At 32.9% G+C, this 132,681-nt stretch overlaps 12 protein-coding genes and 1 non-coding gene across 37 annotated transcripts; 3 read left to right on the top strand and 10 right to left on the bottom strand.

Annotated features, from left to right (window-relative positions):
• Positions 1–1,313: 1,313 nt before the first annotated feature.
• On the bottom strand, positions 1,314–4,419 carry LOC109811547 (protein NUCLEAR FUSION DEFECTIVE 6, mitochondrial). 6 transcript variants are annotated; one of them, XR_002240853.3, is made up of 5 exons: positions 4,198–4,419; positions 4,004–4,125; positions 2,544–2,614; positions 1,827–1,872; positions 1,314–1,625 (listed from the first exon to the last, which is right to left on the bottom strand). XR_002240853.3 is itself a non-coding variant. In XM_020375320.3 (4 exons), the coding sequence occupies exons 1-3, from the start codon at positions 4,338–4,340 to the stop codon at positions 1,865–1,867; spliced, it is 273 nt and encodes a 90-aa protein (XP_020230909.1). In that variant the 5' UTR covers positions 4,341–4,418; the 3' UTR covers positions 1,314–1,625; positions 1,827–1,864. The 6 variants fall into 6 exon arrangements, 4 of the variants coding, with proteins under 4 accessions (XP_020230909.1, XP_020230910.1, XP_020230908.1 ...); XR_014430577.1 differs by lacking the exon at positions 1,827–1,872; XM_020375320.3 differs by lacking the exon at positions 2,544–2,614 and having other exon boundaries at positions 4,198–4,418.
• A 2,949-nt stretch (positions 4,420–7,368) lies between these two features.
• LOC109811555 (uncharacterized) lies at positions 7,369–11,479 on the bottom strand. Its single transcript, XM_020375331.3, has 4 exons — positions 11,322–11,479; positions 10,793–10,968; positions 8,314–8,472; positions 7,369–7,813 (listed from the first exon to the last, which is right to left on the bottom strand). The coding sequence occupies exons 2-4, from the start codon at positions 10,802–10,804 to the stop codon at positions 7,562–7,564; spliced, it is 423 nt and encodes a 140-aa protein (XP_020230920.1). The 5' UTR covers positions 10,805–10,968; positions 11,322–11,479; the 3' UTR covers positions 7,369–7,561.
• A 13,474-nt stretch (positions 11,480–24,953) lies between these two features.
• Positions 24,954–26,062, bottom strand: LOC109811556 (protein E6). Its single transcript, XM_020375333.3, has one exon. The coding sequence runs from the start codon at positions 26,019–26,021 to the stop codon at positions 25,263–25,265; it is 759 nt and encodes a 252-aa protein (XP_020230922.1). The 5' UTR covers positions 26,022–26,062; the 3' UTR covers positions 24,954–25,262.
• Positions 26,063–30,711: 4,649 nt separating this feature from the next.
• On the bottom strand, positions 30,712–31,386 carry LOC109811578 (uncharacterized). Its single transcript, XM_020375360.3, has one exon. The coding sequence runs from the start codon at positions 31,260–31,262 to the stop codon at positions 30,816–30,818; it is 447 nt and encodes a 148-aa protein (XP_020230949.1). The 5' UTR covers positions 31,263–31,386; the 3' UTR covers positions 30,712–30,815.
• Positions 31,387–32,659: 1,273 nt separating this feature from the next.
• Positions 32,660–36,152, bottom strand: LOC109811545 (myosin heavy chain-like protein). Of its 4 annotated transcripts, none has more exons than XM_083066468.1 (9): positions 35,921–36,146; positions 35,710–35,837; positions 35,445–35,516; positions 35,190–35,303; positions 34,109–34,177; positions 33,917–33,973; positions 33,544–33,684; positions 33,150–33,230; positions 32,660–33,032 (listed from the first exon to the last, which is right to left on the bottom strand). In XM_083066468.1, exons 1-9 carry the CDS (start codon positions 36,063–36,065, stop codon positions 32,976–32,978), a joined length of 864 nt encoding a protein of 287 aa, XP_082922594.1. In that variant the 5' UTR covers positions 36,066–36,146; the 3' UTR covers positions 32,660–32,975. The 4 variants fall into 4 exon arrangements, with proteins under 4 accessions (XP_082922594.1, XP_020230905.1, XP_082922604.1 ...); XM_020375316.3 differs by having other exon boundaries at positions 35,445–35,492; positions 35,921–36,141; XM_083066478.1 differs by lacking the exon at positions 33,544–33,684 and having other exon boundaries at positions 35,921–36,152.
• Positions 36,153–36,918: 766 nt separating this feature from the next.
• Positions 36,919–52,514, bottom strand: LOC109811532 (uncharacterized). Of its 10 annotated transcripts, XM_020375293.3 has the most exons (22): positions 51,766–52,508; positions 49,886–50,000; positions 48,003–48,103; positions 47,781–47,872; positions 47,103–47,238; positions 46,904–46,972; positions 46,641–46,742; positions 46,234–46,332; positions 44,923–45,033; positions 44,002–44,208; positions 43,557–43,664; positions 40,957–41,052; positions 40,802–40,858; positions 40,228–40,374; positions 40,065–40,124; positions 39,871–39,975; positions 39,477–39,638; positions 39,265–39,338; positions 38,149–38,272; positions 37,675–37,766; positions 37,367–37,487; positions 36,919–37,279 (listed from the first exon to the last, which is right to left on the bottom strand). In XM_020375293.3, the coding sequence occupies exons 1-22, from the start codon at positions 52,342–52,344 to the stop codon at positions 37,127–37,129; spliced, it is 2,910 nt and encodes a 969-aa protein (XP_020230882.1). In that variant the 5' UTR covers positions 52,345–52,508; the 3' UTR covers positions 36,919–37,126. The 10 variants fall into 10 exon arrangements, 9 of the variants coding, with proteins under 9 accessions (XP_020230882.1, XP_082922571.1, XP_082922578.1 ...); XM_083066445.1 differs by lacking the exon at positions 47,781–47,872 and having other exon boundaries at positions 47,103–47,201; XM_083066452.1 differs by lacking the exon at positions 49,886–50,000 and having other exon boundaries at positions 47,731–47,872; positions 51,766–51,906.
• Positions 52,515–58,265: 5,751 nt separating this feature from the next.
• On the top strand, positions 58,266–60,998 carry LOC109811533 (uncharacterized). The gene is made up of 3 exons (XM_020375295.2): positions 58,266–58,583; positions 59,137–59,573; positions 60,317–60,998. Exons 1-3 carry the CDS (start codon positions 58,419–58,421, stop codon positions 60,741–60,743), a joined length of 1,029 nt encoding a protein of 342 aa, XP_020230884.1. The 5' UTR covers positions 58,266–58,418; the 3' UTR covers positions 60,744–60,998.
• Positions 60,999–61,297: 299 nt separating this feature from the next.
• Positions 61,298–72,226, bottom strand: LOC109811517 (homeobox-DDT domain protein RLT1). 2 transcript variants are annotated; one of them, XR_014430562.1, is made up of 19 exons: positions 71,228–72,226; positions 70,717–71,136; positions 69,985–70,064; positions 67,990–68,400; positions 67,785–67,874; positions 67,510–67,674; positions 67,177–67,399; positions 67,000–67,100; positions 66,686–66,772; positions 66,427–66,579; positions 66,169–66,324; positions 65,698–65,907; positions 64,937–65,611; positions 64,308–64,859; positions 63,215–63,838; positions 62,997–63,101; positions 62,814–62,898; positions 62,635–62,719; positions 62,154–62,363 (listed from the first exon to the last, which is right to left on the bottom strand). XR_014430562.1 is itself a non-coding variant. In XM_083066404.1 (18 exons), exons 1-18 carry the CDS (start codon positions 71,397–71,399, stop codon positions 61,590–61,592), a joined length of 5,262 nt encoding a protein of 1,753 aa, XP_082922530.1. In that variant the 5' UTR covers positions 71,400–72,109; the 3' UTR covers positions 61,298–61,589. The 2 variants fall into 2 exon arrangements, 1 of the variants encoding a protein (XP_082922530.1); XM_083066404.1 differs by having other exon boundaries at positions 61,298–62,363; positions 62,635–62,898; positions 71,228–72,109.
• A 7,113-nt stretch (positions 72,227–79,339) lies between these two features.
• On the top strand, positions 79,340–82,767 carry LOC109811538 (pentatricopeptide repeat-containing protein At5g46100). Of its 5 annotated transcripts, none has more exons than XM_020375305.3 (5): positions 79,340–79,598; positions 79,714–79,776; positions 79,917–80,007; positions 80,168–81,826; positions 82,365–82,767. In XM_020375305.3, the coding sequence occupies exon 4, from the start codon at positions 80,304–80,306 to the stop codon at positions 81,741–81,743; it is 1,440 nt and encodes a 479-aa protein (XP_020230894.1). In that variant the 5' UTR covers positions 79,340–79,598; positions 79,714–79,776; positions 79,917–80,007; positions 80,168–80,303; the 3' UTR covers positions 81,744–81,826; positions 82,365–82,767. The 5 variants fall into 5 exon arrangements, with proteins under 5 accessions (XP_020230894.1, XP_020230895.1, XP_082922555.1 ...); XM_020375306.3 differs by having other exon boundaries at positions 80,117–81,826; XM_083066429.1 differs by having other exon boundaries at positions 79,340–79,582; positions 79,917–81,826.
• Positions 82,768–82,935: 168 nt separating this feature from the next.
• LOC109811540 (protein DMP4) lies at positions 82,936–89,028 on the bottom strand. The gene is made up of 2 exons (XR_014432714.1): positions 88,717–89,028; positions 82,936–83,597 (listed from the first exon to the last, which is right to left on the bottom strand). It is a non-coding gene; the product is annotated as a protein DMP4 (transcript).
• LOC109811536 (homeobox-DDT domain protein RLT1) lies at positions 88,606–103,998 on the bottom strand. 3 transcript variants are annotated; one of them, XM_083066397.1, is made up of 20 exons: positions 103,123–103,998; positions 102,612–103,031; positions 101,880–101,959; positions 99,887–100,297; positions 99,683–99,772; positions 99,408–99,572; positions 99,075–99,297; positions 98,898–98,998; positions 98,584–98,670; positions 97,084–97,239; positions 93,968–94,120; positions 93,710–93,865; positions 93,240–93,449; positions 92,479–93,153; positions 91,850–92,401; positions 90,762–91,385; positions 90,544–90,648; positions 90,360–90,444; positions 90,181–90,265; positions 89,775–89,916 (listed from the first exon to the last, which is right to left on the bottom strand). In XM_083066397.1, coding segments are annotated over exons 1-20 (4,551 nt in total). In that variant the 5' UTR covers positions 103,295–103,998; the 3' UTR covers positions 89,775–89,915. The 3 variants fall into 3 exon arrangements, with proteins under 3 accessions (XP_082922514.1, XP_082922516.1, XP_082922523.1); XM_083066388.1 differs by having other exon boundaries at positions 88,606–89,916; positions 90,181–90,444; positions 103,123–103,992; XM_083066390.1 differs by lacking the exon at positions 97,084–97,239 and having other exon boundaries at positions 88,606–89,916; positions 90,181–90,444; positions 103,123–103,990.
• A 10,284-nt stretch (positions 103,999–114,282) lies between these two features.
• Positions 114,283–117,357, top strand: LOC109811537 (pentatricopeptide repeat-containing protein At5g46100). Its single transcript, XM_020375301.3, is given in 4 exon segments — positions 114,283–114,506; positions 114,616–115,163; positions 115,166–116,324; positions 116,860–117,357. Coding segments are annotated over 2 exon segments (1,437 nt in total). The 5' UTR covers positions 114,283–114,506; positions 114,616–114,802; the 3' UTR covers positions 116,242–116,324; positions 116,860–117,357.
• Positions 117,358–117,806: 449 nt separating this feature from the next.
• LOC109811539 (protein DMP4) lies at positions 117,807–118,982 on the bottom strand. Its single transcript, XM_020375310.3, has one exon. It carries the CDS (start codon positions 118,571–118,573, stop codon positions 117,941–117,943), a length of 633 nt encoding a protein of 210 aa, XP_020230899.1. The 5' UTR covers positions 118,574–118,982; the 3' UTR covers positions 117,807–117,940.
• Between the last annotated feature and the right edge of the window lie 13,699 nt (positions 118,983–132,681).

Below are 132,681 nucleotides of genomic sequence, written 5' to 3'. Positions count from 1 at the left end.
CAATTGTCAAAGCTATATTCTTCATTGCCTATTAAAATACATAAATCTTGATACTTTCTAATAAGCACTAAACATAAAAATGATACATCAATTTGCCCTCTATTTTTTAATTATTAAATTAATGAAAATCCATATTTAGTCTTAACATATCGTAACTAACAAATGCCGTTGTCCCTTCCACCCAAATGTTATACCAAAACTTATTTCCTTCATCTCCCCTTACTAGACCAACCTCTTTGCTCCACTCTCCACTGCCTAATGGAAAACTAATATAAATTTATATGAATCATTTCCTGGTGCAAATTTGTATGGCATGGAAGCATTGTAGATGGTCGTGTGAGATGCCTAGATGGGTTGAAAGGTCAAAGCAGCATTGCAAATAAAATGGACGCAACCTATTCGAATTCCCAAAATTCAGGGTTGCTTCTCCGACCATCTTCCACATGCCGCCAGAGGCTTATACGAGTAAAATTCGTGGAGGGTGGAATGGGATATATATGGTGGTAATAGACGGAGGATGAAATCATCATTTCATCTTTTTTATTTATTTATATATATATATATATATATATATATATATATATATATATATATATTTTAATTCAAACACTAATTTTTTTTTATTAAATCTTAAATTAGTGATTCAGATTAGTAGGTATATTTTGCGTTTAGTATGTAGTAAAATGATTTCATAATCCTTATTTTAAGATACATTAGAATTTCTTTTAAATTGAATACAATGTAAAGCTGCCACTTTTCATAAGTCTGAACTCTGAAGTATAGGTAATTTGCTAAAAAAAAATACATAGATTATATCATAGATTATGGTTTCTTTCCTCGCGAAATTGCGATTATTTGGTGAAAATAATTGGATGCATGACATGTGATTTTGCCTTGAAACATTTTTTTTTTTTTGCATTTTTTTCAACTTCATGTGCGTTAAAATATGAAAAGTGTAAACGTTTGATTTAAAAGTGAAAATAATTCGCTTGATTATTGGGAAAATCTAAATTCGATAAAGCGTTCAAGTTAACAACTGTTAATCACCTTTATGCAGCTAGACAAGCCTAAAATGTGGATCGCATTTTCAATCAGTAGTCATGTTGACGTGAAATGAAACTTGAAAATTTTAAAAAGTAGGTAGAGCAAGACATTTTTACGGTCTCTAATATCATTGCACAATCTGATGTGTTGCATTTCTACTCCGTCAAGATAAAAATCCACTTTCTGACACAAGTTACCGAAAGCCATTGCAAAATAGGGTCCCAATTTGACGTCTTAATTGATTGTGCTAGCTGGAGTAATTACCAACATTGTTCCAAAACTTGCTCGTTTAACATTGAAAATCAGGGTAACGTTTGCTAACACTTGAAGTAAAACCATTTTCAACAAGAGGGTGATACAAATCATTGTTAATCGAGTTAAAAAAAAATGTTGCAATTATGTTTCAAATAAAATAGTCATACCTAAGCATGGTACCAGCTCTGGATGCTTGCACAATTTAAGTCTCGGGAGTTTTCATAATGAACCATGGAGAAAAATCTCTAAGCAGAACTAACAAAGTAAACGGAAATCCATGGAAAGTATGCGCAGATGCACCGCACCCACAAACAGCAATCATCCATCTAGAATTCAAACAGACAATAACTTAAAAAGAAAATTCAAATCTATACACTACCACATAAAAATCAAAACCAAAATGTCAAGATAATTCTTAGACATGCTAATGTGCAATAGTGAATTTTAAAATGCAAATCATTTAGATACAAAACATAAATCCACGAGGTAAAGGAAAGCAAAGCAAAATGGAAATGACGAAACATTACATGGCTAGTCCTCAAGCCTAAAGCCAAAGAGCAAATGATCACGACCCTAAACAAGAAAACAGCCAGGTCAAAATAAAGAGTTACAAAGAAAGTCTAAATGTATAAAACAAAACTTTGGAGCGACAGTAGAGTAAAAAGAAGCATGTGATTTTAACACATTGCCCATTTTACACAGATGTGTTTAATCTTAAAAATACCAAATCAGGTGCTTACAGACCAGAAATTATGGCATCAAGCATCGTTCCCGAGATTATTAACAGTATCCATATCAACAAGAACTACAATTCTGAAGAGACATTTAGCTAACAATTTGAATCTTAAGTTCACATAGCGACACTGCAACATCACAATAATGGTTTTTTACTGCAGCAAACTAGATAAGAAATAACTGACGTCTGCATTGAGGTTAAATTCTATGCATTATTAATGAGCGTGATAGTTTGCATAAGTGTGTCTAAAGGATGGTATTAAATTTCATGCATGAACATTCCCATTCCCATGCATAAATTCAGCTTGCTTGGGTTAGAAACCAAAATGAATACAGTATACATACAAATAGAATCTAGAAATCAATATCAAAATGGAATTAAAAAGTGGAAACTAATTGTTACCAATTAAGGGTCATTTATTTACTTTCACTCTTTCTGGAATGCTTGTTTGACATTACGGTGTACATTAACAATTCAAAATCCCAAAATAAAAAATTTACTTGACCACCTTTGTTCAAGCGCATCTACATAAAACCTTGCTCGAACCCTCTGTCATTCATCATACATCATCATTGCAATCTGAGTGAATACAATAAATCAGTATGATCTTCATGTGATTATCTCTAAGTGAATGTTAATTAATATAAAGGTCAAGGCATTTTAAAAAATGGGATGCACTAAATAAGATAATCCATAATACTTCTTTTAAGAGAACGAGAGAGGAGAATTGCTCAATAAAAAGTGAAAGTTCTTTGTTATGGGAAGTTGTTGCAGATAAGCTAACATAATTGGGGAACTATTAAGAAATACCATTGAATTGCACCATAGCCCCACATTAGTTTTCAAGAGATATGGTGTTCAGCATCTCATTTTACATTCAATTTAGAAATTTCATGCTCTCCCTAATCTACAGAAGATAAGTTCTCAATGCTTCAAAACTCAAAATTTGAAACAAATCCATGTGACACCATCTTTGATTCTTGATCTTCATCTAGTCTTCTCTTGCCCTACAAAAAGGAAAAAATATACATCCTTTCATTGTGAGAGCAAGAGAGAGAACCTAACCCAAAAAAACCTGAAATGTTTGAACAGCAAAAATAGTTGCCCATATGCACCTAAACACTTTCATTTAAAACACTTTGTTTATGGAAGCCTTCCCTACCCATCCAGAAAGGGTAAAAAGAAAAAGGGTAAACGACAATAAAACATTTTTTACCCAGTAAAAAACAAGTTTACATTCCATATCTTTGCAACACAAGAGAAAAAGAGAGAGAAAGAAATGAAGCCAGTATTGCATTATCGCATTGCATAGTAATGAAAGTACTACGCCGGGCTTTCAACTATGTTTGGATTACCATTGCACCCTTTCCATAAGTACATTTAAAATAAAAGAAAGAGTATCATTCTTCACAAATACATTCAGAAACAGTTATCCAAACATGTAAAGGGTATCAAAAATTCAATTTTCTGGGAAGCCTAGAAATATAGATGAATCACGTAGAGTATGTTTGGAACTAAGTCACGTCAACTTGGAATCATATTTGAGAGAAGCAAATATTTGTAGCTTCTGCATCTATTGTCAATTTTAACGTGATTTTTGAGTCTAAAGTAAGTAAATAACACATTCGGATAGGTCCATTGCATTCGGGTAACAAATCTGATCTATTGTTACGGAAGTAAAGATGACACAGAAAAAAGCTTTCACCCTATAGATTCTAGACAAAAAACCACCCATGAAATAAAGGGAAAAAAAATGACAATAAGAATTTAGACGTCAGTGACAGTGACCCAGTAAAATGTTTAGCATGTTTCATTTCAGACAATCAAGTAGGTCCAATTAGTTAGAATAGCATTTCATTTCAGAAACCAATGTTGCCATTTCATAAACTCAACTTTCACATGTCCCACATACACATCGAATTAATTACACTTAACATAAAGGAAGAAAAGAGAAAAGGGAGGGAATACCTTCAGGAGTCCAACCGTAGGAGTGGCGAGACACAGAGAGCATCGAATTCAGCAATGCGGAAGCAGTAGCACTGTGATAAGGAAGCAAAGATTCCACGCAGCAACTCGCTTCTACCGGTAGCCTATCCAAAACAAAATTGCTATAATCAAATCGAAAATAATTGGGAAAATGCGATGGAGAGCAACGCTGTTACCTGAAAACGCGATTGGAGATTGAGGTTTGCTTTGGGAGGCGAAACGGAGATCGCGCCGGTCTCGGCCTAGCTCCGGCTGCCAGATTCGCCGCCCCGGCGGCTCGGGATGCGGCGGAGCGCAACAAACACCTGGCGGCGGACATCGTGGCGATACGAAGGGTTTTGCCTTTCTGGGGTTTTGCTATTTCTTTTTTACAACTTTTTTTTTGTTTTGTTTTTTCCTACTTTTGCTCAGAGGTTATGGGCTCAGATTATCCTCTTAGGTTCTATTGGACTTCCTTGGGCCTAATCCATCACTTTCGCCGCTTAATAATCAATAAATTAAATGAATGAATATAAATACTACCCTTTTGACTCAATTATTTTCTTTGTTATTGCAAATGAATTTAGAGTTTAATGAATATGTTTTCTCGGTATAAACTTTTTTATACTATCAACTAATTAAAAATCATGTTTAATATGACTTGTAAGATAGTTAATATCAAAATCAATACTAATAATCACATGATAGTATTAAAATACTTTACAAATTTTCAGTACATATCCAATTTTCTCATGAATTAATTGTTACTTAAAATAAATTATATATATATATATATATATTTTGTCTTAAATATACATTACTTTTAATTTAATATAATTCAAATTGAATAAGACGAGGGACAGCAAAGTTTTTCATATTTGAATTTTCGAGATTTTCCTATTTATTAAGTTAGAATAATTATATCTAATATTTTCCTCTTAAATTTAAGTTACTTATTTTTAAATTATGTGAACTACTTCTTATATTTATTTAAATTGGAAAAGTATAAACTATTCAAAATCTAATCTTATCCTATTCTTTTAATGTACCAACAAAAATATTTAACTCCTATAACATGAGTAAATGTATAAAGTGAAAAAAAAAGAGTCTATTATTACTTCAAAATTAGATGAAATTATGAAATATTTCTTTAATTTAAATTGTCTAGTACCACTTCACCTATTTAGGGGCTTGAGAAGAAAATAAAAGGAAAAAATGAAATTTTTTTCTACAAGTTAAAATTAATTTCTCTTTTAATTAAAATTACCATTTAGATAAATTAATATAAGAAAACTTGCGCATAAATTTTTTTTTTTCTGGCTAAGTGTTTGTAGAAAACTTTATTTATAAAAGTTACATCCAAGCAGAAAGATCCAATCATATTCTAATAGACAAGGCGAATTGTGACTTGTGCGTTCAAATTGTAGTGAATATATCTACACCTATGTGGGTCATGTCATGCACGTACTTTCTCTTTCTCATATGGGTTCCAGTGCTGATATCATTAACGTAGTGCTTGTTTAGGGTGATTTACTGTTTATGAGTAACGAAAGGCGAGAAAAGTTGGCGTTTATTTCCACCGATTTGCGACGATGGAAAGGCGAAGAAAAGCAAGGAGAAGCACTGTTGCTCTCCTCGCACGAGAAGGAAGAAAAGAGGTGAAAGACACGTAGGATTTGTGAAAATCCGAAAATACCCCTCCCATGCATGTGCCATGCAGCAGAGGATTCACGTTCAACGAAGGAGCATAATCGATTGGCCACATAATCGATTATGACCTTGCATAATCGATTATGGGTGAGGCATAATCGATTATGCAAGGCCATAATCGATTATGGTTGGCCACATAATCGATTATGGTTGGCCACATAATCGATTATGGCCTTGCATAATCGCATAATCGATTATGGGTGAGGCATAATCGATTATGCAAGGCCATAATCGATTATGTGGCAATCATAATCGATTATGCAGGGTATTTTCGCTGCCAGTGGAAATCGGAACGGCCCCGGAACGGCCCGTTCCAAAAATGCATGTTATGAGAAAAATAAGAAAGCAGAACGGGTCGTTCCAATTTTGGAACGCGCCGTTCCACTTTTGGAACGGGCCGTTCCACTTTTGGCCTTTGCGTAGTACTTTATAACCCCAGAACGGTCATTCCACTTTCGGAACGGGCCGTTCTGGACACATTAATTTGTTTTTAATACGTGTATATATATATATATATATATATATAATATTAATATTTAATTTATAATACCTTAAATTAAATATAATTATTTAATATTAATATTTAATTTATATATATATATATATTAAATATTAATATTAAATAATTATATTTAATTTAAGGTATTATATATTAAATATTAACATCAAAAAGTGGAAATATAAAAAAAATAAAGTAAAACATGTTTATAAAATTATAATAATAACACTTTCATAAACATTAATAAAATAATGTTACAAAATATAATTATCATAATATATTTTGTTATTATTATTTATTATTATAAATATTATTGTTTTTATTTTTATTAATATTAATATTATTATTTATTATAATTAGTATCATTATTATTTATTATGATTCTTATTATTTTTCTAATATTTATTATTATTCTTATCATTATTTATTATTTTTTTAGTAAATAAACCCTATTAATATAATTTTATTGTAATTATTATTAATTACAATAAATAATATTATACTCATTTTTAATCCAAGGGTAAAAGTGTAAATTATATATTCATCTCTTAAATTTTTATTTTTTATCTATCATTAAATTTAAAGCAAATATTTAAATTAATTTATTTTTAAATTAATTTTTTATAATTTTTTTAGTTAAAATTTATATATTTATCTTTTAATTATAATAATTATAATAAAAAAATGAACCTAAGGGCAAAATAGTAATCTTTCACAACTATTAATTAAAAAATCTATTTTTATCTATCATATCAATCAATTCATTCACAAACTTTCACAAACTTTCTCTACATTTTTCACTCACTTTCCTTTAATCCAATCAACCTCACTTTCCACTCACTTTCTCTTCAAATCTCTCCTTTTCCACTCTCCCTTTTCCATCCTCAAATCCAATCAAAGCCTAACATTCATGCTCTTTATGTACTCCTATCTCAGATTCCTCACCCTTTTACCAATACTCCTAATTGACTTCAACCACACTTTATCGTGTCTTGAACAATTTTACATAACTCAGTGTCATGATTTTTAAGGCAGTAGAATTAATAAGTACAATTGGCTTGGGTTTCTACCATTTTCCAACAAACCCCTAATTAAAATGGTGGCAGCACAAATAGCACGCACAAGTGAATCAGAAAATGCAATTAAACATGGACTCTAGTAAGAAAATACAAGTAACCTTCTTTTATTATATTCCCGTAGAATGAAATAAAACAAAAGCACAACAAACTTGGGAAAGTTAAAACGGTTCGTGTAAGAAAAACTGGCTGAAATAACTCGAAATCATTAATGAATTTTGACACGGAGCAACAACAGAAATATGAATTCGCATATTCAAATGGTTCAATCATGTTCTAGTTCCTTGAACTCTTCTTACTCTTTCTAATCTTTAGCAGGGTATGACGTAGCATGGGTATGCAAATGACTCGAGACACATCCATTCCTTGTACTTTAGAGCCACCAGAACCTGAACACTTAGCCAATTTCTTCTTCCTTTCTTCAAACCTCAATGAGTTTGGAAAGTACAAGCGTCCTCTATCACCTGATCTAATTCCAATTAGCTGCGCAAGGGACACACTGTTGTCTTGGAAGAACGATGCCGTGGACTGTTTGTTGCAACACAAGAAAAAAGCAGTTGCATAAACTGTAAGCAGAACACAAGTTTACAAGCTTCTAATTTTTCTTGGTCCATAAAAGGTGTAAACATTTTACATGGTCTGTGATGATCTATGAGATACATTTTGAAGTCTACATCAACTTCATGCTAAATGGTTTAAGCCATTATTATAACCATAGGAAGTAATGATCAGTGATATTGATGGCAAGAGCTTAGTCTAATCTTTGGGAAAATGGGGAATAAATGTTAGCTACATGTGGGTTTCATAGGATTCCCTTCCACCAATAACGGGGATGCTAGTCCTAGAAATTAAGTTGTTAATAGTTTCACACTTGCCTTGGACAGTTGGACATGAAATAAAACACAGAACAGAACCTATGATATTATCGAATAGTAACATTATTTATGTTCCAAAGTAATATTCATTCAATGACAATGAGTAAAAGCATTATATGAAACCAAAGGTGAGAAAGGATAAGAATAGAACACCTCTGTATCAAGATTAGAGGATGAAAATGAAGAGAAACTGGTGGATGGCACGTGCAATTGGTATGGTGCCACTGAAGCTGCTGGGAGGGATTCCCCAACTCTAAGTCTCATATTCAAGAAGCCAAGTCCAAGAGGCCATCCAATAGGCATGTCATCGTTCTTAGAAGAGATAACAGTAGAAATTAGCAAAACACTATATACTTTCATCGTATTTAAATGAAGTGCAAATGAAAGCAAACATGTGTGCATATCCAATAAAACATCAGTGCCTTAGTTACAAGTATATTCAAAAGAACAAGGTGAAAATTTAAAGTTATGACGAATAAAATGATATGTCCTCTCTTCTCTTGGAAAATTTAAAATCATACAACGGATATTATCCCTACATAACACCTATTATGTTATACACTTTATTTCATCATGATGAATGATTTCAATTCCAGAACATGGATCAAGCTGATCTAAGTAAAGGTAATGGTTATCACATTATCTTCTTAAATGAAAGAATAGCAAAACTGATAGTGAATGTAGACCCAAAAACAAGCAAAATGTCAAGCAGAGCCTATTTATAAAATATGATTTGGATGGTGTAGGTTTCTCCTAATTATGAAAAAAAAAATGACAATTGATCTAAGAAAAGATAAGGGAGGAAAGGTACCATTGCTGCCACTGTTCAGCAAGGGTAAAGGGTCAAGAGATACTGTCTCACATTCTTACATCGTTAGAGTTCTATTACTATCCTCCTTGTGGTAGAAGTATCTTCTTTGCAATATAAATCTAGTTAATATGACAAAGCAACTCTTTTCTAGCAGGTCTTATTGTCTTAAAAAACATTCTTCTAAAGCCGATAAGCTTTTGCAATAATGAAGCATATCCATCAAAAGAATCACAAATAGGGGTCAAGTCTGCAAAGATATTTGTCTATATAGATTTCAAGGTTCAAAATACTTTTTCTGATCAACTGGATGGGCAGTTTCCATCTCAATAAATTACATTGCATACTAATAATCCTTGTTCCTATACTTATTTTAAGAATCCTCACAACTAAAGCTAAGTGTTTTTTACAACTATACATAGATAATTATTGGTACAACAAATTTTATTGTTGTTTCTTATACTTACACTAGTTTTTCTATCAGTATAACGCCTAATTGAGTCTAATTTTCCACTCTAAAATAGTAAAAATATCCTGGAACTAATGAGAGATATAAGGTTGGGGAAAAGTGATAGAAATTGAACTGTCGGCGTAATTAGCAAATGATTGGTGTTCAGGTTTAAAAATGCAATATTACGATTCCATGGTCTGGATAGGCTTATTTCTCCAGATATTTTCACATATATTTCTCACTCATGTTGTACATTTAAAACTGTTTCTTATTTTGTTCCTTCCTGCTTTTAGATTTGGCCCACTTCATGTGCAACTCACTCAGACACATTACTTAACAATATAAAATATAAGAACTAGTAATTCAAAATAAGATGGATGGTTACTTGTACAGGTAATTTTTCCAGTGAGACACAAACGTCGGTGAAACTGTGCTCGTACACCATCTAATTATGACATGTTATGCTCAAAATGAACAATTTGATCTGCCTCTCTCCTGGCTATAACTCTTTAGCTACTAAAATTATCAAATGTAATTATTAACATATTGGTAGGGGACCGTATTTTTTATCGATTTTCTTCGCTACACTAGAAAAAGGGGACATGATGATTAAATTACGAGTTAGGACTGATGTATCAGTTCAAGTTACATTCCTACAACTAAGTTCGGACAACAAACTTTGATGGTTTTAATGAAACGTTAATTCATGTGACTACCGATTCAACAACTACTAACATTATGGTGCTAACCAAAGACACTGATGGGGTCATTTCTTATGTCAGTCCATAAGGAAAATTCAAATATTATGCACATTGGTAGAGACGGTTATCTTTTCTTCATATCAATCCATTCAGAAAATACAAAATTTGCATACTTAAATGACATGCATTATTTTCATAAAACTATTCGCAAAGCATGTCAAATCCTAGAACGAACAACAAACTCACATAATAGTAGGAGTTCAATTCACATTTCATAAAATCTGACATTCAAGAATACTAATAATCTAACAAGATAGAACAAAATAAAATCTGTGCCTTAAGAACCGAATATTATCAACTGCAGCAAACAGACCAAGTATTCGCATAGAGCAAAACCAGAGGCACAAAAAAGGGTCAGTTTCATTTCAGTTTAAACACTTAACAGTCCAAACATATTGACATTTAAGGATCAATTGCATCAAACAGACCCCCAAAAAAGTCTTGATCTTTCACTGACAAAACAGTGAAACAACTGATAAACCAGCTGAAAAGGTAGTAGATGGGGACAAAAGATGCTGAATGCCAGAAGAAAATGGAGAAAGAAGGCACGAAGTGATGAAATATTTGTTCTTATTTGAGCAAGAAAATACAAGGAAAGCACAGAATTATTACCTCTCCAAGCATGGTGTCTCTGCCCTCCCCTGAGAAGTTTATGGGGAAATGACGATCACAGAGAAACTCAAAGAAAAGTAAAAAAATGTTTTGAGGAAATCAATAGTGAATTTACGTGTCTCCTAACTAGTATTCTTCCCAAACATCAGACATTTAAGAATCTGGTCCCACTGAACCTGCACAGCATTACTTGAGCTAAGCCTTTTGTTTTGAGAAACTGTGTGTATATAACTTGTTATATAACTTGTTTGTACAATAAAATATGAACCAAAGAGAAAACAATACCATGAGAGGATCTATCTTAATAGAAAGAGATGGATGAAAAAAAATACTATAAAAAGGTATTAAAAGAATAATGTAACCCTTTTATTTTTATCATAGGAATTAAAATTTTGATAAGTAGAATCAAAGCAAAGAATTAACAAAATAAATAATAAGAAAGATAACAATAACAAATTGAGCAACATATAATTGGAATAAAACTTTAGTTGAGCATCATATTTAAATTTTTTTAGGATTAACACTTAACTGGTTTCAGTGAAGAGAGAAGAAAAAGAAAAGGAGCTAATGTAGTAATTGACAAGTGATAGAACATGGATGAGAGTGGTGTTATTCCTTTATGGGGCATTTAGCTTTTGAGTTTGGTGGAGAAGTAGACATCAAAACGGTTGGGAAGATATATCTGATCTATTGTTGGGCTTAATTAGTAAAAGTGATGGATTTTTTTAACAATTTCTGTCGCCATTGATTGGTGAAAAAACGCTTAAGTAGGAGGTCAACAACGATGAACAAGTTACTTCGCTGTTATAATCATCAGTGGTTGCTTATTGCTACACGCAAGTGAAATTTATGTTCAATATTACACGAAACCGAATTTTGTTTACGCTTAAATACTGTTCGGTACCGTACAAGAACGATACAATAATGTTTATATTGTTGGTAATTTACATTTTAAATTTCTAATTTTTTTTTAAAAAATATGTTTGATATTTTTTTAGTTTTTATTTTAAAAATCATATATTTTTAACTCTTATATGAAAAACATTTAAGATTTAATTTTAGTCATTTGTCAAAATTATAATTTTTACGGATATATTTTAAGTTGGAACTAGCCTAATCTTATTAAAATACCCCTTTTTTTTTCCTTATTAATCTATCATATTTGTACTTAATGGATAAGTAGACCACTTGAAACTACCCTAAAAATATATCAACTTATGAAAATCAATCAACTTATGATTTTTACGTCATGACTAATCTAATTTCGTCATGTTTTATGTAAGAAATATTTTAACAAAGTCTAACATGATCTAATTAATTCATCCTATTTAATATCATTTACTAGTCTTTATAAAAGTGGTATTTATTTATGTATTGTCATATTTATTATTTCTTTACAGTTAGTGTGCCAAAACATTGTTAGTATATTTGTAACTGATCATTATTATTTATCTTTTTTGATAAGATACATTTTTTTATAGAAATTTTAACGTTCAAACAATAATTATAATAATACTAAATTTGATCTTTATATTTGATATTATTTATTTTTTAGTCTCTCCATTAAAATAATTTATAGTCTTTACATAATTTTTTGTTGTTGATATTTTAGTACTTATTTTAAAAAGAAAACAAAAAATGAGATGTAGAGACATCACAATAGAAAAAAAAAACATTGTAAGTATGTTGGTATCTCATCCTCTTTTCAATCATTTGCAACACTTGAATCATTATACTTATTTTAATGATTGAGAATTGAGATAGATTTATGATGATTTAAGTTCAATCGTTTGTTGATATTTGTACCATCTCGGTATAATTTTGATACGGTTCCGGGGAGTAATTCCTTAAAGCCCTTTCGCCTATAAGGTTCAGGTCGGAATCTGACCTGATCCCCTCCTACGAGGGTGATCTTGGGAGAGTTCGGTCGGAATCCGATCTGGACTTGATCTCAGGGACAATTAAGTCCTTGCGCCTTATAAGTTTAGGGCTGGAAGGCAAGTGTACCGTCCCAGTCGGATCCCGATCTGATACCCTTTACAGGTTTTGATCCAATGAATCTTGAATATGGGTCTTCTCGGTCGGCAGGCGATCTAACCTCTCATATGGGTAAGATCAGTCGGACCGCGATCTCACCCACCCCCTGGACGAGCTCGGCCTGGGTATGGTCGGCCATGGTGAGATCGGTCGGGCTGTGCTCGGCCATGGTGAGATCGATCAGGCTGTGCTCGGCCATGATGAGCTCGGCCAGGGTATGGTCGGCCAAAGTCCGAGTGAGTCTTACCCTTTGGACTGGTCCGAGAATCAAGGATGAAAAGCCTATCTTTGATAATCAAATATTCCCAAGGAAAACCGTTATGGAAATCTTCGCGCTCACAAGGCCCAGGTGGCCTATGAACAGAAAAGTATAAAACATAAAACCCTAAAGTTAAGACGGCAGATTACACTCTTAAATGCTCTAGCTTTGGAGGCTTGACCTAGGAGAAGAACCCTAGACGCTCCCTTGACCGGAACAATATTATAATCTTTTTTATTAATAAAAAGTATTTGAAGCACAATAAAATTTATTAAAAAAAGTTATAAAAAAAAATGGGAGACGTAAATCAAAATCCATGCAAACCGAATATGAATAATTTAAATGTATAATTAAGAGACTCCAACCTATTTATGTCTTAACGAATGAATCTAGATGGTAAATTCCAACAGTAAAACAAAAGAACACAACCTAAAGGATGACAAATTGTCCATATAAATTTTGCCTTCCTTAAATATATTAGAAATTATAAATTGCATATTTCATGCAAAATATAATAATAATTTCGTCCTCAATATCTGAACAAGTCTATTACAAATATTTCTTAATCTAATTATTAAAGCAGAAACTATTTTCACTCATAATAATGTTACTATTATTAGTCTAAATAATTTTTATATATGATAAAAATTGAATACAATTTTTTCAAAAATCAATTATCCTACAAGTTATGATTACAAACTACCTAATCATTAGGTGAATCCAATATATTATAAAGAACTACATGAATAAAGCAACATAGAATTCTTTGTATAGGGAGTAAGAGTTTATAATGTAAGAGGCTAAACAACCTATAATAGCAGCCTTGTTCCTAAAAATGCCGCTACCGCTTAAAATGCACTTACACTTAGATAAGTTTTTTTCTCTTATATATAACAATATTCTAATAACATCACGACTCTAATAACTTGTAAAGACGAATTTATAAATAGGTTTTTATATGAAATTAAACTTTAAAATTTTCATGTATAAATTAAAAAAAATTAATATAAGAAATTAACCAAAATTTAAAACAGGCAAGCAGTCTACTGAAACTATTATTCTTCTTTTGGCGAATTGAAACTATTCATATTTCGGCTACTCTTTGCTAATAATAACATCGTGCGTATGTTTTTTCGTCTCCATTATATTTATTTTGTTACGCCCTAGGAAAAATAAACCCAAACTTGAAGTTTTATCTAAAAACATTTTTTACTAAAAAAAATCTAACAACGTTTTTAATAATATGAAGACATCAAATAAAATAAAAAGTAATATAATAGAACTGATGCAGTGAATAGTTTGTAATTGAGAGAGAGTAATTTAAGGGTGATTATCAATATAAAAATGTGTATGCCAAAAGAAAGAGTGTCATGTTTATATATAATTATAAATAAAAAGTAAAATAATTGAAGTTATAAATTAATTTTTTTAATCAAGAAATAATTTTCGTCAAATAATTTTCGGAGTTTGACAGACATATCTTCTTCTACTTTTAGTTTTTTTATATTTATAAAAATTAGAATTTGAACCTTCATCACTTTTCGTTGATATAAAGTGAGTAGTTTATAACTGAGTGGGTGATTTAAAGGTGATTATGGAAGTCAAAAATCTTTAAAAAAAATGTAGACAATAATAATAATAATAATAATAATAATAATTTATTCTAAATTGAAATTGGAATTTAGCGTGTTAGCGTCGAAAATTCACTTGTCACGACTCTAATTAATTCCTCTATTGAGAATAGGAAAGATTATTAGTCCTTTTAATTATAGATATTTTAGATTAGCTGCGTCTTGTTCTTCTCTTTCCGAAATCATGGACAATATTAGTTTTTTAATTTATAAGGCATGAACAAGTTAATAAAAACCTTGCCATTTTAACCGAAAAGGTGGATGCCATATTCGTTTTCTGGTGAGTGGTGACCAAATTATGGACATGGACATGTCTGCAATACTAAATAATTATGAGTTAGGTAAATGAACATATAAATGCCCAAGAGCAAAGAGTTTTAGGCTCTAATGAAGTAAAAAGTTTTTATATTGTAAATTTGTTAAATTAAATAATCATTACATTTAAAATTATAATTAAATATCCTTCAGACTTGTGCTAGAATAAGGTAGAGTCCGCAATTACATTATATATATACTTTGTCTTTAATCTAAATTATTTGAATAAAAAAATATAATACTTAATATAATTCTCATTAATTAACAATGTAAAATCTTTTTCACATGAAAATTAAACCTATTACTTAATATCGTCGAGGACAACACTAAAATTATTGTATTAATCAGTTTATTTTGTATACAAATAGAAAATTATGGTATGCATACACATATTTCCCCCTTTTTTTGGGTACATATTATATATTTACTAGTACTAAATTAAGTTACATTAATATTATTTGAACTAATAATATTAAATTGAATATAAATAAAATTAAAACTAATAAATAATAATAATATATACTAATAAAATTACTATTAATATTAATAAATATAAAGTAATAATATATACTATGGAACAAAATTATCCATCATATATTTACTACTAGTTAATAAATAATATAATATTATAAAATAATTAAACAATAAATTATTATTTTTAATACTATGTATCTTAATTATAATTTAATCACTCTACTTTTAATAATTTTTCTTAAAAAAAAAAGTTTCTTTTTCCTTTTTATTTTTCTTTGTATATTTTAGAGTTAGAAATAAGATATTTAATTTGTAAAATCCTCTTACATTAGTTTCACCAAAACAATTTTTTTAGCCTACGTATATAAGTTAGTTTTAGTTTACAATAAATTTATTTTATTTAAATTATTTTACTTTTTTTTTCTCTCATGAGTACTTTGTGAAAATTTTTCAAACAAGTCTAATACAATTTAGTTTATATACTTAATAAAGTTATTAGCTTAGTGGTTTTAGTTTTGTTGGTGATCAACTCAAGGGCGCAGGACTCTCGTTTAAAACAATTACTCAAGTTTAATATATAATGATTATTTTATAATAATGATTTTTAAAAACTCACTAAGTATTTTTGGATATTCAATATCATTTTAAAAAATGGCATATAACACATGTTAACAAAACTTTTAAGCAAGAATTAAAATATAAAATATTTAATAAACTAATTATTTATCAAAATTTATCAATAAATTGAAATTTTATTTCTCCTAAATTATATATACAAAATTTTATATATATTTAAAAATATACTAAAATGAATAATTTGAATGTTTTATTATTGTTGTTTAATTATGTTGAGATTTCCGTCGAAATTACTTTTGTTATTATTGTAAATCATTTTAATTATATCAACGGACTCAAACACGTCAAGTATACTAGCCGTTAAAGTAGTAAAATTATCGTATCCACAAGGATTAGTAGGTAAAATAAGCATTTATTGACTATTCGTGACTAAAGAATAATTTCAATTTTGTAGTTTGTCATGTAAATGTGAATCGAAGAGTATGACTACTGGAATGTTAAACTATAAAAATATTTGGTTGTGTGTGGAAAAGGGTAGAAATGGTATTATGATTTTTGTAAGATTATGGGGTCAGATATCACCGAACGTCACACTAATGAACCTTTAATCTCTTATTACATCAATTGCTTAGTCAACTCATAAACTTACTCAAACCTAATCCCTTAGAGCAAGAGCCTAGGTGCGGATAATGAATATCAATTCCTTGAGTATCCAATACCTACACCCGCATTACGGGTTAGGGTTTAAGACTACTAATGGGTCAAGCTCCATTCTTAGATACATTTCTCACTAGGCATTTGTTTCAGAGCTAGTTTCAAAGGTTATTTTCCAATACCCAATGGAACCTATATCATGCAAAGGAGGATCAATCTAAGGCAAGCATTAAGAATAGAAACATACACAACAATGAGTGAAACAACATGTATATATATCATTAAAACATAAGGATTACAATAGAATTCGTTGGTTACATCTAACCTCACAAAATGATGGGCAGAACCACTCAAAACAATGAGGGTAAAGCAAAAATAGAGATGGAAGAGAGAATGAAGAACCGAAGGAAAGACCCACACACGAACGGTCCAAAGCTCTGGGAATCCCTTCCTCAACTCCTAAAACGCGTCCAATGTGCAAATGAGGAGAAAATCCTCAAAGATTTCTTCAAATATGAGCTTGGGGAGTCAGATTAGGGTTACATGCCCGACGCATTAGTCTTTGCGCCCGGCGCAGGGCCTTCCAGGAAGGTCAAGTACTCACTGCCTCAAGACACGCCCGACGCAATTCCTTTTACGCCCGGCGTAATGCCTTCCAGAGAGTTTGAGTTACTCTCTGTCTCGATCATGCTCGGCGAGGGTAGTCTCGCGCCCGGTGCAACTATGACTTGCAGAGGTGAGACACTCTGTTTTGCTCAAGCTCGGTGCCGGTAATCTTGCGCCCGGCGCAGTTACTCTTTTCTGCTCCCTAGCTCCTTAGATTTCCAATCCTATAGATTTTCTATCATCAATTCTCTAGCTCAATACCTGCACAAAAATGAGGTGTATTAGGGTATTGTTAGCTAAATTCTGGGTTAGCTATATCTGCACAAAAAATGAATCAAAAAGAGAACAATTATCTTGCAATGGTGCAAAGGATGAGTGGAATTGTTCAATAAGTCTTGTTCAAAAAAAGAAGTATAATTGAGACTTAGCAAATTATAACAAAATTTAATATATATATATATATATATATATATATATATATTTAAAGTAATATAAAGTTATAATTCAAGAGTTAGACTTTTTTATTATTATTGTTTTCCTAAATTGTACTTTTAGACCTTTTATTTTTATCAATATATAATTTAATTTGATCTCTTTATTTTAAAATAAAGATATTTAATGCTTATAATTTTAAAAATACATAATTTTAGTCATTCCGTTAAATTGACATCTACTAATTGTTAAGTTTTAATATTTATTTATATTTAAGTGATATGACATTTAGTAACATGATATATAAAAATAAAAAACCAACAAAAAAATATAAATAAGTTTTTTATTAATAAAATAAATATCAATCATTCATAAAAATAGATATGAAGATTTTTTGTTTGTCATTTTTTTAATTTTATCTTTATATTTTATGTCACTAAATATCATATCATTTAAATGGTGATAGATTTCTATAGAACATCAAAATAAACATGTTCCTACCGTAAGTCTGCTGTCATCGTTAGGATGACCGCATCCGAGGTATTGTCCGCTTTGGCGCTCATTGGGCCGTCACGGTTTTGTCTTTTAAAAGGCATATCGGTGGGTTAAAGAGGAAGAGTGTTTATAAACTAAACTTAGCCTCGACTCCTAAGCGATGTGGGACTTTTTTAGGCATACCGGAATAAGTCTCCCAGTCGATGCTAAGGGGCAAGAGTGGCCTAAGCCCTCCTTCTAACGCCAAATGTTCCTACCATAAGTTCGCTGTCATCGTTAGGGTCACCACATCCGAGGTATTGTTCGCTTTGGCACTCATTGGGCTGTCACGATTTTATCCTTTAAAAGGCGTCTTGGTAGGTTAAGGAGGAATGGTGTTTATAAACTACCCTTAACCTCGACTTCTAAGCGATGTAGAACTTTTTTAGGCATACCGGAACAAAACGAAATTCAAATTGACAATAAGATCAAATTTTTATATTTTTTTTAAAATAAGAGACTAAATATCTTTATTTTAAAATCGAAAAATCAAAATTATTGATTTACAAAAAATAGAGAAATCAATAATACAATTTAATCTTTTTATTTGTTTATTAAGGTTTGAGAATTTTTTAAATCAATCCAATTCAATAACAATAAAATATAAAAAAAAATACTTGATGCTTAATTATTCTTATTTATTTTATTTCATTTTATTTATTTTTTAAATTTGACTTTAAAAATATATTTATCTTTTTTTTTATTTATAACTTTTAATTTTTTTATTATTATTTTTTATGTATTTTTAAAAAATATTAAAGTTGACTTATCAGATTTGTTAGGGGCTTACGTTGATGTGGTTTGCCTAGAGGGTAGAGGTGTTAGGACTAAAGTTGAGAACCTACCTCACTTAACCCCTTAATTAACCCATTAATTTTTTAGCCTCCACCTATGAGTTATTTACAGCTCTAACCTACTCATTTCATTTTTATTTAAAGGGTTGAGACTAGGCCAACAATTTCTATTAAAATATGTCTTTTTTTCTTTATGTATATTAATTGATTCAATTTTTTTAGGCCTTACCGTTTCAATAAATAATGTCTGCGGTACAACGCGACTTAAATATTTTTATGCGGTTCACTTACCGTTTGGATAAATAATGTCTACAGTATAACACATATTTCTTTTTAATAATGATTGAGGATGATTTTTAAAACTATTTACTAAAGTTGAATTGTTTTGAAATAAATTATTATTTAATGGTGGTCAACAGGGTGTTACTAATCAATTTAGTAACATCTCTGTCACATGTTAATCTTTTTTTTTTTAATCAAAAATTTGGTTGTAACGTGTCATACAGATGTAGAAGTCACTCTAGCATGTATATAAATAATGTATATAATATAACTTTGTAATATATTGAATTAGTTAATACACATAATTTTTAAGTAATGATTTCTTATCTTCAAAATCAATTACTTAAGCACTCATTTCTCTGTATAAGAAGTGCTAGTAACGTGTTTTTTTAATGCATTCTTTTTAACTTTATGTTATTAGTATTAATTTATTAAAAACTATAAAATTATAGGTGAAACTTATTAAATAAGAAGAGAAATTCATAAATTTAATATTTTTTAATAAATTTCAATCTCAAAAATAATAAAGAAAAACATGTTCAAAAAAATATTATTAACGTTTCTCATTACCCCGATAATATTCTCATGCTGCTTAACTTAAAAAATCCACGAAACAACTCCAGGTTGCTCTTATTCGTGCTGCTTTTAATTTGTGTGTATATATATTATCTACATTAAAATGAAAATAAACGTAAGAACTAGTATATATGTGAATTCACAAAGAAAAAAAGAAAAGAAAAAGTATGTATGTGAGAATTTTAAAATAATTAGTTGCATTAGTGGTGAAACAAATATTTGTTTAAAAGAGTGATATATGGATCATGTTGGTGTGAAACTGTGAAGGTTGATGATATATACACCTCCTTTTTTCTATAAGTACACCTCCTTTTTTAAAAAATAATTACAATTTTAAAATATTTTTTATTTTTTTATTTTGTATTTTGTATTTTTGTATTTTTAATTTTTTAATTTTACATCCATAACATTTAATTCAATATTTTTTTTACACATCTTCTCTTTTTTTTTTAAAAAATTTTTTACATGCACCTCCTTATCTTTCTTTTACCCCACCTATTTTAGTAGCATATGAAAATTAAAAGAAAAAAAAAGTATGTGAAAAAAAAGAAGAAAGTAACAAATTGAAAGTTAAAGGTGCAAAATTAAAAAATTAAAAAAAATTATAATATTTTATAATTTAAAAAAAATAACAAAAAGAGGTGTATATATCATGAGCCAACTGTGAATTGTGAAGCTCGTCGTCTCTATTGGGCTTCATCATTGCACAACAGAAAGAAGGGTCTATACCTCAAGCCTTTTTAAGAAGGATTTGTCAAAGTCATGCTCTTTAAATAATAAAAAAAAAAACAATTGTTACAAAAATGTGGCAGCTGTGGCCCATAACTTTTGCACCTCGCTTTTTTCCCTTTCCACTCTCCAGTTACTCTTTTTTTTCTTCCGCTCATTCTCCTTCTCCCTTTTAATTTTGTTTTTAAACAACACAATTTATATTTAATTGATTTTTTATTTATAATTATAGTATTAATACAAACTATCTATTGGTTCAGCGGTAGGGGTTAATCTACGTTTAAACAAAGTTGGGACCAGCTATCCCACCTTTTGAGGTGTCTCCAACATAGCGAGGAGATTAGTCACTGTTATCGAACCAATCTTGACAAGTTTTTTGGCGGTCGTCTTATTTATTATTTATTTTTTTAATTTTTTTTTATTGTTTCTTGTTTTCCTGTAACGAGAGGTTAATGAATTGATATGGATTTGAAGGATTATAAATTTGCTTATGCGAGGGAGAAGAAGTAAAGTTGGTGGGAGTGACAATTCTTCTCTAATCTCAAAGGCCTTGTTTAGTAAAGAATAAATAGAAAAGAAGAAGAAAGAGAAGGTAAGTATAAAGTTAAATTGGTAGGAGAATTGTGATAAAAATAGAGTTAGATCTGTGTAAAAAACTTCCCCTCTCTCATTCGAGAGGAAGGGCCGAGAAAAGTTAAGGGAAAGCAGGCATGATGTACACATGACATATGGGTCATTTTTGGTAGTTTTTTTTGTAACATTATTATTATTATTATTATTATTATTAAATTTCCACTCTATTTCTTATTTTTTTTATTAAATAACTTTAATTTTTTTACATTTTTTTTTCACTTCTTTTCTCTTTATCAAGCACAGATGACGAAATTCCATATTATTCTTTCGAAATCATGGAATTTTATGAAATGGGTCTCCATACTCATAAATTTATCCGTCTGTAATTGTTAGGTGTTTTAGGTTAGCATTCAATTCATCTTTCAATTTCAACACCCCACTCTTCTTTTTCATCTCATTTGTAATCTTCTAAATTGAACGGATTATTTTGCTTTTGGATTAAATTCGCTGCCACTAACGTCTTCTATTCTGCTTAATTAACTACAAGCTGACTACATCAACACTTTGGATTCCATCAAATGTACTTTTCCGCCGTATCAGGACACATTTTCATTTTCTTTTTTAAATTAGGGATGTATTGTATTAAGAATATATTTTAAAATATTTTTTATTGTAAAAAAGTCAAGTGATATTGGATCAATTTTTTTAATATAAAAATTTAGCTGATGTTCAATTAAAGCAATAAAGATTTTTTTAAGAATTTTTTAAAAATTTAGTGATATTCAATAAAAGATAATTTGAATTTTTTAAAAGAGTTTGTGAAAATTTGAAGATATTTAATTAAGATATTTTTCATTTAAAAAAGTCTGTTTGTATTGAAAAATATAAAGATTTTGATGAATTGTTTTAAATATTTGATTTTGTGAATTTTTTACTATAATTTATATATAATTCATTCCATAAACAATCTCATCAAATTTTTTTAGATTTTGCATGACTTTTTTTTTTCTTTTGTCTTTATTGTTTCTCTCTTATATTTTTCTCTTTCCTCATTTTTGTTTTTCTATATTCTTTTTTTCTTTATTTCATTTTCTTTTTATTTATCTTTGTTATTTATCTTTCCTTTTTCTTTGTCTTCTTTTTCTCGTATTTTTTTCTTCTTTTTTCTTTATCCAAATTAATGAATAAATCTTCATCTTTAATGCTATAAGTTAATAAAGACCATATTTTTAAACATATTATCAAACTCAAGTGCATGAGAGAAAATACGAGGGTTAGTATGACTTTAGATATATGAAAAAATATATTAGTAAGGAAGACATTAAAGTCAATTATTTATCAAAAAATAAAGATAATTATTTATCAAAAGATATAAAAATTGTATTGGTTTTACTTTTCTTTATTATTTATGTTATATTTTTCTTATTAAATCTTGTAGTGTTACAAATTTTGGATATAGTGTTTTTCTATGAAATCTACAAAATATTTTAAAATTTTATAATATAAATCCATTAAAAATTGAATTACAAAGTCTTGATTAAAATTCTAGTTTTAAAATTTTTTTAAAAAAATTTCTAAAAGTCATAATAACATTTTGACAAAATCTTTTAAAATCCATTAAAACCCACAATATTTTTTTGTGTTAAAATTATTTTCTAAAACCTCAATCCAATACATCCCTAAATCATTTTAGTTTACGTTTTTGTTTTCATTTTAATTATTATTTTTGGCTAATTTAAGTTTTCATTTTGGGTTAAATGCATGTTTGTCCCCTCAAATATAACACTCATGTGATTTTAATCTCTTAAATTTTAATCCTTAAATATCACAGTTATATAATTTTAATCCTTCGATTTTTAATTGATCAATTTTAGTTCATCATGAACTATAATTGTGTGATTTTAATTTATCAAGCATCATAATTATAATTTACTTATTTAAGTTATATATATAAGTAATTTTAGTAATAATAAATATATATTATTTAATACATGAATGAAAATTATAATATATTTAATTTAAATAGGTAAAAAATCTATAATTTCGATATCTAAGGAACTAAAATTTCTTAGTTAAAAATTTAGGGACTAAAGTCATATAACCACAATACTTGAAAAATTAAAATTATTCAATTAGAATCTTAATAACCAAACACAATTATAATATTAGAGAAATAAAAAATACAATTAAATCTTTTATTTTTATTTTTAATCTACGACACCTTGTTATATGATAATATTAACCAAAGATTAAAAAAATTGAAGTTATATAATGATAAAATTGTGAGAAATAATATTTGTGATAAATAATATTTTAGAAACACTTCTAAAAAATAAGAAAAAATAAATAAATTTTTTTCTTCTAAATATTAAAATTAATTTATGTATATATTTAAAGGATTTATTTTTACCAAAAATATTTAACATTTAATATAATCTAATTAAAAAATCTTAAAATATATGTTTAAGTCAATTTAATTTTACAAAACTAATTTATAGGATGAGAACTTCTCATTTATATTTGATTATATCTCTAGACCATCTGAAACTTCAGCAAAAAGAAAAATATTTATTTAATATTATGGTTAAGTTTATATGACGTGTACAAAACGAAAAATGTGACTTAGGTGAAAAAGTCAATATTTGGCCACTTCTAAATGCAAAATAATGGTGAAGACTTGAAGTACAGATATGACTTGTTGGAGTAAACAAAGAGTTATTTTTTCCACAGAAAGAAAATAAACAAAAGAAGTGTTTTTGGCACCGTAACTCGCGGGAACCGATTGGCCATTTAATTTGTTTTGTGCTTTAAGGTATCCTTCCTTCCTTATTGTCTGCAACTGTAATGAAGGTTTCGTTTCAAAATTATATTTTCAAATGGTTCCACATGTTATGTTATGACTATGAGGCAGCAGATAAAGACAGATACCAAGCAATACAGCCCCAATGAATAATAATTAATCTGCTAGGTAGAGTCCACACACAACTTTTCACATTTCTTTGTTGCCACTTGCCACAGTAATTAACCATTCATCAATGAATACTATACTTACACAAATTATCCTCCTACAGGTAATCTGCATCACTCCCCTACATGTAAGCCACAACATTATCTCAATTTAGTGGAAGATATTATATACATTCTATGAAGAAGCTCAAATTTTGTTCTGCATAATTTGCATATAACATTCAACTAGATAGTAAAACGAACACTAAATTAGAGTGTTAAGTGACCGAAGATTTTTAACAAAAAAAGTCATCTGCTGCTAAAACTAAATTGGCCTATTCAGAAAATTTAAGAAGTCATGATATGTGGACACACTCTACCAATATCTATTATTTTTCTTCATTTTTCTCTTCCCATCACTCGTTATACCCACACTACTCTTTCCTTTCCTGTATTTTAATTACTAATTAGAGATTGATATCTACCAATTTTTTTTCTAATGAATGTTCCAAGTTGAACAGTTGGTCTCAGAAAGGACATTACCACTCTACTTCAAATTAAAAATGCTATCTCTCTTATTTTCTGGGTAGGTAGTGTAGGTCAGGAAATATGGGAATTTTGAAATCATTTTGAAATTGCAATCTGCATGCCATTTTTCTAGTCTCCCCTCGTATTGGACCATTTTGAAAGAGAAAAACAAACGAAGAAATATTGTACTATAACTTAAAAAGGGAACACAAAAGTAAAAGAAAAATCGAGCAAGGTAACATACATGCTTATACTTCACATTATACAACTTATTAATAGGTTGTAAGCAGAGTTACTCATTCTCTCGTACTTCATGCGGAATTTCCAGATCAAGACACAGAGAATGCAATTCCGGAGACAAGACTTAATAGAAGTACTACTAAGTATAAAAATATGAAAATAAAAGCCCGCCATAATTAACATATCATCCTTTAACTTTGTGTTTTCTTGAAATAAAAACATGGAACAGCCACAGCGGATACTCAAAAGTATAGTGAATTCTTCACTTTGCCAATGATCCAAGCTCATGGCTCGAAGTTCTCTTGTTCATCTTCAAACTCCTCCTGGTTCTGGTATCCATTGTAGTTACCTCTGTTGTTGTGCCAGTTTTCAGTGTTCACTCCTCTGGATGACTCACCATAGTATGTTGGATTGTACGTCTCTTTCTCCGCGTTAAGGTCATAAAAATACTTTCCACCCTCCAAAAACCTGGTGTCACTCATCCCTTGCTTCTCACCATTATACCTGTTATCAGCAACATTGTTGTTGTGAAAATACCTGTTGTTGTTGTAGTAGTATTTATCATTGGCAGCATCATTGTTGTAGTACTTGTTGTTGTTGTTGTTGTATCCTTCTTGAGTATACTTGGTGTCACTTAACTCATATTGGTTACCCCCATAAGCATCCTTGTTGTAAAACTTGTTGTTGTAGGCATCATTGTTGTAGTACTTGTTTTTGGGGTTGGGGTATTTGGTGGGGTCCTCAAACTGAGCCTTGTAGGGGTGGTAAGAAGTGGGAGTGGGGGTGTTGGAAGGAAGTTCATTGGACTCATCATGACCATATAGGCCATAGCTGTTTTCAGTCTCAGGAATGAAAGCTGGTTGTGGTTCAGGCTTGTTTATTTCTGGTGCTTCTTTGTTGGGAAGTTCAGTCTCTTTGACATTGTTGTTGTTGTTGAAATGGGTGACCTTGCTAAAGAACTGGCTGTCTCTTGCAGTGATATGAAGAGGCAACACAAGGGTAGTGAGGAAAAGGAAAGAAATGTAGTTTGATAAGGGAGCCATAAGATGGATAAATGATCTATACTGATGAGAACCTGTCTTTGCCTTGCTATATCTTTATATAGAGCTCCTTAAACCTTTACTTTGCTCTCTCCTTAAAATTTTTTCCCCACTTGTTAGGTGTAAATGGGATGAGGTTGGATGCTTGTGTGGTCCCTCCAAAAGAAAATCTGGCTTGTTAAAAATAATTAAAAAATATTAAAAATCATAAAAATATGTATATTAACTAAACACTATAAAATTTTGTAAATTCCACTTTGAATCATAAAAGTTTTAATAAAGTTTAACTACAAATATAAATATAAGAGTTTAATAAATATATAGTTTATAGTCAAACAAATAAAATTATCGTTGATATGATTTTTAATGTAATTATTATAGAAGTCAACAAACTTAAAAAAATAATAATAATAAATATATATATATAATTAATTTGTAATTATATAAAAATATTATATATATATATATATATATATTAAGGATGTTTTAAAAAATTGTTAAATAATATGTAGATTTAATAGTTATACATTACCGATATATTATCAACCGGTCAAAAATTATTATTGATATAATTTTTAAGATAATTTTTTTAAAAATCAACAATTTTTTCGTAAATGATGATTTGTGATTGCATCATTAACGTAAATATTTTTTCTCATAGTATGTTGCTAGTACTCCAAAGTTTAAAGGTATGGTTTTTTTCACTTTTTTTAATTATGTCATGTAATATTATTAGAATTAAGAACTCTGCTTTAAGAATGACAATGGGATAGGATGAGTAGTAACTCATGTCATCCACTTTACCTAGGGGAGATATTCATTTTATAAATATGCATAATATATATATATATATATATATGAGGAGACTTATAATTACACTAGTGTAACTTTTATTAAGTGTTATATCGCTCAATAACTTTATATTAAATGTGAATTTTATAAATCCAACCATTAAATTGAAAGTTCATATCAAACCATCTTGGATTAATATTAAATTTTGAACGGTGTAATACTTAGTAAAAGTTACACCGGTATAATTATAACCCCCTTCATATATATATATATATATATATATATATATATATATATATATATATATATATGTGGGTATCCATGAGGTATACGTAAATACTTGTTAAAATTAAAATTTTAAATAAAAATAAAAAAATAAAATGAAACTAAAAATAAATCATTTTAAAAATATATTTATACTAAAAAAAATTATAACATATATTTGTGCTAAAAAGTGATTGTTTACAATTTATTGTAAAAATAAATTAAATTAAATTACTTTATATATAATTAAGAATTTTTTGAAGTGCGAATACATGTTCTTCTCACCTCATTGTGAAGTGAATATTTATTTAATTATCTATTCTAAATTTATAATAAGTTTTATGTGCAGATATTTGTGAGTGTGAATATTTTTTTTCTTCTTCAATTTCAGCTTGTATCATTATGAAAAGTAGCATCAGAGTAACTACAAAAGTCTAATCATTAGATTCACAGCTTTATACGCGTATCCTGCTGAGAGAGCTTAATTAACATTTAATTAGCGTCTTTCACATTTCCTTTATTGTAAGCAAAGTCTTTATTGATTAGTAGTTGCACCATGGTTTATGACGCAACCATTGCTTTCATTGGTGGTAGTTTCATACCGTTGTATTCCAGCCTAAAAAAGGTTCTTTATCAGAGCGGCCCATAAACTCACTAAAAGAGTATTGATGGTCCTATACATTGTCATTTATCAAAATGGGTGGCAAAAATTATATATACAACCCAACTCTTTCCACTTGAATAAATGTTTTGATTTTAAATCATGATATTTCATTTATAGATTATTTATAAAAATGAATATAACTATGCTAAAAACATATATATTTTTTTAAAAATTTTCTATGGACATGATCATGCAGTATCTAAAATCTGAGAATTAAGAATTAATTTATATTTATAAAATGTGACTTTTGTGATTAAATATTATTTTAATATTGTAAGAATTATTCCTGAGAGTATTAAGTCCACATATTATATTTTAAGATAAATCTTATAACATTGAATTAAAAATGTGGAGGCATTTCTTATTTGATGCCCTTCAATTTGTATTTACAAAAAGTAAATGTTGTGATTTCACATATGGTTGGCCGTGGTGGGCCTGACCTATTTATTACCTATAAATAGATGTCAAAATTAGCTTTCACATTTTAATTTAGTCTTGTAGGAGGTATACTCATCATATCATAACTCCATCGATCATGGTATTCCCACCAATGAAAATACGGTGATTGATTACGGCTTAATTTAAAAAAATAAAAAAAAAGAGTTGCAAAATTAATCATAGGCTAATTAAATGATAATGTTCTTAAAAAGTTGAAGCTCGGAAGAAGATAAGGGGACAAGGTAGAAGGAAAACAAGGAGACAAAAGAAGGCCTATGCGAGTAATTATGCGTGGATTGAGGAGTTGGTGCACTCAGCATGTGCCATCCATTCTTGGTCTACGTTGAGAGTGATCCATGGTCCTCAAGTAAGGGCTGATTCAATCTTCCTTTGTGCAACTGATTACTCAAATTTAGGTGCTGAAATCTAAGTTGATCAATCATACTTTCTCCTATGTTTTAGACTTCTACACTTTAAAATTAGATATATATTAAGGATACTACCTGTTAAAGAATCAAAAGTAAATAGTTCTTTTTAAAAAATGTCGCTATTAATAATACATTTTCACAATATTGTCATTCGGATGACTGGTTAGTACGTAAAACCATTGAAATTAGTGATTTTGATCAACAAAGAAGACCCTTTTGATAAATGAAATAAGCGTGAAATTCACTTTGAAGGATCTTAATATTACTCCAAATTGTAACAAAACAAAATTGGTTCCATAATCTAAATAAACATACTTTTGCATTATATACACTACTTCAGATCATTATGCAAATCCAAGTGCATGGTGATGATAAGATACATGACACTTTATGACTCTGTAAGGTGTTAATAGCTAAGGTAAAGTAGAATTTAGTTTTTTCTTTCATTGTTTTATATTTTTTATTTGTAATTTTGATATTAGTGTGAAATATTTATTATCAGAAACAAAACAGTAATTAATTTTCATCGAGTTATGAATGCACATTAGGTTTTTTATTTAATTTCGTTTTCAGTTAGGTTTGTTTAGTTACTTACTAACCTGCTCTTGCACATCTTTAGGGTGCAATTGTACGTTTGCCATGCATGGCAACTACTTTGGGGCCACCCATATGATAATAATTAGGGAGGTTGACACTACTAAATTTTTCTTGACGTAGGTAAACGAAGGAGTAGGCAAGGTGGGATCTACATCAAACTGAATTGGTTGCATTAACAAAGAAACATGGAGAAAAAGAAAGTCTTGAATAGGTTGCCAAGAAGATCTTGCATCTACTAGGTGAAAGTGTCAACTGATGAAAATAAAATCCAAATTAGAGATATGTTTATGGGTGAAATGTTTTTTTTTCTCCTGTGTGCATGGGTGTGTGAGTGTCACTATTTTATTATGTTCAGATATTGCGTTTCTTGTAAATGGTTTGATAAACTATGTAAAAGCAATTAGGAGAACCATCATAAGCAGGTAGAAAGAGAGGACTGATGAAAAATCTTAAAAATTAAGGAGAAATTTATAACAAAGAGGTTTCCGTGTTGCATTTGTGCCTTCCTCTGTCCAAGATTTATTTTTCATTTGGTTATTAAGTTACCCCACAAGAGTGGAAGAAGAAGGTGCACCTATAATCATTCATGGATTTTAATTTTGTAAAGTGAAAGTGTTAAAGCTCTATTACTGACCTAGTCTAAAGCCCACCAAAAAAAATAAATGCGTAAAATGGTTACACCGTTAAATTTGTACCATAATAAGAAATTAAAGAAAACTTGTTTGATTGAGAAAGTTGTTTGAATATCTGTTTACAAGGTCATAAATATACCTCAAAGCATTTTTAATGTATTTTTTATTTGCTTTAACTGAGGTGGAAAATGAGAGTGAAATGAAGCCAGTTTTTTTTTTTTTGACAGGAGTTAAAAATTAATAAAGTGAATTTTGTCCCTCTAAATAAGTTACTATATAGTTGAATCTTAATTAATATATTTAAGAATTACGGTCATTTATGAACTGTATCTGACTTTAGTGGTTAACTCATCTCTTATACTATCCTTTATTGTTTTATTGGAATTATTTGTTTCTTTGGACCAGAAATTGATTGCGTAATTGGCGCAACTATAGTTAATTATGGCTGCGTTCTTTCCATTTCAAAGACTGGATGAATGAGAAACTAGAGGTCAAACACACTGACTTTTGCGCCTTATTCATAGCCCTGATGACGGGAATGCAAGATTTGTTGCTCCATTGGGGCAAAACTGAAAGTGCCTTTTTTCTCATTATCGAAGAAAATGAGTAGCTTTGCACATAAAATGATCATTTTTAATTTAGGTTATTAAGTGATCTATTTTTGTTAAGTTTCTTTATCTGCTTAAGTCACTTCAAAATAAAATTATTTGATGAAATATTATATGCACTAACAGTGTCATCCAATATATGGTTCAATTACAGTGATGAGATGATTCGTTTTATTATATATACAGCTTAAGCAGTAGTGGATTATTTAGTTTTTATAAAGGTCATACTAAGGAGTGATTCTTGCTCTCTCTTTCTGGAACAGTGAAAAATAAATAACTAGGATTAGGAATCTTCATAATATTGCTCATACACAGATAAAAATGTGATAGACGAGGAACTAATTATGGAACAAACATCCAAGGTAGTGTTGAATTCAATCTAAATAGCGAAAAAAGGGGTTCCAAATCATAAGCGACAACAAGAAAAGATTAGGTATTAGAATGTGTACAAGTGGGTTAACATTTCGGCGAAGAGTCCTAGAGAATCTGTTCCTAACATAATCCCTCCTTTGTTGGGCCCCCCAGTGCGGTTCCTGGAGGCCGTGGGCCAGAATTAAGGGTGGGGGTTGGTGGAAGGGGCACTGGGATCGCCAAGAGGTTTGGGGAGGAGATTTTCCGAAGAGGGTTTTGAGGAAGAGAGAGGAGACCCATGTTTTGAGAAGGGAAGGGTTGGGGCAGAGGATGGGAGGGTAGTCCCAATTGAGGTAGCAGGGGATTTGGGTGGCCATGAAGAACTGAGAGTGGAGGTTTGGGGTTCTTGTGGGGCTTGTTAGGATGTGGGTTAAGGCTTGGACCCTCTGCTCCCATGTTGATTCTTCCATGCCTCTTGTTTCCAGAGACGAGGATAAGGCTAAGATCAGATAAGTTTTTCTTATTTTCTTGTCCCCAGCCTTAACCAAACACGGTGCTGCAATTTTATTTTCTTCCACCCAAAAATAGTGCTTATTATTATTATTATTATTTTGATCAGGAGTCCTTTATAAAGGACTAACATGATAAAAAAAAAAAAAAAAAAAAAAAAAAAAAAAAAAAAGAGAATTAGTCATTTATGTTTGTTTTTTTAATTTGTAGATTAGTGTGATGGCGCGAATCATGATTCAGAACAAAAAGATGAGTTTATTTATCCAAAATAGTGTAACAGTAATTATTTTTATGTTAAGCTTAATTCACGACACAAGTGTATATATAATTAATCACGTGTTTTTTTTTTAAGCAAAACAATTGTTGGAGATAAGCAGGATAAAGATGGATAGAAAATCCTTCAAATATTTATCTTAACTGCATTCATAAGATTCAAATCCCGAAACAATAATGAGTTGAAACAATTTATCCAAACCCAAACGCTTCATGTTGCACAGGTTAGAGAGACGAAACTGAATTCAACACTTAATTATATTTATGTTTTAAAATTCGTTAAAAAAAATATTCCAAAAACAGCTTTTAACTTCCAAACATTACAGCTGTAAAAAAAATAAAATTCCAATCATTAATAAAAATATGTTGGAATTTGAAGAAAAGAAATCAAATTCTAAATAGAGAAGTGATTATAATTTATACACCTCTCTTTCTTAGACGAATAATATTTTTCCCCTGTGAAAATTTCTATTTAGTAAAGAACTTCAAATATTTAATGGAGTAATTGTTATCCAAGAAAGGTTTTTCCATTCAACATTTGAGTAAGTATACATCTTTAAAGAACTAATATAATGATTCTCTTTTGGTAACAGTAATATAATGATTCCTTAAATATTTATGAAATTAATATGATGATTAATTTTTAGAATTTATACGACACATGCAATAAGACTAAATTAGAATTTATTCTTCTGTAAAATAAAATAGAATTTATTCTAAATACTATTAGGACAAAACCTAAGTGTTGTTTTATTATTCTGTAGGCAACTTTTATAGTAGCACTACTTTATAATAGAAACAAAACATCTAACAAAATTAAATATAATATTTTCATTGATAAACGGTCACACTTACTGTATTTTCATCATTCAATACCAAAATACTTGTAAAACACCAAATCTTGTCCATATCATTAAAAATTTATCTGCCGTTGATACCTTGAAAATTTTATCAACTTTAAATTAATGGAAAATAAACTTTAACCTTTTTACTTTATATGTCCCCTCACTTAGAAACTATAGATTGCTCTCATTTTGTCAAATTTTCCCCACCTCTCCTCCTTTTTATCGTTCCTATCACAACATTTTCTTTCCATATCTTTAGATTTAGTTTCATAATAGCATGCGCCATGCGAATGCGAGTGCCAAGGTTTAGCAGCATGTAATTCAGGATCTTTCCCGATGGATATGTACATACAAAAAAAAGTTACAAAAAAAATGCTAGGTATTCTCGGCTACTTGCTACAATACAGGATAAAAACTACATTAGTCCACCATCACTGAATCACTCTTGAAGTACTAGTGTTGGAAAAAGATTGTTATTGTCACCGTAGAAAGCAGTATGGAGGGCAATTTCCTGTTCATTTAAAAAGAAAAAAAAAATACTTGCCTGCCTGGCAATTATGAAGAGAGCAATATCCAGGCACTCATTAATGGAAAGGTGATTAGAGCAGAAGCCTGAAAACATGTAACTTTGGTCAAAGAATGACATGATATGAAGAACTTATAAAATCCTAGAATTATTCATCTAAAGGTTTTAAACTCGATAAATAAACTGAAAGCTTTAAAGCATACCAGGAAGAAGACTAACTCATCATTTGCAAGAGATGCAGTCAATTCATTTCTCTCCATCAGATCCTTGATGAAACCTTGAAGCTACCAAATGTTAAAATTTGCAGCTGTTTAGATATTGAATTTCTTGAAAGAGGCATGCCTTAAAATGCAAAACAATAGAAACTCAACAGGCCATATATTGCAAAACAATAGAAGTTCCAACTTCCAAGATTTGAAATTCAGAATGCACAGTGCTGGAATAGTAGTATGAGAAACCATGTGATATCACCAAGCTTCAAATAAAATATCAAGTTGTACAGAGAATGAACCTCATGAATAAACAACCATTTTCATTCACAAATTTCAAATATCTATCAGATATTAACTAAAAACATAAATATATTTTCATGCAGACCTGATGGTGATACTTTTTGGTCAATGATGACCACCTCTTCAACTGGTCCATAGCCTGTGAGATGAGTGAACTGACTACGGTCCTTTTGCCAAATAAGTATGAATCAAGTGCCCGAAGATCATCGAGAAGAATGTTGATAAACTTTGGACCAAACAATGATATAGAAAGGTAGATGAGAAACTATGACTAATAGAATATATAGCTGCGTTCACTGCTAGGAAGCTTTAGCAATTTCTCACATCTTTAAATAAGAAATGTCACAGTAGACGAGTGTACTTAATACCATTACAGACAGGATAAAGCACTAGTTATCTTTACATCAGCAAATTAGTCTGAAGCACTCAAACTAGTTATTCAAAACACTTAAACTTACCTTCAAGAATGTGCATTTTGTCACGCTTGCCAGCCTTTGAGCCTTTAGGGTCCTTATCTTTGCACATACACGCACAAGGGTGCAAATAGAAAATAAATGAGAATCTCGAAAAACACATGAAACATGAACAAAATGATGTAATCATGTTAAGGTTTTTGAAAATATAAAGTCTAGAAAATAAAATTTCTATACTTTGGTAATGTGAAGAGCCTGCTCAAGATGCTGAACTTGAATCCACTGTTCATTCACAATGTCACCCATCTGGAAAGGAAAAGATGAATAACATCAACTAATGCATAGATCTACAATTTATCCCAACCAAGTCTCATTAATGTATAGGAAAATGTTAAATTTCATATCTGTGAGCTACAATATATCATTCTTTGCATTAGAATGGATTATATGTAATCCTAAACTGACTTTCTTGCCACATAGATACTTAAGTCTTCCGTTTGATGCGTCATACCCACCAGTGCTATAATGGTAGGGTCCCAGATATGAAATGCTATTACAAAGGGAGAGAGAATTTTGCAAAGAAAAGGAAAAGTCTCCCCAAGAGTTTCCCCTTACAACAAAAGATGGTTCTGTTATTCAATTATCAGGGAACGTATCCAAGTACAGTGTGTCCCCTATTTAACTGCTCAACCTCTTGTAACTAACAAGTCATTTAACTGCCTAACTGATAGTGACTAAGTAGCTATCTTAGTTGCCTCCTATTCCTACGAGTGTACATCATCCAACCCCCGCCTCATTGGGACTTGGGCTCTAATAATCACTAAAGTGCTTGCTACTTGGTGGCAGTTCACTAGAAAAGGTCAAGTTAGACAACTCTATTCACACTATTGTATGGTTAATTTATGCACAATCCACTATTTTCCCTTTTGGTTACGATTAGACTCTTGAGCTTGACAATTCCTACCCGTAGAATAGAGAATTAACAATAAACAACATAAATCCCCTGAGATTTTTTTTTACTTCCTCAATAGAAGAATATCTGCAGTTGCTCTCAATACTAAAGGCTCTTTCCAGGCATTCTAGCTCAACAGTTGTTGCTGAATGCACAAAATTGTATATCTTTGAATATAGGATCTGGTAACTTTTAAGGATAAAATATAATGAATACTTACAAACTGCCATTCATTTCTTTAAATATGCGCAAGAAAGAATTCTCCACTGAATGTACCAGAAGGTGTAAAACAGGAAAAATGATATATGAATTAAAACAAAATAAAACAACCTAAATAATAAATGATAGAATAGACAGTGTAAAAACCTTTTCAACGTTTGAAGTAACCTCTTTCAGTCTCTCCTCAGTTTCTTGTGCTTTAGATTTCAAAATATGAAGATCAAAGTTGTTCCTTCTCATGGCATCCCAAAGAAGTTGTACCTAAGCATTTCCAATCCTATTTCTCAAATCAGCTGAACTTTCAATTATATCCAGAAAACAAAATGCTGGAAGTAATTTACTGTTAAACAACAAAGATATCTAACAAAGAGCCCCATGAACCTTGGGTTGGGTAACAAATACCTCTTCCTCGAGAGCTTGATACTGTTTCTCGGCATGCAATGAATCAGCCTGAAAGAAGACAAACACATGGTTCTCAAAAAAAAAAAAAAAAAAGAAGCCTCATTTCAATATGTATCCGACCAAAATAATAAACTAATAGCAACATCCCTTGGTGACATGTTGGATCAATAAGGTCATATTAAGTGAATAAGGAAGCCTAGTGAAAGATGTATCATCTATTAACAATAAAATGCACTGTTTTCATTGTAAAGAGTGGAAGAGAAACCTTAATTGTAGAGAGAGTAGATTGAAGATGGTGAATTTTTTCCGACAATTCATTCATTCGCTTCTCGCACTCTTCCAGGTACACATCCCTTTCCTTTAATCTGTTATTGCTTTCTTCAAGAACCGATTCTACATTCAAATTATTGCTCGCATAAGATGAAGTAGAAAGTTGAATGATGAAATATTAAGAAGAGTGACTGAGTGAGGTTTACCTAAGTGAGCAATTTTGAGATTGATTTGTTGGATTTGTGAGGCGTAGTGGTGGACTGGTTGAGCAGAAGCAGAAGGGAAAGTGTGAAGAAGAAGAAGAAAGAACATGGGAATGGGAGAAACAGGGTGTAGCAGCGCCAACGCCATGGTGATGCGATGCAGACGCTTATGCAAGAGCCACTACAAACACTACCAAAACTATTTACACAGACCAAATTATTTATTTGAAAAAACAGTTATTCAAGTGATGAAAACCTATTAATTTAGGCTTATATTTTATTAATATCGAGGGATTAGTTTGAAAAAAATTAACATTTTAAAAATTATTTACATAATTTTATTGTTTTAATGACTAATTAAAAGAATAATATCACAAAAGAGTTTGAACAAAAGAAATAGGTCAAATCAAATTATACATTAAAATTGCACTTTAAATTATACATTAGATCTTATAAAATTACACTTTAAAAATAAAGTATAATAATTATCATTAATTAAAAAAATCGACTGTTGTTATACATACAAATTCAACACGTTACTTTTGTGTACTTAAAAAACTCAAATTTATTATTTATCTGTTATCGATTGTAAAAAAAGTTTTATCGCATAAGTAAATGTTACGTAACAACATTATATTTATTATTTTTTCATCAAAAAATTGAATTATTTTATTTTATTTCTTAATTCATAAAATACATAAATATGCTTAATTATAATAATTATACAACGATTATATATTCTAATTCAATCAATCAATTAAATCATTCAAATTATATTTAATTAAATCATAAATAAAATTATAATTCAAGATATAAAAACTATTATTACATATTTTAAAATTTTGATTTTGAAATTATCTTATTAATAATTATTATACTAATTTAAAGATATAAAATTATATTTTACATTTTTTGAAAAAGTGAAATTATTTAAATGTCACGTGCCTATCATCTAATATGAATAATTATAACATTTTTGTAATAAGAAAAATCAGAACAAATTATTTATATATAACAATATTTGTTATCTTATTATTTATTTCCACTCCATTACGTGTAGATATCCGCAGCTAACATTACAGTTTTCATTGTGTGGTTTCTTCTGGCGTGGCCAAAGAAAACTATTTCTAATAAAGACTTTATTTTACAAATACAGATATAGCCAATTAGTATCATGATGGTTAGCTTCGTGACGTGGTACATTAGAGATCAGAGAGGGCATCGGCAGGGATCAATTTTCCATGTCCTCTGTGCATACTCTTGAATGGTCCTGTCACTGCTAAACCTCCCAGAGCCAGCAACACTAAGGATACTCATCTTCATCCACTTCTCTGGGTCAACAAATGCTTTGTCGGCAGCAGCCTGTTATTATGTTAAATCAAGGTTGAATTCTGTACGAATCGTAATATAAATGGTTAGGAGACTCAACAAAAATACGAATGAAAGTACCTGTGCCTCAAGGTAACTCCCAAAATCATGGCCAAGGAGATAGAAATCATTTCCGATTTCCACCGTATCACATAAGGATTTGAAGTAGTCTTTGTAGCCAAAATATCCTTCTCGAACCATCCTAATTGTATTATCACAAGAAAAAATTACTGAGAGCAACATTCCTTCTTTTAGAATACTTAATTTTAGTCATTGAATAATATATTAATGGTTAACAAAGTAACAACTGAAATGTGATCAGAAATTATCTGCAATTGTTATTTGTTAATCACTTATTCTTTAAAGATGGATATTTTTTATTCATTTACCTTAACACGCGAGCAAATTGCAGAGGTACTTTTAAAGTAGATCCTTTTTCACGCAGTTCTGCAACTTCTTGCACTTTTGCACCGAAGAGAAACTGAAATAAGTGTAAGTGTAGTCAAAGAAAGATCAAAGAAAGCCTCCATTATTATAAGATGTTACAATTATTGCTTGAGCATGAAGTCAAATTCCTCTCGAGTAGTTTTAGGTAGGCAATCATGAAGCCAAGGCTGAGTTTAGTCAAGCCAAGTACATGATTCTATCCTTTCCCTTCTAAGAAGCAGGATACTTACGCATTTAAAAACACCATCCGAGTACAGATCTCCCAGTCAGATTTACAGAAAGAAAATCATTGATGAAAAGAATTTAGGAAATTTGCCAAAGCAACTTGATTTCGAAATTTCAAAACCTTTCTCAATTTTCTTAAGAGCACATTTTGCGTTGAGAAACAAGAAAACATCATGCAAGTTATCACTCACCAAGTTATCCAATCCTATTTCTTCAACTATTTCTACAGTAGATCCATCTGACGTAGCTAAAAGTAAACATCCATTCATCAAAAATTTCATGCTCCCAGTTCCTGATGCTTCATGTCCTGCAGTGCTACAAGATAATTCTTTGCTGTCAATGTGTAACAAACGTGTATTGCACTTCTCACAAAACTAAATTTGATAAAAGAAAAGGAAAATCGACTGAAAAATATAAATTGCACTACATTGAGCAAGAATAAGCTTGTCAAGCGCACAGCTGAATGTGTCATGTGCTAATTAGTGCATGTGAATTGGTTAATGCAATAAATATTACAAAAACCTCAAGGGTGCGATTTGCTAAAAGATGAAGGAATCGGTAGCATAAAATACCTGTTCTGTATTTGATTTTAAAAGTGGTGACAAGACATGATAAAACAAACAATGAAGCACAAAACAAGTTTAAATATTTGTTAATAAATTGGGAGACAACTTCTTGTACCATGCAAAACCGTACTGAAAAGTAAAAATTACCCATCAATTTGGGCAAACACATCAACATCAATGCAAAACAACTAGCAAGTCCTGGTTGGCTCATATGTAACTCATACCCAGCACAGCCCCTTGTCCACCTCTAAAATTGCTTATGCAGAGTATCAAGAACCAAAGAACAGACCAGGAAAAAAAAAATAGTGCTGAATCAACTTCTTGAAATATGTTGTTCTGCTTTTGCCCATGTTGTCTAGTAATATACATCAAATGCAGCCCAAGAAGACTAAAAATCACAGGGAATATAAATATTGTGTCTAGTCTTGAAACAGTGGGTGGACTATACAGTTTCTAGCTCAAACTGACTGCAATACAACTGTTGTAACTTAACTTGAACTCTTTCAATAGATGTGTCTTTCACCATAGCTATTCCAGTTATATATTAGCCTTTCACCACATTGGTCCAACACCATTCTCCATATCTCTTTTACTTGTAACTTTCTACTTTTTCTTGATTATTATGAGCATGGAAAATATAAAGCAAGATGAGAAAAATGAGGCAAAAGACTAATATGCTACTCGTTAATAACATCAATGAACATTAAAATGGGCACTATAAAGAACATTAAATCACCAAACCTTAAATGTTGAGAAAGGTCGGCCCCTGGTATTACCAATTCAGCAACAGAAACATTATAATCAGGAATAAAAACCTACAGAATAACAGAGACTGGATTAAAAAGAGACATGCCAAAACAAATACAATACACTTAACAGGTCCATCCTGAGTTGTACCACAGTCAGAAATGCTAACAAAAAGAAAGAACAGGGATGACAAATGACAAAGTTACCAATTTCAGAAGATCTCCAATATCAGTGTCATTATTGATTTTTTCTGCCACAGCATGACAAAGTTTGATAATCTTCTTTGCCATTTCATAACCAGGAGCTGCTTTCCCACCAATTATGCAAACACGGGGTACAACTTTCCTCCTATCATTCTTGTCCATGTTCTGCAAGAAATAAATGCAAAATAATAGTTGATGCCTCAGTATAACTCCACGTGGAAAGTGATGATCAGTACGTATGCAAGTGATTACGAATCCATAACTGAGGGGGATATCAGATTCTAGGATCTAAGCAAAAAAATTGCTTGCTCAAGTAGACAGAAAGATGAAAGAGAACAATAATTAGTGAAAGAACAATTTACATTTCAAAAAGAAACAGCGAGGAACACACATTTACCTTGATACAATCATATCTATGGATTATTCCAAGTATATTAAGCAATTGTCTTTTGTATTCATGTATTCGCTTCACCTGAACATCAAACATTGCATCCAAACTGACCTGCAATTAAGAATAATATAGGAAAAATGAATTTTATGGTCTTAATGAAAAAGAGAAGAAAAGTTCAGGTAAAATTATTTCACTTAAACCTTCACACCACTCATTGCTTCAATGTACTCAGCAAGCCTCATTTTATTGACCTTTTTAACCTACAATGTCAAAAGGACAGAAAGCCATATCAGAGCAGACCATATTTAGTTTCTCCTAATTTAAAGAAATTCTATGAAAAATGAATAAAACTTGGAAAGTTACCATTTTCCATTCTTGATGGAAATCAATATTGTCAACATGATCTCTCAACCCTGTCAGAAGGTCAGCATTACGTACCCAAGCTTCAGTTCCTAGCCATTTTGATATAAGAGCACATAAACTGGGATTGCTCACCACAATCCACCGACGCTGACAAATATCAATTCACTGGGTTATTAGTTGTTGCACAGTGCACACACAGTCACATTTTTTCTAATGAACAATAGCTGCAATTGTCAAATACCACAAACAAAGTTTAATTTTAAGAGAAATATGCACAACTAATTGTAAAAGAAGCATCTTAAACTTATATGGTTAATGGCTAGCACTATTTAAGATGTAATCAAGATACAAGTCTCTCAGCATGGTACGTACAAGGAGGTAACAAATTTCTATGTGTATTTCTATTGAGTATCGACTACAGACTTTATACTAGTCACAAACAAAAATTCTATATATGAAAGATAGCTCTTCCAACAAATACGAGCCAATTCAAGCCTAAGCCACTCATATATAAACATAGCAGGAGAGCAACAACTTCATTACATATATACTATAATAGTAACTAATTTTGTACCTGGGTTACACCATTTGTCTTGAATTGAAATTTTTCAGGCCATAGCTCATAGAAGTCCTGCAAATTTGAACCATTAATTTATTGGTTTATGATTTCACAATCAGCCAAGATTATAAGGAAGGACCGTAAAGTGATTTGGCATGATTAATTCATACCTTAAATGTTCTCATTTTTAGCGTATCTAAATGTAATTTTGAAACACCATTCACAGTATGGGAGCAAACAATTGACAAGTTGGCCATTCGAATGTTCTGCAAATACAATACATAATCACCAAAAACTATTTATGATGTAATTATACAATACAAACATTACACAGACACTTAGAATTTGGAAACATTGCTTCAATATGCCTGAACTACTATCCCATAGTGCATAAGAATACAGAAGCATACATCTGATGTTGAGCTTAGAAGATAGCTAATGCAATAACTAAAAGGGAAAAAAAGACTTCTCTAATTTGTATTTTGTATTATTGTGAATCACAACTCCTCTCCTAATTCACATATTTCTCACAGATGCCCTTCATTTGTATGCCATCTAAATCAGGGAGCCTACACAGCAGTTATTTTAACTCAATGCCTAAATATGAATTGAATCTAAATTTTATGTGCATTCAGGAATTTTATAAATATGAAATTTTTTTAGGTGTGGTATGAATCGAGCATTAAGGCTGTGTGACTAGCTAATGAACCCAAATTTTCGAGTGACAAGAGGGGAAGAACAGAACAGAACGCCTCAAGGTAAGAAATGCTACTAACTGAAAATGCATAAAGAAAGTGAAGACAACCAAGGTTGAATGGATAAGGGAGGTAACAATCTACTTAAAGATACCTATTAGAATATATGAAAATTGAAAATATCTTATAATAGAACAATCTTAGATTATCCTCTATAATTAGTCTCCTTATTTCCTTGTTATCTCTCATGATTGATTACCATATTTCCTTATCATTTTAGTCTCAAACAGTTGGGTGATCTTGATTATTTTCTGATTGAACTCAAGCAACCTGACGGCACCCTCTTGCTCACTCAAAGCATGTATGGACCTATTTGGGTAAACTTCTCTAGAAACACGAAGTTATGAAAAAGAAAAAAGAAAAAAGAAATAAATTTCTCCATAGGTTAAAAATAGCTTATGCATAAGCTATTTTTTCAGAGAAGTTCTCTCCTATAGCTTCTCCAAAATATTCTTTTTAACTCATGCATAAATTAGTTTTAGCTTATGAAGAAGATATTTTGATTTCCCTCCCTATTTTTCTCTCCTAGAAATGCTTCTATAGAAGCTTATCCAAATAGATCCTATATCGGGGACCTTTTGAGCCAAACCAATATGCTTGAGGCCAAGTCTATTTCCTCTCCCATGACATCTAGTTGTAAATTGTCAAATTTTGGTTCTGATCTACTGCCCAATCCATCTCCGTACAGGTCAGTGGTTCATGGACTGGAATATGTGACAATCGCTAGACCTGAGATATGTTTTGTAGTCAACAAGGTTTTCCAATTTACACTCGCATCGGATTGCAGTTAAATGGATTCCAAGGTATTTAAAGGGGTCCTTACAGTGTGGTTTACAGTTTTCTCCAGCATCTTGACATCTGCCCTTGCCATTAAAGGCATTTTGTGATGCTGATTAGGAAGCTGACCCTGATGACTGCTGGTTCACATTAGGAGCAGCCATCTATTTTGGTTCAACCCTTATTTTTTGGTGGTGCCAGAAGCAGCAAGTTGTCTGATCCAGCACTAAGGCTGAATATCGCTGCCTATTCCAAGTTAGTGCAGATTTGTTGTGGATTCAGACACTGTTGACAGAACTGGGTGTTTCCTACACTACTCCCATGGTCTTTTGTGACAACCAAAAACTTGTTTCATTGGCTCACAATCCTGTTCTTCATGCTCACACAACACATGGAGATTGATTTATTTTGTCAGAGAAAAGGTCATAAAAAAATAACTGACAATTCTGAGCATTTGTGCTCAGGATCAATGGGCTGACTCTCACCAAGCCTCTCCTAGATTTTTTCATCTCAAGTCCAGGCTCGAAGTGTTTGAGCCCAGTTCTACAGCTCACCCACCTTGAGCTTGTTTTGGGAGGGGGTGCGAGTATAATTACTCACCCTGTAGTATCACAGTCACACACAGCTGCCAACAGTATGTTCAGTTTCATTTTAGCTGTAACTCCTGAACTAGTTAGTTGTATTAGTTAGGATAATCTTTGTATAAATATCATCTATGTAACTGAACCACTGGATTTGACTGGACCAACACAATTTAAAAAAAAATTATCCTAAATTTTATACTCAGCTTCTCTGGGTTTCTCTAGAAACTTAATAGTATCCGCTAGTTGTTTGCCAAACTTTCAAATGGAATGCTGCTGCCAATGCAGTGTTAGTGAGTTGCCAAACCTGACTGAACTATGAGGGAACCTGCTGTGGTATTGAAGCCACCACTGATCCATGGAAATATATGGTAAATTGGCATCTAATATGATTATGACTTATGATGTAAATTATCCGATTTCTAATAGCTCAAACATTAAGTGCATATTTTTTCCTTTAGATATTAGAGCCTCTCAATTCAGTAAGTCTTTGTCTTAAGAATTAATATATGTAACACTAGACATTATCTGATAGTCAAATTGCATAACTTGCAATATTCGTAGTAAATTAGTAATAAAATAAATAAGCAAATGCAAAAAGAAATTGTAGCCTACCAAAATTACCAGATTAAGCATTGACAAATTATTCTAGAATACCTTCACAGCACCTTCTTCAACAATTGACATCCGAGACGACCGGTTGTAATCTAAACCAATCCTTTTCTTCAACTCCTCCATAAAATTAAAATTTATTTCATATAAAATCTGAAAACGGAATTTGAAATATTTGGTAAACATAATAATATTGTAATAAAAAAATTAAGGAAAAAAAGGAAGTACATTTTTTAGAACAAAGAACAATATAGATTCATCAACATTTTCATCCTGAATTACTGAAATTTATGGTTTAACATGGAAAATTGCCTAGAAAAATTAGTGGACCATGCAGTCAAATGTTCCCATGCTTTAGCAAAACATAAAAAGTAAAATAAGGATCAAACATATCTGTTTGCTGATATTGAATTTGCTGGTGAAATACATATGTAAGGTAAAACACTACATAAAATACAGAAACTCCGAAAGCGTGTCTTGATGAACATACTTGTAAATGACGAGGGAGAAGGCTACCAAGCAGATCAACAGGGATTTTCTCTAGTCCTTCAGCTACCACTGTGTGAGTTGTAAAAGAGAAAACTTTGCATACAAGATCCCATGCTTTATTCCAGCTGAGATGTTCTTCATCAATCAATATTCGCATAATTTCAGCAATTGAAAGAGATGGATGGGTGTCATTTAGATGGAGAGCAACCTAATTATAGGAAAGGAAAACCTTAAGTTGCAAGACAGTAGTGAGAACACAATTATGTCACTGCTCACTAGTGATCAGCTAATGCATACAATAATTTAACTCATAATATCCACTTTCACATATACTGAATCAACAGATAGAAATCTGAGAGGGCTGGAGAGTGGTTAGCTAGGATAGTTAGACAGTTAAAGTTTTCAAGATAGGGAATTAGCTTTGAATAGTAGGATAGTGTAGAAGAGTGGGAATTCTGTTTTGTTATCATGTGGGAAATTGAGCATTAGCTCTGTTGTATCAAGGAGAAACCATTTATGAAGGGGAAGCCCTTTGAAGGAGAATCTTCTCCTTAGGTTCTTTGTAATTCAGTAAACATTGGACACAGTCAAAGCATTCTTTTTCCTTTCCTTTCTCTGTTTTTCTTGTTTCTCTCCATGAAAACTCAGTAGAACCCATGTCTAGCATGGGATAACCTGAAAACTCCCTGAATCCTAATGGAATAGAATCACTACAAAAAAAATAAAAAATAAATGAATGGTGACATTTAGGAATGACCATGGGATAACCTGGAACTTTGAATGGTCAAGCGAATTTCAGAACCTTCCCTTAAAAATATATAAATTACATATTATTGAATGCTATATAGTTTTGAAACAGTGTTAGTAATCACCATACCAATTAACAACCAAATGTGCAAGTACAAAATATTTAACAATGAACCTTATCTGGCAACTCATCAAAGTTACTATGTGCTTCTTTGAACCTACGGATGATATCTTGTAAAGATGCTGAAACAAAGAAATACTGTTGTTTCAATCTCAGCTCCTTCCCCTGAAAAAAGGAAAGAAAGAAAAAACTCAAAATTGGTAACGTGACAAGAGGGATTGAATACTCTTCATGCTATTCGTGAAAAATTCAAGTAACCATATAAACATCCTAATGTGATGTTTCTATCAACTGTTGTGCCAAATGTGGCAAACAATATTGCATGGGAGGCAACTAAAACAAACTAAAATAGAATGCATGGAATCTTAACATTAAAGTAATGCACAGAACCACACATTAGGATGTGACAAGAGGGATTGAATACTCTTCATCCTATTCATGTGACAAGAGGCAACTCAAATTGGTAATGTGACAAGAGGGATTGAATATTCATCATATTCATGAAAAATTCAAGTAACCGTATCCTAATGTGATGTTTCTACCAACTGTTATGCCAAATGTGGCAAATAATATTGCATGGGAGGCAACTAAAACAAACTAGAATAGAATGCATGGAATATTAACATTAAAGTAATGCACAGAACCACACATTGACAAAGGAAAACTTTGAGAACAAAAGCAGAAGATAATAAAAAAGTGTTCATTCAACAATTAGCACCAAGTTCCTTTACTGAGCCTTCACCCATAATTTTTGGCAGATAATCAATTCTATAAACAACTATGCCGAGTCAGTAAAAAAAAAACAGAATTTTCAAAAAGAAAATATCCTTTTAAAACAACAGCAAAAGACACTAAAGGAATATAAGACTCCATTAACTACACAAAGCTTTATACATAAATTATCTAATACAGTGAGGAAACTATTAGATAAAATAGAAATCACAGAGAAAGAGAGAATCAAAAGGAAAAGATAGATATGACTGAAGAAATGGTTCATTGATTATTCTGAATACAAGAGAACCCGCTATATATAGCTGTCAGGACGACTCAGAGCTGAGTCATCAAAAGTAACTAACCTATGACTAATCTAACAGAAGAAATGTAATACAAATTACAAAGAAACAGAAAAGTAAATGTAGCTATATCTCTAATAGAAAAAATGAAACTACAGTAAGTAATCTTAAATGAAAGCAATATGGGAGTCTCTTGTTCTTACAATCATAAATTCACAGCCAAACATATTGTGTTATTAGCTTTCATTATAAACAACAGAGACAAAGCTCATAGAAAAGTACAAGTTCTCAACAGATAATAGCAACAAGCCAACAACTACATCATAATTTAAAAATAATAATGAAGGCATACCTGATGAGAACGGTCATCAGGGTACAAAACATTACTTATGGTTTCAGCCCTTTGTCTGTTAACAACAGAATTAATGTAGTCTCCAGTGTTATAGGCCTCCTACAAAAACCAATAGGCAAACAAAGGGTTCAATAGCTCACCCTAGGCCAAATAAAGAAAGAGATAAGCCAATCTAAACTGCAAATAATGGACTACAGCAGGCCACTTCTCATCTGATTCTAAGCAAAGTTCACTCTCAGGAAAGGTATGACCATACAATTAATGACCTATATAAAATAATTTATTGTAAAAGCCACATAATTAAAGTTAGTTATTTTTTATTTACTTAAACCTATATTATGATACCATCATGCCAATACTTTATTCCCAAATTTGGAGCAGATGCTTATTCTTAAGAAAGGAATTACCAAATCAAATTGATTACTAGGTTTAGCAGCCCATAGTCGAAGGTTGATGGTATTTCTTGTCCCATAACCAGGTATTGGGTTGTCATAAGCCACAGCTTCTACCTGTAATTCAGGAAGAACAAGTTCCTCATCAACATTATGCACACTCCACAAGTCTAAAAGAAATGCAACACAGGTAGCAGTAGGCATACATCTATAATTATTTGAAAATATGTTACTGAAAAAAGTAACATTGCAAACCAAATTAAAAATACCATTCTTACCGTCTCTCCAGGGACCCAAACTTTATGTTTTTCTCCTTTCATATCAACCTCTTCAACAGTCCCATAGAACTAATCCATGGAGTAAAATATAGAGATGCAGTCAGCTTGTAGTTTTAGGTGATAAAGTGAAATAAAGGTAATAATATGAACAGAAACCATAAATGACTCAAAAGGCATAACAGATGGAAGCTGGGCAAACCTTCACTTCATATGTTACATGAATCCGCTCTATCTCCCAAGGGTTTCCAAAGTTCAGCCAATAATCAGGTTGCTCATGTTGAAAGCCATCTACTATGACCTGGCGAAATAATCCATATTCATAACGCAGCCCATAACTGCAAAGTGAAGATCAAGCTCACAAACTCAGCTGACAGCACCCTGTCTTTAGATAAGAGGCATATTTGTTTTGAAAAATTAACTGACAAATAGGATGTATTCCTGTCCTGTATGGTACTGAAGGTTTCAGAGATACAATTTGTACAGAAACTGGTAATAAGCATTGTTGACAATAAATAGAAGAACTTCCAAATTCATAGAGTTTTAGGACAAGACACTCAGAAGGTGAACTATGATTTAGAAACTAAGCTGTTGAGACACTGACAGTGTTATTCTTATTTGACAAATAGCACCATACGTACACACAATGTAAACATTGTTGACTTGGAAAAACTTTGGGGCATCATAACAACTAAATGTGACCAAAAACCTAAGTAATAGATGTCCAAGCTTTTAAGGCCAACTTCATAGCTCACACAGCCTATATCTACGTTTAGAAAATTAATTAAAACAACTGAAAACATTATGGTGAAAATATTATTGTTTCAGACCTGCTAGAAAAAAATTTACAACAACTCAGAAAGTCACACCGTGACCATACCCCCATGCAGGATAATCCAAAGTTGCTAAAGAATCCATTTGGCATGCTGAAAGACGAGCAAGGCCACCATTCCCTAAGGCTGCATCTCCTTCCTTGTCAGGGATGTCACATACATGTATATTAAGGGATAAATATAACCACATTGAATGTTCACTCTGAAATAATAAATCTACAACAGTATACTGGAAAATGTAAAATAATTAAATTAAACAATAATAACACCTGCTCTGCCAAAACTTCAAACTCAAATCCAAGTTGGCTTAGGGCCTCTGCATATTGATCCTGGATGCCAAGATTGATAACACTATTTGACAGGGAACGACCTGATATTTAGAAAACATGTGTTCCTAAGAATTGGATACAAGAACAGCAGCAGTTGTACATTTTCACAAGCACAACCATTGATTAACCATTCATCAGATGAACGAAACAGTTCAGCATCAAATTATTTAATTGTTTGACTTTGCTATGACCTAAATCTTAGAAGAATTTTTTGGACTTCTTTAGTTTCCTTCATATTTAAACGACCAGTGTACTAAAATGTATAGATACTTTTATCAGACCACAACATAATATACAGAAATATATAATTAAAAAATCTTATTTTTATAGTATAGCATAATTGGAAAAATCCAAATGTCATATAATACACTATTAGTCAAAAATTCTAACACACCATCACATTAAAGTCAATTACAATGATAATTACTTTCCTGAAATGTGACAAAGATCAAACATCCCATTACTTGCTTAGACGTATTTACACCATAGTTTAGGACAAAAACCTTGGGACAACCACACCACAAAAGCTAGTTGTTGTAGTTGGAGAGTCCATGGTCTTATAAACCCTACATTAGAATTTCATACTTTTAAAGTGAGACTCAAGTCTCATCTAGCAATTGGATCTTAACATCCCACCACACTATAATGTTAGCACCCATGCGAGCTAGCTGTACACTAGCCCTTTGAATAATCTTGAACAACACTTCTCATTTGCAGCTAAGAGACATGATGGAAGGCTTTTATACCAATTGATAAAAATGTTGGATAAAACAATCCACAAAAGCTAGTTGTTGTAGTTGGAGAGTCCAAGGTATAAGCAAAAAAAAAAAAAAAATTGTGTATAGTGAATCTTAATGTAAGCAAATATTAATTAATTTTATCCTATTTAATATTATAATCCCCAAAAAAAACCTTCATTTAATTGAGATTTTATTTCCAATGACAATTTTTTTATTCTTAATATCAAGTTTCAATGTGAGTCAGTAGTATAGGAGAATAAATTATTTTTAATTGAGATTAACAAAATTAAATGTTGACTAACTTTTTTAGTTAATGCACAAGTTAGTTAATTTTGCTTATAATCAAGTCCATAGAGAGTATATGAAAGAACCATTTAACATAAAAATGTTTAAAATGTTAACAATAGCATCACCATCATTAGAACTAAACTGACATTGGTTCATGCATTTGCTTTTCTTTCAAACTAGAAAATATTTGTTATATTCTTTCTTCTCTTTCTGGTTACTGAGTAGGGTATCCCCACTGGCAAACTGTGAGACTAACCACTTGGGCACTGTTGCAACTAGAAGCCCCTTCAAAAATAAGCCTTCCAAAAGATCTAAAATTTGGCCCACCCACTCATGTGGCTTGTTTACTGCTGCTCTAACCGTTACTGGTGAATATCAGCTGTAATCTATAAGTTTATTTGGTTACATAGAATTTCAAAATTAATTAATAATTTAAAAATTAACAAAAAAGAAAGACTTGAAAAGGGAGAAATATTTTTGAATTGCATGAGGAAATCCTCAGCATGATTGAGTAATAAAGCATGATTGACATTCACTAATTTAAGGAAACTAGGAAAGGAAAATAAGTCAGAAAATATACAAATCAAATCCTAGTTATTAAGTGTAAAGCCCCTAAACAGGAGACACTGTCCAAGAGAAAGTTTAATATATTCTTAATCATAGATAAATAACGACACTTATAACTGGAACTGGTAAATACTCACAAAAAATATAAACTAAGACGGTGAAAGAAATAAATAGGAAATAAGGGCTAAAGTGTGAAGTGTCAAACAGATTTTAGGGCATCACTTTTACCCATAAGAAACTCAAGTGAAAGGAAGTAGAGGCGCTTAGGTTTTGTTCTCTTGAAATAAATGTGAGTATCATGCCAGCGTTCAATCAACCGATCTCTTACGCTGTGTGACAAAGCCTACAAATACCATCACGCAAAATCAATTTTTTGATGATAGCCATTATAAATATGACTTGCAGACGGCCAAACACACTTTAATATATTATTTGATGCCTTTTATAACCTACAAGGTTGCAATCTCAAGATGCCAAACAAATAAAATTTAGTGAAATAAGCTTTAACTTTCCTTATTTGAAGACTAAGTTCCTCTACAGCAAAGTTCTTTGTACAAAATGCAAGCATGAATAACAACATGCCGTGTATTCCTTCAAAGCTTCAACTGTTCATTGTCAATACAAAAACTCCTATAAGAATATCGTAATGACACATCTATCATCAAAATTACCTTGACACCCACTCATCCTCTCAACATTCTTCAACTAAGGGAAGGATCCAATGAACTGGTTAAAGAGAATTTAATATATCATATTAAATACTAGTTATAATTACTTTAAAAATCAAGTATGAAATGATCTTCGTGTATTTTTTATATAATAAATGTTTTTTATATATCATATTAAATACTTATAATTACTTTAAAATGCAAGTATGAAATAATCCAAGTAAATACTTTCAACTAAGGAAAGGATCCTATAAATGCTCTAATTCATGGTAAAGTGCTAGTTTCCCTTAGGATTCCTAAAGAGGATTTTAGTGAAATTTCAAACACCATGGACTTCTAAATTCAATAAGTAAAAAAGGTTTTGCTAAACATTTCCTTGCCCTAAGGTAATGATTGAGGAATTAAAAGGGGGAATTTTGTTTACCAAAAAGGAAAGTAAAACATTTTTATCCATAGATATAATATTTGATGTCATCAATGTATCCCCATCATAATTTCAAATTAAAATCTTTTATTTATAGTTTAATATGTAGGCCCTAAACTTTTTGGAAAATGTTAATTAGGTTTTTTAACTAAAAATTTATAATTGGATCCTCAATCTTTGACAATTTTGTAATTGGGTTGCTGGAATTAGACAATTAGTTTATGATGGCTTGAAACGCCATAAATTAAAAATAACAATTTGTAGTGATTTTACTAACTGCATGGATCTAATTACAATAAACGTAAAAAATCAAAAACCCAATTACAATTTTTTTTAATTTAAGAACTTAGATAAAAAAATAATTAAAAAAAAAAAAAAAAGTTAAGAACCTGCTGATATATTAAACCTTTAATTTTACTTCACTACTCACGCATAAATAAACTGTTGAAGTATGATTAAATAATCGTTAACCACCATAGTTATTAGTTAATTGAAACAGGTTACCATGATTAACGGCGTTTCAAAAACTTGTCCTAAAATGAAGTTTTCCAAAATCGTGGAGTACCTCAAACCTTTCCTACATTTTTTATGACGTTTAATTTTACTCATTGACAATGCAATACCTTTTCAATCTAAAATTATATTATTCATTATACCACTTTTCTATAATATTATTATTTCTTCTCCCTGTCACATTATACATCTTATTTAATGTTTTATCTTCCAGCCCAGAATATCCATCCAGCTGCCATTTTCGGAAAGCAGAACTTTTCCACCCAAAATTAGCTAACTCGGCAGAGTTGCATAAGTTACATGTGATTGTGATCTCATACAAAAAAAGCTTATCTCACGACTCACGCTTAACTTGTTCTGTTCATATCTATCTAATAAATTGAACAAATATAATTTTTGTTTTCCTACACCCCTATCCAAACTTGAAGCACAGACAACATGCAGCAGAGACAATCGCTAAATCGAAAGAAAGCAATGAAGTTGAAAGGCAGCGTAGCGCATACCTGATACGCTTCAAAATCATCAAAACTAAAGCGCGACCTGGCGACGGTGTACTCAACATGATTAAGAATATCCTTTTGAAGACTGAGAGGGTCGTTCTTCAGAAACCCGTCCATTAAGCTAAACATCCTCTCCGCTTTTGCACCACGCTCCCCCACCAGCCCAGGCCTTCTCACCACAATCCCTCGGCTCGCCGCCGAGACCGTCCCGTCGCCGGCGCCGGCGCCGAGCGCCTCCCCCAACGCCCGCTGGATCCTCTCGAGGCTCTCGGAGTCCTCGATTTTGTTGCCATGCGAATCGGTGACGAAGAAGCTCTTGACGAAGAAGTCTCCGTCGAATTGGACGGTGGCGCGGTCGATGCTGAGGCCGAGGACCTTGAAAACCCTGGTGATGACCTGGAGGAGGCCGATCCGGTTGCGGGCGCGGATCACGAAGGCGGTGGAGTCGGGTGCGTGGGAGTTGTCGACGGCGATGGAGGATGTGGATTCGGTGGCGGAAGGTCGGAAAGAAACGGTCCGGCGAGCGGTGGCGCAGGGAATGGAGATGTGTGGAGCGAAGAGAGGGAACGAAATAGTTTGCATTTTGGGGAGTTAGCTTAGTGTCATGACATTTACGAATGAGTGTGTAATGTAAATGTAAATGTTAGTAGCATTGGCTCTCAACTCTCATGTCTCAACTCTCAACTTTTAAAAGCACTTTGCCTTTCCGATCCCAGGAGCCAAGAAATTTGTGATACGCCACTTTTTTCATGCACTGTTCACACGTGAATCTCCTAAATATTTATTAACTTTATCTGTGATTAATAAAAGAGTGATTACTTTTAAGAGAATTTTTTTAATACATTAGACAAAAATCTAAAATTTTGTCTAAGAGAACTATATTAGACAACAAATTATAAATTTTAGTAATTTTAAAATATATGAAAATTACTTGTAAGATCACAAGCCTTCTTTCCTCTCTTTTTTCCCATTTCCTTTTCTCAAATCTCATTTATTTTTTTTTGTTGATTCTCAAGGTTGTCGAGTAATTTGTGTGCTAGGGAGCTTTGAAGCCCGGAGTCAGATTTTCGTTCCATCTTCTTCTTCTTCTTCTTTTTCAACCTCGGAGTAGTTCGGAGTTTATCATTCACTCTGTTTCAAGGTAAAGGAAGCTAAAACTCGAATTTGTTGTACATTTTGGGTTCCATGTAGTTGGATCATCATCTAGGATGTGATTTGGTGGCTGAGTAGTTGAGTTAGGTGGATTTCATGTTGTTGGGACTGTGGTGTTCTTCAATGAGTTGGGTAAAATGGGTGATCATGGAGTTTGATGCATGCATGTCAAAATTTTCATGGTTTCTGGGTTGCTTGAACAAGTGTAGTAGTAATCATGGGTGTAGATCATGTTTAGGGGGGAGATTGGTGAAGATAAGGAGAGGATCGAAGGTGAAATCCATGGAATTGTAGAAAATTCTGAGATTTGCAGTCATGGTCGTGGTTCATGACCATGGCCATGGGGAAAAATGAAGTAGTTGAGACTTGCAACTATGGTCGTGGTTCATGGCCATGGTTCATAGCCATGGCAATGAAGTGACAAAGACTTGTAGCCATGGCCGTGGTTCATGGCCATAGCCATGAAGTAAAAATTGTAGTGGTAGAGACCTGCAGCCATAGTCGTGGTTCATGGTCATAGTTGTGAGGTAAAAATGAAGTGGCAAAGACCTACAGCCATGGTCGTGGTTCATGGCCATAGTCGTGGGAAGGAAACTGAGCTGACAGAAATTCAACGCTAAAACGCTGATTTGAGCACTGCAACAATGAGGGTAGATGATCGAATTTGGTCTTGAGATCTTCATAAAAGTTGTATCCTTGGATGTTAGCTTTCCAATGGAGTTGGAATCGCCCAAAAAGGAGGGCTAGAACTCCAGTTATGACCTTTTGAGTGAGCAAAGGTCAAGCTATCAGGATTTAGGCCAAGTGTTGTAGATTTTATAATTTTTAACAAGGTAGATGATGGAATTAGGACTTGGTGTATTCATGAGAGTTGTAGTAAATCTTCTTATCTTTCATATAAGATAAGGATGAGAATGATAGGGGTATTATAACTTCATATATGTTATTTTATGTGAAGACTACCATTTCACAATAAGTGATTTAGTTAAGTTGAAAGTTGTTTTGGGTGCTTAGGTTGATTGATGTTGTTTGTGTGTGTAAGTTGGCATGATAGATGGGTTGTAAACATGGACTATGAGTTGTATTATATGATGAAAATGTTATGTTTTGATAATAAATGATAAAATATTGATTAATGATGTTGTTGGTGATGCTTTTATGATGAAGATATGATGTAAACGAGATGTATGAATAGCTATATTATGTGTTGTGAATGTTGTAAGTGGTTAGAGATGATTGCATACCATAGGTTGATGTGTTTTTTGTTGAAATATGATGTTGTGTAGCATGATGAGGATACTTAGTAGTGAGATGTGAGATACATGTTGTAGTTAAGCTATGAAGTTGTGTAGTTGTGTAGAGGTGTTAAATGAGTTGAAGAGTTACGTGTTGAGTGAGTTATTGTGCTAAATAAAAATGTGTTGAATATGTGATATGTTTTTGAAGTTGTTTACAAGTTGTGTATTGACTATTTATATGTTGTGAAATATTATGAGATGATCTAGTTGAGATTTGTGAAGTGCATGATGATAATTTTGAGTTGTGAGAAGCATGATGTGAAGTGTGTAGATTTGTTGAGATGATACATAATTTATTAGTAGACTGTGTTGCTAAGTTGTTAGATGAGAGTTGTATGTTGTTATAAAGTTGTATGTTGTATTGTGTGTTGAAAAGATATTACTTTGTGATAGTTGAGCTGTAAATTGTGAGTTGAGTTATTGAGCTATTGAGTTGACTGTGTTGTTTAAAGTTGAAATGAGTTGATAGTTGAGTTTATGAGATGATAATTGTGTTGTTTAAACTTGAAATGAGTTAATAGTTAAGCTGATGAGATGATAACTATGTTGTTGTGCTGTGATGATAAGTTGTTGATCACTAGGACTAGGGGAGATGTTTTCGAAGTTGCTCATCTCATTGCGTGGATTGAGATAGTTGTGGTGCTCTAAAAGCTCAATTTGTTGAAAACCCTCATTGGGAAGTTATCCCTTAGAGTGAACGATGTGTTGTTCTCCTCTAAGACTTAGTTGGTCCCTTGTGTGGGCAAGATCGAGGCACACGTGTATAAAGCGACACGGTATAGGGGTCAGGTCGAGTTATATTGATTACAAGCGGCTAATTCGAGTAAAGTACAAAGTCGATAACTTAGTTTTTAACCAAGTATCGGAGGGTTGTAGTATTTGAGGAAAGTCAGTAGGTGGCTTAGTTGAGCTAGTTAATGCAGTGGTAGGCCTAAATCCAAATGTCATATCCTAACATAGTACTATACTTCTTTGTTTAAGTGGCAAAGTCAGAGAAATCGTTCTCGTGTTGTGAATTTTTATCCAAATTTGTTGTTTACCTAGCAAACCCAAAAAGGTTTTATGTTGTCAGTTCGGTAGGACCTAGCCACTTAGACTACTCACCCTGTGTTGATAGAGATCTTCGAGTTGAAATACGTGACGACGCATATGTGTTGATTAGTTGCATGTATTGATATGTTGTGAATGTGTTGATGAGATGTGTGTTGTTTATGTATTGTGTGTTGCCTAATGAATAAGCTGTTATTGTTGGTAGTGATGTTGTGTTGCAGGTTGCTTTTATATTTATGTGTTGTTTTAGTATCATGTGTTGTATGGTGAACAAGTTGATAAAAATGATGACAATGATGCTAAATTGCATGTGTTGTGTGTTGTATGTTGAACTATTTGATGGTGATAGTAATGTTAAGTTGCTAGCGTTGTAAGTTGTTTTCTTATATATGTATTATTTATGCAAAAGTTGTGTTTATAAATACAACTTTCATTTTCTTAATATAATTTTTCAAAAAATAAAGTTGTGTTTATGCACACCATTTCTTCATAGTTTTCTTTTTACGTTAAAATAATATATCATTTTTACAGTTTTTTTTTTTTTAAATATCGTGTTTTAAAACATCACTTTAATTGTTTAAAAGGAAAAATAAATGATATGAATCGTGTATATGAAACATGATTTTTACTTTATAAATTGTGTTCATAAAGACAGCTTATCCTATTTTGATTTTTTTAAAAATTACCTATTTCAAAAAAAAATTAAGAAAATTTCTATATTAAATTAATAAAGTCAATATTATACTTACATCTTCTATACATTACACTAATTTTTTTAATTATTTTTAAATTATTACATTCTCTAATAATAATAATATAAATTATTTTTTATATATAAAAATGATAAATAAAAGATGCACTTCCATAATTATCAAATACGAAGTGAAATTACATACCAAATATCCTCTAATAAAAGTTTCTATAAATATATGTATAGAAAAAAGTTATCATAAATTTAAAAAATATAGAATAATATACTGAAATTTGAATAGATTACACTTCTTAAAATAGTTATTACAAAAATAATAAACTTATTAAATATACTAGTTTATAATTAAAAAAATAATGTAGCTTTTAATTTCTACGTACACTATTAAAAAAAACTTAACCAATTATATCAAAAGTTTTAATAAAAGTCAACAAAATTTATTTATATAAAAGATTTCACCCATTAAAAGTTATGTTAGGTATTTTCTCTTCTAACTATTTATTTTAGAATATCATAAGATCATTAAAAACATATGAATTTCTCTTAAACATAAATCTAACAATTAGACACACAACATATAGTTGTACAAGCATTATTAGCATTTTTCTAGATTCATTTAAAATAAGTAATTATTAACATTGTTGTATTCACATAAATACCATTTATATATTATTTATATATAAGAATGAATCCGTTTATTTTATGAGTAAGTTTACATAGATTTACTCCGTTCAATAACTCATGTTCTATATCAAATCTCAACTATCTAACTATTAAATTTAAAGTTCTTAATGTTCAGATCAAAGCTGTAATTTTTTTAAAAATTTTAAAATTATTTGAAACTTCATTTCATTAATTCAAATTTCATAATTTTTTTTGTTTAATCCGAATCAAATCAATTTAATGTTAATCGAATTGGTTCGGTTCATGTCATCAAATATTCAATAATTTAAAAAAAAAGCCAAAGTAAATAAATTTTTTTAATATTAATTAAATTGATATATTGTAAAAATTAACTAAATTGATAGCTATGCAGAATAGTTCCTCTTAATTTATATTTTTAATCTACTGATTAATATTTTAAATGCACTACATTATATAAAAATGGCACACAATATATTATAATATAGTTCATCTTGATTTTGTTAAATATTTTATTAAAAAAATAACACAAAAATATCTTTAAAATAACAAAAACAAAACATACATATTGATTATTAATTAAATAAAAATATATAAATCAATTAATTTAATTTTAATTGATTTAGACTTTAAATATATAAATTTGATATTTAAATCAATTAACATCAAGTTTAATTGATTTAATTTGAATTAAATTTAATAAAAAAGTAGATTAATTTAATTAACTCGATTTGAATTATGAAGATCATCGAATTGATAATGAACGTCATTGCTCAATGTCCACATTTGATCGGTAAATAAGAAAAACATTGGGAAGCGGTCTCACCTTAGTAAGACAAGCGGCAGTCAGCAAAAGGTTTGGTAGGGAAACCAATGTCCTCTGAAAGTGATGAAGATGCATTAAAATAAAATAGAAAGAAAAAAAAATGATATATTTTCCTTCATTTAATCTTAGAAAATTGATTTCTAGAGATAAGAACTCTTTGCTTTCATTTTACCTTTTCTTCCATTTAAATTTTCAATATTTTTTCCTTTACTTTTTTCAAATAAGGAGAAATTCAATGAAAAAGAATTATATTCTTTATTAAAATTTAAAAAAAATAAGAAGAATTACTAAGTGTCGTTTTCGGGGCAGTGAGTTGAGAGGAAATCACGTTTTTTAGGAAAGCTATTATAACCTTGACAGTACCCAAACAGATCATTAGCTTTTCTCGGATTACTTGATTTTTATTTGAAATTAAATAGTAAAGTTGATAAAAGTAAAAGTAAATCATTTGAGGTGATGGCATTATCCACATTCCAGATTGTGTCGTTGGGGTAAAAAAATGTATATTTTATTTTCTTTTACCAATGTGATCATCCAAACACAAGTGGTGAGCTGGCAGGTGCACTGTGGGTAAAATCCTTATTACAGTTATACCCTTCTGATTCTTTTTTATACGGCGCCGCGTATGCACAATTCCGTCTCATTCAATCTATTTAGTCTGTGTACATTATTGTAAATCGAAGTCTCATAAGATCTTTTCACCTCGTGCATCGCATGGAGATATATTATACAAATAAATATAAATATAATTCAACAACTTAAATTGTCAAATGCTTTTCATCATAAAAAATAAAAATCAATTCTTAATCTCAATTGGTATATTATATATATATCAACAGTTAAAGACGAAATTTGTTACACACTAAATTTCTTATATTAAAATTTTGTACAGTTTCCAATTTAGAATTGTTGATCAGCAAGAGGGTTGAACACAGAACCGAAAGCTTGAGGCTTGAGCAAAGAGAAGAGTAGTGAATATATGGGGATAGACTACTATGAGATTTTGGAGGTTGACAAGAATGCCACAGATGAAGAATTGAAGAAAGCCTATAGAAAGCTTGCAATGAAATGGCACCCTGATAAGAATCCAAACAATAAGAAAGAGGCTGAGATTAAATTCAAACAGATATCTGAAGCCTACGAGGTAACATCTTTGTCGTTGATTTGGTGTGTCGGTGTACTAAGGATGTTAGATCCTATGTTTGATTTTGGTCATCATCACTCTGCCTTCGTGGATTGTGTTTTCCCACTTTGTTCATGATGTTGAATTGATTCTCCTTTCAGTTCATGGTTAATTAAGCCTTGATTTTAACTTCTACCCTTGTTGTTAAGCCTCGATCATTGTTTAACTACACTGGTTATATTGTTCCTAGTTTGACCTCATGTTGAGGATGCTATTGGGAGGCCTATAGTCTATAGAACCCCAATTTCATTTCATTTTTTTCTAAGATGATCTTGCCATGATTCAACTTTTTTCCCAGTGTGATTATTGCTTAATTTGTTTTATTTCTGCATTCGGGGATTATTGCTTGATCATCCGCAAGGCACCGACACACCAGTATTAGGTTGTGGTATCCTATTTTTGTTTCAATTATTCATCTTGCTCCCTATGTCTATGTTTCTTTGTGGGGCTATGTGAGCCGTGAAATGAATATAGAATATGACTTGGTAGTATATATTGGTTTGATTTCATGCAGGTTCTAAGTGATCCTCAGAAGAGAGCAATTTATGATCAGTATGGAGAAGGTGGCCTTAAAGGTGGAATGTCACCGCCGGATGCAGGTTTTGCTTCATTCTTCCAAACTGGGGATGGCCCAGCAGCGTTTAGGTTCAATCCCAGAAATGCAAACAACATATTTGCAGAGGTGTTTGGGTGTTCAAGTCCATTTGGAGGAACGGGAATGGGGTTTGGCTGTGGTGGGAGAGGCACAGGCATGAGGGGTGGAACATGGGTGTCAAGGTCCTTTGGTGGAATGTTTGGCAATGACATGTTTGGAGAAGGCAGGCACATGAATCAAGGTCCACGCCGCAAGGCACCTTCCATTGAAAATGCATTACTTTGCAGCCTTGAGGAGCTCTATAAGGGGACTACCAGAAAGATGAAAATCTCCAGGGAAGTTACACTCGCAAGCGGGTGAGTGCTCTTTGCTTGCTATTTCAATTCTCAACAATTTGTACTTAAACCTTCCCATAACTAAATTTCATGAACAGAATGAGTTCCGTTGTTGGGTTTGTTACGACTAAAATTTTGCTATGTTTCTGTATTCCTGGTCTTAAGTAAAAAAATGTGTTGCTACACTTTAGATAGTTGTTAGTTAGATCTCTTGATTTGTTGGATATCCTTCTCCTTATATTAATATTTCATGGATAGTCAGTTGATGCTACAAATTTTAGCAATCTGCCAATTTTTCTCCTCGTCCTCTCTGCTCTTTGGGTCAATGAAGTTGTCATCATAAGGATTGATGTGCAGATCATTTCTGTTTGGCATGACTTTTGACCTGGCCTTTATATAAGTCTGGCATGACTTGTTAGTCTGTCTAAACATCAAAAGCCTATTTCATATTAAGTTTTAAATAGGACGATTGGTCTATCCTTGGACCTTAATGAGATCGATACGCGTATAAGTCATAAACAAAATGCTTTAGTTGATAAAATAAAGATTTAACATTGCACGTTAAATATTAATATGTGTACTAGGAAATAATATTATTTACAAACAAGCTTGGCTCATCAAGCCTAGTAGGTTTTTTCTAACATGAGTCAAGTCATAGGTATCTAAGCATCAAGCCTAATAGTTTGTTCTTTCACTTATTTTGCTTTCCTATGTAAGTGCAGCCATATTGATATAATATCTCTCCCCTACATTTATATTTGCAGGAGAACTTTTCCTGTGGAGGAAATTTTAAACATTGAAATCCATCCGGGCTGGAAAAAGGGAACCAAAATCACTTTCCCAGAGAAAGGAAATCAGCAGCCAAATGTCATTGCTGCAGATCTTGTGTTTATTATTGATGAGAAACCTCACAGTGTGTTTACAAGAGATGGTAATGATTTGGTTGTTACACAAAAGATATCACTTAGAGAAGCTGAAGCTCTAACAGGCTACACCATCCAACTTACAACTCTAGATGGCAGGGATCTGAACATTGCCATAAACAATGTGACTGATCCAGATTATGAAGAAGTGATCACCGGAGAAGGTATGCCAATTTCTAAAGATCCTTCAAAGAAGGGTAACCTTAGGATCAAATTTAACATCAAATTTGCAGATATCGTTGATGCCAGACATGAAAGCCAAAGTTAAGAAATTTGTGGCACCATAAGAGAGCCAACCGTTGCAGACTGTATCTACTATCTAGTGTATAATAATAGCCTTTCGTTTTGTTCCCGTTCTTCCCTTTCCTTTTCCTCCATTTTTAGATGGATGTGACTTGTGTAGTTTCTGTAATGCGTTAACAATGTCATTCACGCAAAAAAAAAAAACCCGACATCACTAGACTGAGGTATATTATTTTGAAAACTACGGGTGACAAAGAGTACCTTTATTGTTGTGGTTTCAGTATGCATTATTTAGCTGAAAATGGTTAGTTTCATAGAAGTGTTAAAAAGGCCCAACCATAATGTAGAACGAGGAGGCAATCAGACCGCGTGCAGTTGAGTAACAGCAATAAGCAATTTAACACGAGGGTTTAAATTTGGGCATGTATTTAAACAAGGAAAATGAGACTTTTGCACAAATGAATGCGAAGAGTATGCTGGTAATTCCTCTGTTAAGCACCTCTTAAATTGATTGATATATTTGAGGTTTGATTTTAATTCCTTCATGTTTCCGAGCGAATAAACATTTATCAGTTCCAGTTAGTCCAGACAAAAAGGTATAATAAAACTTTATTAATTAATGAGTATCTTCTATTACAAGGAGGAGAAAAATACAAAAACAAAATGAGGCTGGCTACAAAGCCCTCTGCTTCAAGATGCTTAAAAATACAAGGCTCCATTTTGCATGGATAATATACACTAAATCTACTCACCCATAAACTCTTCGTCAAGACATGACTTGGAGCTCATGTATTTTGTATAGCTGCAATATCAAAAATGTAATGCAGCTTCAGGTGCAAATCCCTTCATTGAGCGATTAAAAATGGATGTTCTAATCAGAAGAATCTTCAGACAAAGCCGAGTCTGACCCTCCAACATTTACTACCCTATTTGCTATCCCATCTGAACCCTCGCTCATAACATCTGCCTCTGAATCCTCCAATTCATTCTCTTCGATGCCATTCTCATTATCATTATCATCTTCAAAAGCATCCACATCTTCGTCACTCATTCCAACCAAATCCCTACTCCATCTGTTGGGGGGAACACCATTAAAACCTACTTCCCAGTTTCCTTGATCATATTCCACAGCTTGAGCATTGTCGTCATCAGATTCCACCTCTTCAGCACTGTTACTATTGTCAACAACCCCAATGTGTACAGGAGTCATGGGACTTGCCTTTTCGCCATCCCATTCCTCATCTAAGTTTCTCAACGGTTCCCTATCAATCTTGGAGCTATGACTGGCTGTCGTATGACCCAGCAACAAATCTTCAACAGCTCTCTTTCCCACTCTCCGTTTCCTTACTGTCCGACGACCTCGCCCAGCACCTTGTCCTTGTGTTCCTCGAGCCTGATGTTTTAATTTGTGACTTAGATTGTCAGTGACCTTAGCATTCTTGCGTCCACCATCTCGCTTGGAATTGTACACTCTTTTAGCCAGCTTTTTACCCCGACCTTGTTCATTAGTCCCCCGTCCCCGTTTATTGCCACTTCGTACAATTTTCTTATGAACAGATTTATCTTTAGTGAATTCAATATGGTCAAATTCTGCTGGTTCAACCTCCCTATTAGATTTTGTGTGAGCATATCTCGATGGAAGCTTCTGCAAATAGCAAGTTAGGTGCATTAATGTTCCTAATAAATATCATGAGAAATTTTTCCAAATAAAGATTCGGTCCAAAATATGAAAACAGGAACATAAATTCAAGGGGAACTTGACATCTAATCTGCTTGTAGTCTTTTGGATGCGCAATAGCTCAGCCTCAGCATTTTCAGATAAAAATGGAAACTTGCAGCACTGCTTATGATAACATCAAACCCTGCTATTTAAGACTAGTAAAAGCACTCTACTATAAAGGAAAAATGAGACTCACTATGTATTCTCTTGCTTCTTTCTCCTCACAAGGCTCATGTTCCTCAAACTTTACGTAGCTGATGGATGAATCAATCTCAAAAAGCCTGAGAGACAAAGCTGCAGTGGTTAGTGGAACCCATGGAAGCACAGCAACAGATTCAGGATCAGTTGAAGCCTGCACAGAGCTTTCTGACATACTGCTTAATCCCAACAATTCATCTGTTGTAGAGAAGTTCGAGGACAGAAAATCTCGCCGTAGTGCTTTCTCAAATAGGGTCAATATCTGCAAAATAGATTGTTTAATTTATTTATGTCTGAGCAGGCATGTAATGCAGAGATATAGAGGCTAGAACTTTTAAGAATTGAAAGGGCATGCAAAACCTGTAAAAGTTCCTCAACAGAAGATGATTTGCTCAACTTTACACCCCAGTGCTTCCTCATATCATCAGTCCAACTTGTTCCAAATGCTTCAGATAGAACAGATACCTGTAAATCAACATGTAAATACAATATACTCCTCAAAAGTCAAACTATCAGAGGGCACAAAATACCATTTTAAATTTTGATAGAAGGTGAAAGCAGAGTTACCATCAACTCACCTCCATAAAAGCCAACAGGACCTTAAGCAATCTTGTTCGCAAGGGAAGCGGATATTCCAAAAAACAATTATCTTTGGATAACTTATCACGACACTGAAATGCATGTTTAGAAAAATTAAATCCAGTATTCGAGGGAAAAGTCCGGTGGCAGGAATTGCAATGGGAGTCTTCAACAAAATAAGGATTGAGGCAGGCATCACAAATGTCCATCTGAGGTTTGCATCTCTTTATCCCATATCTCATTGCACATAAAACTGATGAATTATAGCATTCTTTCCACAACCACTTCTGAAAATCTTGATATCTTCTCCAGGCAGATTTCTTCTCACACTCAGTTTTCCCAAGCTCAATTTTGAAGGATGATGAAGTTTCAGATATATCAGGGTTCAAGTCATGAAGGGTACTGCTAGGACTGTCGGATCCAGCATTGTGGTCAGGGATAGAATATGTTTCATTAGCTTCAATTTTAATAGAAACTTCGCCTCTACTTCCATTCTTGGCACATCGTGCATTCTTCTTTCGAACATTTTCTTTAAAGGAATTCTCAATCTTTTGCAACATCAAGCGCAAATGAGATTCCCTGATCCCGCGAGAATCCAATGACGTCAAAAGAGCATCAAAGGCCTGCATTGCAATAGTAGAATAAATAATATTGTAACAACTATGACAAAAAAAATAAAGCAATTAATTTTTACACAAAATTGGCACCTAAAGATTTAAATGAATCACAAATTCAATAATATTTCCAAGGCAGTATCAATGAATTGTTGGTAAAGAAAAAAGGAACTTTGATAAAAGGTTAGAAAGTTATACAAAAGAGTTACCATGATTCCATGAATATACTAAGGATGGGGCAAATGTCTAAAATTCAGAGGCTCATTAATTCCATTTGCTAAAGATCAGATATTGATGGGAAAAAAATAAATTTAGGGGAAAAGTCTCTTAGGAATTAGTATGTCTAAAAGTAAAAGGAGACTTGCTGTGTCCTAACATACATGACATTAAAGCATGCACTGACACTGAAATATAATAAACATGTCAAAATCAATGTACAATTTAGTCGATCAGCTTAAGTACAGAATAAACAATTTACCTCTTCAGAATCAATAAGCCTCCACTTCCCATCATGATATTCAACAAAGATCCTGCCAGAACCAGGATCATTGCTGGAAGCAGAGGCAACAAATTGCCAATATCGATTTCGTCTTCGATCTTGGCCAAGGGGTAAAGACCTGTAAACATACATCTCCTCTGCCATGTGGGCAATATAAGATTTCAACTGTGAACGTGATCTTTTCGAATATTGTGCAGGTACCTGAGTATGAGGGATGTCTGCACAAGTACCCGTGCCAAAATCTTGAATTGACGAGGACTTCTCCATAGGCATGTTCTGTGCAACAAGAGCTCCCTTTTGGTTTTCTGCAGTGCTGGGTGATGCTTCATTATTAATATTGTTAATATTAATGTCAAGCATTGGACTTTGGTTGCCCCCCACAGCTGGATATGTGTATTGTGTCTCAACCTTATTCCCAGCAACTGATGGAAAATCCGATTTACCAATAATATCATCTTTCAGACGAACTTTATCTATCTGTGCTTCAGCCCACATTTGTTTCTTCAGAGCATTCGCTGATTCCAGTCGATCCTAAAAAACTCTCGATATCAACATAAAAACTAAACAAAAATAAACACAAGGTACTCACTACACAGAAAAGAATTCACCTCAAGAACAACACGGATTGAATTTCCTTCATTTGCTACACCAACCAACGCGACAAGAGCATTTAAACGCTCCTCTACACTGAGATCAGAATATTCTCCTTCAGCAAGCCCTAGAATCCAGGACTCTCCTGATTTGCTTTCATCAATTTCCATATTATCTTGAACAAGATTTCCAGCATTTAAATCTTCACAAGCAACAGGTTGTGGAGTGACAGAACTGAGACAATCAGCATCTGTAGAAACATTCTTAGGAAAACAAGGTAGATCCGTATCAAACTCATTTTGAATAAGATCTACATTGTGACCCAAATTTTCTTTTCCATTTGATGAGCAAATGTTTGTGTCATCATACTGTTCAGAATTTTGGTTTGCACTTGAAGGATTTACTAAATCATCATCTTCAGGATCCTCGTCAACTTCGTCACTTTCTGATTCCTCTTCTCTCTCAACATCATCAGCATCTTCACCAGCTAGAAACCCATTTTCAAATATTTGAATTTTCTTTCTTGCTTCTGAAAGAATGTTCTCAGCATCAGCAGGATTCTTTCTGAATGCAGTCCGAACACAATATGTTGATGGAGCTATTCTTTCAAACAATTTAGTGTCTCTTGTCAAAGCAACAGAAATTGATGCTTCAGGTGTCTTGCTGGTTGTCAAGTCCCGAAGACCAGATTTCTGGCAGGAAAAGAGATATAAAAACAAATGTCAGTTTTTCGGAAAGCACTTTATAATTACAGTTTATACAATGGTAAACCATTCACCTGGATTTTATCAGCAAGCTCTAGTACTGTCAAACCCTTACTACCCTCAAGTGAGAGAACATGAAAAGCTGCAAATTTAACTGTTCCAGGAGTCAACCTGTGCCTTGATCTTCGAGGAGCTAACAGACCTCTCTCTTGCATTTTGGCCACGGCACTTTCAGCTGCTGAACCATTACGGAGTGTAGAAATGATATCTTCGCAACTTTTTCCCTGCAGTTACAAATACATAATTGAACCACTAAATCAAAGGCAGAAAAGTAAGACCATAATATACATTGTTAATTTAAAATGTGAGCAAAACCATAAATCCTCAGTGAAAGTATTCAATGGCAACAAAAAGCTTTATACAGATCCAGTGAACTGAGATGATATCACAAAATATGTTTCAGACTATAGGCAGCAAAATATGGCAGTCTTCAGTTAACATAGGAATCTGAGCTGAAACTAATACAAAAAATAAAGAAAATGAACCTCGTCTTTATCAATTGCATAGGACCATGTAATATTTCTTTTCTTCAGCTGCGGTCCTAATCCTGCAGACAGTACTAACTGCCGGAAAATTTCCGGCCATGTCAACTGATTCAAGTTCTTCTGCCAATTTCGTATATCAAAGCCCCATGCATATGCCTAAAACATAACAAAGACAGCATTGTCAGAGTCAACAGTCTAGGATAAATCTAGTATTTGTCTTAAAAGGAAAGATAAAATTTAAGATACATTTCAACTTACTCCTTCCACAATCTCTGGATGCCCACCTCCAGGATTAGCGGCTCCATTCTGGTTCATCCCTATTCCTGTAGAAGGTGTCCTTGCAACATCTTCAATGTCTTTTATTATCACCTTGAGCAGAGCAACATGTATCTCACCCAACAATCTAGAATCCTGCAATCGAAATGGTTTGAATTGAACATACATAATGAGCAAAGAGTACACAAAGATGCAGTTCATATGCAGCACAAAATCAATAGTGAAGGCCAGATTTACTCACATAGTCATGAAATGCCTGTACAAACTCATCAATAGTAAAAGGCCATAATTCAAGGACATCAGCAAAAGTAATCAAGAATTTCCAAACCTGAAATAGAGTAACAGACCACAGCTTTCAAGCTTTAAATTCAGAATCTTCAATTAAGCATATAAAACAAATAAAAAACATGAATGAGCTGACATAAACCACTGTCAGAAACTGTGAAAGGGTAAAAGTCCCCTTTCCCCTATTGACAGTATCAGAGCTGGAGATAATAGGTTCAGAGCAACATTATCCTACCATATAACAATAAATGATTGACAATACCAACATACCATGAGAAGGTTGCCAACATTCTGTTCTGAGTTAATCCAGGGTTGGATGGCAAATGGCTTTCTCAGCTTTACACTTTTGGGTGGAAATACACACAATGAATCTACAGTACAACATGTATCAGTAATAGAACCCAATTACCAAACACTATTGAAAGTAATATCATGATAATTGCTCACCCCTAAATGATTCAAGGTTTTGCAAAGTATCAAGATCAATATGAATAATAGAAGAAAGCCCCTTGCTTGCAGCAGCCAACTCCATCAATTCCAGCTGTTCATCCTCAATAAGCTCCATAGATTCTTTAGCCATTCTACGAGCATTTGCCTTCTCAAGGGCAGCTTTCTTCCTCTCTTCCTCTTTCTCCTTGCGAATCTCTTCCTTTAGCCTCTTTTTCTCGGCCTTTTGAAAGAAAAACCACAAGAAAAAGGATAGTAGATTACATAAAAAATCCACAGATGTTTGAATATTTGCCACAGGAAGGCTAAAACCAACAGGCTGTAAAAGCTTACTCTTAAATGTTCTTTCAACAAGAATTTTTCCCTTCGTTCCATTTCCCGTCTTTGCTCACGCTTTGATCTTTCCTCTTCTCGTTGTTTCTCACGTATCAACCTCTCTTCTTCCTTCCTTCTTTCACGATCTTGCCTTTCCATTTCTTTCCTCAACCGCTCTTCACTCTGAAAGGGAGAGGGAAAATAGAGGGGTAAGCTAAAGATAAGAGGATGCCTTTTAAATTCTACACAACACATGGTGGCACAGTGACAGGCAGAAATCATTTTAATAAAACCTTTCGTCTGAGGTTATCTTGCTTCTCAAGCTCTTTCCGCATCCTCATTTCATAGGCTTCAACTTCCTTAGCAACTCTGGCTTCATCACTCTTCATAAATAATGTCAACAATATATATCATCCTCCATAAAAATATTGTATTTAACGTAGTTAAGGAAAATGACATCAAACAATAATTAGGGAAAAGTACAAATTCAATTAATACCTTCCGTTTCCTCTCCATCCTCAATATTGCATCGTTATGGTTAACTTGGCCACCAGGTAAGGCATAAGAATTTTCTTGTCCAATAATTGGGTGATCAGAAAAGTGAGAGTTCATTCCAGTATTGGTTATGTTTGTGTGAGGTTCCCTTTTGGGTTCTCCATCATTATCTCGAGGAGGAGATGGATAGGGAATCACTTGCTTTTCCTGTTGAGACAAAAGACGAACACGAGAAGAATGACCTTGGGGAGCATGAATTCTGGGTTGCTGTTCATTTCCAAGGGGAAAAGGAGTTCTGGAGGGAGCCTCAATTGGATCATGTAAATGAGGTAGGTTCAGTTGTCCAAAAACATCAGATCTAATGCCAGACTGGTTTGGAAGAAAAGGATATTCATGGAATGTCCTTGCCATTGTCTGAAATGGAGACCATTTAAAATCAAAATATCATATAAAACAACCAACCAGCAAGATTTGGACAGTAAGTATAACGTAAATATGCATAAATAATACCAACTTTTTTCACAAACTACTAAAGGAAACTGAGGAAAGACTGTTTGTATTAAAAGAGCATTTAAAAACATTATGGGCATGAAAAGATTGGACAAAATACACCCATGACTAGAATAAATAATCAAACAGCATACCAAGTGAATACCCAAGTCGACACATCTACATTAAATCTCTTCCTTTTACACAAATGAAATCCAAATAAAGGATAGAGATTAAAGTAATAATATGCACCATATCACAACTCGAGCTTATAGATCCAGCATGCCATTCACAAAAATGTGAAGTCATAAAGTACATAATAAGTAAAGGAATACCATTATATACAACATGAAGGAAAAGCATTTAAAAAGGCACCAATCTTGATAACTAATTCACACAATCATGATTAAAAAAGGGTTTTCTTTTGACATGTAGCTCAATCATAGTTATCAATTCCAGACAGCAATGTGTAGCAACTGGCACTGGAAATGCTATATAGCAGGATAGAGCATAGCAAGACAAACACTACTTTAAAATTTTGTATACATATACATAATTGATAAATATAATCAATTAATACTATATACTTGGTTAAATAAATAATGCTCCAAAATTATAATCAATTAACCCAAATGATGGAAAAGTGGCAGGAGACAGTGAAGGTACAAAGGTAAGTAAACAGACCAACAGAGAGAAGACATGGCCTATTTTGTTTCGAAGTGAAGGCCACACCACATTAACAGTGACCTGAGATGCAGTGATCTCTCGCAAAGATGGCTGGGCTGAGAGAAGACGTGCTTCGATGAGAAGAAAAAGAGAGAACTGAGGAATGTCTTATTCGTTGATGAAGGGGGGATTAGGGTTTTATCTTTTTCGGTCTGACCGAGGCTAAATGTCATTTTTATACTGGAGCAGGGGTAAAATTGGAATTTTGTCACACATCAAGATTGCACCACCATTGTGTGCAACAGACCCGGTGACCCACAATCTGGGCCACAATAACGAAAACACTACGCAATGGCCGCTCCACACAATATTAAACGTTATCAATATAACCCAGAGCTCGATACATGACTAATTTGATGGAAAATGGGATACTAAATCTTGGGCTTAGGCCCAACAATTGGGAAGAAGACCACAAAGATAAATTATTGGATCCAAGTCCAATGAAACCAATGGTCTGGAAGGCTTATTCCAGAAAGCAGAAATGAGAGCTTGCAAGGAAGTTAGGGAGGAGTATGCCTAGGTGCCACATTTATTATGGAGGGAGAATTATAGTGATTGGAGTGGACAGCGTGTTTTAGAGGAAAGTTGTTATTGAGAGAGGACTCGAGGTGCCTTGAGCTCTGGTTTATGAGAAATGTGCTTGTATTGAATTTCATTTTTTGGTTCAATTCCAGTAGTAATATGCAGTTGTTTCCTTTCATGAATATTCTGTGTCCTATCATTATTATTATTATAATCTTACAGACCAAAACACCAAGTAGTTATACCATAACAAAAGCTAACCTTGTTTGTCCTATGATCATGTCTTTCGTATATTTTACCATCATAGGCAAGACTAGGCCGCTTCTGTTGTTCCGTAACAGCTGCACCAAAAGAAAATAGTTAGTGAGCAGTCAAAAATAAAAGGCACACGCACCCGTCACAAACAATTATTCATCAAGTCAACCCTCACTTTGCTATCTAATATTGCAAGTGTTGGTCATTTTAATCCCTTCACTAAAACTTCACCTTTGGTCCCAAAACTTCAATAAACATAACTCATGCTAACCCTTATCCATAAACATCTACCATCTAATGTGAATGATACAATATTGAGGATTAAAATGTGAGTTTACTCACTATTTATCAGCAACTCATAACATAATGCTTCTAACAATACTTCGAGGTTGAAAAAATCAGCCGATGACAAGCAAATCTAAAAACAAAGACTTTCATCCCTCCTTACAATGATACTCTAAAACAGAAAACCGAAGAAACTAGTTTACAAAATAAAAACGACATACATATGAAAAATAGAAACTCTGTAATCAGCTTAATACCTAAGCAGAGCTGTACAACGAAAAACAATAAACAAGGCATCCAAAACAAGTTCAGTAAAGAGCTGAATTGCACGTGCCATCATAAACATACAAACAGAAGGTAAAATAGAAAACAAAGCATCATACATTGATAGAGTTCACTCAATTCAACTCAAGTACACAACCATTGAACAAGTCAAAGAATCAAGGAACATACCTAATGGTGCCCCAAATGCATCCGGCGGCAAAGGATCAAACTCCACTCCAAGAATGGGTCCATGTTCCCTCAATGGCTCCCCCAACTGAGCCTCCACACAAGCAATTGCTCTAAGCTCCATTATAGTCTGCGGCGACTCATAGTAGCCCCGAGGCACCACATTCCTCAACTCCGAGCGGTTAAACGGGCTGGATCCTGAACCCGACCCGGATCCGTATTCAGTACCCACTTCCAGACCAAGCCTGGGCTCCTCCGCCAGCGGAGAATCCGGCAACGCCGCCGCCTTACGCGGCTTCTTCGACGGCAAGTCCTTCTTGTCCTTCAAACGCCGGTGACAGAACCACATCTGCAACTGCCGATCCGACAAGCCCAACTTCTCCGACAACTCCGCCCTCGTCGCCTCCGACGGGTAATTCTCCACTAACCAAAAACAAAAAACAAAAAACAAAAAAGTGAGTGAAGAAAAAACCTAAAAATTGAAGAAGACAAAAGAAAAGAAGCGTTAACGAACCAGCATAAGCTTTCTCGAGCGTCTCAAGCTGAAACGGTGTCTTCATCTGGCGCTTGGGCTTGCTGAGACCCTCACTGGAATTTCCAATTTTGCTGTTACTTTCATTGTTGTTGTCGTTCTCGTTGCTGTTCTCCTCTCTCTTGACGGCGTCGTTCTCCGCCTCGGCCTCCATCGATCGCGATCGAACCTCTTTTCCCCCTTCAAACCCTAGGAATCCAGAACGAAGCCACAAAAAGAAACCAGCGCAGACCAGAAAAAGAAAAAATAATTAGGGCAATAGAATAGAATCGATTTTGGTGTTTCTTTGTTTTTATTTATTTTTGTCATCCCAAATTTCTCTTCGAGAAACCAAAAATTCCGTGATAGTCAAGGAATGGAAAGGCACACAATTATTATCCGCTGATGAAAAAATAAATTGAAAAGAAAGAACATTGAAGATGAAGAATAAAACAACAAAATCCAAACCAAATTATATAATAAATCAATAATAATAAGGGTGGTAATTGATATTCATATTCATAAACAAAAATATTAAACCAAAAACAACAGTCGCTGATGACTCCTATAACTACAACACCTTCACCACTTTTCATATTTATTTTCCTTTCGTTATTAATTACTTTACTATAATAATATTCTTAATCTGTTTTTTCTTTTTTTTTATCGCTTTTATGAACGAACGGTGTGATCATTGATGATGCTCGTGTCAAACAGGAGGGCCAGCTAAAAAACAAAACAAACTCAAACCCAACGAATGAAGAATGCTTTTTTTCTTTTGTTTATGTTTCTAAATTTTGTTTTTTTTTTAATTAACTAAAAATGAATTGTTTCTCTCACTGGTCACTCTGCGTGTGTTGTGTGCATCCCATTTTCTCCCCCACGTTGTTTTAATTTGGATGAACTTTTAATGCCGAGGTTCTTTCTTTTTCTCAGGGTTCGATTTTTCTTTCGTTGAATTTTCTTTTGATTTTGTTTTTTTTATTATTTTATATTACTTTTGACCAATTGGTTAAGTGGCCTAAGGAATTGGAGAGAGAAGAATTACTGAACATGTGTTTTGTTCAAGGGGTGTGTTGGATTGGTTCTTTAGAAAGTGTTTTTGTTTCGAGGGCTCAGTTTTAGTGATTTTAGATATTCTCGTGCAATGATCGTATCGATGTTTAAGGTTCATGTTGTTGTGGGCCCCATTATGGTTCTTCTGGCTGCCACACATCACCAAGCGGGCTTTTCATTGGACTTCCAGTGTGTTTTGGGCCTGCAAGAATGGTCTCAAGAATCATCAAGTTTCTCTCTTCCATTGACCAAAAAGAAAAAGCATTTATGATTGGGAAAAAGATATCTCATTACAATGACCAAAACACTTTACTAAAGCGATAAATTAAATTCTTCAACAAAAATTAATTATTAAAATAATACATCACAACAAGAAGAATAATATGGACCCTAAAATAGTTATTACAACAAATAATTAGATACATTTTTTTTTATATTTAGACTGTGGAGTTATATAAAATTAAAGAGTTTTTCTTCTCAAAATGCAATATAATTTGAGATTGTAGACACCCAATTTTGTCCGGAGCATACAAACAAAGAAATTGACTTTCATATTCAATGAAAAGGAGCTCCTAAGTATAGAAACAACCGGACATGACAACAAGGAAGCTTGAAGCCCAAAAAAGTTGTTTTTAGTAGCCCAGAACGGGCTGTTCCAAAATCGGAACGAACCATTCCAAGTTACTAAAAAAACCTAAAACCTTAGTTTAAAACAGGTCATTCCAGCATAGGCAGTTACATGTAAAACTCAACCCTAGAACAGACCGTTATAGTTTAAGAACGGACCGTTGCAGATGCGAAATTAACACATAACGTACAGATCCAGAACAGGTCGCTCCGAATCAGGAACGGGTCATTCTGGTCAATTCTGATGTCTATAAATAGACGACTCAGGCACAGTTTTCAGGACCTGAAAATTTCAGATAAGACTCCTTTGAGCTCGAAATTTCTCTCTCTCTCTCTCCATCCTATTGTATTTCTTATATTTGTGAGGTATATTGTAGTGTGAAAGGTTGTCACAAAGCACCTAGAACTTCCATATTTGGAAGATCTAACAAAGCTTGCTACAAGGTATTTCAATCAATCTTTTCCTCTCTTTTATTTCTGATCTTTAATAGTCTTCTCTCTATTTTATTTTTCATCTTTAATAGACATTGTTATAACAAAAGCAATCATGTAGACATTTCAGGATCAATTGTGTAACTTCAATTTCAAGCATGTAAATAACTATTGATAAAGGAGATTAAATATTTAACTTATTAATTCTTACTATACTAACTTCATCACAATGGTATTGATTGAGGGCATTATAGGGGTGCTTAATATCTTCCCTACACGTAACCGATCCCCGAACCCAATTTTGGTTATCAAGGCCATTATTGGACTTTCGAAAACTTTTTCTTTTTCCAATGTTTTGAGTAAAACATCAGTGGCGACTCCTAAGAACCTATTTTTCAAAATCATTAATCAACGATTAGTCTGGTGTCCAGGCATTCCTTAATTGATGAGATTTTCGAAAGGATGTCTAAACCATAGGTCGCAAGATAAAAAATTTTTGGGTTGTGACAAGGACCAATTCAACATTTGAATTTTTTTTTATCATCTTTGAATCGTACATTGTTTATGAGTCTATGATAATAGTTTGAAATTTGGTTGGTGTGTGGACACTTTTTAAGTTCTTGAAATTTGCTAAATCAATTATAATATGTGATATAAGATGAGGTATTCAACTTATGGTCAAGGGAAGAAATGATTCAACAAACAAAAGTGTGTCAATCCTCACTTCGAGGGATTAAGTCAAATGGTATAAGTTTGGTCAATAGATGCAAAGTTTGTCATAAATATTTGTAATTTTTTCTTTTATTTTTAATAATAGTGGTAGAAAAAAAAATAATAACATCCCTAATCTTGTTAAATACACCTTAAGAACTTGTGATTTTTCTTAAGTAGTACATGTGTGGTCCTCCTTGAAAAACATTTTAAGTTTGAATTTTATGTACTCAACAAGAAAATATTACATTAATAGTATTCAACTAAATGTTATTAATTCATTTGTGGGATAATTCATGAATCATCAAATCGTGTGAATATGTGATTTAAGTAATTTAAAAAATAATAATTTTAACATAACTTTTGACTCAGGTTAATTAGATAATAAATAACTTTTGATGATTCAAGTAATTCATATTTTTTCTAGGATTTTAATAGGCATCGAGAAAGAGAGACATACACTAAACATTGATGGACATGATTTAAGATAAACTATTTGTTCACTTGGTGATTATTAAGATGAATATATGTGTGTATTATATATATATATATAAGGAAAATCATTCCATAGACTCTTGCTACTTCAAACATGGATTCCCTCCCGATTTCAAATTCAAAAACAAAGGGAACTTTGCTTTCCCAAACACTATCAGCAGTAGGGGTGGCAAAACGGGTCAGCCCAGCCCGTTTTGGCCCGGTCCGCCAATAGCCCGTAAAAAACGGGTGGCCCAGCCCGGGCCGTCAATAGAAAAACACATTGGGATAGCTAGCCCGCCCCGCCTAAGGACGGGCTAGCGGGTCTGCGGGCCAGCCCGCATACCACAAAAAAATATTACAAAAAAATTTAAAAAAAATATATTATGTTCAAATAAAAAAAATTGCTACAAATAAATAAATATAATCATATGAAATTAAAAACTAATACATTTTATATACAATATATGTTCAACAAAAACAAATTACAAACTTATAACAAAATCAAATAGAAATTAGTCCACTTACACCAAAATCAAAACCAAATTATAAACTTACAAATTATTAATAAACTAAATTTTTGATAGTCCACGAAACAAGTCAAAACACAATTAATCAACTTTAACTTTCTATTTCAAAAACATTAAAAGCTCCGTTGGAATATAAATAAATTAAACATAAAAAAAAATTAAATATAAAAAAATTAAAGTATGCAGGCTGGCGGGTTGTGACGGGTCAGCCCGCTATTTGGCCCAACGGGCTGGCAGGTTTGGCGGGTTGAAATATTGGACCCGATCCGCCAATTTTTGGCGGGCCAACAGGTCGGCCGACGAGTCAGAGACTGTTTTGCCACAGTAAGGCTCCCAATACTCAAGTTAGTGAGATTTCAAGAAAACAAAACAAAAAATTATTATATATTTAAATAAAATATTATTCTAAAAAGGTTTAATAACAAAAAATAAAATATTTAAATTTTATAAAAAATATTATTCTAAAAAGGTTTAATTATATTTTTAATTATCTAAATTTAAGGTAATTATCTTTTTATCCCTCAAATTTAATGGTAGTGTTTGTAGACTTTATACCGTTAAAAACATTGTATTAGTCCTTATATATAATTTTTTTGACTTTCAAATTTAAATATATGTGTTTTTAGTTTCAAAAATATAAAAATTATTATTTTAGTCCTCAAATTTTAAATTTATACTTTTAGTATTTGTAATTTTTAAAATAATAGTTATAATTTTCTATGACCACTAATAATATAGTTGATGATAACAAATTGAAATAATAATGTAGTATTAATTGATTTAATGTGATATTTTTGTTCATAATGACAATAATAGAAGAATTTATTGTGACTTATAATTATAAATGACATTTGAATAGATAGACTAAAATAATAATTTTTTTTATATTTTGAAGACTAAAAATACAAGTTTTAAATTTTATATATATCTTAAATTCGGATGACTAAAAACATAATTAAGTCTTTTAAAAAAATAAATTTATTAAATTTAAAATATTTAAATTATACTAATATTTTAGTCTATGCAATGCACGTGCATGTTTATTATATAATTAAAATTTATAATAAATTGTATATAAATAAACTTATGCTTTAACATATAAATTATTTTTGAAAACAAATAACCAAACGTACATTGGTAAGACGGGACAACTAAGTAAATAAATATGAAATTTAATATGTTTTTTATTTCTTAATTTTAAAAATTTGTATTTTTAGTTATTCAAATAAATTTATTTAATTTAGTCTTCTTTACACAATCCAAATTAGTTAGAAATTGTTTTTTTAGGAGAAATAGTTCTCAAAACTGATAATGATCATAAAAAAATACGACTATTGTACTTGTATTTTCTCCTGAATGATCAATGAACAACTATAATTGCATAATAAATTTAGTTCCTTTTAATGTGGTTATGGTATTGTTGGTTGATTCACATACGAGGGTTGTCACTATAGATTTTAATCAAGTTTATGAATGAACATGCAAGCCATTTGTTTGTTTTTCTCCAGTTCTTATCCACATGGTCTATACAATATCTTAAAATTGATAATTAAATATTAAGTTGTGCTCATGAAACGACTTTTTTTTATGTTTTAGACTTTTTCATTTCAAAATTTTTAATATTTTATGTTAAAAAATATGACCTAACCAAAAAGGGGGTAAATTGATTTTTCAAAGTTTTTTACACAACTTTCTGTTTTTTTTTTTAACTTTTCTTAACTTTTTTAAGAAGTGTGTTGACTTATAACTATTAGATAAAATTCTTAGTTCATATTTAATACAAGTTTAGATTCATTCAATTCTTAATGTAATGAACATGTTTAACAACACATGTCAATAAGTATGAAAATATAAATGCAAAAATATGAATTCAATAGTAGGAAAAAGAATAATGCAGAACCAATTTTATATTGATTTAGTCACTCGTGACCTACATTTAGTCCCCAATCAACCCGATTGAGATTTTTTTACCAATCTTTAATGTCAAAAATTTTACAATCACAATATTATATGCAATACAATTATATATTAAATAACCTACTTGGTGAACCCCAAGAAGCACCTACTTGTAACATCCCACTGCAAGATTTTCTCCACTTAAGAAACACATGTAAGATAACTACAATTATATAGAATTAATGGAATAAATTCACCTGATTTACAAAACAGATCAAAAAAAGGTGAATCAATAATGTAGTTTAACCTTTTACCCAATAAAGATGATGATCAACTAAATTCTTTGAACTTTTTTGAGGTTATCACAAAGTTTGAAGAATCTTTTTCTTGTATAGAGAAATGTGTTATAGAGACTACTTTTCGTAAAATGATATCACAAAGATTCAAGTTCTTAGTATTCTTCTATGCCTAAGGTGTGAAAAATGATATATACAAGTTTTCTTATTGAAATAATTAATTATTTACATAGATAATCGATTATTCTGTTCTTAACAATTATAAAAATCAACCAATAACATTTTGATCGATTATTTTGAGTAATAATCGATTATTCCAGGAATATATTTATGAAATAATCGATTACTTTGATGAATAATCAATTATTACAACAATTGTTCTTCATGAAACTAAAAAACAAAGTAAATAATTGATTTTTACTTAAAATGATCGATTATTTTAAGTGAAAACTTAATATTTTAATTTTTCACATCATTTCTATTTACAAATGAATATTAACATTTGTCTAAGTCATCAATCAACATTTAGATAATGATAAAATGTTAGGTTACTCACCAAACACAAAACACACAAGCAAAAAAGTTTAAAATCACACAATACAAGATACAACTTGTGCTTTTATTTATCAAGAGACTCAAAGCACAAAGTAAACTACATGTTGCACTTTTGTTTCTCAAGAGGCTCATTTGTAATCATCAAAATCAACTTCATATTGAGTTTGATCTAACATTTTGCACATTTAAAGTGATATTTATTACCTTTTTTTTTACAAATATCCTTATTTGACAATTGTAAGGGCATTTTAGACTTAACATATTAATATTAAATACTTATTAGGAGGTGACAAAAACCTTAAACATAAGCTTTATGGTTTAAAGGGTGTGTGTATGGAGAGGGTAAATTTACTTATTTTAAGAGTAAATTAACTTAAATTTATTTCACTTAATAACTTATTTTTACATTAAAATTCAATTGCCTAATTGTCAAATTAAAAGTTTTTAATGCGTAATCTAATATACAAAAATTTAAAGAAATTTAAAAGTATTTGGTACTTTGTTTTATAAATTAAAATTAATATATAAAATATTTTTTATGGTTATTCGTCAAATTAAATTAATAAAATAAAGTATCAAATAATCTTCAATTTAAAAAAAAAATATGTAAACTCAATATATACATTAAAAAAATTTAATTTATCAGTTTAATCGTTAAACTTTAATATAAAACACAACTTATTAAATGAAGTAAGTATTTAGAGTAAGTGAATCCCTCGTTATATTAAGACAGTTTACATCACCATTCACATAACTTTTGTTAAGTTATTAATTATTGAGACAATTTAGTGAGAATCGTCACAATGTATAAAAAATACGTAAATAAAGAAAAAAGTCCTTCAATTTTCTTCCACTAAAATTAAAAACCCGCGTTCCCTTTTCACATAAATCCTCCCTTTAATAGAATTGTCAAAATAGGTGATGATCCAAAGTCAATCGGGGTTTTATCCGAATTGAGCTAATTTTTTTATATTACAAATATTAGTAAAAAAAATTACAAATGTTAATAATGTTAAAAAGGCTCATGATATATACACTTCCTTTTTTTCTAAGTACACCTCCTTTATATATATTTTTTAAAAATTATAAAATATTGTAGTTTTTTTTTTAAATCTTCTATTTTTACAGCTTTAATTTTCAATTTACTACTTTCTTCTTCTTTTTCACACACTTTTTTTTCTCTTTTAATTTTCATATGCTACCAAAATAGGTAGGGTGAAGGAAAGATAAGGGAGTGCATGTAAAAATTGAAAAAAAAGAGGGAAGATGTGTGAAAAAAAATACTAAATTAAATATTGTGGATGTAAAATTAAAAAATTAAAAATTAAAAAATTAAAAATTAAGAATATTTAAAATTAATTTTTTTTTAAAAAAAAAGAGGTGTACTTGTAAAAAAAATGAGGTGTATATATCATGAACCTGTTAAAAATTCAGCTTGACCGATTAAAAACTCGACTCACCAACCCACTAATGCAAGAAAAAAAAAAGAGCCCACAGAAGTGTAAAAAAAAGTTGAAGTCCACAACAGCCTAGTGAGCCCAGCCCACGAAGGTTACACAAGGAAGGGACAGAGGGAGTGACGGACGGCTCTCATTTTTCTCTTCCGCGGTTCCGCCGCTCTTTGGGTGATTCGTGACGACGCAGCGCCACCGGGCGGCCGCCAACCGCAAACTGCTAACATATCTGTCTCCACTCGAGAACCCCCAAACACGAGACTCTTTCATAACCGGCCAAAACGGAAGTCAGTCTATCTGTGTCACAATAATCCCAAACTCTGTTTGGTGGGCATATTCTTGTGTACTGGTTTTAGCCCTCAGCATTAAATTCTGTCAAAAAAGCATGCAATATAATTTTTCTTCCAATAGTATATGCCTTTTAATATACACATTTTGATTTTCAATATTTGTTGCAGTGCCTTGACTAATCCAAACTATATAGAGCTAAATCAATTGTTTGGAAAATTCAAAGTTAAAAGGTATGTTGGTGTTTAATAGTTTGTTTTATTTTATTATTCATCTTACTCTTGTCTTCATTCACACTTATATTGATTTCCAAATTAAGAAAATACAATATTTGTTGTCAACTCTTCCAATTGGCTCATGTCTTTATAATAAGATGGTCCAAGTTTTGATGCCTCTTTGGCCACTCTCTTCGCGACAATGATACAAATTACAATGACGATGATGTTCCACTCCCAAAAAACAAGGTAACATGCTTTCCTTTTTTTATTTGTCGGAGATTTTCCTACATTTATTTTAATTTTTTTTAAACAGATAATTTCATTTTTGAATGGTTTCATTTCAATTCAATCTTAGCTAACATGGCTTTCGGTGGTTGACACTTCATTGTTTGGGTGCATCATATAGCCTGGCACCTATTCTACGAAATGCATAAGCGAAAAACAACTCGAATCTTGGAGCCATCCACCTTGTTGTGAGGAACTAGCATTACAAGCTTCCAAAATATATACTATTTTGAAGTATTATAATATAAATTGGGGTTATGGGTAGTAAAACTATGTTCAAGTGGCCAAAGCAAATCACAAATTCCCTAGTTGTGCAGTTAATTAAAGCAGAAAAAGATGTGCACAAAGCTTTTAATATGTTTGATTCTGCAACTGCTGAATACAATAATGGGTTTCGTCACGATCATGAAACGTTTGGTCTCATGATCTCTAGGTTAGTCACTGTGAACCAGTTTAGGACAGCAGAAGGGATGCTGGAGAGAATGAAGCAAGAAAATTGTAAGGTCACAGAGGAAATATTTTTAACTATATGCAGGGGTTATGGACGCGTGCACAGGCCACTTGATGCAATCAGGGTTTTTCACAAAATGGAAGGTTTTCTGCTTAGGCCTACTCAAAAAGCTTACATTACAATACTTGATATTCTTGTGGAGGAAAACCATGTAAAGAGGGCTATTGGTTTTTACAGGGAGATGAGAGAAGTGGGCATTCAACCTAGTGTTGTTTCCCTCAATATCTTGATCAAGGCCCTGTGTAAAAACAGGGAAACTGTTGATTCTGCCTTACGGATATTTCGGGAGATGCCCAACCGTGGATGTCAGCCAGATTCATATACATATGGTACCTTGATAAATGGGCTGTGTAGACTAGGAAAAATTGGTGAGGCAAAGGAACTATTGAAAGAGATGGAGCAGAAAGGTTTTTCAGCTTCTGTTGTTACCTATACTAGTTTGATACATGGCTTGTGTCAGTCTAATAATTTGGATGAAGCAATAGGATTTCTTGAAGAGATGAAACGAAATGACATTGAGCCAAATGTTTTTACGTATAGTTCTCTGATGGACGGTTTATGTAAAGGTGGTCATTCGTCGCAAGCAATGGAGTTATTAGAAGTGATGGTCAGAAAGCACCATTTGCCTAACATGGTCACTTATAGTACTTTAATCAGTGGATTGTGTAAAGAAGGAAAGGTACGTGAAGCTGTGGAGATTCTTGACAGGATGAGGATTCAAGGTTTGAAACCAAATGCAGGATTGTATGGGAAAATCATATGCGGCCTCTGTGCTGCAGGCAACTATCAAGAAGCTGTAAATTTTATTGATGAGATGGTGCTTGGCGGTATCTCACCAAATCGAGCAAGTTGGAGCCTTCATGTTAGGATGCATAACATGGTAGTCCAGGGCCTTTGTAATAATGTTGATTCACCTCGTGCATTTCAGTTATATCTTTGCATGCGCACTAGGTGCATCTCTGTTGAAATTAACACTTTTGATTGCTTGATCAAATGTTTTTGTAAGAGAGGAGACCTGCACAAAGCTGCTCGCATTCTTGAGGAGATGATATTAGATGGATGCATTCCAGATGAGGGAATATGGAATGTAGTAATACCTGGACTTTGGGATCGAAAAAAGGTAAGAGAAGCCACTGAGCTACTGCTGGCAGAGTTGAGGCAGAAGTTTATTGAAGCTGAAAGTTGAAGTTTGTGGGTCCACAGAATACAGATATACATTGCATTCTTACTGAAAACCTTTGGCATCACATGGTCCCCTGACTGTAAAAGGTTGTTACTTGGTTGCTAATGAAATGTTTTATGCACAGAAAGCTTGCTCATTAATTTATTATTGTATTTAATCTCAGTTAATTTTGTGCTGAGCCCATTAATGGTGTGTTTGTTATTTGTGCCAAGTAAATCTGTGAATATTTCTAGTTTGTTTAGCTGTCTCTTAAGGGCTATGATTTGATCATCATGTGACTCCAGCATTAACATAGAAAAAAAATATATTTTCAGAAATTGTTGAAAAAATAATATCTCCTGGCAATTGCTGTAACCTTAGAAACCCCCTCAAGTCAGGAATTGAATTTCAGGAAATTATTGGTTTCCAAGTGTATAGAATAACACAAGTACACTGGAATTGGATTCTTCTAGTCTTTTTTGATTTTGGAACTTTATGTAATTATTAATGCCCGTCTAAATTGTTGCATCATGGAATTTGAAGAAAAAATAACTTATTGAAAAGATAGTTTTATCTCTAGCTTTTACAGTTTTGACAGCTAATCTATTGCAGATCCAAACTAAATTTTTCTACTTTTTTTTTCAGTGACTGAACATATGCTGTCTTTTCAATTCATGATCTCACTTCCTCATCTGAAATGGTTGAGTTCTCTGATGATCAATATCTCCGTGACCAGATGATTAAAGCTTCAAATTGAGAAAGTAAATATGCTGTGTGCAAGATTTACAAATAAGCTTATTCTTGGGGGCGACCTTATATTTCACATAACGATCTGATATATAGTTAGCATTATCACTAAATCTTGGGTAAACTACTAGATTGACTTATTTAATAAACACTCTAGAACATGTACATATTCGGGCTGAAAATTATCAAGTTTTTGTGGCTGTGTGCTTTTAAATTTTAGCTAAGCAGTGGTTCCTTACTATCGGATGTAAGACTATTAAAGAAAGATACGTTGTTAAAGGTGGGTTCAATTCGCTGAAAAGTTGCTCAAGCAATCAATTCTATATTAAAAGAAAAACTTGGCATAACATATTGCTTGCGTGATCAAGATAGTGCTTATGTTCTAACTTGTAAATAATGGATTGATGGAGAAGTCTTTCTAGTGCTAAGTTTAAGTTAGGTTTAGATTTCAATACATTAAACGAAGGTATTGGGGAAAAAATTAAATTGAATAATATACGATTTAAATAATGAGTTTTGATGTAATTTGTTCCAAACACAAGACTTGATCAATTAAATTATTTAAATCGGTAACAAAGATGAGTACAAACGAGAATTTGACAATTAATTTGTTGAAAGGGGGAAGCCAATTCCATGTCTCTGGGTAGGAAATGTAACAAAGAACATGCCGCTGAAAACGCCAATACCCACTGGTAATGCTGTGAGGATTTCCTGTGTCTCATTTGACGGTGCTGGAAAGAAGCAGTTCACCACATTCTGATCAAACAATGCAATTGCTGCAAATACCAAAACTGACATTACTGCATGCATGAAATCTATAAACTTTAGGCGATATTTTGCAGAAAGTTGAGGTGGAAGGGTGGTTGATCCATCAATGACCCACAAGCCCCTGAGGGTGGCTAACCCATAACAGATGTTCCGCTTGTTGTCTCTGAAGCTATCAGTTAAACACAGCAAGAAGCACGAGGCACCGCAGAGAGATACAAGTGCAGCAGTCATGACCTTGCTGACAGAGTCACAGTTGCCAATATTTGTGAAGATTGGGGACAGAAGTTGGAAAGCAAGGACTGTACCAGTTGGTAATAGGTTGGCCGAATGGGCAGTGCTCTGAAATGTCTGGATTAAAAGTTTCTATTTTTTAAAAATAGATTCTTTTTTTTTTTTTCACCATTAAATCCCATTTAAGAATCGGTATTTGAACTGTACAACCGCAGGCCGAAAAGAAAGAACTGATTGGGTTCCCCCAATGTTTGCTTATATGACATACAGGCTTTGTCCAACTTCTTTTAAATAGTAAAGCCCAGTATGTTCAGTTCGGGTTTATCCCTGTTCTAGTTATAATTGCTTGCTCATAGCCCATCCCTAATTCTGATTGAACCACCAAAGTTTCTTTCTTCATTTCCGACTTCTGTCTTCTGAGTATGTACCGCAGCACCTCTCAGCAAGCTTATATCATGTATAATTTTCGCTTGGTTTGCAATTTGGATGAATAGAAAAAAAAATTGTATTGATAATGAATTTTTTTAGTGTAAATTTATTGACTTTAAAGTCATAATACCAACATAATGTATATGTATTAAGGTCCATATGGTGGTCAGTATATGATTATAATATAAGAGTAGGATAAACTTTAATCATGTCTAATGTTTTATGCATACCAAGTTAACAAACTCAATGACATTTTTATAATGTATGTCTTGTATAGTTGTGACTAAAAGGATATGATATAAATTATGTTCAAATTACAAAATTATTTTTCATTAAAATTACATTTATAATTTTTAAAAATGTAAAGTCTAATTTAATTGTTAAAAAATTATCTAAATTATAAAAAAAAATATATAATTTTAACTATATTATACATGTTTTTTATTTTGGTAGTTACTTTTCTTTAAACTACAAAATAATTATGCAATTTTTTAATTAAGATTATTATTCAAATAATCTTTAAATTTTATGTACAATAATTATTTATTTTTCTATTTTGATTAATAATATATTTCAAAATTTACATGTCAAAATTATTATAATCATTTTTTTTTTGTTAAGAACTCGCTTTTTTTATTATAGTTTTTGTATGAAAACAATTCTTATATCATGTCATTTACGCTAGAATCCAAAAATTTAGAAGAAAATATTCTTATATCATGTCATTTACGCTAGATTTTGAAGGATTCCGCAAGACTTTCAATCAGGATTTTAATAGATTATGTAAGACTTTTAAGTTATGACTTTAATGGATTCTGTGGGACTTTGTGAAATTTGCAAATACGATAAAAGTTTAAGATTTTTTTTCATACATTCAAATTTAAAAAAAGTCAAAGAGAAAAAAAATAATAACAATGTCCGGATAAATAATAATAATTCTCCATAATATCATGTCATTCTAAATAGCATTACCCACATATATAGCTATACTAGTCCTCCAAGCATTAACATTTTTTCGCTCTTGCTCCTGAGTTTTAACAATAGGCTCAAAATTATGTTTTTCATTAACCGGTAATGTTGAAGATGAAGATTCATCTACCACTCCAATTGAAAATTCATCAGAATGACATTCTTTACGAAGAAAGTTATGCAGTGCTGCACATGCTAAAAATTATTCTAAACAACATTTCAATTTTTTTTAATTTGTGATTTAAAATATTTAATTTATAAATATCTAAATAATTAAAAAAATAGTGGGACAGTTACCCTACTCTCTTATAACTAAATGTGTCCCTTCATTTTATATTGATATGAGTGAAAATTTGTCTTTTATACAATTTTATTCATTTAAAATATCTTAGAAATTTACAAACATCAACTAGGAGAAAAAAAAATATATGAAATTTGTTATAAATATAAAATATTTTTTTTTATTTTTTAATTGCTTTCAATTATTCACTCATGAAAAAATATATTTTAATATTGAATTTTAAGATATTGTAATGTCTTATGTTAATTTTCTTTTTTAAAATATAAAAAACCCTAATTTCTTAATATAAAAATTAAAAAAATAAAATTCATAGCAAAAAAAAGAAAAAATAATTGTTGAGTCAAAAAAGGAGGAGAATAACAGTAACAAATTCAAGAGAGAGAGATTGCAATTTTTGTGCTTAGAGGATTCTTCCCTCAACTAAGATCCATTTTTATCTCATTCTATTCCCAGAAACCCTAACTCAAATTCATTATATATATATATATATATATATATATATATATTGTTCTAATAAATCTAAATTGATTAAAAAATATCTACAGTCTATTATAGAGATCATAATATCAATTTTATCTTTCACTTTTCCCTTTTCTTGACGCATGTTATAAAAAAATTATTACTTAAAAGTTGAATTTTCAAGTGTTTTCTATGTTATATAACTGAGGAACAATCTCAACTTAATAGAGCAAGTCAATTAAAGAGAGCGGAGAGAAAAATAGAGCAAGTCAATGACACTATCACTTATGTATAGAAGTTTCACCAAATAGGAGAACGGAATAAGAATAATAATATAATATTATAAATGAACAGTAGTGCAATATTATTAGCAAGAGAAAAAAATGGAGGAGACATCAGCATAGAAAAAAAAGAGATAAAAAAACTAACTTGAAAATTCTTAAAGTACTTGAAAAGTCACTTCAAACCATCCTCCAAAATTTCATAGGTTTGGATGGAATTGTTTTATAAATTTGGTATTTATCCACTAAAAAATTCCTTCAAAATCCCTCTAATATAACAATCCTTTAAAATTCCTGTATTTTTTAATATCAATGAATTATTTTTAAGTTGTAAAAAGTTTCAAATGAATACCAATAAATTTTAATGAACTCTTTAAAATATCTTGAAAATTCAGATTGAATACCACTAAATTATTTTGAAGTGACATAAAATCCTGATTGAATACCAATAAAATTTTTTACTAAAAAAAAATCTTTTAAAATCTTATAAAATCTTAAACCAATACACCCCCTTAATATATATCAACGTGTAAAAAACACATATATTGTTTCCCAATTACGAATACATAACAAAACAGCGTGCGATACACACAATAGTTTTAACATAAAATTATTTGAATCAGTTTGTGTCGTAAATGCCACTATGCAATAGTATAAGATTTTTTTGGGAAGCAGGTAATTATAATTTAAAAATTCAATGTTTCAAGTTCTAGATTCATTTGCCATGTGTGCTATTGATAATCACAAGAACATTTTTTTAAGACCCTGATGATGTTTTATTGTTGGACAGACACCAACCCATACTGAATAGGCTATGCCGATAATAGTTTGATTGATAAGGAATATATTCTAAATTAAAGCATTATTATAACGATTTGGAGTTAATTTTGGGGACATTGTCATTACAAAATAATATGAAAATAATAAAACATTGCACTATTTTAAAACAACTTTCAGCACCTTAAGATAAAATGACTTTTTGCCTAGACAAGTTAACTTTAAGTAGTTGACTCCAACTACCTCAACTAACCTTTTATTCTATAGTAAAAGAACTCATGTAGCTATTGATCGTTACATTACAGTCAAAATAGTTTGGTGCAAATGATGCAAAAATCATTAATTTGAGGACTTAATGCGGAACTTTTATTTGTGGGATGAGGCTGAAATTTGTGTAGGTTATTCGATGGAATGGAACTTTTATTTTTCTTAATGCGTTGAGATGTGTTTAGCAGCGAGTCACCGACTAAAATTAAATTAAAATTAATTCATATGGACTCTAACTAGGTTTCCTGCAAGATGATATTCCGGATGCATTTTAGAGCATTATTATCCTTCAAAAGTTATGTGACAATCACAAATTCTCTAGGATAACCGAAACTATCTTATGAACATTTTATAATCCTAAAAAAATTACTCCATGCAGTCACAGATTGTAAGTTAGTTCATTATAATCTCAAGTCAGTGAGGAAAAAACAGACAAACTAGTTTTGACAATGAAATTTTAATATATGAAGTTTAATTTTAATTAACGTCTTCAAATAATCGAAGATAATTTTAGCAAGATGCAATGTGATTTTATTGCACAATGGAAATTGAATTGAAAAGAAAGGAAAGAGTTATACTATCTTCATAGCTACAGAGGCGTACATATATATATATGTATGAATGAATGTACATGTTCTATGCTGATTGCTGAACTAAAGTTATTATACATATGTATGATAAAATCCTGGAGAAAAAGTAATTTGAGACTTTTTTTTTCACGAAACACAATAATTTCTTTTTGGTGATGTATGTTGATGAGAATTGGACAACGGAATTGAAGGATCATGATGATTACAACCCTTAATTACTACTCTAAAATTATCTCTTCAAGATTATGAAACTCGTGGCCACAAGTGGACCCTCTTGTGAATTATTGGACTAGTTGAGTCAATAACATCAGTAAACACTTATTTGGGATGGATTAAACTCAAAAACAAGAAGCCATCAGCCATGCTGATTATTTTAATTTCGTGCATTTATTTACTGTAGAAGTAAGCAAATAGGTGTAGGTCCATTAAAATACAGGTGGCACCTTAATATAAAGGTCGCCCAAAAATGCCACCGAAGGTCCTACATTCATCTGGTTTTGTTGGTGTCCTTCTATTTCTAGACAAATCTATTTCATTCTCATTCTCTAATCTCTACTGTTAATATTTTATTCACTATTCAGTGTATTGAAATGTGATTGAATCGTTCCAACCACTCCACAGTGAAGGAACATGGGTGTGGAGTACTATAAGATTTTGCAGGTTGACAAGAATGCCACCGATTAAGAGTTGAAGAAAGCTTACAGAAAGCTTGCCATGAAATGGCACCCTGACAAGAATCCAACCAATAAGAAGGAGTCTGAGACTAAGAGACTAAGTTCAAACAGATATCTGAAGCCTACGAGGTTATCATTAAAGTTTGTTCTCTTTAGATTAGGACTATGGATTAACTTGTTTATGTAGATTATTGTTTGTAGTCCTCTAAATAAGATAATTTTTATTTATTGATGTATGTTTGTCTTTCACAAAAGAAAAATTGAAAACTTTTAGTCTCTTCTATGAAATTAAAAACCATATATTACACATATTCATATAAGAGAAATTAAGAAGGAAATGATTTATTTTTGAAGAATTAAAAGCTAACATTGTCTTATTTGTAGGACTAAGAGTATATTTAACACCTTTTATATTTATTTGCAGAAATAAAGAATCTAAATCAGTGTATTGGTTTGATACAGGTTTTGAGTGATCCTCAAAAGAGGACAATTTTTGATCAATACGGAGAAGAAGGGCTTAAAGGGCAAGTCACAAGTGCCACCTCCAAATACTGGTGGGCCAACATTCTTCCAAACTGGGAATGGCCCAACAACATTCAGGTTCAAACCAAGAAATATACGACATTGTTGCGGAGTTTTTCGGGTTTTCAAGCCCATTTGGAGGTGGTGTGACAGTGGCATGAGCTGTGGTTCCTTTGCTGGAGAAAAATACAAAAACAAAATGAGGCTGGCTACAAGGCCCTCTGCTTCACGATGCTTAAAAAATACAAGGCTCCATTTTGCATGGATAATATACACTAAATCTACTAAACCCATAACCACTTCAAGTCAAGACATGACTTGGAGCTCATGTATTTTGTATAGCTGCAATATAAAAAATGTAATGCAGCTTCAGGTGCAAATCCCTTCATTGAGCGATTAAAAATGGATGTTCTAATCAGAAGAATCTTCAGACAAAGCCGAGTCTGACCCTCCAACATTTACTACCCTATTTGCTATCCCATCTGAACCCTCACTCATAACATCTGCCTCTGAATCCTCCAATTCATTCTCTTCGATGCCATTCTCATTGTCATTATCATCTTCAAAAGCATCCACATCTTCGTCACTCATTCCAACCAAATCCCTACTCCATCTGTTGGAGGGAACACCATTAAAACCTACTTCCCAGTTTCCTTGATCATATTCCACAGCTTGAGCATTGTCGTCATCAGATTCCACCTCTTCAGCACTGTTACTATTGTCAACAACCCCAATGTGTACAGGAGTCATGGGACTTGCCTTTTCGCCATCCCATTCCTCATCGAAGTTTCTCAACGGTTCCCTATCAATCCTGGAGCTATGACTGGCTGTCGTATGACCCAGCAACAAATCTTCAACAGCTCTCTTTCCCACTCTCGGTTTCCTTACAGACCGACCTCGCCCAGCACCTTGTCCTTGTGTTCTTCGTGCCTGATGTTTTAATTTGTGACTTAGATTCTCAGTGACCTTAGCATTCTTGCGTCCACCATCACGTTTGGAATTGTACACTCTTTTAGCCAGCTTTTTACCCCGACCTTGTTCACTAGCCCCCCGTCCACGTTTATTGCCACTTCGTACAATTTTCTTATGAACAGATTTATCTTTAGTGAATTCAATATGGTCAAATTCTGCTGGTTCAACCTCCCTATTAGATTTTGTGTGAGCATATCTCGATGGAAGCTTCTGCAAATAGCAAGTTAGATGCATTAATGTTTCTATTAAATATCATGAGAAATTTCCAAATAAAGATTCGGTCCAAAACATGAAAAAAGGAACATAAATTCAAGAGGAACTTGACATCTAATCTGCTTAGTCGTTTGGATGCGCAATAGCTCAGCCTCAGCATTTTCAGATAAAAATGGAAAGTTGCAGCACTGTTTATGATAACATCGAACCCTGCTATTTAAGACTAAAAGCACTCTACTATAAAGGAAAAATGAGACTCACTATGTATTCTCTTGCTTCTTTCTCCTCACAAGGCTCATGTTCCTCAAACTTTCCGTAGCTGATGGATGAATCAATCTCAAAAAGCCTGAGAGACAAAGCTGCAGTGGTTAGTGGAACCCATGGAAGCACAGCAACAGATTCAGGATCAGTTGAAGCCTGCACAAAGCTTTCTGACATACTGCTTAATCCCAACAATTCATCTGTCGTAGAGAAGTTCGATGACAGAAAATCTCGCCATATTGCTCTCTCAAATAGGGTCAATATCTGCAAAAATAGATTGTTTAATTTACTTACGTCTGAGCAGGCATCTAATGCAGAGATATAGAAGCAAGAACTTTTAAGAATTGAAAGGGCATGCAAAACCTGTAAAAGTTCCTCAACAGAAGATGATTTGCTCAACTTTACACCCCAGTGCTTCCTCATATCATCAGTCCAACTTGTTCCAAATGCTTCAGATAGAACAGATACCTGTAAATCAACATGTGAATACAATATACTCCTCAAAAGTCAAACTATCAGAGGGCACAAAATACCATTTTAAATTTTGATAGAAGGTGAAAGCAGAGTTACCATCAACTCACCTCCATAAAAGCCAACAGGACCTTAAGTAATCTTGTTCGCAAGGGAAGCGAATATTCCAAAAAACAATCATCTTTGGATAACTTATCACGACACTGAAATGCATGTTTAGAAAAATTAAATCCAGTATTCGAGGGAAAAGTCCGGTGGCAGGAATTGCAATGGGAGTCTTCAACAAAATAAGGATTGAGGCAGGCATCACAAATGTCCATCTGAGGTTTGCATCTCTTTATCCCATATTTCATTGCACATAAAACTGATGAATTATAGCATTCTTTCCACAACCACTTCTGAAAATCTTGATATCTTCTCCAGGCAGATTTCTTCTCACACTCAGTTTTCCCAAGCTCAATTTTGAAGGATGATGAAGTTTCAGATGTATCAGGGTTCAAGTCATGAAGGGTACTGCTAGGACTTTCGGATCCAGCATTGTGGTCAGGGATAGAATATGTTTCATTAGCTTCAATTTTAACAGAAACTTCGCCTCTGCTTCCATTCTTGGCACATCGTGCGTTCTTCTTTCGAACATTTTCTTTAAAGGAATTCTCAATCTTTTGCAACATCAAGCGCAAATGAGATTCCCTGATCCCGCGAGAATCCAATGACGTCAAAAGAGCATCAAAGGCCTGCATTGCAATAGTAGAATAAATAATATTGTAACAACTATGACAAAAAAAAAATAAAGTAATTAATTTTTACACAAAATTGGCACCTAAAGATTTAAATGAATCACAAATTCAATAATATTCCCATGGCAGTATCAATAAATTGTTGGTAAAGAAAAAAGGAACTTTGATAAAAGGTTAAAAGATATACAAAAGAGTTACCATGATTCCATGAATATAATAAGGATGGGGCAAATGTCTAAAAGTTAGATGCTATACTCATTCTAATGATCGGATATTGATGGGAAAAAATTAAATTTAGGGGAAAAGTATCTTAGGAATTAGAATGTCTAAAAGTAAAAGGAGACTTGTTGTGTCCTAACATACATGACATTAAAGCATGCACCGACACTGAAATATAATAAACATGTCAAAATCAATGTACAATTTAGTCGATAAGCTTAAGTATAGAATAAACAATTTACCTCTTCAGAATCAATAAGCCTCCACTTCCCATCATGATATTCAACAAAGATCCTGCCAGAACCAGGATCATTGCTGGAAGCAGAAGCAACAAACTGCCAATATCGATTTCGTCTGCGATCTTGGCCAAGGGGTAAAGACCTGTAAACATACATCTCCTCTGCCATGTGGGCAATATAAGATTTCAACTGTGAACGTGATCTTTTTGAATATTGTGCAGGTACCTGAGTATGAGGGATGTCTGCACAAGTACCCGTGCCAAGATCTTGAATTGACGAGGACTTCTCCATAGGCATGTTCTGTGAAACAGGAGCTCCCTTTTGGTTTTCTGCAGTGCTGGGTGATGCTTCATTATTAATATTGTTAATATTAATGTCAAGCATTGGGCTTTGGTTGTCCCCCACAGCTGGATATGTGTATTGTGTTTCAACCTTATTCCCAGTAAGTGATGGAAAATCTGATTTACCAATAATATCATCTTTCAGACGAACTTTATCTATCTGTGCTTCTGCCCACATTTGTTTCTTCAGAGCATTTGCTGATTCCAGTCGATCCTAAAAAACTCTCCATGTCAACTTAAAAACTAAACAAAACTAAACACAAGGTATTCATTACACAGAAAAGAATTCACCTCAAGAACAACACGGATTGAATTTCCTTCATTTGCTACACCAACCAACACGACAAGAGCATTTAGACGCTCCTCTACACTGAGATCAGAATATTCTCCTTCAGCAAGCCCTAGAATCCAGGACTCTCCTGATTTGCTTTCATCAATTTCCATATTATCTTGAACAAGATTTCCAGCATTTAAATCTTCACAAGCAACAGGTTGTCGAGTGACAGAACTGAGACAATCAGCATCTGTAGAAACATTCTTAAGAAAACAAGGTAGATCCGTATCAAACTCATTTTGAATAAGATCTACATTGTGACCCAAATTTTCTTTTCCATTTGATGAGCAAATGTTTGTGTCAACATACTGTTCAGAATTTTGGTTTGCACTTGAAGGATTTACTAAATCATCATCTTCAGGATCCTCGTCAACTTCATCACTTTCTGATTCATCTTCTCTCTCAACATCATCAGCATCTTCACCAGCTAGAAACCCATTTTCAAATATTTGAATTTTCTTTCTTGCTTCTGAAAGAATGTTCTCAGCATCAGAAGGATTCTTCCTGAAAGCAGTCCGTACACAATATGTTGATGGAGCTATTCTTTCAAACAATTTAGTGTCTCTTGTCAAAGCAACAGAAATTGATGCTTCAGGTGTCTTGCTGGTTGTCAAGTCCCGAAGACCAGATTTCTGACAGCAAAAGAGACATAAAAACAAATGTCAGTTTTTCGGAAAGCACTTTATAATTACAGTTAATACAAAGGTAAACCATTCACCTGGATTTTATCTGCAAGCTCTAGTACTGTCAAACCCTTACTACCCTCAAGTGAGAGAACATGAAAAGCTGCAAATTTAACTGTTCCAGGAGTTAACCTGTGCCTTGATCTTCGAGGAGCTAACAGACCTCTCTCTTGCATTTTGGCCACGGCACTTTCAGCTGCTGAACCATTACGGAGTGTAGAAATGATATCTTCGCAACTTTTTCCCTGGAGTTATAAATACATTTTGAACCACCAAATCAAAGGCAGAAAAGTAAGACCAAATTATACATTGTTAATTTAAAATGTGTGCAAAATCATAAATCCTCAGAAAAAGTATTCAATGGCAACAAAAAGCTTTATACAGATCCAGTGAACTGAGATGATATCACAAAATATGTTTCAGACTATAGGCAGCAAAATATGGCAGTCTTCAGTTAACATAGGAATCTGAGCTGAAACTAATACAAAAAATAAAGAAAATGAACCTCGTCTTTATCAATTGCATAGGACCATGTAATATTTCTTTTCTTCAGCTGCGGTCCTAATCCTGCAGATAGTACTAACTGCCGGAAAATTTCAGGCCATGTCAACTGATTCAAGTTCTTCTGCCAATTTCGTATATCAAAGCCCCATGCATATGCCTAAAACATAACAAACACAACATTGTCAGAGTCAACAGTCTAGGATAAATCTATTATTTGTCTTAAAAGGAAAGATAAAATTTAAGATACATTTCAACTTACTCCTTCCACAATCAATGGATGCCCACCTCCGGGATTAGCGGCTCCATTCTGGTTCATCCCTATTCCTGTAGAAGGTGTCCTTGCAACATCTTCAATGTCTTTTATTATCACCTTGAGCAGAGCAACATGTATCTCACCCAACAATCTAGAATCCTGCAATCGAAATGGTTTGAATTACTTGAATCTGAATAATTTTCATGTTATTGAATTGATGGATACAATAAAATAAATAGGCATAAAACATAATCAATCCCTAAAGTTTAGGGATTTAGATAAAACTAACTAAGGAAACTAAACTAGAAATTAGGAGAGGATAAACTAGTATATCTAAACTATATCTTATAGAATTATCTTAACACTCCCCCTCAAGCTGGAGCATATATATCATATGCATCTAGCTTGTTACATATATATGTTATCCTAGGACCTCGTAAAGATTTAGTGAAGATATCTGCAAGTTGATCCTTGGAGCAAACTGAGGAGGTCTTGATGATACCGGAGAGGATCTTTTCTCTGATGAAATGGCAGTCAACCTCTATATGCTTTGTTCTTTCATGAAAAACTGGATTAGAGGAGAGGTATAAAGCTGACTGGTTATCACAAACTAGTTCCATATGACCAACCTTGCAAAACTGCAACTCTTGAATTAAGAATTTTAGCCACAAGAGTTCACATGTGGTGTGAGCCATAGCACGGTATTCTGCTTCTGTACTTGATCGTGCAACAACACTTTGCTTTTTACTCTTCCATGAGACAAGATTACCACCCATGAAGACACAATAGCCTGATGTTGATCGTCTATCACTTGCATCACCTGCCCAATCTGCATCTGAATATCCAACAATGTCTGTATGTCCTCTATCATTGTAAACAAGTCCTTTTCCTGGAGATCTTTTGATGTATCTAAGGATTCGAACAACTGCAAGCCAATGACTCTCACAGGGAGAGTTAAGAAACTGACTTACAACACTCACAGGAAAAGATATATCAGGTCTGGTCATGGTGAGATAATTCAATTTTCCCACTAATCTCTGATATCTCCCTGGGTCAGGATAAGGCTCCCCCTGATTAGGCATAAGCTCCACATTGGGATCCATGGGAGTGTCAACTGGCTTACAATCTATAAGTCCGGTCTCTTCTAGAATATCAAGGGCATATTTTCTCTGAGAAATAGCAATACCGGACTTTGACTGAGCGACCTCAATCCCAAGAAAATAACGTAGGGGACCTAAATCCTTAGTTTGAAAGTGTTTAAATAAATGTTGCTTTAGAGCCTTGATGCCCTCCTAATCATCACCTGTAATCACAATATCATCTACATAAACAACAAGATAGATAAATCTATGTGTCAATGAGCGTCTAAAGAAGACAGAGTGGTTTGCCTCGCAGCGGATCATTCCAAATTCCTGTATAACTTTGCTAAACCGACCAAACCAAGCACGAGGTGATTGTTTGAGGCCATACAAGGACTTTTGTAATTTACATACAAGACCAGACCCCCCTTTAGCAACAAACCCGGGAGGTTGATCCATATAAATCTCCTCCTCCAAATCACAATGTAAGAAGGCATTTTTGATGTCTAATTGAAACAAAGGCCAATGCCTCATAGCAGCCATGGCTAGGAAGAGACGAACTGAGGCCATCTTTGCAACTGGAGAGAAAGTGTCGCTGTAATCCAAACCATATACTTGCGTGTATCCTTTAGCCACAAGACGAGCTTTCAATCTATCCACTTGTCCATTAGGGCCCACTTTAACATTAAATACCCACCGACAACCAACAACAGATTTTCCAGGTGGAGGTGGGACAAGTACCCAAGTGTGGTTGGAGTCTAAAGCTGTCATCTCATCAATCATTGCTTGTCGCCATCCTGGATGGGTTAAGGCCTCCTGTACTGTCTTAGGAATGGTAATAGAGGAAATAGCAGAGACAAAAGCATAATAGGTAGGAGACAAACGATGATATGAAAGAAAGTTATAAATAGGATGAGGATTACAAGTAGAACGACTACCCTTACGAAGAGCAATGGGCAAGTCAACTGAGGTAGGTGGGGCCGGAGTAGGTGAGGAGACTGAAGCAGGAGTAGAATCACATGGCTCAATTGTAGAATCATTGGGAGGAACAACAGTATGTGATCGACGCTCATAGGTTATCCCAAATCGGTGTAGAGGATTGTCAGACCCTGGTAGTGCGCGAGGATCTGGTGCCTCTAAAGTAGCAGGTGTGGTAGGAGGCACACTATGATCAAAATGAGGAATAGGCAATACTTGAGAGAGGAGATCTGAGTCAACCGGAGAGACATCTGTGACAATAAAATATGGTGTATCTTCAAAGAAAGTGACATCTGCACTGGTGTAAAATCGATGCGTAGCAGGAGAGTAACAACGGTACCCCTTTTGGACACAGGAGTATCCTAAGAACACACATTTGATGGCCCGAGCAGACAACTTATCACGTCCTGAGAAAAGATCATGGACAAAACAAGTACAACCAAAGACACGAGGATGAACAGAGTAAAGGGGTTCCAATGGGTATAATAGGGAATGAGGTACTTGATCATTCAAGACAGACGATGACATTCGATTTATTAGATACCCTGCAGTGAGGACAGCATCGCCCCACAACTTTGGGGGTGCATTGGCATTCAATAAAAGAGTACGAGCAATGTCCACAATATGTCTATGTTTTCGCTCAGCTACACCATTTTGTTGAGGTGTATGAGGGCAACTAGATTGATGTAGAATGCCATGAGAAGCCATAAATGATTTGAAGCAATCTGAAAAATATTCTTTAGCATTATCGCTTCGTAAAATCCGAATTACTTTGCCAAATTGAGTTTTGATCTCCGAATAGAAACTTAGGAAAATATTGAATAACTCAGAACGATTTTTCATGAAAAATATCCAAGTACATCTAGAAAAATCATCAATAAAGGTGACGTAATACCTATGCCCCAAAAGAGAAGGAACACGACTAGGACCCCAAACATCAGAATGAATAACATCAAAAGGAGACATAGCTCGAGTATTAACACTATTAGGAAAAGAAGCTCTAACATGCTTTCCTAATTGACACGACTCACACTCTAAAGATTCTAACCGTGAGAGATGAGGTACCATTTTCTTTAATTTATTCAAGCTTGGATGACCCAGGCGACGATGGATTAAACCAGGAGACTCAATAGATGCACATATGGTAGAGGTAGAAGGCTGAAGGTAGTAGAGACCATGTGATTCAGATCCAGCTCCAATCGACTGTCCCGTACTCCGGTCCTGTATCAAGAAAGAATCAAAAATGAAGGTTATGACATAGTTTAGTGACCGAGTCAACTTACTTATAAAAATCAAATTAAAGGACATCCAGGAACTAGTAAAACAGATTTTAATGGTAGTGATGGAAGAGGTGATATTTGACCAATACCAGTGGCTTGGACTTTTGACCCATCTGCAAGAGTGATATGATGTGGAGTTTTAGGTGATGATAGGTTACGGAAAAGGGAGACATTACCAGTTAGGTGATCAGAAGCACCGGAGTCCAAAACCCAAGGTCCAATAGACGTAGAATGAGAGAGACAGACTCTAGAATTACCAGTATGAGCAACAGTGATGGAGGAAGGGGCCTGTTTAGTCGCCTTTAGTTGAAGATACTCTTTGTAATCATCAGCAGATAATGTGATTGGATGATTGCTCTTGGGTTCAATCTTGACTTCTAGAACCGAAGTCGGAGATTGAGCCACTTTGGCAGTAGGTACAATGGAGGTTTCCTCTACCCCCATTACCACGAACACGACCTCGACCACGCCCTCGACTTCCACAGTCAGTTGAACTAGGGATAAAAGAAGAGGGTGTGCCATTCTTGGAAATCTCTGCCATGAAGAGAAAAAGGAGAAGAACAGCAAAAAAAAAAAAAAACACTTCCAAACAATCCGAAAAGACCTCCGAGACAGCAACCAAACAGTCTCGAAATTCCATGGCAGCACCCAAACAACCACGAAAATCCAAACAACAACCAAACGACCACCTACAGTGTGACCCACAACCTAAAAAGGGTCAAAACAAGAAGAGGGAGGGCCGGCGAGTCCAACGGTGCAAACGGCGTCACAAACGGAGGCCTGGAGGGCGTCGCGTGAACCCCACGCGCCGGCGAGTTTTCTGACAAAAACCGCACGTGAGAGTGCGTGAGACACCGTTCTAGAGGCGGCTCGAGACGGAAAGGCCGATCGGCGACCTTTGAACACTCAGGCGGCGTCAACTCCGACAACCGCTGACAAAATTCGAAAAACCCTAGATGCCTTGGTGGCAACTGGGTTAGGGTTTCCAAACCAGGACCAGAATGCTCTGGTACCAACTTGAATCTGAATAATTTTCATGTTATTGAATTGATGGATACAATAAAATAAATAGGCATAAAACATAATCAATCCCTAAAGTTTAGGGATTTAGATAAAACTAACTAAGGAAACTAAACTAGAAATTAGGAGAAGATAAACTAGTATATCTAAACTATATCTTATAGAATTATCTTAACAGAATTGAACATACATAATGAGCAAAGAGTACACAAAAATGCAGTTCATATGCAGCACAAAATCAATACGGAAGGCCAGATTTACTCACATAGTCATGAAATGCCTGTACAAACTCATCAATAGTAAAAGGCCATAATTCAAGGACATCAGCAAAAGTAATCAAGAATTTCCAAACCTGAAATAGAGTAACAGACCACAGCTTTCAAACTTCAAATTCAGAATCCTCAATTAAACATATAAAACAAATAAAAAACATGAATGAACTGACATAAACCACTGTCAGAAACTGTGAAAGGGTAAAAGTCCCCTTTCCCCTATTGACAGTATCAGAACTGGAGATAACAGGTTCAGAGCAACATTAACCTACCATATAACAATAAATGAGTGACAATACCAACATACCATGAGAAGGTTGCCAACATTCTGTTCTGAGTTAATCCAGGGTTGGATGGCAAATGGCTTTCTCAGCTTTACACTTTTGGGTGGAAATACACACAATGAATCTACAGTACAACATGTATCAGTAACAGAACCCAATTACCAAACACTATTGAAAGTAATATCATGATAATTGCTCACCCCTAAATGATTCAAGGTTTTGCAAAGCATCAAGATCAATATGAATAATAGAAGAAAGCCCCTTGCTTGCAGCGGCCAACTCCATCAATTCCAACTGTTCATCCTCAATAAGCTCCATAGATTCTTTAGCCATTCTACGAGCATTTGCCTTCTCAAGGGCAGCTTTCTTCCTCTCTTCCTCTTTCTCCTTGCGAATCTCTTCTTTTAGCCTCTTTTTCTCGGCCTTTTGAAAGAAAGACCACAAGAAAAAGGATAGTAGGGTACATAAAAAATCCACAGATGTTTGAATATTTTTCAAAGGAACGCTAAAACCAACAGTCTTTAAAAACTTACTCTTAAATGTTCTTTCAACAATAATTTTTCCCTTCGTTCCATTTCCCGTCTTTGCTCACGCTTTGATCTTTCCTCTTCTCGTTGTTTCTCACGTATCAACCTCTCTTCTTCCTTCCTTCTTTCACGATCTTGCCTTTCCATTTCTTTCCTCAACCGCTCTTCACTCTGAAGGGGAGAGGGAAAATAGATGGGTAAGCTAAAGATAAGAGGATGCCTTTTAAATTCTACACAACATATGGTGGCACAGTGACAGGCAAAAATCATTTTAATAAAACCTTTCGTCTGAGGTTATCTTGCTTCTCAAGATCTTTTCGCATCCTCATTTCATAGGCTTCAACTTCCTTAGCAACTTTAGCTTCATCACTCTTCATAAATAATGTCAGCAATATATATCATCCTCCGTAAAAATATTGTATTAACGTAGTTAAGGAAACTGACATCAAACAATAATTAGGGAAAAGTACAAATTCAATTAATACCTTCCGTTTCCTCTCCATCCTCAATATTGCATCGTTATGGTTAACTTGGCCACCAGGTAAGGCATAAGAATTTTCTTGTCCAATAATTGGGTGATCAGAAAAGTGAGAGTTCATTCCAGTATTGGTTATGTTTGTGTGAGGTTCCCTTTTGGGTTCTCCATCATTATCTCGAGGAGGAGATGGGTAGGGAATCACTTGCTTTTCCTGTTGAGACAAAAGGCGAACACGAGAAGAATGACCTTGGGGAGCATGAATTCTGGGTTGCTGTTCATTTCCAAGGGGAAAAGGAGTTCTGGTGGGAGCCTCAATTGGATCATGTAAATGAGGTAGGTTCAGTTGTCCAAAAACATCAGATCTAATGCCAGACTGGTTTGGAAGAAAAGGATATTCATGGAATGTCCTTGCCATTGTCTGAAATGGAGACCATTTAAAATCAAAATATCATATAAAACAACCAACCAGCAAGATTTGGACAGTAAGTATAATGTAAATATGCATAAATAATACCAACTTTTTTCACAAACTACTAAAGGAAACTGAGGAAAGACTGTTTGTATTAAAAGAGCATTTAAAAACATTATGGGCATGAAAAGATTGGACAAAATACACCCATGACTAGAATAAAGAATCAAACAGCATACCAAGTGAATACCCAAGTCGAAACATCTACATTAAATCTCTTCCTTTTACACAAAAGAAATCCAAATAAAGGATAGAGATTAAAGTAATAATATGCACCATATCACAACTCGAGCTGATAGATCCAGCATGCCATTCACAAAAATGTGAAGTCATAAAGTACATAATAAGAAAAGGAATACCATTATATACAACATGAAGGAAAAGCATTTAAAAAGGCACCAATCTTGATAACTAATTCACACAATCATGATTAAAAAAGGGTTTTCTTTTGACATGTAGCTCAATCATAGTTATCAATTCCAGACACCAATGTGTAGCAACTGGCACTGGAAATGCTATATAGCAGGATAGAGCATAGCAAGACAAACACTACTTTAAAATTTTGTATGCATATACATAATTGATAAATATAACCAATTAATACTATATACTTGGTTAAATAAATAATGCTCCAAAATTATAATCAATTCCCAAATGATGGAAAAGTGGCAGGAGACAGTGAAGGTACAAAGGTAAGTAAACAGATCAACAGAGAGAAGACATGGCCTATTTTGTTTCTAAGTGAAGGCCACACCACATTAACAGTGACCTGAGATGCAGTGATCTCTCGCAAAGATGGCTGGGCTGACAGAAGACGTGCTTCGATGAGAAGAAAAAGAGAGAACTGAGGAATGTCTTATTCATTGACGAAGGGGGGATTAGGGTTTTATATTTTTCGGTCTGACCGAGGCTAAATGTCATTTTTATACTGGAGCAGGGGTAAAATTGGAATTTTGTCACACATCAAGATTGCACCACCATTGTGTGCAACAGACCCGGTGACCCACAATCTGGGCCACAATAACGAAAACACTACGCAATGGCCGCTCCACACAATATTAAGCGTTATCAATATAACCCAGAGCTCGATACATGACTAATTTGATGGAAAATGGGATACTAAATCTTGGGCTTAGGCCCAACAATTGGGATGAAGACCACAAAGATAAATTATTGGATCCAAGTCCAATGAAACCAATGGTCTGGAAGGCTTATTCCAGAAAGCAGAAATGAGAGCTTGCAAGGAAGTTAGGGAGGAGTATGCCTAGGTGCCACATTTATTATGGAGGGAGAATTATAGTGATTGGAGTGGACAGCGTGTTTTAGAGGAAAGTTGTTATTGAGAGAGGACTCGAGGTGCCTTGAGCTCTGGTTGATGAGAAATGTGCTTGTATTGAATTTCATTTTTTGGTTCAATTCCAGTAGTAATATGCAGTTGTTTCCTTTCATGAATATTCTGTGTCCTATCATTATTATTATTATAATCTTACAGACCAAAACACCAAGTAGTTATACCATAACAAAAGCTAACCTTGTTTGTCCTATGATCATGTCTTTCGTATATTTTACCATCATAGGCAAGACTAGGCCGCTTCTGTTGTTCCGTAACAGCTGCACCAAAAGAAAATAGTTAGTGAGCAGTCAAAAATAAAAGGCACACGCACCCGTCACAAACAATTATTCATCAAGTCAACCCTCACTTTGCTATCTAATATTGCAAGTGTTGGTCATTTTAATCCCTTCACTAAAACTTCACCTTTGGTCCCAAAACTTCAATAAACATAACTCATGCTAACCCTTATCCATAAACATCTACCATCTAATGTGAATGATACAATATTGAGGATTAAAATGTGAGTTTACTCACTATTTATCAGCAACTCATAACATAATGCTTCTAACAATACTTCGAGGATGAAAAAATCAGCCGATGACAAGCAAATCTAAAAACAAAGACTTTCATCCCTCCTTACAATGATACTCTAAAACAGAAAACCGAAGAAACTAGTTTACAAAATAAAAACGACATACATATGAAAAATAGAAACTCTGTAATCAGCTTAATACCTAAGCAGAGCTGTACAACGAAAAACAATAACCAAGGCATCCAAAACAAGTTCAGTAAAGAGCTGAATTGCACGTGCCATCATAAACATACAAACAGAAGGTAAAATAGAAAACAAAGCATCATACATTGATAGAGTTCACTCAATTCAACTCAAGTACACAACCATTGAACAAGTCAAAGAATCAAGGAACATACCTAATGGTGCCCCAAATGCATCCGGCGGCAAAGGATCAAACTCCACTCCAAGAATGGGTCCATGTTCCCTCAATGGCTCCCCCAACTGAGCCTCCACACAAGCAATTGCTCTAAGCTCCATTATAGTCTGCGGCGACTCATAGTAGCCCCGAGGCACCACATTCCTCAACTCCGAGCGGTTAAACGGGCTGGATCCTGAACCCGACCCGGATCCGTATTCAGTACCCACTTCCAGACCAAGCCTGGGCTCCTCCGCCAGCGGAGAATCCGGCAACGCCGCCGCCTTACGCGGCTTCTTCGACGGCAAGTCCTTCTTGTCCTTCAAACGCCGGTGACAGAACCACATCTGCAACTGCCGATCCGACAAGCCCAACTTCTCCGACAACTCCGCCCTCGTCGCCTCCGACGGGTAATTCTCCACTAACCAAAAACAAAAAACAAAAAACAAAAAAGTGAGTGAAGAAAAAACCTAAAAATTGAAGAAGACAAAAGAAAAGAAGCGTTAACGAACCAGCATAAGCTTTCTCGAGCGTCTCAAGCTGAAACGGTGTCTTCATCTGGCGCTTGGGCTTGCTGAGACCCTCACTGGAATTTCCAATTTTGCTGTTACTTTCATTGTTGTTGTCGTTCTCGTTGCTGTTCTCCTCTCTCTTGACGGCGTCGTTCTCCGCCTCGGCCTCCATCGATCGCGATCGAACCTCTTTTCCCCCTTCAAACCCTAGGAATCCAGAACGAAGCCACAAAAAGAAACCAGCGCAGACCAGAAAAAGAAAAAATAATTAGGGCAATAGAATAGAATCGATTTTGGTGTTTCTTTGTTTTTATTTATTTTTGTCATCCCAAATTTCTCTTCGAGAAACCAAAAATTCCGTGATAGTCAAGGAATGGAAAGGCACACAATTATTATCCGCTGATGAAAAAATAAATTGAAAAGAAAGAACATTGAAGATGAAGAATAAAACAACAAAATCCAAACCAAATTATATAATAAATCAATAATAATAAGGGTGGTAATTGATATTCATATTCATAAACAAAAATATTAAACCAAAAACAACAGTCGCTGATGACTCCTATAACTACAACACCTTCACCACTTTTCATATTTATTTTCCTTTCGTTATTAATTACTTTACTATAATAATATTCTTAATCTGTTTTTTCTTTTTTTTTATCGCTTTTATGAACGAACGGTGTGATCATTGATGATGCTCGTGTCAAACAGGAGGGCCAGCTAAAAAACAAAACAAACTCAAACCCAACGAATGAAGAATGCTTTTTTTCTTTTGTTTATGTTTCTAAATTTTGTTTTTTTTTTAATTAACTAAAAATGAATTGTTTCTCTCACTGGTCACTCTGCGTGTGTTGTGTGCATCCCATTTTCTCCCCCACGTTGTTTTAATTTGGATGAACTTTTAATGCCGAGGTTCTTTCTTTTTCTCAGGGTTCGATTTTTCTGTCGTTGAATTTTCTTTTGATTTTGTTTTTTTTATTATTTTATATTACTTTTGACCAATTGGTTAAGTGGCCTAAGGAATTGGAGAGAGAAGAATTACTGAACATGTGTTTTGTTCAAGGGGTGTGTTGGATTGGTTCTTTAGAAAGTGTTTTTGTTTCGAGGGCTCAGTTTTTAGTGATTTTAGATATTCTCGTGCAATGATCGTATCGATGTTTAAGGTTCATGTTGTTGTGGGCCCCATTATGGTTCTTCTGGCTGCCACACATCACCAAGCGGGCTTTTCATTGGACTTCCAGTGTGTTTTGGGCCTGCAAGAATGGTCTCAAGAATCATCAAGTTTCTCTCTTCCATTGACCAAAAAGAAAAAGCATTTATGATTGGGAAAAAGAGATCTCATTACAATGACCAAAACACTTTACTAAAGCGATAAATTAAATTCTTCAACAAAAATTAATTATTAAAATAATACATCACAACAAGAAGAATAATATGGACCCTAAAATAGTTATTACAACAAATAATTAGATACATTTTTTTTTTATATTTAGACTGTGGAGTTATATAAAATTAAAGAGTTTTTCTTCTCAAAATGTAATATAATTTGAGATTGTAGACACCCAATTTTGTCCGGAGCATACAAACAAAGAAATGGACTTTCATATTCAATGAAAAGGAGCTCCCAAGTATAGAAACAACCGGACATGACAACAAGGAAGCTTGAAGCCCAAAAAAGTTGTTTTTAGTAGCCCAGAACGGGCTGTTCCAAAATCGGAACGAACCATTCCAAGTTACTAAAAAAACCTAAAACCTTAGTTTAAAACAGGTCATTTCAGCATAGGCAGTTACATGTAAAACTCAACCCTAGAACAGACCGTTATAGTTTAAGAACGGACCGTTGCAGATGCGAAATTAACACATAACGTACAGATCCAAAACGGGTCGCTCCGAATCTGGAACGAGTCATTCTGGTCAATTCTGATGTCTATAAATAAACGACTCAGGCACAGTTTTCAGGACCTGAAAATTTCAGACAAAACTCCTTTGAGCTCGAAATTTCTCTCTCTCTCTCTCCATCCTATTGTATTTCTTGATATTTGTGAGGTATATTGTAGTGTGAAAGGTTGTCACAAAGCACCTAGAACTTCCATATTTGGAAGATCTAACAAAGCTTGCTACAAGGTATTTCAATCAATCTTTTCCTCTCTTTTATTTCTGATCTTTAATAGTCTTCTCTCTATTTTATTTTTCATCTTTAATAGACATTGTTATAACAAAAGCAATCATGTAGACATTTCAGGATCAATTGTGTAACTTCAATTTCAAGCATGTAAATAACTATTGATAAAGGAGATTAAATATTTAACTTGTTAATTCTTACTATACTAACTTCATCACAATGGTATCGATTGAGGGCATTATAGGGGTGCTTAATATCTTCCCTACACGTAACCGACCCCCGAACCCAATTTTGGTTATCAAGGCCATTATTGGACTTTCGAAAACTTTTTCTTTTTCCAATGTTTTGAGTAAAACATCAGTGGCGACTCCTAAGAACCTATTTTTCAAAATCATTAATCAAGGATTAGTCTGGTGTCCAGGCATTCCTTAATTGATGAGATTTTCGAAAGGATGTCTAAACCATAGGTCGCAAGATAAAAAAATTTTGGGTTGCGACAAGGACCAATTCAACATTTGAATTTTTTTTTATCATCTTTGAATCGTACATTGTTTATGAGTCTATGATAATAGTTTGAAATTTGGTTGGTGTGTGGACACTTTCTAAGTTCTTGAAATTTGCTAAATCAATTATAATATGTGATATAAGATGAGGTATTCAACTTATGGTCAAGGGAAGAAATGATTCAACAAACAAAAGTGTGTCAATCCTCACTTCGAGGGATTAAGTCAAATGGTATAAGTTTGGTCAATAGATGCAAAGTTTGTCATAAATATTTGTAATTTTTTCTTTTATTTTTAATAATAGTGGTAGAAAAAAAAAATAATAACATCCCTAATCTTGTTAAATACACCTTAAGAACTTGTGATTTTTCTTAAGTAGTACATGTGTGGTCCTCATTGAAAAACATTTTAAGTTTGAATTTTATGTACTCAACAAGAAAATATTACATTAATAGTATTCAACTAAATGTTATTAATTCATTTGTGGGATAATTCATGAATCATCAAATCGTGTGAATATGTGATTTAAGTAATTTAAAAAATAATAATTTTAACATAACTTTTGACTCAGGTTAATTAGATAATAAATAACTTTTGATGATTCAAGTAATTCATATTTTTTCTAGGATTTTAATAGGCATCGAGAAAGAGAGACATACACTAAACATTGATGGACATGATTTAAGATAAACTATTTGTTCACTTGGTGATTATTAAGATGAATATATGTGTGTATTATATATATATATATATATAAGGAAAATCATTCCATAGACTCTTGCTACTTCAAACATGGATTCCCTCCCGATTTCAAATTCAAAAACAAAGGGAACTTTGCTTCCCTAAACACTATCAGCAGAAGGGGTGGCAAATCGAGTCAGCACAGCCCGGTCCGCCAATAGCCCGTCAAAAATGGGCCAGCCTAGGTTGGGCCGTCAATAGAAAAACACGTTGGGATAGCTAGCCCGCCCCGCCTAAGGACGGGCTAGCGGGTCGGCGGGCCAGCCCGCATACCACAAAAAAATATTACAAAAAAATTATTAAAAAAAATTATGTTCAAATAAAAAAAAAACTGCTAGAAATAAATAAATATAATCATATGAAATTAAAAACTAATACATTTTATATATAATATATGTTCAACAAAAAAAAATTACAAACTTATAACAAAATCAAATAGAAATTAGTCCACTTACACCAAAATCAAAACCAAATTATAGACTTACAAATTACTAATAAACTAAATTTTTGATCGTCCACAAAACAAGTCCAAACACAATTAATCAACTTTATCAAGAACATTAGAAGCTCCATTATAAGATAAATAAATTAAAATAAAAAAAATTAAATATAAAAAATTTAAAATATGCAGGTTGGCAGGTTGTGACAGGCCAGCCCGCTATTTGGCCCAACGGGCTGACAAGTTTGGCGGGTTGAAATATTGGACCCGGTCCGCTAATTTTTGGCGGGCTAACAAGTCGGCCCACGGGTCAGAGCCTATTTTGCCATCCCCAATCAACAGTAAGGCTCCCAATACTCAAGTTAGTGAGATTTCAATAAAACAAAACAAAAAATTATTATATATTTAAATAAAATATTATTCTAAAAAGGTTTAATAAAAAAAATAAAATATTTAAATTATAAAAAATATTATTCTAAAAAGGTTTAATTATATTTTTAATTATCTAAATTTAAGGTAATTATCTTTTTATCCCTCAAATTTAATGGTAGTGTTTGTAGACTTTATACTGTTAAAAATATTGTCTTAGTCCTTATATATAATTTTTTTGACTTTCAAATTTAAATATATGTGTTTTTAGTTTCAAAAAATATAAAAATTATTATTTTAGTCCTCAAATTTAAAATTTATACTTTTAGTATTTGTAATTTTTTTAAAAATATTGTTATAATTTTCTATGACCATTAATAACATAATTGACGATAACAAACTGAAATAATAATATAGTATTAATTGACTTAATGTGATATTTTTGTTCACAATGACAATAATAAAAGAATTTATTGCGACCTATAATTATAAATGACATTTGAATAGATAGACTAAAATAATAATATTTTTTATATTTTGAAGACTAAAAATACAAGTTTTAAATTTTATATATATCTTAAATTCTGATGACTAAAAACATAATTAAGTCTTTTAAAAAAATAAATTTATTAAATTAAAAATATTTAAATTATACTAATATTTTAGTCTATGCAGTGCACATGCATGTTTATTATATAATTAAATTTTATAATAAATTGAATATAAATAAACTTATGCTTTAACATATAAATTATTTTTGAAAACAAATAATCAAACGTACATTAGTAAGACGGGACAACTAAGTAAATAAATAGTAAATCTAATATGTTTTTTATTTCTTAATTTTTAAAAATTTTATTTTTAGTTATTCAATTAAATTTATTTAATTTATTCTTCTTTACACCGATTCAATTTAGTTATAAATTATTTTTCTTAGGAGCAACAGTTCTCAACACTAATAATGATCATAAAAGCATACAACTGTTGCACTTGTGTTTTTTCCTGAATAATCAACGAACAACTGGATTTACAAAATAAATTCAATTTCTTTTAATGTGGTAATGGTATTGTTGGCTCACTCACATATGAGGGTTGTCATTATAGATTTTAATCAAGTTTATGAATGAGTATGCAGGCCTATGAAAATTAGTTTTTTTTTCCAGTTCCTATTCACATGGTCTATACAATATCTTGAAATTGATAATTAAATATTGGTTAAAAACCTAATTTAGTTCCTTATAATATTTTTTTGTTTCAATTTAGTCCCATTTTAATTTTTGGTATCAATTTGGTCCCTAATAATTTAAATTAGTGCAATGTCAGACTTCCGTCTAAATTATTTAAACGGAGTTAACTGGATGCCACATAGATGCATACGTGGATGCCAAATTTTTTTAATAAATCTGGACCAGAACGGCCCGTTCTGGTTCCAGAATGCCAAACACAAACGGTCGATGATTATAGTTCACGCCCGTGATTCTAAATCAATGTTGTGAATCGTGCAAGGAAAAAGACCCAAGGTACAAAGTATTTCAAACACTGAATTTGGTAATATTGTCAATGGGGATTGATAACTTCAATTGCTAAACATTTGGGCTATACAGTGTATCATTAAGGACAATGCAGTGTATCACTAAGGACAATGGTGGTAGGTTTTATTTCATTGTTAGTCAAACTGGAGTGTATCACTTACTACCAAATTGACACTATACAGTCAAGGATGAAACAACATGTTATTTTCCCTTGAAGTCATTGACTGATGTACCCCAACAACAACAATCTATTCTTGAGGAGATACAACCTGAAATAGAGAAAGAGGACACACAAGATCAACATTTCACCACACAACCACATGTACAGGTAGATAATGTTGATATCCTGTCAGTCATTCAGTGTTATATGGTGGATAAGATGTATTATTGGCACCTTCAACATTATCCATATGATTTCCCTTCTTAGTAATTTCTTTGAACTTTCTTAGTATATGTTATGTTATGAATTTTTGTTTTCAGTCTCTGAACCATATTTCTGTCTTTGAATTTATGTTATATTATGAATTTTTATTTTCAATTTTTGAACCACATAGCGACATTTTGTTGAATGTACGTATGTGGTTGGCGTTCTGGAACGACCCGCTATGAATCCAGAATGACCTGTTCTAAAACCAGAATGGCCCGTTCTAGTTTTAGAACGGCCCGTTCTGTTGCACTCGTGTTGTGTTAATTTTGCATCTGGAACGACCATGACCCGTTCTAGTTTTAGAACGGCCCGTTCTGTTGCACTCATGTTGTGTTAATTTTGCATCTGGAACAACCCGTTCCAGATGCAAAATTAACACACAACATGTGCAACCAGAACGGGTCGTTCTGGTTCCAGGTACATTAAATAAATTTGGCATCCACCTATGCATCTACGTGGCATCCACGTGGCCAACAGTTAATTCCGTTTAAATAATTTGGACGGAAGTCCGACATTACACTAATTTAAATTATTAGGGACCAAATTGAAACTAAAAATTAAAGTAGGACTAAATTGAAACAAAAAAATATTATAAGGGACCAAATTAGGGTTTTAACCTTAAATATTCATTTGTGCTCATGAAACGACTTTTCAAGTTTTAGACTTTTTTATTTTAATTTTTGCTTTAATATTTTATGTTAAAATTATGAGTTAACCAAAAAAGGGGTGAATTGAGTTTTCAAAGTTTTTTACACAATTTTTCTTAGTTTTTTTAAAAATTTTCTTAATTTGTTTAAGAAGTGTGTTGACTTGTAACTTTTAGATAGGATTCTTAGTTCATATTTAATACAAGCTTAGATTCATTAAATTTTTAATGTAATGAACATGTCTAACAACACATATCAATAAATATGAAAATAAAAATGCAGGAATATGAATTCAATAGTATGGAGAAAGAATAATGCATAACCAATTTTATATTAATTTAGTCACATCTACTTGTGATCTACATCTAGTCTCTAATCAACCCGATTGAGATTTTTCACTAATCTTAAATGTCAAAACTTTTACAATCACAATACTATATGCAATACATTTCTACACTATTAAATAACATACTTTGTGAATCCCAATAAGCACCTACTTGTAATACCTCACTACAAGATTTTTTCCACTTAAGAAACATATTTAAGATAACTACAATTATATAAAATTAATGGAACAAATTCACCTAATTTACAAATCAGATCAAAGAAGGTGAAGCAATCATGTAGTTTAACCTTTCACCCTACAAAGATGATGATCAACTAACTTCTTTGAACTTTTTTGAGATTACCACAAAGGTTAAATAATCTATTTTTTGTATAGAGAAATGTGTTACGGAGAATATTTTTTTTATAAATGATATCATAGAGATTCAAGTTTTTAGTGTTATTCTCTGTCTAAGGTGTGAAAAACAATATATACAAGTTTTCTTATTGAAATACTTGATTATTTACACAAATAATTGATTATTTGGTTATCAGCAATTATAAAAATCAGTCAATAATATTTTGATCGATTATTTTGAGTAATAATCGATTATTCCATAAACCTGTTTATGAAATAATCGACTATTTGGACGAATAATCAATTATTGCAACAATTTTTCTTCATGAAACTAAAAACCAGAGTAAATAATTGATTATTACTTAAAATAATCAACTATCTTAAGTGAAAATTTAATATCTTGATTTTTCACATCATTTCTCTTTACAAATCAATCTTAACATTTATGTAAGTCGTTAATTATCGTTTAGATAATGATAAAATGTTAGGTTACTCACCGAACATAAAGCACACAAGCAACAAAGCTTAAAATCACACAATACAAGATATAACTTGCACTTTTATTTATTAAGAGACTAAAAGCACAAAGTAAACTACATGTTACACTTGTTTCTCAAGAGGCTCATTTGTAATCATCAAAACCAACTTCATCTTAAGCATGATCAACATTTTTCACATTTAAAGTAATATTTATTACCTTTTTTTTTTTACATATATCCTTATTTGGCAATTTAAACTTAAATAAGGGCATTTTAGACTTAACATATTAACATTAAATAGGAGGTGACAAAAACCTTAAACACAAACTTTGTGGTTTAAAGGGTGTGTGTATAGAGATGGTAGATTTACTTATTTTAAGAGTAAATTTACTTAAATTTATTATACTTAATAACTCATTTTTACATTAAAATTCAATTACTTAACTGCTGAATTAAAAGTTTTTAATGTGTAATCTGATATACAATTTTTTTTTAAAAATTTAAAGTATTTGGTACTTTGTTTTATAAGTTCAAATCAATGTATAAAATATTTTTTATGGTTATCCGTCAAGTTAAATTAATAAAATAGACTATCAAATAATCCCGAGAATATTTAAAAAATTTGTAAATTCGATATATGCATTAAGAGTTTTTAATTTATCAATTAAATTGTTAAACTTCAATGTAAAACATAACTTATTGTATGAAGTAAGTCTTTGGAGTAAGTGAATCTCTTATTATATTATATTATATATATATATATATATATATATGTGTGTGTGTGTGTGTGTGTAGAGAGAGATCCATCTACTTCAAAAATAAGTTTGCTTAAACTTACTCTATTAAATAACTCAAATTTTATATCAATTTTCAATGATAAAATTATTGAATTAAAGGTTCTTAGTAGGGGTAAGCATAAAATCGGGACCCAAACTGAACTCGAAAAACCCGATAAAAAATATTACTTTTGGGTGGTTTCGGGCGGATTTTATGAGTAAATCGGGTTAAAATTTTGATTTTATACGGGTTATATTAGGCGGGTTCGATTTTGAATTTTTAAACCCGCTGAAAACCGAACCCAACCGAAAATGAGATAAGTTTATATTTTTATTACTTTTGTATAACTAAACAACAATGATCAAAACTCAAAAGTCTTTATTTCAAGTATAATATAACCATCAATTTGTAACTTATTTTTTTTCTTTTTCTCATAACCTAAATATTTCTTTTGTCTTCTCTTTCCTCTTTCAACTTCTCAACAAACTAGTCCATTTTTAGAGTTTTCTTTTTGTTCATTTCTTTGTCTTTCTTTTTCATCTTCCTATCTCCATTTTGAGTACAACTTGTGCAGTTGTAATTTCTTATGGATTTTGTAATCTAACTTTATATTTTTTTTGCATGTAACAATTATGGATTTTGTTATATTTTGTTTTTGCTTCTTTAGTTTATGAATGTTTCATCTATGAATCTACTTACATCATTTATTGCCACCTTCATTCTATTTTTGTACACTATTTTAAAAATATTTTTTTACCGTTTTAAGCTACAACTTCGTTAAGATAACTTGGTCTACAAAAAACCTTAAACTCGATTGTACCCACCCGTTCAAATTCGAATCCGTTTCAACCCGAACCGCCTCAAACCAAAAGCACAATCAGTCGGATATGGGTCATATTTTTCCAAAGTCGGTTTGCAATGGGTTGAACATTTTTCACCCGAACCCACCCGTTGCCCATCTCTAGTTCTTAGTGCATAAATCAATTTAATTTTTTTTTTAAATTTAAAAACTATTTGATATTTAATTTCATTAATTTAAATTAACGGATAATCATAAAAACATTTATATGTCGATCATAATTAACGAAATGAGATATAGAATAGTTTTCAATTTTTTTGAAAATTTGCATACTTAATATATTCATTAAAAACTTTTAATTCGATAAAATTTAATATAAAAATTGAGTTATTAAATATGGTAAATGTAACCAAATTTATTTATAGAGTAACTGAATCCCTTATAAGTGTTCTAACTTTTACAACCGTTGCACTTTTATAAGACATTAAAAACTTGACTCACCAACCCACTAATGCAAGAAAAAAAAAAGAGCCCACAGAAGTGTAAAACAAAAAAAAAATTGAAGTCCACAACAGCCGAGTAAGCCCAGCAGCTCAAGACGGTTACACAAGGAAAGGAAGGGACAGAGGGAGTGACGGACGAGCTCTCATCTTTCTTAGGGTCGTAGGCATTTTTCTCTTCCGCGGTTCCGCCGCTCTTTGGGTGATTCGTGACCACGCGCCGCCACCGCGCGGCCGCCAACGCGCGATCACTTATTGGCCAACCCGTGGTGCGCCGGGCCGGGTTGGCCCGTTTTGACTTCCCTAGTAAGCTGTGCTATGGCATGCACGTGATATCCCTAGTAAGTGTTCTGTTACCGATCTAATTAGAACATGTTACCTTACCATGTCTATCATTAATTCATTATTAATCAAAACATTATTTCACTTTTCTTTCAATTAAATGGAAAGGATAGAGGGAAGCAACAAATTAGATTCCATTTCAGGTTAATTTATTGCTTAGGTGATAATCATACGGCTTAAATTAATATTAGACTATTGTACAACTCCTCAAATTGCAGCCTAGAAATGTCTGCATAAATTCTCAATGCCATTGCTTGCTTTCCAACTGCTCTTGGTGCTGGAACTAGGTCAGTGTTCTGCACGCACAATATTTGCTTGTGAAGTCACAAATAGACCAAGACTTAAACCAAAGTAGAGTAACGAAGCTTGTTAGTTACTTTGAATGTGATGTTTTTGGCTATGAAATAAGGAACATTCGCAGCAAAAGTTGCAGAACCGTAGGTGCCTAGTGGCTGGCTTTGAGCAGTGTCACCCCATTAAACAATAGTCTTATCTGCTCCTACTCCTTGTTTTGTATTGTCAAGAGAACTTCTTTGACAGTTTCTTTGCTTGTTCAGTTTAGAGAAATAAATGGATCTTAATCCCAAACTCTGTTTGGTGGGCATATTCTTGTGTACTGGTTTTAGCCCTCAGCATTAAAATTCTGTCAAAAAAGCATGCAATATAATTTTTCTTCCAATAGTATATGCCTTGTAATATACACATTTTGATTTTCAATATTTGTTGCAGTGGCTTGACTAATCCAAACTATATAGAGCTAAATCAATTGTTTGGAAAATTCAAAGTTAAAAGGTATGCTGGTGTTTAATAGTTTGTTTTATCTTATTATTCATCTTACTGTTATCTTCATTCACACTTATATTGATTTCCAAATTAAGAAAATACAATATTTGTTGTCAACTTTTTCAATTGGCTCATGTGTTTATAATAAGATGGTCCAAGTTTTGGTGCCTCTTTGGCCACTCTCTTCGCGACAATGATACAAATTACAATGACGATGGTGTTCCACTCCCAAAAACAAGGTAACATGCTTTCCTTTTTTTATTTGTTGGAGATTTTCCCACATTCAATTTAAATTTTTTTAAACAGATAATTTTATTTTTAAATGGTTTCATTTCTATTCAATCTTAGTTAACACGACTTTTGGTGGTTGACACCTCATTGTTCGGGTGCATCGTATAGCCTGACACCTATTCAACGAAATGCATAAGGGAAAAACAACTTGAATCTTGGAGCCAGCCACCTTGTTGTGAGGAACTAGCATTACAAGCGTCCAAAATATATGCTATTTTGAAGTATTATAATATAAATTGGGGTTATGGGTAGTAAAACTATGTTCAAGTGGCCAAAGCAAATCACAAATTCCCTAGTTGTGCAGTTAATTAAAGCAGAAAAAGATGTGCACAAAGCTTTTAATATGTTTGATTCTGCAACTGCTGAATGCAGTAATGGGTTTCGTCACGATCATGAAACATTTGGTCTCATGATCTCTAGGTTAGTCACTGTGAACCAGTTTAGGTCAGCAGAAGGGATGCTGGAGAGAATGAAGCAAGAAAATTGTAAGGTCACAGAGGACATATTTTTAACTATATGCAGGGGTTATGGACGCGTGCATAGGCCACTTGATGCAATCAGGGTTTTCCACAAAATGGAAGGTTTTCTGCTTAGGCCTACTCAAAAGCTTACATTACAATACTTGATATTCTTGTGGAGGAAAACCATGTAAAGAGGGCTATTGGTTTTTACAGGGAGATGAGAGAAGTGGGCATTCAACCTAGTGTTGTTTCCCTCAATATTTTGATCAAGGCCCTGTGTAGAAACAGGGAAACTGTTGATTCTGCCTTACGGATATTTCGGGAGATGCCCAACTGTGGATGCCAGCCAGATTCATATACACATGGTACATTGATTAATTGGCTGTGTAGACTAGGAAAAATTGGTGAGGCAAAGGAACTATTGAAAGAGATGGAGCAGAAAGGTTTTTCAGCATCTGTTGTTACCTATACTAGTTTGATACATGGCTTGTGTCAGTCTAATAATTTGGATGAAGCAATAGGATTTCTTGAAGAGATGAAACGAAATGACATTGAGCCAAATGTTTTTACGTATAGTTCTCTGATGGACGGTTTATGTAAAGGTGGTCATTCGTCGCAAGCAATGGAGTTATTAGAAGTGATGGTCAGAAAGCACCATTTGCCTAACATGGTCACTTATAGTACTTTAATCAGTGGATTGTGTAAAGAAGGAAAGGTACGTGAAGCTGTGGAGATTCTTGACAGGATGAGGATTCAAGGCTTGAAACCAAATGCAGGATTGTATGGGAAAATCATATGGGGTCTCTGTGCTGCAGGAAGCTATCAAGAAGCTGTAAATTTTATTGATGAGATGGTGCTTGGTGGTATCTCACCAAATCGAGCAAGTTGGAGCCTTCATGTTAGGATGCATAACATGATAGTCCAGGGCCTTTGTAATAATGTTGATTCACCACGTGCATTTCAGTTGTATCTTTGCATGCGCACTAGGTACATCTCTGTTGAAATTAACACTTTCGACTGCTTGATCAAATGTTTTTGTAAGAGAGGAGACCTGCACAAAGCTGCTCGCATTCTTGAGGAGATGATATTAGATGGATGCATTCCAGATGAGGGAATATGGAATGTAGTAATCTCTGGACTTTGGGATCGAAAAAAGGTAAGAGAAGCCACTGAGCTACTGCTGGCTGAGTTGAGGCAGAAGTTTGTTGAAGCTGAAAGTTGAAGTTTGTGGGTCCACAGAATACAGATATACATTGCATTCTTACTGAAAACCTTTGGCATCGCATGGCCCCCTGACTGTAAAAGGTTGTTACTTGGTTGCTAATGAAATGTTTTATGCGCAGAAAGCTTGCTCATTAATTTATTATTGTATTTAATCTCAGTTAATTTTGTGCTGAGCCCATTAATGGTGTGTTTGTTATTTGTGCCAAGTAAATCTGTGAATATTTCTAGTTTGTTTAGCTGTCTCTTAAGGGCTATGATTTGATCATCATGTGACTCCAGCATTAACAGAAAAAAAATATTTTTTCAGAAATTGTTGAAAAAATAATATCTCCTGGCAATTGCTGTAAACCTTAGAAAACCCCTCAAGTCAGGAATTGAATTTCAGGAAATTATTGGTTTCCAAGTGTATTGAATAACACAAGTACACTGGAATTGGATTCTTCTAGTCTTTTTTGTTTTTGGAACTTTATGTAATTATTAATGCCCGTCTAAATTGTTGCATCATGGAGTTTGAAGAAAAAATAACTTATTGAAAAGATAGTTTTATCTCTAGCTTTTACAGTTTTGACAGCTAATCTATTGCAGATCCAAACTAAATTTTTCTACTTTTTTTCAGTGACTGAACATATGCTGTCTTTTCAATTCATGATCTCACTTCCTCATCTGAAATGGTTGAGTTCTCTGATGATCAATATCTCCGTGACCAGATGATTAAAGCTTCAAATTGAGAAAGTAAATATGCTGTGTGCAAGATTTACAAATAAGCTTATTCTGGGGGGCGACCTTATATTTCACATAACCTTGCTCTCTCTTCTTTGGGGACACTGCCTTGGTTCTTCCCCTATCTTTCTTGAAAGTTTAATGCGGAACATGTTTGTTGGAATATATTTTCCATAGTTCTGGCCTTCTGGTCGAGGTAGACTCAGGTAATTTCCAGTTTTGATCAAACCCATTACTTGTGTTTGAAGTTTTTGTCAATTTCTTGAAAACTTGTTGCTCAGTCAGTTGCAGTAATTTAGCACAATTTAATTATTCCCCAGTATTCTCACAGTGCAATTGTATACATTTTTGCTAACATTTAAGGATTCAATTTATTAGTTTTGTAATTGTTTAATGTTGGATTCTCATTGTGCATATATGTTAGACAAAAGGGGAATGCTAGATACTCACTTAACGATCTGATATATAGTTAGCATTATCACTAAATCTTGGGTAAACTACTAGATTGACTTATTTAATAAACACTCTAGAGCATGTACATATTCGGGCTGAAAATTATCAAGTTTTTGTGGATGTGTGCTTTTAAATTTTAGCTAAGCAGTGGTTCCTTATTATCGGATGTAAGACTATTAAAGAAAGATACGTTGTTAAAGGTGAGGTTCAATTCGCTGAAAAGTTGCTCAAGCAATCAATTCTATATTAAAAGAAAAACTTGGCATAACATATTGCTTGCGTGATCAAGATAGTGCTTATGTTCTAACTTGTAAATAATGGATTGATGGAGAAGTCCTTCTAGTGCTAAGTTTAAGCTAGGTTTAGATTTCAATACATTAAATGAAAGTATTGGGGAAAAAATTAAATTGAATAATATACGATTTAAATAATGAGTTTTGATGTAATTTGTTCCAAACACAAGACTTGATCAATTAAATTATTTAAATCGGTAACAAAGATGAGTACAAACGAGAATTTGACAATTAATTTGTTGAAAGGGGGAAGCCAATTCCATGTCTCTGGGTAGGAAATGTAACAAAGAACATGCCGCCGAAAACGCCAATACCCACTGGTAGTGCTGTTAGGATTTCCTGTGTCTCATTTGACGGTGCTGGAAAGAAGCAGTTCACCACATTCTGATCAAACAATGCAATTGCTGCAAATACCAAAACTGACATTACTGCATGCATGAAATCTATAAACTTTAGGCGATATTTTGCAGAAAGTTGAGGTGGAAGGGTGGTTGATCCATCAATAACCCACAAGCCCCTGAGGGTGGCTAACCCATAACAGATGTTCCCCTTGTTGTCTCTGAAGCTATCAGTTAAACACAGCAAGAAGCACGAGGCACCGCAGAGAGATACAAGTGCAGCAGTCATGACCTTGCTGACAGAGTCACAGTTGCCAATATTTGTGAAGATTGGGGACAGAAGTTGGAAAGCAAGGACTGTGCCAGTTGGTAAAAGGTTGGCCAAATGGGCAGTGCTCTGAAATGTCTGGCTAATGGCTTTCTGAATCAGGTTCCTCTCTGCTTCTGGCACCTCACTATTTCGCAGGAGAGGTTGTATTTGTTCATCCTGATTCCTAGAGTCATCAGTTTCTATTTTGATATCCATGGCTTGTAGAACTTCTTAGCCGCTTCTGATGTTTCTGTTTTGGTTACCTTTGTCTTTGCAGCATATATTCGATGAAAGGTGTATCTATATAGGTCAGCATATTTGAGTGGCGCCAAAGAGAGGGAAAGGTGAGGAAGAGAAGGGAGGTTTGTCATTACTTGCAAGAAACACAAACTAAACTTCATAAAGCAGCTTTCACGATATTCCTGCTAGCAGTTAGTTAAAAGTAACTCAAGGTTATGAATCCAAACGCTTTGCTGAAAAAACAAAGTGGATTAGAAGCCTGATTCATGGGATCTTTTTTAGGGTGAGCGCACCCTGCCCCAAAGTACACGTTAGTTATAATCTGTTACCACAATTCATATCGTTAGGATAATGAATATAAACAAGGGCATGATTTATATGGTGTTGGTTAAGTAATATTAATGTTGTTCTTTAATTAAAATTAGACTTTCATGTCTGTAACTTATACTAATATTTAAGGTAAATTATTGAGAGAAAATTTTAATTATGAAACATTAAAATTCAAAATTTTTAAATTTCTAAAATTTCTAATCCAAACACAGAAAATGTATTTATGTTTTGTCCTATAAACATGTGCTATTTCAACTACGCGCTGACACGTAGTTTGCACTCTCTTTTCAATTATTAATGACTCAAAAATAGATGAGTTTGGGGCCAAACGAAACGTTTTGCTGAGACGAAATGCGAGAAACTTTTGTCCGGTATTGGTTAGCCTGATGTATGGTGCAATGCGTATCCAGAGGTTCCTTGTTTTTATTCTGTGGTTATCTTCTGTTTCATTTTTTTGCTGTTTTTGTTAACTGCGTAAGCATATCAGCTATTAATTTGCTTCAGTGATAAGTTATATCAACTACAAGAGTTATAATTTACCTCATTTATCCTTATCACAGATATAAATTTGATTTATATATTTCTGGATTAAAAGTTTCTATTTTTAAAAAATAGATTCCTTTTTTTTTTTTTCACCATTAAATCCCATTTAAGAATCGGTATTTGAACTGTACAAGCGCAGGCCGAAAAGAAGGAACTGATTGGGTTCCCCCAAGGTTTGCACATATCACATACAGGCTTTGTCCAACTCCTTTTAAAGGCAGATGATAAACACACTTCCACTCTCGTATAAGCACACCTTTTTTAAAAAATATATATAAAATGTCTAAATTACCCTTTTAAAAAAAATGAAATTTCTAAATTTACACCTCCCTTCCCCGCACCTCCTTTCCCCGCACCCCACACCCCACACCCCACACCCCACACTCCACACCCCTCTTCTTCCCAAAGCCTCTTTCCGCTCAATGTCATTAAGCAATATACTTTTACATTCATTCTGAATAGAAAAAAAGGACTAGCCCCACCATAACCAGCATAAGAAAGGTTTTTTTACACTCATTAGCATTCCGGAAAGTACTTTTATAGTCATTAGCATTTCGGAAAGTACTTTTCGGAATAGTAAAATTATTGTTCATATAATTCCGGAAAGAACTTTCCGTAATAGTAACTTTAATATTATGGAAAGTACTTTTCGGAATTATGTAACAAAACATTTCCGGAAAATACTTTCCGGAATAAGAATTTAATATTATGGAAAGTATTTTCCAGAACATTTTTATATAATTCCGGAAAGAACTTTCCGTAACAGTAAGAAGAAGAAGAAGAAGAAGAGGAGTGCCAGAAAGAGAAAGAAGAGGGGCGTGCGAGGTGCGGGAAAAAAAGAAGAAGAAGAGGAGTGCTAGAAAGAGAAAGAAGAGGGGTGCGCAATGTCAGCAGGTGGTCTTGTAAGAGAAAGACTCTTACCTGTTCTATGGAAAGACACACTAGTACAAAAATGACTTTTAAAATCGGAGTTTTAAAATCAGTCATAAGGTAGCCATTTTAAAAGTGACGCGGTGGCCTGTACTGCAACAGAACGGCTCCAGAACGGCCTGTACTGCAAGCAGAACAGCCTGTACTGCTTTCAGTACGGCCCGTACTACAAGCAGACCTGTACTACTTGCAGAACGGGGCGTTCTGCAATCAGAACGGGTCGTTCTTCTTGCAGAACGGCCCGTTCTGTGCCGTTCTAGTGCGGGGAAGGGGGGTGCGGGGAAGGGAGATGTAAATTTAGGAATTTCATTTTTTTTAAAAGGGTAATTTAGACATTATATATATATTTTTTAAAAAAAGGGGGTGTATTTATATGAGAGTGGAGGTGTGTTTATCATCTGCCCCTTTTAAATCGTAAGGCCCAATATGTTCAGGTCGGCTTTATCCCTATTCTAGTTATAATTGCTTGCTCATAGCCCATCCCTAATTCTAATCGAACCACCAAAGTTTCTTTCCTCATTTCTAACTTCTCAGTATGTACCGCAGCACGTCTCAGCAAGCTTATATCGTGTATAATTTTCGCTTGGTTTGTAATTTGGATGAATAGAAAAATAATTGTATTGATAATGAATTTTTTTAGTGTAAATTTATTGACTTTAAATTCATAATACCAACACAATGTATATGTATTAAGGTCCATCTGCTGGTAAGTATAAGAGAATATAAGAGTAGGATAAATTTTTATCATGTCTAATGTTTTATGCATACCAAGTTAAAAAACTAAATAACATTTTTATAATGTATGTCTTATATAGTTGACAATGACTAGAAGGATATGATATAAATTATGTTCAAATAACAAAATTATTTTTCATTAAAATTACATTTATAATTTTCAAAAATGTTAAGTCTAATTTAATTGTTAAAATTTTCTAAATTATAAAAAAAAATATAATTTTAACTATATTATACATTTTTTTTTGTAGTTACTTTTCTTTAAACTACAAAAAAATTATGCAATTTTTAAATTAAGATTATTATTCAAATAATCTTTAAATTTTATGTATAATAATTATTTATTTTTCTATTTTGATTAATAATATACCTCAAAATTTACATGTCAAATCTATTATAATCATATTTTTTTGTTATGAACTCGCTTTTTTTGAGAGTTTTTGTATGAAAACAATTCTTATATCTTGTCATTTACGCTAGAATGCAAAAACTTAGAAGACTATTCTTATGTGTAAGAATCTAAGAACTATTATTGAATATGAATGAGTCGCAATCAATATATTATGCATGTCTAAAATAATAAACAAAGTTATTTGGTCTCTTGTCTGAAAAAAAAAATACATAGTACTTTAAAAATTTTGATAAATTTTAATTTTAATTTTTTAAAAAAGGTTTTATAATCCTATATAAAACGCCAATGCCCAATTTCATTTTGCATTGTCACATGTAAAATCTTTCCTTACAAGAAGATGTGTTTTTATGGTAACAAAGAAGATTTGTTTTTTACTATGTTTAAGCTAATATTTTAATTACATCAATCAATCAATAAATATATATATTTAATGGATGAACGTTATATATAAAAACACTTAATATATATATCAATATGTACAAAAACACATATATTGTTTTTCAATTACGGATACATAACAAAACAGCGTGCGATACACGCAATAGTTTTAACAAAATTATTTGAACCAGTTTGTGTCGTAAATGCCACTATGCAATAGTATAAGATTTTTCTGGGCAGCAGGTCATTATAATTTAAAAATTCAATGTTTCAAGTTCTAGATTCATTTGCCATGTGTGCTCTATTAATAATCACAAGAACATTTTTTTAAGACCCTGATGATGTTTTATTGTTGGACAGACACCAACCCATACTGAATAGGCTATGCCGATAATAGTTTGATTGATTAGGAATATATTCTAAATTAAAGCATTATTATAACGATTTGGAGTTAATTTTGAGGACATTTGTCATTACAAAATAATATGAAAATAATAAAACATTGCACTACTTTAAAACAACTTTCATCACCTCAAGATAAAATGACTTTTTGCCTAGACAGATTAACTTTAAGCAGTTGACTCCAACTACCCCAACTAACCTTTTATTCTATAGTAAAAAACAAAACTCATGTAGCTATTGATCGTTACATTACAGTCAAAATAGTTTGGTGTGGATGATGCAAAAATCATTAATTTGAGGACTTAATGCGGAACTTTTATTTGTGGGATGAAACTGAAATTCGTGTAGGTTTATCGATGGAATGGAACTTTTGTTTTTCTTAATGCGTTGAGATGTGTTTAGCAGCGAGTCACTGACTAAAATTAAATTAAAATTAATTCAAATGGACTCTAACTAGGTTTCCTGCAAGATGATATTCGGGATGCATTTGACAGCATTATTATCCTTCAAAAGTTATGTGACAATCACAAATTCTCTAGGATAACCGAAACTATCTTATGAACATTTTATAACCCTAAAAAAAATTACTCCATGCAGTCGTCACAGATTGTAAGTTAATTTGTTCATTATAATCTCAAGTCAGTGAGGAAAAAACAGACAAACTAGGTTTGGCAATGAAATTTTAATATATGAAGTTTAATTTTAATTAACGTCTTCAAATAACCGAAGGTAATTTTAGCAAGATGCAATTTGATTTTATTGCACAATGGAAATTGAATTGAAAAGAAAGGAAAGAGTTATACTATCTTCATAGCTACAGAGACGTACATATATATGTATGAATGAATGTATATGTTGTATGCTGATTGCTGAACTAAAGTTATTATACATATGTATGATAAAATCCTTGAGAAAAAGTAATTTGAGACTTTTTTTTTTGCACGAAACACAATAATTTCTTTTTGGTGATGTATGTTGATGAAAATTGGACAACGGCATTGAAGGATCATCATGATTACAACCCTTAATTACTACTCTAAAATTATATCTTCAAGATTATGAAACTCGTGGCCACAAGTGGACCCTCTTGTGAATTATTGGACTAATTGAGTCAATAACATCAGTAAACACTTATGTGAAGCAGAGGGGAGTAGCATATATGATATATGTAAATCACTCCGATAAAGATGTAATCAATGATGAAGAGAGAGAGTATATAAAGTGATGATGAGTTGCATGGACAGTAAAAGTTAACCACTTATTTACGCCACATAGAATGAATAGTTCTTCAGCACAAACAAGTATGTTGATAGAGCAATGTCAAAATCATGAAGGAGAAATCTTTTCCCCTCCCTAATAATTGACACCCTCAGGCCTCAACCTTTCTGTTAAATCGCTTCAGCTTTCTGTTTCTAGTACTAATTCATTTGTTTCTCACCCTTTTCCCTCAATTTGAGGATTGGTGGGCTTACAAATCCACTTTCATAATGCATCCATGATCATAATGTTACATGCTGTTATGTGCACTCCACATAACATCATCTGAGTGTTGCTTACAATGATATCAACGTCTCCTCTTTCTACAGCAAAACATTAATTTTCTTTTTGTCTTTCTATATAATGAGATGTACGTATTTTTCAGAGAACAAAGTGAGGAAATTAAAGCTAATTTCACATGCATGCAGTGTTTTTACACCTTCCAGGTCTTCTCAATAATAGTTGTATAAATGCATATGAAGGGTCTACGTTGTAATATAATCCCGAGAACTTGTCCAAAACGTGGGGACCCCATTTCTAGCGTATTGTCAAATAGAAATGACATGAAAGAATCAATACCATACATAAAACTTTGAAGGCCTTCCATTTGTATGTGTTTCCTCCACCTATTACTTTTTTTTTTTTTTGGTATTTTTCTTTTATACTCAAATGAGTAAGATCTTAAACCTTCGGCTATAGCTAGCATTAGATGAAAAGTTCCAACAACATGGTTTTGTACACTAGTGCTCCCTATTGTGCAATTGCCATGCCTCTACCACCCAATTCCCCTTTACCTCATTCTTCCAAGAAAACAACACACATGCTTTGGGTATCCTTCCATCAATCACTTGTCCATCTTGGGATGTTGTCTCTTATTATTGAATCTTCCAAGTTTCCATTATAAAAAATTGAGGAGTGATAAACATTCTTATTAAAGTAGCTAGAAAGAAAAAGTATAAAGAGAAAATTATAGATATGATAAATAAGTGATAAAAAAAATTAAGAAGAAAATTGAGTAAAATTGAAATAAAAGAGAAATGAAGTGTATGCGAGTATTATTCTAAAATTATATCTCTAATTAAGTGCCTTTTAATGTCAGGTATAGTCCAATGAATGAACTTTTTGGTTGAAGGAAAAACTATATGCCTATCTATCTTATCTTTTTTCTGGGTGTCCTTACATGCCTATGTTTAGGCCAATATACTATTCACATTTCTTGAATGGTAATTTGGATCTATATTCTATCATGATGGATACTATGACTTCCAAGTGCCAAGTGGTGTTTTAGTTGAGATCCTAATTATATTCTCACTGTCACTTCTACCTTTTTTTCTCCGCACAATTACTTTTGTTGAGGAGTATATATATCTAGCTAGCACATGGAGGTAGATACCCATCTAGGGCAAACGATGAATCAGATATCTAAGTCACAAATTAAGCACAATCAGTCATATCTTATCCTATATATGCTAATGTTATTATCAATGCAGGTGATTAAGAGGAATTTTTTTTGGTTCGTTTCTCATTATCCCTAAACGGCTAAACAAAACCACGTGATAAAAGATTAGAAGCAATGTACAGCAACATACATAATATTGCAATCAAACAAAAACATTTCTGGACCCTAGAATTTGATACTAGGTAGGCAGTTCTCATTATGAAACAATTCATGACCCTGACCTGATTCTGACCCTGTCCCATCTCTTTGGCATTAAAATGGCATCAACATCATCACCAGTTTGTAGAGACTTCATCCCTCAATGATTGTTTTAAATGAAAAATATCTTTGGTTTAATATGGAAAAGAGATTTATAAAATATACACAAAAATTTGTGCATAAGTTAGATGGATAAGTAAATCACTAATCATATATATATTCCTTCCTTCCCCACCTCCCAGCCAATTCAAAAGGCTTCAAATCGTGTAGCAAATTCCAATCTAGCTAATTCAAATTATTTATTCATTTCACACTTGTCAAAAAGATTCCTAATTGATTGATGCTTGATATGTGAAGGAATCATGAATCATGAAAAAGAAACAAATCTAAAGTAATTAAGGGTTGGTGTGAGTTCAATTTTGATGGCATGGCCTCTCACTGATATGTGGTAGCTAGTGGTAGTTTATAGAATATGCAATTGTGCATGCTTTTCCTCCGGTGAACTATGATTTTTTTTTTTTTTTGGGTTTAATATATCAACCGGCTCCTTAACCCTCTCTCTCTCTCTCTCTCTTTTTTTTTTTTAATTTAAATTTTGTAATTATGCTTTTTGATCTTCTTTAATTTTTGTAATTAAGTCGATGAAATTATTTAATAGCATCTTGAAATCATTGCAAAAATAACAATTCGTGACAGTTTTATTAACGACGTACATGAACTCAATTATTAAAAAAAATTGTAAAAGATCATACATACTAAGACTTAAACAAAAAATTCTAAACATTTTAGAGACCTATCAATATATTAAACATTTATTTTAAAAACAATACAGCAACAGTACTCATGTGGTTGGAATATATATCCAGCTAACCTACTAAATTTCTACTAAGCTCCTGTGAAAAGAATGTGCTTTAAACACGTTGTGATGTTAGACAATGCAAATCAAATTAATAAGGAATAAATATCCAGTGGGATCGTTTTCAAATCTCCTTTAATTCACTAATCATGCACAGTAGTAGGAAACAAGAGGCTTGGTACCAAAAGAAGAGAAAGGTACACCAAAATGGGGGAAAAAGAATTCCACATAGTGGCTTCAAAGTGCCACTTAGACAAAGAAAAGTGGGGCAAATGTAGTGTATATATATAAGACGACAATAATGTATGTGGTCTGGAACAGGCTCAAATGGGTTGGATCCAATCCACCATAACCTTTTCAACTATACTAGCCTTTTCTGTCTTTGTCTACCTTAATATTATAATGGATCAGGGCCATAACCTTGCCTCAAAGTTTGTAAAAGCCTTGATTTTAGGGCCCACAAATTTTCTTCTGGGGCTCCACCGTCTATATATTTTTTAAGGAAACTGCCTGCAATCTACTCTTCTAAAAGGTACTAATGCTTTAAATATTTTTTTCTAGTTGAAAATAGTAGTAAGTGTGTGTGTGTGATCTTGGAATCAGGAAAATGTTTAGTTGGGTTTGTGTTTGTTGGACCACTAAATTCTTTTGCATCCGACAAAGAAAACAAGATGAGAAACCTTTTTTCTATTATATATTAAATATTATTGTAATTTCAACATATAAAGTTGATTGTAAGTCGTCATGGACGACAAGAAGGTACTTTAGATAGTCCACCTGGCCTGGACCACGAGCTTTTGTAAAATATAAAACCCCGTTTAGACCATTATTATTGTGTATTTAATTTGTTTATCAAGTTTAAGTAAAGAAATGAATATATGATACGAAGGGTCTTTCTTTTGCAATTCTTTGGGCAAATACATGCGGTTTTTATTTTTATTTTTTTAATGCGTAGTGAAACATCGGTGAATTCTCTGAAAGACCACTTTCACAAGTGGTCCATGGGTGCATCATCAATTTTCACCCTTAGATGCATCTAAACTAGTACACCATAATACACCTTACCACACTGGATCTAAATTTTTGATTTTTTTACTGATTTTTTTTTTTAAATTACCAAAAAAAGAAAAAACACGTGGCAACAGACGCAGCTGCTACTGACACTCGGAACGGACCGTTCTGAAATCAGAACGGGCCGTTCCAAATGAACAAATAACACATAAATATTGGACCAGAACGGGCCGTTCCAGATGACAAAAAAACACATGACGAATGGAACGGAACGGCCCGTTCCAATATCAGAACGGCCGTTCCGAATTCAAAAATGACACATCAATAATTAAATCAGAACGGGCCGTTCTGAAAACGGAACGGCCCGTTCTAACTACAAATTTGTCACACGAATTTTTTAAAGCAAAATAATATATTTTTTTCCATTCTACTAAATTACATCTACACCCTAAACCCTAAACCCAAAAAATTTTATACTAAGGTCCATAATACAAGACAAAACAATATAAACTCTTGTACTACCAAATATATAAGAAAAGTGGTCATCCACTAAGGCTCATAATACAATACCAAACATTATAAACTCCTATACTACCAAATATATGAGAAAGGTGGTCATCCATGTAAAGTCCAAGTAAAGAGAACCTTAGGCCCACCAAACCCATTGGGCTCACTAAGCTCAGAAGTAAACAAAAGTCCAAAGGCCCACAAAGCCCAAAACTAGGCCCAATAAGCTTAAAACCCAAAAAGTCTTATACTAAGGCCCATAATACAAGACCAAACATTATAAACTCCAATACTACCAAATATATGAGAAAGGTAGTCATCCATGTAAAGACCAAGTAAAGAGAACCTTAGGCCCACCAAACTCATTGGGCTCACTAAGCTCAGAAGCAGTCAAAAGCTCAAAGGCCCATGAAGCCCAAAACTAGGCCCAATAAGCTTAAAACCCAAAAAGTCTTATACTAAGGCTCATAATACAAGACCAAACATTATAAACTCCTATACTACCAAATATATGAGAAAGGTGGTCATCCATGTAAAGTCCAAGTAAAGAGAACCTTAGGCCCACCAAATTCATTGGGCTCACTAAGCTCAAAAGTAAACAAAAGCTCAAAGGCCCATAAAGCCCAAAACTAGGCCCAATAAGCTTAAAATCCAAAAAGTCTTATACTAAGACCCATAATACAAGGCCAAACAATATAAATTTCTATACTACCAAATATATGAGAAAGGTAGTCATCTATATAAAGCCCAAGTAAAGAGAACCTTAGGCCCACCAAATCCATTAGGCTCACTAAGCTCAGAAGCAATCAAAAGTCCAAAGGCCCATGAAGCCCAAAACTAGGCCCAATAAGCTTAAAACCCAAAAAGTCTTATACTAAGGCTCATAATACAATATCAAACAATATAAACTCCTATACTACCAAATATATGAGAAAGGTGGTCATCTATGTAAAGCCCAAGTAAAGAGAACCTTAGGCCCATCAAACCCATTGGGCTCATTAAGCTCAAAAGCAATCAAAAGTCCAAAGGCCCATGAAGCCCAAAACTAGGCCCAATAAGCTTAAAATCCAAAAAGTCTTATACTAAGGCCCATAATACAAGACCAAACAATATAAACTCCTATACTACCAAATATATGAGAAAGGTGGTCATCTATGTAAAGCCCAAGTAAAGAGAACCTTAGGCCCACCAAACCCATTAGGCTCACTAAGCTCAAAAGCAATCAAAAGTCCAAAGGCCCATGAAGCCCAAAACTAGGCCCAATAAGCATAAAACCCAAAAAATCTTATACTAAGGCCCATAATACAAGACCAAAACAAAAGCTCAAAGGTCCATGAAGTACAAAACTAGGTTAGTGAGCCCAATGGGTTTGGTGGGCCAAAGGTTCTCTTTACTTGGGTTTTATATAGATGACCACCTTTCTCATATATTTGGCAGTATAGGAGTTTATATTGTTTGGTCTTGTATTATGGGCCTTAGTATAAGACATTTTGGGTTTTATGCTTATTGGGCCTAGTTTTGGGCTTCATGGGCCTTTGGACTTTTGATTGCTTTTGAGCTTAGTGAGCCCAATGGGTTTGGTGGGCCTAAGGTTCTCTTTACTTGGGTTTTACATAGATGATCACCTTTCTCATATATTTGGTAGTATAGGAGTTTATATTGTTTGGTCTTGTATTATGGGCCTTAGTATAAGACTTTTTGGATTTTAAGCTTATTGGGCCTAGTTTTGGGCTTCATGGGCCTTTGGACTTTTGATTGCTTTTGAGCTTAATGAGCCCAATGGGTTTGATGGGCCTAAGGTTCTTTTTACTTGGGCTTTACATAGATGACCACCTTTCTCATATATTTGGTAGTATAGGAGTTTATATTGTTTGGTCTTGTATTATGGGCCTTAGTATAAGACTTTTTGGGTTTTAAGCTTATTGGGCCTAGTTTTGGGCTTCATGGGCCTTTGGAATTTTAATTGCTTTTGAGCTTAGTGAGCCCAATGGGTTTGATGGGCCTAAAGTTCTCTTTACTTGGATTTTACATAGATGACCACATTTCTCATATATTTGGTAGTATAGGAGTTAATATTGTTTGGTCTTGTATTATGGGCCTTAGTATAAGACTTTTTGGATTTTAAGCTTATTGGGCCTAGTTTTGGGCTTCATGGGCCTTTGGACTTTTGATTGCTTTTGAGCTTAATGAGCCCAATGGGTTTGATGGGCCTAAGGTTCTTTTTACTTGGGCTTTACATAGATGACCACCTTTCTCATATATTTGGTAGTATAGGAGTTTATATTGTTTGGTCTTGTATTATGGGCCTTAGTATAAGACTTTTTGGGTTTTAAGCTTATTGGGCCTAGTTTTGGGCTTCATGGGCCTTTGGACTTTTAATTGCTTTTGAGCTTAGTGAGCCCAATGGGTTTGATGGGCCTAAAGTTCTCTTTACTTGGATTTTACATAGATGACCACATTTCTCATATATTTGGTAGTATAGGAGTTTATATTGTTTGGTCTTGTATAGTATATGACTTTTTGGGTTTTAAGCTTATTGGACCGAGTTTTGGGCTTCATGGGCCTTTGAGCTTTTGACTGCTTCTGAGCTTAGTGAGCCCAATGAGTTTGGTGGGCCTAAGGTTCTCTTTACTTGGTCTTTAGTATAGGAGTTTATATTGTTTGGTCTTGTATTATGGACCTAAGTATAAGACTTTTTAGGTTTTAAGCTTGTTGGGCCTAGCTCTGGGCTTCATGGGCCTTTAGACTTTTGATTGCTTTTGAGCTCAGTGAGCCTAATGGGTTTGGTGGACATAAGGTTTTCTTTACTTGGACTTTACATAGATGACCACCTTTCTCATATATTTGGTAATATAGGAGTTTATATTGTTTGGTCTTGTATTATGGGCCTTAGTATAAGACTTTTTGGGTTTTAAGTTTATTAGACCTAGTTTTGGCCTTTATTCATAAGATGTTTGATGTCATTGAGGAAGGGACTTCATATCTCGCTCAATTGAAAAACTATACTTAAATTTTAAATGTGATTTAGTAGAATAAAAAAAAAAACAAATATGTAGCCAGAACGGGCCGTTCCGAATTCAGAACGGCCCGTTCTGGTTTAAGTAATCATATGTTATTTTTAAATCTGGAACGGGCCGTTCTGAAATCAGAACGGCCCGTTCTGAAATCAGAACGGCCCGTTCTGGTGTAGTTTATCACGTGTTTTTTTTTCTTCTAGAACGGCCCGTTCTGTTGCATTATTCCTGTGTTATTTTTTCATCTAGAACGGGCCGTTCTGGTTTCAGAACGGCCCGTTCTGAAAGTGACAGCTGCTGCATCCTCGTAATACGTGTTTTTTTTAGGTAATTTAAAAAAAAATATTTCAATAAAAAATTCAGAAATTTTATCCAGTGTGGGAAGGTGTACAATATATTTTCTCACTAAATCACAATCTCAACCATTCATTCTTTTTAAAATTATATCTATGGTGATTTTAGATGCACCACCCATGGACCACTTGTCTCTCTCGACTATCAGAGACATCACCGTGAAACATCTTCACCTTTTGTCGGTTTCTTTTTCTTTTAGTGAAATCTTACGTCATGTATTACATATATACAATGAATGTTATTTTAATTTTCGTATGTATATAATAGTATTATTCAACTCCAACATAATTTTGTAAAAAAAAAAAAAGCCTCCAACATAATTATATAAAGTATATGTATTTTTATATAAAAAAGTATTGACTTTTCCTCTTCAATAAAAATCAAATTCATCTTGATTTACTCATTGTTATGGTATTTTATTATAGGAATAAAAATTAAATTTATCGTATTTGTATCAAATTATCATGTTATTACACTTTATTACTCAATTGTTTACAGAGTTAATCATTCATACATTGTTAGTATAAAAATTTTTACACTAGCAATTAATTATATTTTTTAAATTATTTTATTTTATTTTTATTTGATTAAATAAGTAAATGACATGTCACTATTAAAAGATATGATTGGTTGTCAATGTAAAAAAACTGTACACTGGCAGTGTGTAAGTGATTAGCTTTTGTTTACAACAAAATATAAATATAATTACCTAAATTTAAGTATTTAACATATAAATAATTAAGTATTTAACATATAAATAATTCTTGGACATACAAATAAACAATATATGTGTAAGAATAAAATCAATTGAAATTATATATATAATATTTCTCAATGAAACTACATCATATGTTATACAGACACGCATGCACGTGCGCACACGTACACACACACACACACACATATATATATATATATATATATATATATAGTAATCCAAAAACTGAAATCTAAACCTAGGTTCAAGCAACTTACAACAACTAATTAACTACGCAATGTGGCTCAAAAGAGTATCTAGAATGCCATCTTCCATCATAGCTCACAAAACAAATTCTCCCTCCAGCCTAACCTTGTTCTGCTTCCGTATAAGTATGATCATCGCAATCTAACTACAATAAAATATGTAAGAGTAAACTAGTATTCAAAGAAATTAACATATCAAGTATAAAAGTTGTACTAGTAAGCACCCTTTCGGTCATGCAATAGGCCGAAAGGGGCGCCCAAACTAATGAAACGCACCAATTGGCACCCATTTCGGTCGGACAATAGGCCGAAAGGGGGGGCCCGAACCAAGGAACCACACCAACTGACCCCTCAAGTCAGGCAGTAGACCGAAAGGAGTGCCCTAGCCGATGAAACACATCACCCCCTTCGGCCCCGAGCTTGGCCGAACACCCCCTCGGCCTCAGGCTTGGCCGAACACTCCCTCGGTCTCGTGGGTAGCCAAAAACCCAAAGAGAAGGGATCTGAAGCTATTCAAAACACCCCTTCGGCCCCAAGCTTGGCCGAACACCCCTTCGGCCCCAAGCGTGGCCGAGCACCCCTTCGGCCTTATGCTTAACCGAAAACCTGAAGAAAGAGCCTATGATAAACACGTGGCAAGCCAAATGCCTACTGTGCATTAATTACCATACCAGATTAAGACAGGATTAAGGTTAAGTCATGTATTACCCATCTCCCAAGGATGAAGGCCCATCA

This window comes from Cajanus cajan, chromosome 1 (assembly GCF_000230855.2).
Source record: "Cajanus cajan strain Asha chromosome 1, NIPB_CcT2T_4, whole genome shotgun sequence".
NCBI lineage: Eukaryota > Viridiplantae > Streptophyta > Magnoliopsida > Fabales > Fabaceae > Cajanus > Cajanus cajan.
This window is presented reverse-complemented; position numbering and strand designations above follow the sequence as displayed.

Excerpts from the sequence above, each read along its gene's own strand:
- LOC109811538 (XM_083066429.1), top strand. The coding sequence starts at position 80,304 with ATGGGTAGTAAAACTATGTTCAAGTGGCCAAAGCAAATCACAAATTCC.
- LOC109811547 (XM_020375319.3), bottom strand. The coding sequence starts at position 4,340 with ATGTCCGCCGCCAGGTGTTTGTTGCGCTCCGCCGCATCCCGAGCCGCC. Across the intron at positions 4,126-4,197 it reads ATCTCCAATCGCGTTTTCAG|GCTACCGGTAGAAGCGAGTT; the intron begins GTAACAGCGTTG and ends TGTTTTGGATAG. Across the intron at positions 2,615-4,003 it reads CTACGGTTGGACTCCTGAAG|ATTGCAATGATGATGTATGA; the intron begins GTATTCCCTCCC and ends GTATTCACTCAG.
- LOC109811539 (XM_020375310.3), bottom strand. The coding sequence starts at position 118,573 with ATGGATATCAAAATAGAAACTGATGACTCTAGGAATCAGGATGAACAA.
- LOC109811556 (XM_020375333.3), bottom strand. The coding sequence starts at position 26,021 with ATGGCTCCCTTATCAAACTACATTTCTTTCCTTTTCCTCACTACCCTT.
- LOC109811555 (XM_020375331.3), bottom strand. Across the intron at positions 7,814-8,313 it reads CCTCTAATCTTGATACAGAG|TCCACGGCATCGTTCTTCCA; the intron begins GTGTTCTATTCT and ends TGCAACAAACAG.
- LOC109811545 (XM_083066468.1), bottom strand. The coding sequence starts at position 36,065 with ATGGCGTTGGCGCTGCTACACCCTGTTTCTCCCATTCCCATGTTCTTT. Across the intron at positions 34,178-35,189 it reads TTACTTCAAACGTTGAAAAG|ATGGGTGACATTGTGAATGA; the intron begins GTTTTTACACTG and ends TTTCCTTTCCAG. Across the intron at positions 33,033-33,149 it reads ATGAGTTAGTCTTCTTCCTG|GCTTCTGCTCTAATCACCTT; the intron begins GTATGCTTTAAA and ends ACATGTTTTCAG.
- LOC109811532 (XM_020375293.3), bottom strand. The coding sequence starts at position 52,344 with ATGCAAACTATTTCGTTCCCTCTCTTCGCTCCACACATCTCCATTCCC. Across the intron at positions 46,333-46,640 it reads CTAGTAATCAATTTGATTTG|GAGGCCTATAACACTGGAGA; the intron begins GTAATTCCTTTC and ends TGGTTTTTGTAG. Across the intron at positions 37,280-37,366 it reads GGAGTTACCTTGAGGCACAG|GCTGCTGCCGACAAAGCATT; the intron begins GTACTTTCATTC and ends ACATAATAACAG.
- LOC109811578 (XM_020375360.3), bottom strand. The coding sequence starts at position 31,262 with ATGGAAGAATCAACATGGGAGCAGAGGGTCCAAGCCTTAACCCACATC.
- LOC109811533 (XM_020375295.2), top strand. The coding sequence starts at position 58,419 with ATGGGGATAGACTACTATGAGATTTTGGAGGTTGACAAGAATGCCACA. Across the intron at positions 58,584-59,136 it reads AGATATCTGAAGCCTACGAG|GTTCTAAGTGATCCTCAGAA; the intron begins GTAACATCTTTG and ends GATTTCATGCAG. Across the intron at positions 59,574-60,316 it reads GAAGTTACACTCGCAAGCGG|GAGAACTTTTCCTGTGGAGG; the intron begins GTGAGTGCTCTT and ends TTATATTTGCAG.
- LOC109811536 (XM_083066388.1), bottom strand. The coding sequence starts at position 103,294 with ATGGAGGCCGAGGCGGAGAACGACGCCGTCAAGAGAGAGGAGAACAGC. Across the intron at positions 100,298-101,879 it reads ATGATCATAGGACAAACAAG|ACAATGGCAAGGACATTCCA; the intron begins GTTAGCTTTTGT and ends TCTCCATTTCAG. Across the intron at positions 91,386-91,849 it reads GGCTTATTGATTCTGAAGAG|GCCTTTGATGCTCTTTTGAC; the intron begins GTAAATTGTTTA and ends ATTGCAATGCAG.
- LOC109811517 (XM_083066404.1), bottom strand. The coding sequence starts at position 71,399 with ATGGAGGCCGAGGCGGAGAACGACGCCGTCAAGAGAGAGGAGAACAGC. Across the intron at positions 67,101-67,176 it reads AAACCTTGAATCATTTAGGG|ATTCATTGTGTGTATTTCCA; the intron begins GTGAGCAATTAT and ends GTTGTACTGTAG. Across the intron at positions 66,325-66,426 it reads ATCCAGAGATTGTGGAAGGA|GCATATGCATGGGGCTTTGA; the intron begins GTAAGTTGAAAT and ends GTTATGTTTTAG.